Source organism: Agelaius tricolor, unplaced genomic scaffold (genome assembly GCF_023055355.1).
Source record: "Agelaius tricolor isolate 1412-34295 unplaced genomic scaffold, bAgeTri1.0.p SCAF_7, whole genome shotgun sequence".
Classification (NCBI taxonomy): domain Eukaryota; kingdom Metazoa; phylum Chordata; class Aves; order Passeriformes; family Icteridae; genus Agelaius; species Agelaius tricolor.
The window spans coordinates 8,008,686-8,152,864 of record NW_027269267.1 but is presented as its reverse complement, the minus strand read 5'-3'; the positions used below and the strand labels follow the sequence as shown (position 1 = coordinate 8,152,864).

The 144,179-nt window shown below is 42.3% G+C and overlaps 3 protein-coding genes across 3 annotated transcripts; 2 read left to right on the top strand and 1 right to left on the bottom strand.

Annotated features, from left to right (window-relative positions):
• The first annotated feature begins 54,941 nt into the window (after positions 1 to 54,941).
• ATP6AP2 (ATPase H+ transporting accessory protein 2) lies at positions 54,942 to 66,825 on the top strand. The gene is made up of 9 exons (XM_071430296.1): positions 54,942 to 55,099; positions 57,769 to 57,899; positions 60,097 to 60,219; positions 61,546 to 61,641; positions 61,753 to 61,890; positions 62,200 to 62,253; positions 63,648 to 63,797; positions 64,878 to 64,994; positions 65,749 to 66,825. Exons 1-9 carry the CDS (start codon positions 55,021 to 55,023, stop codon positions 65,941 to 65,943), a joined length of 1,083 nt encoding a protein of 360 aa, XP_071286397.1. The 5' UTR covers positions 54,942 to 55,020; the 3' UTR covers positions 65,944 to 66,825.
• Positions 66,826 to 81,324: 14,499 nt separating this feature from the next.
• Positions 81,325 to 116,248, bottom strand: MED14 (mediator complex subunit 14). Its single transcript, XM_071430294.1, has 31 exons — positions 115,879 to 116,248; positions 114,523 to 114,549; positions 110,081 to 110,186; positions 109,320 to 109,493; positions 108,768 to 108,897; positions 106,944 to 107,072; positions 106,414 to 106,521; positions 105,424 to 105,556; positions 104,745 to 104,895; positions 102,177 to 102,288; positions 101,414 to 101,539; positions 100,550 to 100,628; positions 98,822 to 98,981; positions 98,245 to 98,439; positions 97,567 to 97,701; positions 97,065 to 97,141; positions 95,367 to 95,527; positions 94,948 to 95,094; positions 94,769 to 94,860; positions 93,341 to 93,493; positions 92,872 to 93,141; positions 91,507 to 91,662; positions 90,862 to 90,973; positions 90,111 to 90,242; positions 88,885 to 89,067; positions 87,978 to 88,213; positions 87,135 to 87,314; positions 86,830 to 86,937; positions 86,251 to 86,376; positions 85,452 to 85,641; positions 81,325 to 81,917 (listed from the first exon to the last, which is right to left on the bottom strand). Exons 1-31 carry the CDS (start codon positions 116,052 to 116,054, stop codon positions 81,844 to 81,846), a joined length of 4,338 nt encoding a protein of 1,445 aa, XP_071286395.1. The 5' UTR covers positions 116,055 to 116,248; the 3' UTR covers positions 81,325 to 81,843.
• LOC139591578 (uncharacterized) lies at positions 115,548 to 139,612 on the top strand. Its single transcript, XM_071430295.1, has 4 exons — positions 115,548 to 115,893; positions 118,954 to 119,022; positions 136,981 to 137,058; positions 139,014 to 139,612. The coding sequence occupies exons 1-4, from the start codon at positions 115,682 to 115,684 to the stop codon at positions 139,291 to 139,293; spliced, it is 639 nt and encodes a 212-aa protein (XP_071286396.1). The 5' UTR covers positions 115,548 to 115,681; the 3' UTR covers positions 139,294 to 139,612.
• The last annotated feature ends 4,567 nt before the right edge of the window (positions 139,613 to 144,179 follow it).

Below are 144,179 nucleotides of genomic sequence, written 5' to 3'. Positions count from 1 at the left end.
AATTCTGGGAGGGAAGGGAAGGGAAAGAAAAAGGAAAGAAAAAGGAAAGGAAAGAAAAAGGAAAGGAAAGGAAAGGAAAGGAAAGGAAAGGAAAGGAAAGGAAAGGAAAGGAAGTGCTGGTCAGTAAACTCAGTGCAAATCATAAACTCTAAAGGCACAGAGCTCCAGAATTCAACCACTCTGCCCTGAACAGCACAAGTCTCATCTAACTTATAAACATCTCCAAAGCATTTATCACTGCAGTATCTGGACCATGCACATAGATTCTGGAATACAGGGGGATATGTCCAGAAGAGGTGATCAATTTCCTGTTTATCTGCTGTGCTGCCCTTTGGCTTCACCATTCCATCTGAAATAATGGAAGTTACTCTGTGATCACAAGCATATTGTTCACAAATGTGGTGTCCTAATGTGACTTTAATGCCAGCATTCAGGTAAGAGTTACTGGGGTTTAGATTTACCTTTTTTTTGGCAGCTCCTCAGACATTTCCCAGGGGAAGAACCTCTGGCTACACTGATCCTTTCACATCTTGCTGCTCCTAAACATCAAATTTGGGTATCAGCAACCCCAAGAGTAAAACTGAACTGTGAAAGAAAAATGTTCTGTTTCAAAGATGTCCATGTGAATCTGTCACTGTTTTTATCCTGCAGAATGGGAAACCATTGGGGAGCTTTGATGTTCAGTGGGGAGACATAGACCAGACAAGGGTGGGGCTGGTTTAGCCTGGCCTGGTTTTTTTCTATTTTATGCCAAAAGGGAGCATAAAAATCCCCATATCACCCAGGAACCAAGAGATTCTGCCCATTTCAGCTGTCCCAAACCCTGGTATATCCTCTAGCAGCCTGTCTCTGGGTGTAAGCAAATGCAAGGAACAAATGTTGAAAGATATGGAAGTTATCCCCAAAATGACCTGGTAACCTGCAGACACGAGGAGACAAGGGTGAATTTGTGTATTAGAAAGATGGGTGCTCAAGTGGCACTCTGGGGGTGGTGTTTCTTCAAAAATGAAGCAAGCAGTGAGAATCAGAATGGCTCAGAAGTGCAAAGTATATAATAAAAATTGTCATTTATTAATAGTGCTTCTGGGAACTCCCTGGGAACCGTATCTGCCAGCAGTGATATCTGCACATCAATCTAACTCCCTCTTTTTATTCTGTGGCAAAACCCCTGCATTATTGCTCTTGCTGCTGTGGCCCCCTCCCAGGCTGCTGTGATACATCCCTCCTTTTGGGAGGAATCCCTTCCCAGGCCATCTGTCTTTCCTCTCCAGCCCTTTCCCAGCCCCTCCCTCACCCACTGCCTCCCACACACAGCCTGAGCCAGGTCCTTAGCACCCTTCCCAAGTCTGCTGGGACAAACTCTGTGTGGAGGGGGATTTTGGAGGTCCCTGACTCCTCTGGTGGCCCAGAGCACCCAAGTGAAGTGGCTGAGGTTGTGAGAGGCACTGATGGAGAGTGTCAGCAACATCCTGCTCGTGCCAGGCCAGCTTGGTGTCCAGCATCCCTTGTGCTTGAGGGTTTTTCCTAGACAGCTTCTTCCAGGTGCTCTGATCCAGATGCTGGTTCTGGAGGCATTTTCCCACAAAAAGTTTCACAGTTGTATCTCTGCAGATATTGACTGGCAATCTGGTGTGATCCCACAGGCCATGGGTGGTGCAGGGGGAAAGGAGCTTCCATCAGAGCTGGACAATGTGGGAAAGGAGTGGAACACGTGGAAAGCAGGCTCAGGGCACCTCCAGTCTGGCAGCTCCCCGCACAGTGGATGTAAGGGATGGAAAGGAGCAGGAATAATCCTGAGTCTGGGCCAGGCCACTGGAGAACAGCGTAACTGCAAATACTGCCCAAGCTGGGGTAGCAGGATTGTCAGAACCCAAGACATTCCTCTGGCTGCCCTGGAGGACTCCAGACCCTGGCAGGGGCTCAGAGACCTTGGCACAGAGTCAAAAACACCTGTGCCTTTGATTTTAGTCCATGGAAACAATTACCAACTTTGTGTGAGGAGTTACAAGCCACAAGGTTTGACTAGAATGTTAGTGAATTTATCACAGGGTGAAAATGTAGAATTTTGGGGTTTTTAGAATGGGGGTTCAAGAGGCAAGATGGAGGAATCTGGACATGTCCTTCTCCTTCTTCTTGTCCTCCATCTTCTGTGTGATGGTGGCACTTTAGGATTGGTTTAGGGTAGAGACAGACTGTCTAACATAGGTGATAGGTATTGGAAAATTATTGTAAATAATGTACATGTAGTTTTTAGTATAAAAAGATAACATCACCCCAAGGGCGGTCAGTGTGCCATGAACCAACCTGCTGGACAGACCTCCACAGGTCAGAAAAAGAATGTTATAGATAACAGAGAATAAACAGCCTTGAGAACCAGAGCCAAGGAATCCCAACTTCTTCTTCGAGCACGGGGCTGGGAAAAAGAGACTTTTTAATACCTCAGGAGCCATCCCAGCAACTCAGAACCTGAGACAGGATCCTGTGGGTGAGGGGCACAACACAAAGGAAAGTGTTTGGTCTGGTTTCCTTCCAGAGTAGAGATCTCTGTAAAATGTGCCTCCTCTCAGGCTGTGTTTGGCTGGGTGTCCTGCAGGGAGCCAGGGCTGTGTCACACACTCTGCACTGGCAGGAGGTGGCCAGGCAGGCAGCACAGTCACCAGTTAATGGCAGGCAGCAATATTTAGAGTAATCATTACGTGGATCAGCATAAAACAAAGCTCTTATTAAAATTAACAACATAGTCCCTAAAACTGATGCTGTTTCAAGCTACTCATTATAGCTGATGACTAAATCCAGCCAACAGCACTTGATCAGGGCTGGTGTGGGTTTGTGTCTTCTGGAGACAAAGCTTACCTAATTTCAAATGCTCTGTGAACATATTGGCATGACCAACTGGAATTAAGGCTGGTTCACTTTGCTTCCATCACAGTTCCAAACCCACAGGTTCACAGCACACCTCTCCCAGCCATGAAGCCTGGGCAGCCTGTGCTGCAGCCCCTCACACAAATCCAGAGCACCAGCAGCCTGTGCTGCAGCCCCTCTGTCCTAGGCTGACTGTATGATGCTTTAATCCCCAATCTTCTCATTCTGTTTATGCTCAATAATAAGTTTTGCACCTTTCAGACTTGTTCTAGAGAGTGAAGGGAGGAGAGGAGAAGCTGCAGTTTGTTTTCAGACCCTGCACTCACTCCTCCACAGTCCTGCTCCTGACTGTGTTGTCTGCGGATGGACAGACAGCAGGACAGAGCTCCCCTTTGTTTTAGTTAGTTTAGCTAGCTGAGGCAAAGAAGTTCCCTGGACTGTGGTTTTTTCCTTTTTCCCTTTTCTTTGCCCTGTTTAACCTGCTCTGGCCTGAACACCCAGCAGAGCACCAGCAGCTCCACCTGTGGCCCACCAGGCCGGGCCTGGGCCGCGGCATTTCCAGCACCGGAGGGACTGAGCAGAGACTGAGTGAGCTCAGCTACAGCCCAGGGAGGGACTTTCTGAGTTTGTCATCTCTTTTGGAGCAGCAAGGGGTTTTATTGTTTAATATTATTTAGGTTTCATTGTTTAAGAAACAGTTTTTTTCCACTTTTCTCCAAGGAGGTATTTTCTCCCGGACCGGTTGGAGGGAGGGGCCAATTGAATCTGCTTTATTAAAAGAGCCCCTTTGGGGGCTCTCTCCCAAATTTGCTCTGAACCAGGACAGCCTCACACAAATCCAGAGCACCAGCAGCTGGCAGCTCTGTCTGCTCTGTGAGTGCACCACCCTGGGTGGCACCTGATGACTCCAGTTTTGGTTCCAGCAGGTGGGAAAGGCCCTGAGCTGGTCACAGCTGTGATCAGATGGATGCTTGAGTGCAACTGCAAGATTCAAAGTAAGGACAGAAGGAGAATTTATACCAAGAACCCCTCCAGAACACTAAATTGCTAAGGTGGGCACCTATTCCTAATAGGTTTTGAACGATTTGGTAGGGTATAGAAGGCTTTAAGACTAATCAGCCTCCAAAATGTGTATGCAAAGGGGCAGTCCCCACTGAAGGGAGAGGCTGCAGTACGAATTCACACCTCCTCCAAGCAGAGTAAATCCACACAGGACAGCATCCTCAAAACAAAACTGCCCTGAGTGGTCAAATCAGCACAGCTTATGAAATATTTGACCCCTAAAAGAGAGGGGGTTTGCACCTCAACTGCTGTGATATGAATCTGCAGTGCATTCTCTCCTGGTGCACTGCAAATCACGTTTCCTTGAAATGCTTTTATACTTTACCTTGCATTTACAATGGTCTAGAAGTACATGCACCGCCATTTACCATGTCTCTTAAGGGAAAAAAAAACTGCTCCAATGTGATTTCCAAGAGACCAAGTCAGTACAACAGCAGATGTGAAACTGGCAAAGAAAACTGCCATTGGATTTTTTAACCTTTGTATCTCCCTGCCTGCATCCTTCATTTGACCTCCCACTCTCCCTTCTGTACCCCCTTGAGCTCTCCATTTTTTAATCCTAACAAGGTCACACTTTTGCTTGGTGCCTTCAGATCCAGCACTCTCCCTGCCAACCTCCAGCCAGCTAATTGTTCCACTACTTAATGTTCCCAAGGTCTCAGGATGTGTCACCTCCCCCCTGACCTCCGGGGCACTTTCAATCTCTTACAAGCTGAAGCTTGCAGCCATCTCTGTCTAAAACCTCCTCCTCAGCTGTGCTGCAGTGGCATCAGAAGGAGCCAGGGAGGATCAAGGCCCCGTTGTGCTCAGATCTGCATAAACACCCACTGAGAGACAGCTCCTGCCCTCCCGAGGTTATGGGCTGAAAGGGAAGGCAGGCAGAGGAAAAGGAGTGGGGCACATGGAAGTGGAGCATTCATGGTGATGCAAGTCACATTGCTTGCTAGGCTCTCTCTTTGTTGTGTTTTCATTTTTATCCCCCCTCCGAATGAAAATAAAATAAGTTGTTGGCTTGTTTTTGGGAAATAACTGTTTGCAAAAATGATCATCTGCTCTCGTCCACCCTGGTGCTGTGCCAGTGCTGCTCCCAGAGGAGCTCTTGGGGCTCTGCAGGAATAACACAGCACAGAAGCACCGGGAAATCAATGAAACCCCTTGGCTGCCCTCCTGTCCCATCAGAGCTGGCTGCAGGAGATCAGTGAAACCCCTTGGTTGCCCTCCTGTCCCATCAGAGCTGGCTGCAGGAGATCAATGAAACCCCTTGGTTGCCCTCCTGTCCCATCAGAGCTGGCTGCAGCCTGGCTGTCAGCCCAGCCCTGGCAAGCTGAGGGCAGTGGAGCACCAAGTGCCCTGCCAAGCACCAGCCCAGGGCTGCAGAGGAGGGAAGGGACCACAGCCCCTCCCTTACCCTCCTTACACCCCAAAAGGAGGGAGCATCCCTCACAGATCACGACACAAACACCTGCCAGGGGAGAAAAAAAGTTCTGAGAGCTGGAAAAATTGCACTGAAGTAGGGTACAACACTTCAGTCTAACTGTAAGGAGAATAATTTATTCTCCATTTTCTCGGGCAGTGGAAGTGTACCAGCATTACAGAAATGCAAGAACCAAGGACAGCCTGTCCTGATGCAAAAAAGTCCTACCTTTAAAGTGAGGCTTCAGAATGGTGTGTGAGAGTTTGATTTGCATCCAGAGTGGAAACATGCTTGCCAGCCATCAGGCTGATGTGATTTGAAGCAGCTGAGATATTAAATGCACTAAACCAGAATGTATAATAGCCATGCTGGCAGACCCTTAATTATTGTCATGCTTGTGGGCACTGATATCATTCAAATTAAAAGCTTTCCCCACTACTTGCATTTTTTTAATATGTTGATGTACTCTGCACTGATGGATTGTCCTCTCTTGTCCTTCTCTCACAAAATGCTTGGAAGAATTTGCTTCAGTGCAGAAATAAAAATTATTGGCACTCACTCACCATATTTTTGGAGCTGTTTTTGTTTTGTTTTAAAGCATAGACCCACTAGCTATGAAAACATTTTGGTGAACTTGGAGGGGTAGTGCTGATTTCTCCACCAATTCTTTGTCTCAGAAAAAGCAGGATTGCTCAATATTAATAGCAAGACTGAAGCACTGGGAAGGTACAAGCTTCCCTAGAGCAGTGCCTTTGACAGTGCTGGCTGACAACACAGCAAAGTTTCCTTGCTGCACAGATGTTCTAATTTTCCTCTCTCAGCTGGTCCAGAGACAGATATTTTTGGCCGACCCCGTGCTCAGATACAGCAGCAGAAAGCTTGAGTAGTTCTGAAGTTGGATCAAATTCTCTGTTCAGAACATTGTCACTGATTCCAGAACTCATTGTCACCGATTCCAGAACTTGTCTAGTGCTGTGGTAAGGCTGCTCCCTCACCCAGTGTAATTCTGGAACAAGTGGACCTGTTTTAAGCAGGATGAGCACAAAATACTTATCAGGAAAGTTGCCCACTGCCTTTCCTGAGGTGGAACACCCATAAAAGATAGGCAGATGAATATTCTTGTTTATTCCCCCTGATGACAGGCATAGCAAATCACATCTCCATCACATGGAGGCTCATTTGCAGGAGATGTCTTCCACACTGCATCCAAATTACACTGGTTTGCCACAGCTGACCCAAAACTCCTTTGAACTCCTGCAGCATTCTGCAGCTCCATTTGCTGTGCATGTTATGCAGCTTGTTTTACCTTTGGGACAGTGGTGGGGCACAGTTAGAAAGGGATGGGCTCAAAGCAGGACAGTGCTTGTCCTTCCCTCACCTCTCCCAAGCTGTGAGCCTCACCCTCTGCAGACCCCAGAGCAGCCCCAGTGCTGCAAGAGGGAGGTTGTGCCTTGCAGCCCATTTTACCCACTGGAGACTTGCTCTAATTGCCTGCTTGCAGGGCCAGGAGCCAGAAAGCCCCTGTGTTTATAAAACTGACTGCAGCACTAAATCTTTCACCAGCCTGGAGCAATTCACTTCACCTTTCTGCCTTAGTTTCCCTGTGTGTAAAAGTGAGATAATGTTTGCTTTCTTTCCAGGGATATTGCAAGGATTAATTAGTTAACTGAGTTTGTTAGAAAGGTGAAAAGCATTTTACACACTGTAAGTATTGTTTCTTTGGGACAAAAAAAAAATAACTCCTTCTACTTTGCACAAGTGATTTTAGAAGCTCAGAATGAAAGGAAACCAAAGCTGAGGATTTTGCCTAACTCAAAACCTGCTGGATGTGTGAGTGCTGAGGAAGGGAGATCACCATAAGAGGGAAAGGTTTGCAAACACATAACCTTTCAGCCCTTTGGCAGCCAGATGAGGTGAAATGAGCAGCATGTGGTGGTCAGATAGGATCTCTGCCTTGGTTACTGGCTCAAGCCCAGCTGTCCTGACTGGTGGCCTCTGATTCCAGTCAATCTGGCAACATAGAAACATGGACCTTACTGGTCCCCGTGGAAAATACAGTGTTCCAGTTAGACTTACAGAAGAATGAACAAGCTCTATGCTGCCTCAGGTGGTTTTGAGAGAGACCAACAAAAGGTAAGGAAATTTGCTCTTTCCCTGCTCAGGCTAGATCCAGTCTTTTGCACTAAGGCAGGTTCACACAGCTATTACCCCTGCTTTTCATCAGCATTGCTTTAAATTAGATTAATTCTAAAGTAGATGTCCAGTGCACAAAAGGAGCTCCTGTCACAGAGAAGATGAGAATCTGCTCAGGAGATCAGGATGAGCAGCAGCACTAACTCCTGTCAGGAAAAAAAAAATTAAAATGGAGAGGAGGAAGTAAACGAGAAGCAGCTGCTCTCCTAAAGTGTCATTTAAAGAGCTAAACTCAGCAGGACAAAGCCAATTGCACCAGTTACCCTTGGAAGTGCTGTTCTGGATCTTCTCAAGATGCTGGAGCTGATTTGGCATAAAGGCAGCACTAACAGGGCACCTACAGCAACAAGCAGCCAGGCTCCTGTGTGCAGTAAAGTCTGGGAGGCATCACCCACCTCCCCACTGCTGAGGGGTCTTTCCAGCTGTGCTGAAGGAGCAGCTCTTGTGTGCACCTTCTAACCCACAGCAGGAAAGGTCAGGCACAGCCAGGATGAGTTTCAGTGCCCAAAGTAAAACAGGGGAAGTTTGCAAAAGCTGTTTTCCTGCCAAAGCTGTCAAGAAGGGGTTTAAAGTCTTCCAGCAAGGTGCTAAAGAGTACTTGCTCACTGCACTACTGGATCCAAAAGATGGTGTCTGCTTGGAACTGAGTGATGTGAGAGGAAGCAAAGGTGAGGCTGAATCATCAACAGCTGGAAAAAGAGGAGATGCTTCTACTGCTCTCTGAGTGGCTGAGCCCCTTGCACAGCTCCCACTCAGTTTGCTCACATCTGCCCCTCTCCTCTCCTGTATTTGTACCCCCTGTGCTGAGATGTACCTGCATATTGTTGTTATTAGATTTCTAAAGTCCATACCTCTTCGGTGTGTTCTTATGGCTGCCAGACTTCACTGACTCCTTCTGCTGCATGCTGTTCTCTCTCAGGTCAGCACTCCTCCAAGGCTCTCCCTGACTGGCTATCCCACCCTCTTTTATCCCAGTCATCTTCATTGGTCACAGCTGCAGCCCAGTTAAGGACATCACAGCTGCAGCCCATCAAGGGCAACCGGGACCTCTGGGGCAAAGCCTCTATACAGATATTCTAATACATTTCCTCTACTATACCTGCATCTGGACTGCCACACATATTTTGGCTCTAAATGCCAGGACCACTTGGTGGCCCTGTATCTTCTTGTTCTTATACCAGTGTAAGTCAGGAGTAATTCTAAAGGAGATTCACAAGGGCAAAACCAGTGAAAAATGAGTGGAATCCAAAGGAGGTCCAGTTTTTTTTTTCTTTTGAATGAAGGCTAATCCAATCAAAAGTAAGAAGTTTTGAGATTTCAGGACTTCTAAGAAAGTTTTTTTTTTTTTAGATATAAAGAACGGATCATTCCTGGCTGTCACAGAGATGATGATGAAAGCAATGGGTGTATTGGCTGGCTCCAGCTAAGGATCTGGCCAAGTGGAATTAACATTGTTCTAAAGAGCCCTGCACTGAGCTTACAGGCCCAGAAAAGTCCACATGATAGGTCTTGGTGTGACCTTCCAGGGCAAGTGTGGGCCTGAGGTATGGTCCATGTTCACAGGCTGGAACTGGCAGTGAAGCATCTGCAAGGTGTTCTCCCCATTCCAGAGCAGCCTAACAACAAGAAGTCCTTGTGGTCTCCTGTCTCACTGATATTAGTGAACAGTTCTTATTATTGCTTGGCATGACAGGAGAGGTAGAAGTTATGAAAAAAAATAAATATATAGTATTAAGACACTGCTGGTGCCTGAAGTCAATATTGCTGTTTACAGAGTTGCTGCTTCTGTTTGAAGGACCCTGCACTTCTCCTTCTTTATCACATTTGCAATTAGTTTTCCATACACATCTGCTCCTGACCTTAAAATAATTTCCTTTGATCTCCCAAAGAAAAATGATTTTAAGAATAAATTGCTTCCAGAATCAGTTCTTTCCTCATCCTTCAGTGTCTTTCCCAGCAGCCTGACACATCCCAGCTTACCCAGAAAGAAGCTGTGCCACATTTTGTGGCCAGGATTTTGGGGACAGCAAATGAGACCAAAACTTTAAGCACCAAGCCGTTTTTTAGGCACTTAAGTACCCTTTTCTCAGCACTCTCAGCATGGTAAGTTGTGGCTCCAGCTGACTTTCCATCCTGCTTCTGTTTTCACACCAAATCCCAGTGTACCCACGGTGTTTTGATACAATGACAAGTTTATATGATGGCAATGCACTGCCTGGACTGTAGACTCAGAGCTGTATTTTCTGGTGGTGCTTCTCTGGAAAGGCTGAAGGGCAGAAAACTGAATATCCCCAGATCTCATGGACATTTAACACAAACAGAAAGCCACAGCCTATTCCAAATATTTCCCTATTTGTGAGCAATATTGAATAATTTGCTTTGCTCCCTTCAGAGACATTTTCTCCAGTCTGTGTGCTAATTACATTCCACTGAAATTCTCAAAAATGGGCTGTAAAGGGACTCAGGGCTCTTGCTGGTGCAGAGAATCATTTTGCCAAGGAGCAGCCAGGTCTTGGTTAGTCCCAGTGTGGGCAGTTGAGCTTTCTGCTGTGTTTACTGGATTTTTTTTCACTCTGATATTTGTTCAGCACCTGTCCTGGTGTCTGGGTGCCCCCAGAGGCTGCAGGAAAACCCCTCCAGCCCTGCCACTGAGGACACCAGAGCTGCTGGAGGCAGTGAGGAGGATGCAGCCAAGAGGGAGCCCCTCAGTGCAGGCATGGGAAGAGAGGACTCAGAAAAAAATAGGAGGGAAGATGGAAATTAGGGATTTCAGTGATCTAAAGGAAAGAAAAACTACAAAACACTGACAGTAGAAATTCATCCCTGATGTAACTTTCATTCCAGTCAGTCACCCAAGAGCTGAATTTGGCCCTCCTGGCAGAAATTGTTTGGTTTAGCTAGTAACATTAATTGGAAAAAGTGAGCAGTATTGCTTTAATTGCACAAAAGAGAGGGAGGACAGATCCCATTTCAAATTCCAGAGTAAGGCTTTTTTTTTTTAAGGAAGGGGGGGATAAATATTAATACCAAGGCTGTGTTGATGAGCTTTAGGGGGTTGCTAAGCAACACAGCCCTTTGTCTATAGCCCAGACGATGCTCGGGAGGGGACTGTGTAGGAATAAAATTCATATGGCTTCTATAGAACCATCTTTTTGTAGCTTTAAAAAAATAAACAGAAACCAAAATCTGTCTCCTTGACTTTTTTTTTTTTCTCCCTTTCTCATGAAAGAGTTTCTGCTGAAAATCTGAGGATCTGAGAGCACGTGTTTGGAGGGTGTTGTGAGCCTGACAGCAAAGTTGGGGCAATGAGCACACATCTTTAATCCAACAGCAATATCCCCTCAATGTGTCCCTAAATAGCATGGGGGTTTTAAAACTCTCAAATTCTGTGTACTAATTTGCTGTTTATGGCACATAACCATAACACTTTAGTCCGTTGCATTTTCTTTTTTTCAGTTCACCTTAAGGAATTTCATAAATGTATCCCAGTCTAGCACAGAAATAAAATAGCTAATAGCAGACCATTACATAACTGATAAAAGAAAACCTCACATTTCCAGATATTAAAATCATGTATACATTACTCTAAGCCTTGTAGTAAAATTCAGCTCCACAATTCTTCAAATTCAATATGTTCATTTTTATTTTAAATGTAGAGCTCAGGAATACAGGGGGAAGGAACAGCTTTTTATTTGAGACTTGCAGAGGAAAAAATATATTTTATTAAGGTGTTCAAAATGCTGACTGCAGAGAAATTTTAAATAATTTATTTTTTAAAAGTGAAAGTACTCATGTTCTGTAATGAAAGAAAATCTAAAGCTTCATTTTTATACAAGGGAGCAGAGGTGAAAAGTGGTGAACTCCAAGAACTGCTAACAGTCAGGGCCTCTCTTCTGTGATTTGTCCTGGAATTGCCTCCTCAAAACACATACATCACACATTTTTAACTACTGAAGCCATATTATTGCAGAAAAATTGCAGAAAAGGTGGACTGGAAGAGCCTGCAGAAATACTGTGGATTTCACAGTTATTCCATGGAGCAAACGCCAGCACAGGACACTCATGGACAGAGGGTCTGGAGCAGGAAGATGCTCCTACCCAGAGCAACAGCCCTGGAAAAACAACACAGCTCTACTTTCATTTGCACCTCAAGAAGAAATGGTGGCCTTGAAAAAAGGGAGAATGCACCAGGACTTCCATGGCCTCTCCAGGGAGCCAGGGAGGGAACCTCCCAAATGCCCATTGGAATCCAGCTGCTTCTTCCTCTGCATCCTGGATCCCCCAGATCACAGGCATCTGTGCTGCCTTGCAAGAGACAGGGACAAAACAAAATTGTTTGTTGGCCAATGAGTGTTCCAGCTCCTTCCCTATTTACAGGTCAAGCCCTGGCCAGTCTCACAGCTCCAGGCTTGCCCCCAAGGATTCTCCTGTGGCAAATGCAGAGCAGGTCACGTGGCTTTATCAGGGTAGCACACACAGAATGTTCTTCCTTTCCAAAGCAACAGAGGTTTGTAAGACCCTGGTGCATTTACATGTGAGAGATGATGTGGAAACCCAGGGCACTGGGAATATTTCTGTGTCTGCTCTGGGGTGCCCTGACCCCCAGGGGAGCACTGACTTTGACCCTCACTCATGGAGAAAGTTTCCCAGACTTCAAGATAGACCAGAATCCACAAAAGTGTGAAATAGATGATAGAGAGCAGTGTAGGTGCATCACTTGGTGAGAAATTGAGGTTTTGGGATTTTTAGTATCTTGTAGATGGAAGCAAGATGGAGGGCACAGGGTGTTGTCCTGGGTTTCTTCTTCATGCTTCTTCTTCCTTTTTCTCCATGGGTTTGGGTGGCATTTTGTAATTGGGCACAAAAGTCTGCATTGCAGCTCTGTGGGATCAGTTATTGGGTGAAAAGGGAAAATAATCCAGGTGTCAGTTCTTCATTGGATTGTTCGGGCTTAAAAGACCTTGTAAGAGGTCTCTTAAGAGCTTGTTGGCCATTTTGTGCCTTCTAATGAAAAGCTGCAGAACTCACAGTAGTGAGAGTGTTTTACTGATAAGAAATAATAAACACCTGAGTGTGAACATGAACTATGGTCTCAAGTGCCTTCAATCCAGACCCAGAGAAACCCACAACTGGGACCTCCACAAGATGACAGCAACAGAGGGAGAGGTTCAAACCTCAAAAGAAAAAGGTAAAGGGAAGTTGTTATTTCTTAGGCAGTCACTAAAAAGCATACTGAAATACAGAAGAAGAAACCATTTCTCTCTTGATGTGGGTTTTGCTGTTTAATCTATGTGAGATCCAAAGGCAAACATAAAGTTCTTCAGATGATCATTGTTCATGGTGCCAGCACAACAGCAAGTTTCACAAAACACAAGGTGAAGCTAATGTTGAGCATGTGGAAACTGCTGAGGATATTGGTGCTGGCTTTGTTTTTAAAGTGAAAAGTTTTCCTTCACAACATCATAATTTCCTCTGTGTCTGGGCTGACTGAGAAAGTGTGATATCAAAAAATGTAGAAAGGTACTACTGGACTCTCAACAGAGTGATGAATAACATATCCTTGTGCTTGCAGAAAATTTTGAGCACAGTACTAAATTTAGACCAGTACACATTTTAGACCAGTACTAAATTTCCAGTTTTCTCAGACTCTGCTTTGTATGAATACTCTGTGTAAAACCATGGTGACAGAGATGTGTCATGCATGGCCTCTCCAACAATAGTGTGTCTACCTCAGTTCAGGGGATCTTGGACTTCTATCAAAGCTGTCTGAGAAAAATTCTCTGAAGATGTATGTCCAGCGTGTCTTTCATGAGAATTCAACTTCCTTCCCACATATGTGACTTCTCTGGCTTTACTCTTCTTCCCCAGCTCCCAGCTTCACTTTTCTCCTTCCCCAGCTTCTCAAGTACCAGAGAAGTCATATGAGGCTTTTGGAATCCAAAGGAATGCTTAGGGCTGCTAGAGGAGGGAGACTGAATCATGGTGCTGGTAATAATGTGCAGGCAGCTCCTGAGAAACAGCATTCCCTCATTCCCTGCTGGCCTGCAGCCCCTCTGCAGAAGCAGCACTGGACAGGGAACACTTTGGTTTAGGATCTGTCTGCAACACACAGCACCCAACAGTGAGCCAGACCCAGGATGTCAGAGCCTGGTTTGGAACCTCTGCCAAAAAAGACAGAGAGCCATGCTGTTCCTAGATCAGCCCACCAAAAAAGAAAAAAAAAAAAAAAGAAAAGAAAAAAAAAAAAGAAAAAAAAATTATTGATCTGAGGCTTGTCTGCTCAGACAGGAGAGCAACTGGCCCAGAGAGAACAACACCAGCCTAGCATTCCCAGTGTGCTGGAAACAAGAAAGAACAAATATTTCAACTCCTTTTCAAAAGGAGGCAGACATGGTGTCTGCTTTTTGCTCTTACTTAGCAGGTCTTTGTATCACTCAGTCTTCTACCCCAGCATGGGGCTTTGGAGGTGGTGCAGAGCACTTTTCCCAGCACCCATCTGTGCATTTCCAGGCTCCCCCGGGCTCTTTGACATGCATTCAGACCAAACCAGTCAGTCTGGGCTCTGGGAGAGAGTCAGCTCTGCTGCTCTGCTCTGCTCTTTGGGGGTGTTGGGCTCAGGGTGAGGGGGATGCCTGCACACACCATGCCCAAGACAAAATAGTCCCTGAGCAAACTCACAGGACTTACTGGGACTCCATATATCCATACAAGGCTGGGTACAGCTCCATCTAGAACATGTCTCCCTATAAAGTATGAGGGAAAAAATTGATTTTTGCAATGTGCATGGCTAGAACAAATCAGAGTTCTTCCATAGCAACATTATGGAATTGCATACCATGAAATGCTATATGTGGAATCTCTGCATGCCAAAATTAGAATACTCAGATATAAAATTTTGAATTCAGCTTACCTCAGGCAAGAGGGACTGCATTTTACAGTGGAGCTCAGGGTGTGTTGTGTCTAACACCTGCAATGTACAGCTCAAAATTGTGTTAAATAAATGACAGGTGAAGAGTCAAAATACCCCAGTGCTACCCTAAACCAAGAGATATTGTGTCCTTTTACCTATATGTGAGTTTCTCTACAAACGACTCAGTCTTGATTATATATTCAGAATATATATATATTCCTGCAGCAAAGACACTTGTTCAGAGGGGCTCATCACTCCTCATCTTCCTTTTATGGCAGAGCAGTTTTCTGCTCTCACTTTAAAACTTCTGTGCCTGTCCAGCAGCAAAGCAGATGCTGTGAGTGGGACTCTTGCTCAGCAGCTCCTGTCTAGAACATAGCACTCAGCTACCTGCCAAATGACTTCCTTTAGTTAAGGTGAAGCACTGGCCATATTCTAAAATCCACCCAGGTGTAAAACAACCTGCAAATGGGCTGCTGGGGGTGGAAAAATTAAAGTGAAAAGACCTTGGAGTGAAGGGATGAGACATTTTGTTTGTATCCTTGGGCATTGCTTTATGGATGAGGAATTCTTTTTCAGCACATTTTATCAGTGCTAAGAGGGAGAACAAAAGGTTTCTGGATGAAAATATGACCAATTTCATAATTAAGTGAAATTTAGTACCTTCCATTCTTGTTTTCACTACATAGAGCAGATGTAGAATATTGTTGATTCACACTCCCTGCAACGAGAACTGAGTCACAGGGCATCCCTGGGGATTAACCAGGAGCTGGGAAGAGTTTTTGGCCCAAAGCAAACTGGGAGACCACTAAGCCAAGCTTGCATTGATTCCCTGGGAAATGCCCTATGCCTCAGCTGTTATTTGCTGCTGTCACCTCTGCCCCCTTCCTTCTACCTTACACAGAGGAAAAACCAGATCTTGAGCAGGGGAGATGCCAGATGCTGCTCCAGCCAGACATGGATGCTTCTCAGCCTGGGGAATTCCTGGCCAGGCCAGGAGCTTAAAACACCCTTCTCCATCTGGAGAATGTGGTTTCCAGGTCATTTTCATGCAGTTTTCAGGTTTTCAGAGCACACAGTTTGTGCCAATCCACAACCTGCACAAGTTGAATTAGTGGGGCTGTGCAGAACACAGGCCACTGCCTTTTCTACAACGCCCTGGTGTGGCAGCACCAGCTGTGGGTTTCTCTGGGTCTGGATTGAACTACTCAAGACAGTAATTCATGTTCACACTCAGGTGTTTATTATTTCTTATCAGTAAAACACTCTCACTACTGTGAGTTCTGCAGCTTTTCATTAGAAGGCACAAAATGGCCAAATATTGCTTGTTCCAAGGTCTTTTAAGACTAAACTATCCAATGAAGAACTGACACCTGGATTATTTTCCCTTTTAACCCAATAACTGATCCCAAAGAGCTGCAATGGGGACTTTTCTGCCTAATTACAAAATGCCACCCAAACCCATGGAGAAGAAGGAAAAAGAAGCATGAAGAAGAAACCCAGGACAACACCCCATGCCCTCCATCTTGCTTCCATCCACAACATACTAAAAACCCCAAAACCTCAATTTCTCACCAAGTGATGCACCTACACTGCTCTCTATAATCTATTTCACACTTTTGTGGATTCCGGTCTATCTTGAAGTTTAGGAAACTTTCTCCATGAATGAGGGTCAAAGTCAGTGCTCCCCTGGGGGTCAGGGCACCCCAGAGCAGACACAGAGATATTCCCAGTGCCCTGGGTTTCCACACCCTGGTAGTTGACAAAGTGGACAAAATAAACAACAGGCATTTAAAAACAAAACAACTTTACATGAAATAAAAACTTAAAAGAAATCCTACTTAAATGAAATGTGAAATTTAAACAATTCATAGCAAGGTCTAAAATTGTATAGTTTCTTAAAATAACATACTGTTACTGCTGAAGTTCTAGTCAGGTGTACTAGGTGGGTTTTAGTCAGGTGAATTAGGTGGGTTCCCTAGGACAAAAATTTGCTGAAGTAGAAAATTTGGAAGCAGATTTGGAAGCAGTAGCCTTCTAGAACATACAAAATATTTACTAATTTAATTTTATTCCATTAGTTCTATTTAACAAGTTCATTTCTTGTTGTGAATCCATAGAGAATATTTAAAAAAAAAGACTTTTTTTTCCCTTCTCCAATCTATGAATAAAAATGAGTACAATAAGCTCTGCAATTTCTTTGCTCTGACTTATTTCAGTGACTGATAACTTAATTATTCATAGTAACAAACCAGTTAGTTGCTTTTAAGCTAAAAAAGAATGTAGGTTTTTATTTTCTTATATCACTTAATATATTTTATTTAGGTAACAAAGGGAGTATTAAGCTATTTGGGGATTTTTTATTGAATTCTAGTTTTCATTCAATTATAGATTCATAAAAACAAGGGGAAAAATCTAGAAAAAAATGAACCATGCTTCATTTTCCAATTAAAAATATGACAAAATTAAGAATATGATAAAGTGATCATTAATTTATCAACATAATAAATATTCATAGAGAAATGCTTTTGCTTAACGAGAAAAAAAGACCTCACTGTGTGCTATCTTTTGTTACTAATCACAGAATCTCAGAATGGTTTGGGTTGGAAGGGACAGATCATGCATTTCCAACACCCCCACCATGGACAGGGACACCTTCCACCAGACCAGGTCACTCCTTTGATCCAACCTGGCCTTGAACACTTCCAGGGATGGGGCATCCTCAGCTTTACCCTGTTCCAGTGCTCTCCACCTTCACAGTGAAATAACTTCTCATTCTTCCTATTATCTGATCTAAATCTACCCTCTTTCAGTTTAAAGCCATTTCTCCCTGTCCTATCCCTACATATCCTTGTAAAAAGCCACTCTCCAGCTTTCTTGTAGGCCCCCTTTAGGTGTTCTAATGGTTACCAACCCATGAAAGCTAACTTTTATTTCAAAAAAATATCTAGCATAACTTACTACTGCAAAAAGAGATCAAATGTATTATTAAAACCAAGATTTCCTACTTGGTGATTTAAATCTTGATTTAAATTAGTTCTCTGTGGGTGTTAGAGTTGGCTTACAGCCTTCAAATAATTGTAGGGAAGAAAGGAAACTCTGCTGAGACAGATGCTATAAATATGTGCTGGTATTTGAGACTGCAGTGATGTCTTTACATTCAGAACCTCTGGGTTACCAGCAGCAGAAAACTGTGTGTACCTCTGAACTGCACTAAAATAAGAGAAGCCACAGCCATTGGTACTTGACTGTTTTAACACTGGCCTAAAATGGTGTGTGTAGCTTTTGAACACTGTTTAACAATCAATCTGTTGGTCAGTTACCTTCCAAATTCATCTTTCAGTATAGCACAGATCCTGTGATCCCAAAATTTCATGGGCAGCAGATGTAACCTCCAAATCATGGCACAGCACACATTAGAATTGCTGCAGGACAGCAAGAAAAAGAAAAATAGAAGGGAAGCAGAACAATGCACCATAAAAGAAAAGTATGGTCATGGGCACAGGCAGCCAGAGAAATCTGCAAAATGACAGTGCATAAAGCATTTCTATAAAGACTGAAAACTGTCACTGGTGAAGTAAGGTAGTGTAATCTGTGCCTTTCCATTTTCTTCTGTTCCTAGTGAGCTGACACCAAAGAACAGTATTTTGTTCTCTCCTGGCTCTCTTGGCAGCCTCCAAATCCAGCAGACAGACAGCAACAGCCTACAGCTGGTGTAATGCTCAGAAATAACTCCTCATTTACCCAGGTGCTTTGAGTGCTCAGCCTGGATGCTCTGTGTGGCTGGGGCTGCATCCCACACCTGCAGCTGCCTGGACTGTAAGAGCACCTTGTCTTATGGTGGTTCCCAAAACAAATCTTCATCAGTGGTCTAAGAAAGCTCAATATTGGCTTTTCTATCCAGCACAGTCACTCTCAAGTCCAATTCAAGAAGTCAGCAATGATTTAGATTGAAAAATGTATTACTACAAATTTTAAACAAAAATTTTAAGGGTTCATCTGCACTTATTTTGAATTGGTATGAGACCAGCTGTAATTTCTCAGTGGCATGGATTTAAAATGGATACAACACCAATGCTACCCAGTATAGTGCCTAATCTCAGTCTGGTGATGGTGAAAGTCTTCACCACTGTACAATTATTTTCCTTGCTTTCCACTTCCTCCTGTTAATGTAAGATACCTGCTTTGACACTGAAGCTTTGAGGACTATGGTAGAAAAGTGATAAGGGGTTTTTAATTTTTCTTTTTTTTTCAGTGTATAAAGAACTGGAATAATAGATAAACAGCTTAATAAATTTTTTTTTAAAAGAGCAATATTTCCTTTTAAAGATTTTGCAGACATTTTATCGGTCCTGCAAAACCATTCCTGAGGTAACTAAACATTATCCATTTTAGAAATGGGCATGCTGTAATAATAGAGGAGGAGACTCAGTCCCACAGTTGCAGGTGATAGGTGACCTATAAAACCCTTCAGTTTTGACACCCAGGTACTGCTGTAACTATTAGACAAGGCTGCTGTCTTAGGAGTGCAGAGCTACTTTCACAGAGGGGTTTGAAATTACAGCACTCATCTGACATCACAACTGAAGTCAAAGGGATTTCTTTAAGGTCAATAAACCCCAGAGCAACTCAAAGGCTGCAGCCCATATTTTTTGCTCTGGAGCTCCTCAGAAAGGCAGATGGACTGTGCACAAGGAATGGATCTTCTCACAATTCAGGTTTGCAGGAGGACCTGGTGGAATGGCCAAACATGCTCCTATTTGATGGGATCCATTTGGCTGGAAAAGATTTCTTTTTCCCAAAGGTTTCTCTCAATAGCAACCTGCCTTGGCTGTGAGGGTCTGGGGAGGCTCTCTGGGGAGCTCATCTGTGCTGCTTTTTGACTGCTGCCAGTGATGTAGAATTCCCAAAGCTCAGAGAAACCTGCTGGCTGAAAGTCCTTTACAGACACTGGAGCCCAGCTGGCTGTGCCAACCCTCTGGGCCAGCTCCACAGCTTATCCCTTATTAAATTCCAATCCCTCATCACTTGTGATAAAATAGAAGCCAGAGGGTGGATGCACAATGAGTGTTTTTGAGAGCCCTGCTCGTGTGATAGTTTACTTTGTGGTGGCTTAAATACAAACCAGAATGAATGTTTAAATCAAAGCACAAACTCCTTTGGCCTCAGGGTAAGAAAAACATTTTCACATTTTAAACATCACTGCCCTCAAGGTACAAAAGCAAATATTTACTAAACTTCCAGACTTCAGACTTGGCTTTTCTAAGGCAATTCCTTGTTGCTGCTTCTCTGGAAGGCTTTCCTCTTTCTGTGCTTCCCACCCTTTGGAAGAACACGGATAGGATAGGATAGGATAGGATAGGATAGGATAGGATAGGATAGGATAGGATAGGATAGGATAGGATAGGAGCACAGCCTCTTTCTCCAGATCCCTCTGCTCCAAAGGCCATCTCAACTCCACAGCTGTGGGCCAACACTGAGAGGCCAAAGGAAAGCCAGATGAGAGAAATATCTCTGCAGATAGTTTGTGGTGTTCTCATGCCCTTTGTTTTCTACACTGAATCCAAGGGAACACTGATCTCATCACACCTACCATGGGACTAAGGAGCCCACTGATACTGTGTGTGTGCCACCCTCTTACTTGGTGACAGGGAACGTGTCCTGCAAGGTGTCAAGAATGTAAACATATGATAAAAGACCCCCACCATATCTTCTCTTAGCTCCAAAGTCCATTCAAAATGTGGGATAGGATTAGGGATGAGCCAGAAGTTGTTATTTATTTCTTTATTGTCAACTTTTAGCACTCAGCTTTTGTTCAAATTCAAGTTAACCTCCCTTCATCCCCCTACCTATTTTAAAAACAACCTGCTGGAAGAAAAGGAACCATTGCCAGAGTCTGATGAGCATTCCCTCCATCCTGGTGCCAGTGCAGGCAGCTCCCTCACTGTGCTGCTCCCTCTCCCCCCAGGCTGTGCCTTGCCTGTGCCAGAACAGCTGCTCATGGGGTTAGGTGAACCAGACTGAAGAGCTGGTTTGGGTTAAAAATACCCAATGCAACAAAACAAAGCAAAACAAAAGTAGCCATTTTTAACCAAGAATGCTTCCCTGACCCAGCCAGGCCGCCACACACCACACAGTCACAGCTGGCCAGGCTACACCTTCCCATGGTAATGTGAGATGTTGGCTTTTCACTGCATCACAATCCAAAGCACTGCAAGAGGTCCAGGCTGTCCTGCCCAGGGGTGAACAGAGAACTTCAGCTTCTCAACACATGTCCCATGGGGTCCACAGCTTGCCAGGCAGGCTGACACTAATGTCACAGAGAACTAAGTGGCAACAGGTCCTCTTCCTTCTACAAGGGCAAGCCAAGCATTTCAGACCAGGAATATCCAAGCTTTTTAAGAGGACTTTTTGAAATTAAAGACTCCAAGTTGGAATTTTTTAGGGCATTCTGTTCCACTGAAAAATTAATTTCAGTTCAGTTTTCATCCTGAATCCAAGTGGAAATAGATTTTAAATATCTGAATAAAACTGACCAAAAATTCTTATTTTCAGTGGAGTAAGGATTATATTTATACCAAGCATAAGTCATGACAGGAACAAGATTCAAGGATAAAATAAGTATTATCAATTTTACACAAATGTACTGTAAATGTAATAAAATAATACAGCAAAATAAAGTACATTTAATGACTGCAATACAATGCATCATTATGCTACAGTCATACAATACCTGTTAGTCTGTACACATAACAATTTCAAAATTGTATCTATGCATATAAAATAGTCACTGCTTTCTTCTTCAATATTTCAGTATCATTCTAGTATTATTTTAATCATAAATACTCTTAAGTAGCTTTAGGTGAAGACTTCAGAGTACGAGAAATGTTGAAGCAATAAATTTCAAGGAAAATGTATGTAAAGGGTTCTGTCAGTGGAAGTTAAAAAAGGATCTTGCTAATTTGGTCTTTTTAAAATGCTTTTTTTAACAGACAAGTAGATTAGAATTTTATTGCCAGTGATGGAAAGACTCAAATATTTTATAAAAAAACCTAGAAATATCTCCACCAAATGACAGATTTTCTTCTTTCTGTAACATATCTTGCTATTTTCTTGATCAATCAAAGATCTGCTGCTCACAGATATAAAAGCTTTGTATTGCAAGCGTTAGTCTCATGCAAGGATTTATAATAATAAATCCATATGACTATATAGATACAGTCAATGCCACAAAAGATACACTGAACAGGCCACAAAGTATTGGGGGAAAGTGCAAAAAAAGAATTCACAGCAGGTGAGAAAAAGTTGAAAAGGATTTCTGGATGAATTATGGATTTACAGAAAACAGGGCTGAAGAGAAGACCATAAGAGATCTATACTTGGACCAGGACTCAAAATTTCTGTGGTTTTTTTTTTTCTTAATTATTATTCTATTTTTCTAACACCTACCTCCCTAAGTAATTTACTCTAATTCTGTCCTGACCTCTTAGCATGAGGCTGGGAGGAAGTTTCTGCTGCTAGTTTTAAACCCTCACATTTCCCACCACAGCCCAGATTTGGTGAACAAAGTATTCCTTTTCCTCCCTGCAACAGACTTTTCCACAGAACTCAGGGAGCAATTTAAAGCATAAAAGAGAGAAGTTATAATGGAGAAAGAAGAGGTTAAATGGAACAGAGCTCTCTGAGCAGAATAGTTGGATGTTGTTTATCCAAAATAAACAACAGGGATTGGATGAAAAGCACTGGGAGTTACTGAGGCAATGAGTGGGGGTAATAGTGAAGAATCAGAAAGAAATAAGATCCAGGGTTTCATGAAACAACTTAGAAATGGGTTATGTGAGGGCAGGTGAAGCAAGTACTTCTGGGCAAGAGCAGAGACATGATGGCGTGCTGAAGCCTTTGGTGGAAGTGATCTGTCCTTTTGAGCAGTAATGATTTGTTTCTCTTTGGTGTACCTGGGATAAAAAGGCCTCAGATACATGCACAGCAGCTGCTTCCCTCTGTTGTGCTCATATGCCAAAGGAGAGTAAACATTCACCAAACTCAATGCAAACAAGAGCCAAATACCTACTTTAAAAAACTCTGCAAGCCTGGGTTTGGAAATCACTGCACTGAATACATGGGAGTGACTCATTTCTATCACAACTACCCAGAGATGTTCACTGGACAATTTCTTACCTAAAACAGATGTGCTCAGAAAAATAGTTTTTAATCACAAAACCTGCTTTAGCAGAGCCTGCAATAGGTAGGACAGCAACAGAGTAATAGTGCACAGTCCCCCTAATAAATAAGGGCATATGAAGAAGATGCTCCACATTTTATCTCTCAAACTCTCTGAATAATGGATTTCTTCATCATGTTCAGCAAATTCCTAGAAACCCACCCTTGCATGGGAAGGACAGCATGAGGAACCCACACAGCACAGTTTTTCACTCAGAGGCTTTTGCACTGGGAGAGCAATCTTTGAAAATTGTGAGGCTAGAGCCTGTAATCAATGGCTTGCCACTGTTATTGGCATCTTTTGTGATCTGCTCTGAGAAAACTTCCTGCAGCACAACTCCCCTGGTGCCCAAGCTGACCTCTAGGTAGGATCCTGGAGTCCAATGCAGAGCCTGAGCCCTGTCCAGGGCACAAAACTGATATTTTGGGTTGTCCCTCTAGTCCCAGCAGTGTTTGATTCTCACAGAAGCTACAGAAGCTCAATTTGAGGAAACTACACCTCCACATTTGCCTAGATTTCCTCCTCTCTTCCTCCCCATGGGTGTCACAAAAAGCTTAAAATAGCATAAGATTTGCAGCACTTTTCCTGTGCTATTTTTTGCAGATAATTGAAAAGGGTAGGGGGAGAAAGATTAGTATCTAAGGCAGTATTTGTAAGTCTAAAGAAATCATTATAATGGTGCTAACCCAGCTCAGGACCAGCTGGATCTCTTGGACCCGGAGGTGGGAATTTTAATTCCACAGTCTCTCCTGATTTTACTGTTTCAGAAATGTGCATCATGTGAAGAAATTAGAAAGCTGTGTCTCCTTTTGTCTCAAGGGATTTGACTTTGCTCACCATTCTGCCAGTCCTCTGGGTCTATTGAAGAAAAAACCACAACCCTCTGCTACTTGCCACTATTTTATTGTGTACTTTTGAAGGAAGAACTCTGTCTACCTTGAACAGATCCCTCAAGACAATCTCCAGTGCACATAATGACATATGAAAATGAATTGAATGCTCTGAACATTGTGCCTCTGCTTCACAGACCAATTCTGCCAATCTACCACAATTTGTGATTCATCAAAGTAGACCTTGATCTTAGACAGAGAACTTTAATTCCCCTCTTTCCTCTGTCAACCTAACAAAACACTAATTCTTAAGGAACATAATATTGTGTATTTGCTGATGTAAAAGGCTCCTGGTATGAAAAAAGCAGCTTTTCCCCTACCACCCTGTGGTGAGAGGCAGACTTTGCACAGCAAGGTGATGTATTATTAGAACTAGCAAAATCCACAGAATTCCTTCATGAGATTGAAACAAATTCTGTTTCATTTGTGACTGTGTTTGTTATTTTTGTTAAACTGCCCCTTCTCATGTCCTATCCCAAGAAGAAATCCTGTCAAGAAGGATTATTTTTGGCCAATTCTCCTTCAAAGAGTCACAATCAATAATCTCTTTTACAGAAGTAAACCTTTGGGAACGCAGTAAAGAATGTTAATCGTAGCTCCTATGGACATCTCACTTTCTCTAAAGGCAACAAATGAAATATTAAAAACTAAGTAGCATTTAAACAAGTCACTCACCATGAAGTCTATCTCAAAGCTCACACACTAATCAAAACCAGAGCAACACAAGGGACCCTGGCTTTAAAAAAATAATCTTTTCTCCTATATCATCAATTTCATAAAAAGCCTTCAAAATCCACAAGAGTAAAACTGTTTCTCACTTAGAGAGCAAAGAGAAAAAAAAAGTGTGTGAGCATTTCAGGTTTTATAAAGGAAGTAATGTGGCAAATTGTAGGCTTCTGTGAATCCATTTAAGTAAGCCAAGTTAAATACATATGGCCTACAAGGTTGTGGGGTGGGGATTTGGTAGGCTCTAGAAATTCAGAAACATTATAATCTCCTTACTATCACTTGTAAGGGGGATATCACTCCATATTTTTTCAGCATTAAGTGGCTTATCAATATAGACTCTCAAAGAAGAGCTTCAGATTTTGTTGCCTACCCTGAAAACCTTCACTTGGAAACAACATGTGCTGTTTATCAGTCTGCAGCAGAGCTACAGATACAAATATATGTTTTCTGTCATGATAGCATCAATTGAAACATCCCATAGTACTTTTCCTGCCAATATCTTCCTCTAAAATTATTATGGACCCTGTGCATATTTGGGTGGGTCTGTGATCTGTCAGGTATTAGCAGTAATCATTAGGGCTGTTCACTTCTGCAGCTGTGAGCAGTTACAGAAGGAGATGCTGGTGATGCTGACATTCAAGAGCTGGGCCATACCAGCCACTGCAACTGCTTTCTGCTCTCCTCATTCCCTCCTCATCCCAGAGAGAAATTACTGAACTTCACAGGATCAGGAGCAGGTTTCTTCATTGCAAAGCAGAGGAAAGATCCTTCCTGTTACAGTTGGTGAGGCATTGGCAGTCACACAACCACCGACCAGAGCCAAATCTCATCTCTTGCTAGGCAGCGAGGTACCACAGATCCTCCTCTCTTTTCCCTCAGATGGTGGTGACTTTTCCTTCTCTCCTTTTCCCTTTGCTCCTGGCTGCCCTGGGTGGGTTTCTCTGCACATGACCTCTGTATTGTCCACGCTGTGCCAAACTCACTAAATCTGCAGGCAGAAAAGCAAAGAGCTGCCCAAACAGCCAAAAGGGATGGCAGGATCCAGCAAGAGCCCCTCCTGCAGAGGAGATGCACATCAAGGGCATCAGGGGCTGGGGAGCCAGCCTTGCACTGCATTTGTCAGCCAGGACAGGACTTTAAATACCTCAGACAGCTTCACTGATACAATTTCTGATACAAAGGCAGCTACAATTTCACTAGAATGAGTGTTATATATATACATACATGCTGCAGTCCCATAACTGTGAAAATCGTTCCTATGCAACTGTGCTCTGGCATCTCCATTTAGCTTTTAATGGTGCTTCCACCCTTTGCACTGCAAGGACAACCTCAGACCTGTAACAGTGCCTGCAAACTGAGACAGCAGCACTGCCAGGAGCTGCAGGAAGCCCCCAGGCTGCAAGGCTGGGTGTGTTCCACGCTCCTCCCTGGGAGGAGTCACCATTGAGGGTGCCCTCAAGCTCAGCATGCCCTCACTCCAAGCATGTCAGAATGAGATGCTTTCCCATCTTTCCCAGCTTTGTACAAAGCCTAGTCCATGTTTCAATTTCTAATTTAAGTGAATTTGGACTGATTAAGTTGAATGTCCTAAGTCAATGAGCCTGAGGCCCTATTTCAATACAGTGCCCAAGCGCAGGTATGGAATTATTCCTATTCAGAATATCATATTCTTTAATGTGCTTTGCCACAAAGATCAGGAGCAGCCAAAAGCACAGGATGGCAAACTCTCTTGCCTTGAGGTTATTGCAGCAGCTTTGCCACTTGAAGAGCAGGAAAAATTAATTCCTAAAGATTACTGTGAGCTTCCCCCTTTCCCAGCATATGTGAAGAACACAGGGACAACATTGGCAAGCCCAAATCTGAAAGTCAGGGAGATGGACTTCCAAGACCAGGTACACATTCTTCCCTTTCAAGGCAAGGGGGTCTTCAGATGGGTGCAGAGGATGAGTCCTCATGCTCCCTACTGTTCCTTCAGGAGGAAAAGGGAAGAGAAGCTTCCCACTGCTCTAGAAAAACATCATTTACTGACTCCTCTGTCACCTGTTGGAAAGAGGAAAGAATTTTTTGCCTAGCACAGCTGACTGTAGAACTTATAATGCTTTTAAGCCTAAATATGAAAGCATGATGTTAATGTTCAAAGCAAAACTAACTAGCAACAAATTTTTTGTCATCAGCTCCTTACTGATGAGCTCTGGACCCAAAATTATTCATGGGAATCCTTCTGTTGTGACATTTTCAATAGGAATACTGTGTATTTGACTTGAATGGAAGCAGACATCATCCTTTCCATCCAACACAGCAAACAGGCCAAGAATACATCAATCATATCAAGAACATGGTCAAAAGGTTGGCTGTTTCTTTCTAAAATTACTTATAGTCAACACTAGTAAGGATGTGGAAATGAAATGTTCTGTTATCACAAACATAGAGCATCAGAAGGCAATACAAAATTAGCATGCAGCAAATATTCCAGTATGGCTTTCCAGGCCCATTTACAGTGAGACTGGAGATGATACCAAACAGGCTGTGAGCCCAAGCATTTGTACATGTGTTCAAGCAGTTAAAAAACAAGTAATCTGACCATATATTCTTTGCTGATTCCAGACAAGCCCTCTAGGCTTGTGTTGACCTTGCTGCATACCTAACATTATGCACATTCTTAACTTCTACTATTGAAATAATTCCTAAAATATGAGGTATTTCTCTGAGTATTTGCAGGACTGGATCCTAACTCTGAGCTGGTATTCACTAAGATATTCAGGAAAATTAATCCAAATTAACTAAGGGCTTAATTTAAAGCAGATTAGTTAAAGTGCATTTAACCCTGTAAAGACTTTTCAAAATTAAAGTAGTCTTAATTCAGCTTTGTATAGAGCTTAATCCATTTTTCAATTTCTAATTTAAGTGAATTTGTACTAATTAAGTTGAATGTCCTATGTAAATGAGCCTGAGGCCCTAATTCAGTACTGTGGTCATGGACAGGTATAAAACCATTCCTTGAAATCATATCCAGCTGTTTTCAGTAAAGTGCATATTTAAATACATTCCTGAATCATACTCTTAACTGCTTTATATTCTTAAATCATTTGAGAATTATAGTTTGATGGTAAGGAAAAATCATAGCCCAAAGGGCCAAAAGGCAGATAAATATTTTTCATTTACTGTCCTCCAGATGATACCAATTTCTTCAATGTGTATACAAGCAATCTTCAATCATTGTTTTCTGTAGGAAATCTCTGATTGACACAGAATTAATGACTGGTTCTTCAGGCTGGAATTATTTTTTTTCCTTAAAAGGGGAAAGGAAGATTAATCCTTCATTTTTTGGAAAGATTTCATAAAGGGTGTTGTTTTCTCAACCCAGACTGGTAAAGCACCATATCTATTCCCAATGGAAAAGATGAATTTCAGTAATTGTATTTATCTAGGATTTTACATCTCAGGTTTTGCAACCCTTTTTTCAAAGCTCCCTTTACTTGGAAGTGTTTGAATCTAAATTATTTTCTTGAAGGATATACAGCAAGAAAGTGAACAAAAAACCAATTTAAAAATCTTAATAACAACATCTGAATAGGCACCAAAGTTAAGTTTAAATATTCAATGTCAGATACATTTGTGCCTAACTACTTCACAGAAGAGAGGTAAAATTTTGTGATAGTATTCCTGCTAGCAGTGTAGCAGCAAAAGCATGCTAAGAGGCAAGTTGCCTCTTAAATAAAATTTGCCAACTAAATTAGGCACTGAGCCAGGAAGGCTGTTCAGAGAGTCATGGAGCCTAGGCAGACTTCCCACGTCTGCTTACTCAGAGTGGATTGGAGAAGTCAACTCACACATGATACAATTCAGCTCTTGATCTTTCCAACTTACAAATTCCTGCAGCTTCCCCAGGCACTTGAAGAGTCCTGTTGAACAGAGCACTGGGCACCAAACCCCCGGATGCTAAAGACCCGAGGTGTCATGATGTGTAGATAACATGAATTGTAACAGAGAGAACCAACACAGTTGTATTTCCATGCAGCTGAGTCCAAGCAAACACTCCTCAGCTCTCAGGCAGGCAGGAGCATTTCTGGACATGAGCTTACTGAGACACTCAGAGGTGCTTACTCAGTTTACTCAGACACCTTCCCTTACCTGAATGGATATCGTGAGTGGTGGCAGAGCGAATATGTGACCCACAGCTCACTGAATGCCATGATGCTGTTATGAGTGATGCCCACAACAAAACTGAGATTTGAGAGCTCTACATCAGTTTCACCAAGTATCTGTATTTTGGTTAGTCTTCCTCAAGGATGATGAGTTCTTCCCCAAGAGAGAGGAAGAACTTAATCTTTTTTTAACTCATGCAGTGTAAGAGGGACAATTTCACCCCGTGCAGGTCCTTCAAGCACATTTATCAACATCTTAGGTGAGCACTGTGCTTCTGTGTGAGATTGTGCTTCTATCCTTTCCACTGCAAGGACAACCTAAAACCTGTAACCTGTAAAGAAAGAGGAAGAGCAGGTATTGAAAAGAGATTCAAGGGCAATTACTGCCATCCTGATCAATGTCTACCTAACTCCTGCTGCCAGGAACAGCAACTTGTTTGTCCTTCCTTTCTGTTACTGCCTTTCACTACATTATTTTTCTACTGTCTGGTGAAGTTACTACCATCACCTCTCCCACTTTAATAAAAAAGTGAAGAGAAAAGATATTCACAAGAATATAGACATGGTTGCCTTCCACAGGGCTTTGCAGAATGGCCGAGTTGTGAGCGGGCCATCAGCGGCAGAAAGTGCAGGGGACACTGCTTGTAAATGGGGCTTCTTTTAATTCCACTATCATCGTTTCCAGAATTTCCACGGCTCACTTTTAGTTGAAGAGACGTTTCCTCCACACTGAGACAAAAGAGCTTTTTAGATGCGTTTGAAGGCTGTTAGCCACCACCACATGCCAGCCATCCTCTCCTTGTGCTCTGTAGCTGCTCCACATCAAGCACCCAGTGGTCTCTGCACTTCCCGCTGCCTCCTCTTGAACCAAAAGCTTTTGCTATTCTCCAGTTTGCAGATATGGTGCAGATGAGGAGCAGTGCCTAGCTGAGGTGTGCTCAGGAACAGAATCGCTCCAGACACAGAAAAGCAGCTTCTCTCGGGCACACATTGAGCTGGCAGCGTTTCGCTGGCATCCAGATAACAAGGACATCCACTTCCCTGCAAAACACGCTCAGAACTCGCAGCCATGGAATGGACTTGATAGCCTTTAAATTCTGTTTTACTGTGCTGGCTTCCAGGGATGGCTGGGAGCCGATGTGGCAGCTCATTAACACTCAGTTAACACTTCCCTACATAGCACAGCGCTGACTTTTACATTCTCCTGTTTTCCGGAGAGCAGCGCGTGGGCAATTAAAGGAGGGGTAATAGCTTAAGAGATACAAAATATTATGAACAAATCAGTTTTTAAAACACTGAAAACAAAAAAATCCACAATGCACTGAAAACACCATTTGTGATTATGGAATCCAGGAGAAGCATTATTTTTACCTCTCCAAATTTCCAATGCGTGTGATTTCTGAGAGTCTCAGCTTCAGGTATCACAGACAGACATCTACATAGGAGCAGTTCATTATCTGAGGAAGCAACCCTCTAAATCAGCTTCTGGTTTCAACCTTACAGCAACATCATTTTATTTAAAATGCCTACAGCTCGCTTTTAACTTTTAGACTGAAAAAGCAGGGAGAGTGCAACTCAAACTTTCTCTGATGCTGTATCCTTCAGCTCTGGAAGCCAGAATGATCTCTTCTTGCAAATAAATCAGTAAAAGAGGAAGTGAAAATGTCAGACTGCATTTGATTGCCAGAAAACCAACTCTTTTCCACAACAAAAGAGAGTAAACTCCATGTGAAATGGGGATCTTGTCTACAAGTTGCCTCAGACCTCAGACAGCACAGTGAGAGGGTGCAGAAGATTAATAGGCAGATTATCAGCCAGCCCACCCCACTGCAATGTCTGATGTGCTAATGAGTGGCCTGGTGCTGAAATCCCACTTAGGCTGCTCTCCATCCCTGTGAAACCCAGCTCAGCATCCTTCCAGATTCCAGGAGGGATTGGCAAACACCCACCTGCCAGCCAAGGAGGAGGAGGAGGGCGTGCTGAAGGTGGCCAGTGGATGCACTGACAGCCTGCACAGCTCCCCATGGACACCCAACTCTCCCTGCCTCAATGGCTTCTGTCCTTTGGGCTCTCCTGCAATGCTCAGCAGGAACAAAAAGTGCCTCTCTCTGCACAGGACTTTGGTGGGCAGCACTTTCCTTCTTCCCCCATGGATCCAGCCTGCCAGGAGAGACCCACACTTTTTGACAGGCAGAGGTACCCCTTGCACTCCCCAGCTCTGCAGGAGCTCCTGAGTCTTTTAAAGCTCCTTTTCCTACTAATCCAGGCACCAGTGTCCTGTGGGAGAAGGTGCAGCAGAGCTGCTCTCCTGCAAAGCTCCAGCTGGTGCAACCAGCCCCATTGGAAACCACTGTGGGTGTCTCTGTGTGGCCCTGTGCTGGGCCAAGTAAACAAACTCACACTGCACATTTGCAAAGAGGGTTTTTCAGCTCTGCCAGAGATGGCCAGGCACAGATTGAGCCATTAGGCATATTTCAGCTGTGCACAAACCCTGGTGTGTTGCACAGGGAAGATGTTGGGCAGCAGCTGAAGAAGCAGCTCCTGGCCTCTGCAGGAGCTTCTCTCATGGTAAAGAACCAGTCCCACCTGTGGCAGCTAAAAACACTGAGCTTTATTTTGGAAATGTGATTGCCAACAGATAGAAAGCAGTAGAAGAAGCAGTGAAACAGCATATATTCAGAAATAAATCTCTTTTTGGCTACAGTGCCCGAGAGGGGTGCCACAAAATCCTCTTTAGTGTGGCACAGATGGGACAAAGGCAAGCCTGATGCAACCTGGGGTTTTATTCCTATTTGAAAAGGAAGCAACTAAAGTGTAAAGACTTTTTTAATGACCTCTGCTCTTCCCTTTTCCTTTCTCTCCAGTTAGCCCTTAAACACTCAGCTGCAGTCATCTTTCTAGTTGATCAGTCAGTGCTGGATCTCCTGGACATTTCCCTCACAGGTATTTGATAAACTGTAATTCATCACAATACCATCTTTGGGATTATATTTTCAGATCTACCACTAATTTGGGAGGTATATATTGAAACATTGATTTAAAGTATTGACCTTTATATAAGTTAAAAATTTGACATCTCCATATTCCAAATTCTTCTGTCTTTCTTATCTGTTTTATCTTCTGGATAAACTGGAGGCCCAAGTTTCCAGGAAGCAGAAAAAGCATTTTATTTACCCCAGCCATAGAAAAAGCAAAGTGATCTCACTGAATATTTTACATGAAAAATTCAACTTTGCACATCTTTTTACAATCCAGAACACTTCAGATCCAAAATACAAAATATTTACATGCCCTTAAGTTGGCCAAATGTGACTCTTTGTTACAGCAAAATAAAAAAAGTCCAACTTGTCACAGGAAGAACCTTCTCAACTTAATATCATGTTCCTGCTGAAGTTCTTATTTGACATTGAAAAAAACAAAGTTTTTTTCTCAAAATCAGCCAGCCTGATTTTGAGAAATGGCTATTTTATCTGAAACTCATCATCTCTGTCTGCCTCTCACAAAAAAACAAAACAAAACAAAACAAAAGACAAAAAAGCAAAAAAAATTAGAATCAACTTAGGTTATGTGGAATGGAAAATTACAACTCTGACAATTAAAGTTTGGTAAAAGGTCTAAAAAAAGGTTATAATAGGAAGGGTCAGGTGAGATTAAGTGAAAAAATCACTACCTGCTTCACCTGTATTATCTTCATTATTAGGACCTTGGCTATTACTCAGATTAATATTCCTACATTAATCACTTTTGGTGATATTGGAGAAATGCCTGTGAACTAATAAGAACTCAGCACATGGGAGGATCAGATTTGATATAAATGAAGTGTTTTTTCTGGGTCTTTGGCACGTAGCTACATGCATAAGAAGCAGAAAATAGGACAAAACCGTCAAAGTAATATGAAAACACGTGATGGTGGTTTATTAAAAGACTTACAGCTGAAGAATATGAATGCCCCCTTTTTTGCCTCTATATGTGATGTACCATCCTATCTCCCATAGCTCTTTGAAGGCAGAGGATCCAGAAGTAACAGCTGAATTCTCAAACCAAAAAGCCAATGAACTGGAATATTCCCTTCAAAAGGGATGATGTGGTTTTATTGAAACCACTCTCCAAGTGGCTGGCTCCCAGAGAGTGGTGGGGGAGCCAGCCATCTCTTGGAACAGATTTGGCATAAATGAGGAATAATCCAAGGCAGCATCCATGCCAAGCCTCTTGTCATTACTCGATGGCACTGCTGGGATGTTTGGTCTCTGGACCCTGACTCCAGCAGCACAGGCTTCCCCTGGCCAGCAGCTTCACTCCAGCTCACTGAAAATAAGGAATCAAGAGTAGCACAACTGGGATTTTCAAGAAGGAGCCTGGTGGGGCTGAATGAAAGGGAGCCTGAGCTGCAGGGAGGAGATTACAAGGCAGCATTGCCAACTAATGCTGCTGGAAACAAGGCTTGTGATAGCATCTCCTCTGCTGGGAATGAGCAGGAATGCCAGCCAAGCTTGCATTCCAGTAGACTGCAGGGTTATTTGAGCAAAAAAGACATCAGATAGCCTGAATGGAAGATCTTGCCCTTGCCAGTCTGCCTGATGTAGGCAGGCTGCTGTATTTACAGATGCATTGGTTTACAGAAACACAAAATAACTCCAAGTAACTGCAAAAGCACCAACAGGCTTACCCCGTGTAAATAAACACACTGTGCTTACAAACTAGTGGGTTTCTTTAGCACGCAGTACTGGGGCTCAAGACCTTGCAGAACAAAAGAAAACAGAGTACATAAAGAACTGTGATGTTTGTTTCACTACACAGTATATACATAACATAAACTTTGCATCCAAATTTACAAATAAGTCTTTATTGCTTTCCATCTGCAAATTGCCAAGTTGAACATCAACTATTGGTTTAGTTTCAGAGAAAGTTGCACAGAAGAGACAGAATTATTTGCAAAATAAAATGAATTGTTGATGATCCTGTCCTCATCATTTGATAAAAGGATATTTCACTGAGCTTTAGCGTGCAGAGTACCAGCATGGTCCCTCCTGTGATCTCGCTCAGGGAAAGGTCAGCTAGCCAGAGAAATCATATTTACTTTTGGAGCATTCAGCTACATAAGCTGCCAGCTGGGAAAAAAGTGTCCAGTGACTCAGAGGGAAATGCTTCTACACCCCCAACATGAATGGAAGCTATGAAGGGTTAACAATGAGAAATGGTGGAAGATGGTTCAATCAACAGATCTGTGCCCACTGTTCCAAAAAGAAAGCCCTGACGTTCCCAAAGTAGGGAGGATTCTCCAAAGCATTTAAAGCCATTCTCTGTTTCACAGATGAAAAGGTGCATACACATCCATGTTACCATGGAGAAAATGACATCTTTCCTCTCCCCTACTTGTGGATTTCAGGCTTTGAACTTTAGATTAATACAGGTCATTTTTTTGCCTTTAGCTACCCTTCACCACAACACAGATGGTCCTGAAACTGTAAAGTTAAGCCATTTACTAATGGACCCATAGGGTTAGATTCAAACCCCAAACATTACACAAAAACTTTCAAACCTTTGGTACATTTAAACCTGGCATTGCATTTTGCACAGAACCTATTTTTCTAACATGTTGGATCAAATTCTGAAGCCTGACCACTTGGGTCAGACTCTGATAGCTTTCACAAGAAACAGCATTTTTTTTTCTTCCTCTAAGAGCCACAAATTAATAGATTTTGTATGAAGACAGGAATGGGACTCTTTCTAGCATTTAAATCTGGATTCAAATCCATATTTTACAGGTTGGGTCTAGCCCACAATCCAACTCATTTGGCAACGTTTTCTCTTCTAATTGAGATATCTAGTTCAACACGAATGGAATACTTCCACAGTTAAAGATGACACTAAAAAGCTTTTTTCCAGCATTTAACTGAAATTAATTTTAAAGCAGTAAAAATCTGAGTACAAAATGATGTCACATGCACGGACCAACTTCATTCTAACATTAGGCTAAGTCAAATGAACAAAGGTAATGAAGGTGAGAAGAGTAGCAGTGTTTTTAGCTGAAATTAATGCTTTCAGCACTTATGTTAAAACAGGTAATAATCTCCTAATCTTTATTTGGATAAGTGGTTTATTTCTATATACACATTAGCAGAAGGACATCAATTAATTAGCAAAATGAAAACAGGGATATAAAAATTCTAAAAAAGGGGGATTTGAAAATTCAAACATCATTGGTCCTTACACTGTTCTCTTTAATATTAAGTTTTGCTTTTGGATACTGAGCATAACTTCACCAGCACATACATTGCTCATGCCCTGAGTGTTAATCTCACTAGTGTTCTCTGTGGATTTCAAAAAACTGAGAACTCTTCAAGTGTAGAAGCAGTGCAGAACAGAGACTGTGCAAAAATGATATTTTCTTGTTCCTCGTGCTCCAAATCATCACACTGTGATTCCACAGCTGCTCCCAAGGGTCCTCCTGGAGAGCACCATGAATGAGTCCCTGCCCCACTGCTCATGGAAGCCAGGGCTCAGGCAGGGCTCAGGGAGGGAGGGGAGCTTCCATTTCTGCCCTCCACACTTAGTCAAGGCAGCGCCAGGAAACTCAGAGCCAGGATTCAGGACCTGACCTTGGTTCCCATGGTTTAGATGTATCTGTCTTTCCAGACAAGAGCAGCTGCTCACCACAACACCCCAAAACAACTGAAAAAAACCCTGACCTGAGAAAAGGAGTTAACTCCTATCCCAAGTCCTGCTTTATCAACAACATTTTCTGTTAACATCACTGGAGTAGAAAAGATCTCATGGGTCATTGGAAGTTCTTTATCATGGAAACTGCATCACAAAATCTCTTCCATAAAATTACCAAGCACAGTCTAATATTAAACAAAATTGTTTGCCACCACCACTCTTCCTGGGACACTTTTCCAGAACCTCCCAACTGGGATAACTGGAAACTTACTTCTATTTTCTATCTTTAATTAATATGCCCTTGGGGATTTTTACTATGAGCAATGATAAGCAAGCCAAAAAGAGCTTAGTGTAATTCTTGAAACATGAGCAAGGAAAGTCATTAGGAGAAGGTACCTCTTGGGAAGCAAGTTAGAAATTGAAGGTATAAGAGGAAATAAGCATCCATTGTTCTTATATTCACCCCTGACAGGTGTTAATTGAATTTCCTGGACCTACATAAACTTTTATCTGGTTTGCTTTTATTATGAGAAACATGGTGCTATTATTTAAAACCAGGGGAAGTTGTAGCTTAACTCTCTTCTCACTGCCTAGACAAGAACATGCACTTCAGATTTATGGATATCAAAGAACTGAATGATGTTCGTGGAGAATGTAACAGAAAATTTTAGGTATATTCCAGTCTATAAAATTATCTAGTTTAATTTATTTATAATAGAAAGTGGTATATGTTTTCATTGGTTAAAGATGCCATTTTCTAGCCAATTCTAGTTGCAAGAGGGAAAGGATATAAAAACTTGAATTTAAGTTTAATTTCTGAGTTTACAAGTGACTCAGCCTGCATTCACATACCAGTCCCTTATCCTCTTACTGTCTCCATTTCCTCATCTTTAAAATATGGGTAATAATATTTCTGTATCCCTGGAGTGTTTCTCAGGCTTAATTAATTCAATGCTTTACAAAGTGCTTTCTGATACAGAGATGGGAGTGCTACACATATCCAGAGGATTCCATTTGAGACGATTTGTAAATAAGTCTGTGCTTTCTAGATCTTGTTTTTAATTCAGACTAAGACTGACCTGGAATTAGAATTGCTACAATTGTAATTTTCACTCACGGCTCAACTCTGAAAGGTGCTGAGCATCGTAGCCAGATGCAAGTGATTTTCTCCCATAGAAAGACATCTATGAAAGCCAGGTCTGTGGCTGGCCAGCATTTTCTCCCAGGCCAGTAGCCCTCCCTAGCCTGGGGAATGTGAGAATGTGGCTGCAGGCCAGATCCCTGGTGCACAGAGGGAGGGAATTGGAGCACCAGGCCCCTGGCCAGCACTTGCCAACCAGAGCTGCCCTTTTCTCACAGAAAGCTAACAGGACAGTGCAGGCACAGGGGTTCTGCTCCACAGAGTGCTCTGCAGCTGTCCTGCTAGGAAAGGAATGGGACACAGGGCAGAGAGCTCTGCAAGAGCTCAGGGGCCCCTTGGACCTCGAAGGAAGGGGAAGCAGAGGTCAGAAATTCTGGCTGGTCCTGTGTTTCATTAGGTCTATAGCTCCCCAAGTCAGATTGCCTAAGGCAGAACACCATTTTTGGAGCTGACACTCCACTGCAAGGCTGAAGACGGGAGGCCCAAGATGGGATCAAGGATTTTCATCTGGAGTTAAATGTTTCTATGGATTCATCTGCAAATCTATGTGGAGTGGGGAGGAGTGATTTCCCTATTACTTCTTAGTCAGGAAGGGTCTGTTACTCTCTGCACTGGACTTAACTAGGATGCTTTTCCTGCAATACATCTGTTAAAGCTGATTTTGTTCCTACAGATGAAAATCACCCAGGAGGTGTCTGCTATCTAGCCATAATGTATGTTTAAAATGAAAGAATGGCTTGTCACAGAAAAGTGTGGTCAAGCAATTTAGCAGCAAGTTCAGATTTGGGAAGGCCAGGATCCATTCCTTATCCTACCACAGGCACAAGAGCAGTACTTGTATTATCTGCAGAACTCCTCCTTGGGAATGCTAAGTGCCTCACACTATTTTAAGTCACCCCATCTTTGTGTCTCAATCCCCCATGTGCAAAATGGGAGACAATAGCAAAGAAGTCTCACAGGGACTGTGAGATGATGAGATGCTAAAGAAAGAGAGGCCATATGTGTTCCTAAAATAAGTAACAGCATGGATAGGGCTATTTTGGGACAAAGAGCTGTGCTAGCTTTGCATGCAACTGCCTCCACCACAGCAGATATGAAATCACAGCCTCATAGAATGGTTTGGGTTGGGAAGTACCTTTAAAGATAATCCAACTCCTCTTCAATAAGCAGGGACACAGGAGTTTTAATCTATAGGAGTTTAAACCCCCCAGTATTCATATATGTATATTATGTTGTCTTTCTAAGGTAAATGATTTGAGGATTTAGACTGCTCAGGTGATAACATTCAGGAATTCTGGCAGGTACTGAACTCCACTTTTCAGTGGCACAGATAATGCTGTGAGCTAGTGCCAGGTAACTCAAGAGTTATGGAATTATCAAGCTGGTTCTTCCAAGGGTGACATCCAGGGAAGGGAGCAGTGGTTTGGTGACTGCCTGGGGTGCCTGCTGTCCCCTGGCTGCCCACACAGACAGGGACAGTGAGGTGAGCACCATGTGCAGGAGTGCTGCAGTGTAACACTGTCTCTTTTCAGTAAGTTTCTGGCTGAGGCTCTAAATATCAGAGTTAATCACCTAAAGTGCCTTGTGGTGGCTTATGCCCTTCTGCAGGTCTAACTTTTTATACCCACCTTGGAACAATAAAAGGTAAAAGCTTTGAAATATAGAGCTGTAAAATAAAGAGCATGTGGGGCACACACAGAGCTTATGACTTTTTGCCTTCATTAAGGTCTCACAAACTTGTTTTTCCTTGTCATGTACAGCCATGCCCCAGACTGCAAACACGAAGTGGCTGGGAGAAAAGAGGACACCAGAGAGGATCACTGGAACTCACAAACAGACTTTCAGCAACTGGAGATGAGACCAGGTCACAAGGTTTGCTAAATGCATGTATGGCATCAAGGTACCTCATCACCCAGAAATAGTTTAAGTATTTGTTTATATATGGACCTAGCAATTTGGCTTGTGTTTAACATAGAGATTCAAATCTGATTTGAGCAAATAACCCAGAGTTCCACCTTATAAACTGGTCTTTCATATGTGTGTAATAACATATACTCATATGATACATTTCTTATTGTTGTTTAAGTTAGAAATGTCAGTGATGCTCATTGCCTTTGAAATTCCTGAACAGATGCAGAAGTTAAAGGACTGAGAAAAATTAATGTTGAAAATTAGCCATACTTCCCCAAACCTCAAAAATACTCACATTTGTGTTAAACTGCTTTATATATCCTAATTTATTTGCTCTTATTTATGGATACTTCCCAGGTTTCTTTGCCAGAAAATAAAGTATGTTAAGTATGTGGACATGCAAAATAAATTATTAGACTTGCTACAATTGTAATTTTCACTCATGGCTCAACTCTGAAAGGTGCTGAGCATTGTAGCCAGATGCACTTGAAGACGAGAATAAATGTGCTCTCAGAGACCCATGTAATACACATTAAATACAGATATAATTGGAATAATTCACTATATTGGGCAGAACTGTAAGGTTTTGGCAGGAGAAGAGGCTTCAGGGTGACCTGTGGGGGGGATGAGGGGTTGCCCTGTGCTGGTCAGGCACATTTCCAGCTGGATTTGCAGCAGCCAACATGGACCCACTGATGCCCCAAGAGCAAACCCCAAGAGTGAGAGGAGCATATGGGGCCTCTGCAAAAACATATTTAAGAAAGGTGGCAGCCACTAAACAAGGAGAGATGCCAGAGAAAGAGAGATGCCAGAGCTGGCATGGAACAAGCAGGGACAAGAGAGACACCAGGGCAGGGGAGAGACTGGAGAAAAAGGGGAGACTGATCCAACAAGAGGAGACTGGTCCACAGCAAAGCAGGGGCAGAGGAAAAGGTAAGGCTGGAGCAGGGTGAGTCTGTGGGGACTGTGGCCCATTGAGGAACCTCAGTGGAAGGTTCTTCCCTATTTGAGTAGGGAACAAGGAGCAGTGAAAGAAAAGGAAAAACCACACAGTGACCACCTTCTTCTGTGATGTCCATTATCCCATCAGGGAGCTGAAGTGTGGTGTGCAGTGAGGGAGATGGGGCAGGGAAGAAGAGCTTTTACACAGGGAAGTGATATTTTCTCCTAGTTTAAATCTTGTTTATTTCTCGATACTGGAATAAAGACTTAAAAGTTTACATTAATTGCAATAAAATAAATTCTGTTAAATTGCCCAACACAACTCCTTTTTCCCCCCACAACACTTGGATAACAAAAGAATCAACTGAAACCCTTATTCCAAACCTGAAATAACCACCTACAATTCAGGAAAAATGAGAACCTTTCCCCTCAGCTGTCTTTCTTCACATTTTCACCATATTTACCCCAGATCCAAATAAGTCTACATTTTATGAATTGGACAATGCCCAATAACTATGGGAATTAAAAGATAATAATGTGCTAAAACACTGACTGCCAGATCTAGACAGACACAAGGGACAAGAAGAAATGTTTTTTCCTGACTGTCCAGCTGCTTTGAATTCAGCTGAAACACAGTCTCTCTCTGAGAAACCCAGAGAAAATGGCTCACAGTGAGCAAAGCTGACCTGCCTGCTCACTTGGGAGGGACTCAGCCAACCCAGGACATGGAAGAAGTGACATGAGCTTTCTGAGGAGGGGGCCAGGCTCTCCCTGTTCCAAGACTTGTTAGGCCCAGGAGAAGGGATGGGATGGGATGCTAGGAAGCCTGGGCTGATTCTTGGATGATGCTGGCCCTTGCCCAGCCTCTCTCTTCACAGAGTGCTTGACCTTGTGAGAACTGGACAGGGTCTGGAGCCACTTAAGTGCCAAGAGAGTGGAGTTTCTCCATCTCCAATTTAATTTCCCTTGGCGTGTTGAGAGCTCCCCACTGCCAGACTGACCAGCCCAAAAGGAGATTGAGAATGAGCCCTGATTGTTGTTCAGCACTCACAAGAGCCAGACAAACCTTGGAGTTTCCCCATTTTTCCATCCTAAATGCAGCAGTACTGCAAATGCTGAAGTTAGAGCAAACTCAGATTTTAAGTGCAGTTCCAGCAACTCTTCCCATTTCTACCAAACAGGCTCAAACTTCAACATTTTGTGGAGAGAAGCTGGAAAGGGCCAGGAATTTAGCAGAAAGCTTGTATGGATGATTTATGGGCAAACCATTGCTAATTCACCAAGGGTGTTTAATTTTAAAGTATGATTGCCTTTTCAGTCACTCCACAGAGCTTCAGCTAGAACAAGGGCTTGGATTAGAGCTTTAGGGGATGTATAATCAACAGTCCACAAGGCTGAGGTATGCAGACACTATTTATCTCAATGAAACTCTTTCCACATTATGATGACCTGAATTTAATTACATCACCTTCATCCATCAGCTGACAGGCAGTTGCAGTCTCTCCAGTCTTAGATTGTCTCTCAGATCATTGAACTCACAGCATAACCAAGAAGACATCCACCCTTAAATCATCTTCCTGAAAGCATGGAAACACACAAGTTCTTCTAGGAAAGAAAAGATATATTTTTTTCTTTAGTAAGCTTCTCTGTTAGGCATGTTGAGTCTGGTATAACCATGTCCTGTAAAACTTTACTGGCTTATTTGTTTTGTGCAAAGTAGCACAACACAGCTGCTCTTTATGGACTGAAACTTTTACCTGGCACTGAAATGATCCTTGGCTTCATTTTATAAAGCTATGGAAAACCTCAACCTGTGATTATTTTGTTAGCTTTAAAAATGACTTTTGTTTTCACTTGCCTTTAGTGTTCTCTGATTGTGTTAGGGAGTTAGCTGCATAATTTCCCTGTGTTGATTTGGAAACTATTCTTTCTGCCATAAGATCCATGTGTGTGTTTGTAGCACAGAAAGTTTCAGTTTGTGATTCAAAAGCTGCCATTCAATTAGACATGGACATTTCAACTTCAGCTTGGCAAAAACACTGCAGTGATTTCCCAACATCGCAGATGCTTTATCTGCACACAAACCCTCCAGATGCTCATGCTGTCACATACATGCTGTTGAAGGCTGTCCAACAATGCTCCAAGATCCTAAAAGCATTTACAAAATCAAGCTCAACTGCACTCAACAAATCACCAAAATATGAAGAGAGTGCAGACACTGCAATGAAAGCATTGACCACAATGGGCAGGCACCAGCAGGAGCTGAGCACCTCTGCAAGATTAACTCAGGGTGCAAAGGGATCTCCAGAAGTCCCAGTTGTTTTGTTCTTCATCTTGACAACTGATCCATCATTTTTTAAAAGACAAGAAAGAGCAGGTTCAAACCTTTAGGGCCTGACTCAAAGCTCTCCCTGTAATCAGAAAAAAAATGCCATAGCTGTAGGGGTTGGTGGTCTCTGATGTGTCTTTGAGAAAACATCAATTAAAATACTAAAACACAATCAATGGCCAAATTTCATGTGTGACACTCTTTTCTAAAGCTTCATTTTTCATATTAGCTTTAATTTTGCTTTTAGCCCTCTCTATTAATTTGAAACTTTGCTGCTTGCATCTGTAACCTTAGAGAATCATTGCTGCAAGGAGCATCTAGCACAGACAAGCCCCCAGCCTTGCCCAAATCTATCTCTGCTGTTCTTTGGCCCCTCAGAGAAAGACTGCAGCCTCACCTCATAAGTGAAGAGGGAAAAAGTGCTGGGCATCATGACAGTTCAGAGAAAGAAAAAACTTTATTTAGGAAGAAAAAACATTTATGGTCTGAACCTATCTATAAGAAACAGGCAATTTCTACTGGAACTTCTCTGACAAGAAAGTCACCTCCACCACAGGGATCTCCACTGCAGCAAGAGAAATAAGTCCAAAGTCTCCCCATTGGTACTGGATTTCTGATAAAGTCATCTCCCAGTAGAGAACTGGAGCAGCTCATTCCCCACTCCACAGCAGCGAGAGGGAGAGCAGAATTTTCACTCATTATTTTCCAAGTCCTGTTTCTGTCAGGGGAAAGGACTCTGGAGCATTGTCTGGCCATCAGGAGGGTGGGGTTTGCTGTGAAAAGGAAGTGATGAACAATCAAAATCAGTCAAATCATGTAAGAACAGGGCTCGGAAGAGTTTGGGGAATTATGAGGGGTTTATCGCAAAATTCCTTTCAACGTAATGTGCTGTAAAAGAAATATCTGATGGGAGCACCAGTTCAGCAAAACATTTAATGGGTACTTGATGTAAAGTTAAATACAAAACAAAAATTAACCCCAGGCAAATATAATCCACAAAATTCCCAACAGTCTTTTCAGGTACTTCTTTGCATGAAGTTATTTCTAACTTGATCCAAGAAATCACCATACCAAATCTATTCTCATTTTTCTCTTCTAGGAGTAGGCCAAAATAATTATTTTTTCCCCTCAGAAAATTACATTGGTAAAAAAAAAGAAATATTCCCCATCCTCCTGTTTCTGAAGAAGATGTTGTGGTTACACCACGGACTTCAACAGATGCTCATAATTATACAAGGGTTTTCCTTGATCAGAGTTTGGAAGAGAGAATGGTATATAGCAGTCAAATCCTAAATATAACTTACTGAAATCACTGGAGAGGGCCCTGGCACTGCCATGGCTGAATGGTTGAGCTTCACATATGTGAAGGGTTTGTTTTAAAAGCACAAGAATGTCAAAAGGACAGAATTAGTATAGTGAGATATATTCTCAGTGTCTGAGAACACTGCATGCAGGTTCTGCAGTAATGAGTGATAAAATCTCTCAGGTTCATCTGTTCCATCCTGTACTCTTTAGCAGCACAAGGAAAATTATCTTCCAGACCAAGAGTAATAAATTTTGGATGTGAAAAAATATTTAGCTCCCAGGACTATTTAGCTATGTGTTGCAGACATCTTTTTGTGAAAATCTTTTCTTAGGATTTTCTCTCTTCTGAGAAGCTGAGGCCTCAGAAACAAAATGTAACCAATGGTTATCTGCTGCTGTGGAATGCAACAGGTGTGTCTGTGATTGGGCCATTTTGAATGTTTACAATTAATGGCCAACCACAGAGCAGATAGCTTGGACTCTCTGTCCGAGCCAGCTGCCTTTGTTATCATTCTTTTCTATTCTAGCCTTCTGAGAGACGAAACCTTTCCTTCTATTTCTTTTTAGTATAGTTATAATGTAGTATATATATATATATATATAATAAAATAATGAATCAAGCCTTCTGAACATGGAGTCAACGTTCTCGTCTCTTGCCTCATCCAAGAACCCCTGTGAACACTGTCACAGCTATGCATGCAGATAAGAAGCAGAAATGAGAAGAATGTTAATCTGACCAGCCTCCTGTCAGCCCAGGGATGGGCTTTTCCTTGCTGGGGGTCAAAGACACCTTCTAGCCCCATTACCACTTTCCTTACCTAAAGATTAAAAGAGTCCCACGGCACAAAATCCAGTCACAGGTCACAACCAGCCAACAGCAAATATCTCCCATCCTTGCCCCAGACAAAACTGCAAAATCTAAAATTTCCATAGTGGAACACTGTATGTTCCAAAACTGCAAAATCTAAAATTTCCATAGTGGAACACTGTATGTTCCAAAACTGCAAAATCTAAAATTTCCATAGTGGAACACTGTATGTTCCAAAATGCCCTCCCTTTAATAAGCACTGTTCTGTTCATAACATTCTTTATGAAATGCAGCATGTAAAGGCTTTCTGCAGACACAGAAAATAAAGGAAAAACAGCACTTAAAGATTTAACCACCATACGGATTTCAGAAATAGGCAAATTTTTTTCCAATCTTCCTGATGCGATTTCTTTATTTGCCTGATTTACAAAATAAAGCACTGCTCCCTCTTCCTTTCTGCTTCACTAGGATGTTAGGAAGACCATACACACAGTACACTGAATATGCAAAATAGTATTTAACTGATCATGCATTCAACAATCAGAAAAACATGTTCCTTTAAATTCCATCTAGTTTTATTGGAAAATTATTTGCTTCAGAAAATTTGTTTCTGGCACTTTAAAACACTGTATTGTGTGATAACTTGGGTTTATTCTCATCATTTATTGACTTGTTAGCCATTTCATTTAGTGTTAATGATGCAAACCATCTTGTTTAATGCTTTGATGCTGCCCAACATATTATTGCTTTGGTCTGCAGAATAGACCACTTTTAATACCTCTCCTTTAAAAAACATTATCATTATTTAATTTTTATTACATAAGTTTTTCAAAAATGCCATCTCAGAACAAGTAATTTGCAGATTAACTTGTTCACCACAACAGCTTTTAAAAATCACTGCAGTGTTCCAGAGCATTAACCTAAGACATCTTAGCAAGAATTTTATGAGCTCTTGTGTTTGGGACAAGTACTACAATTTATTCCCACTACAATGTCCCTTTCTAAGAGCCAGATTCAGAAGAGTGCCATGCAGTGTCACTGCAGCATTGCTATGCTGGAATGTTGTGTATATTGACTCAAGAATGTTCTTGGCAGAAGCCTTCCAGAAAAAGACACTGTAGTTTTGGAGGCAACTTTTAATTGAACAAAGTTCCTTGTTCAATGTCAAGAGAAAGTGCTTTTTCTGATTCTTAGTCAAGGCTGGCTGGGGCGAGCAGGAGTGAGAAGCTGAGCTGCTTCAGGGAAATACTGCAAGGGTTTTCCATGACTTAGCATTGCTGATGACACTTCTACCCTATTTCTACTGGATGGAGCAGTTCTTTGGGTTTCATTTATACTTCAAATGGTTTATAAAGAGGTAAATATTTTTAATGTGCTCCAAGTAAGGATGGTGCAGAGATTCAAGAAAAAAAAAAAGACACTGAATTTTGTAAATGTACAACTGAGCTCAGATCTGGGATAAGTGTACATAAAAATAGGAGCAGGGTCCCCAAAAAAGAAACTTTCTATCAGCAAGGTTCTTGTTTTCCTAGGTAGTTTTTGATTTTCTTGTTTTCCTTACTGTAGTTTTGGATTTTGTTTGGTTTTTTAAGAAATAGAAAAAGCAAAATTTAATTTTTTTTAAGAAAGAGAAAAAGCAAAATTTAAGCAACCTAAAGCATCTTTTACCCACACACCAAGTAGGTTGTATGGCTTTTCTGGTTGTTTCCTTTTCTAATCCCTTCCCTTAGTATTCCAGGTTACAACATTTTCTTTTCCATTCCAATAGTTTCAGAAACCAAATTGTTTACTTCAATGCTCTATTCCTTCCTTCATGATTCTCAACTTCTGTCGTGCCATTATATGAAAGACATTTTTGTTTGACATTTCATAGAGCTTATGAGAACAATACATTTCATGCATCACCTTTGTATTTCATTTCAAGCCACTGAAAGGTAAACTCCATTCAACCCCACTGAGGTTATCTGTCTTATCTCAAGTCCATGCTGGTTTGGAGAGCCCTTTTGCACAACTGCTCAGACAAAGCCCTGCATTTTCCATTGCTCAGGCTGTTTCCTCACCCACAGCTCAGAGCCCCTTTGAGCAGTTTCTTTCTTTCACTTTATGAACAGATTTTTTTTTTTTTAAACACAGGGGACCCTTACAATGGTTGTTTTAAATCTGACAACAGCTCTCCAATAACCCAATGACAGAAAACCCTGAGATGGAAATCAGCTGAGCAAGTCTATAATCAGTTTGAGAGACCACTAGGGAAAGTACCCAAAGCAAGCACCAAAAACATACTTAGAGAAATTGTTAAATGAGACAAAGAAAAAGCCTTTCTGTAGCTTGCAACTGAAATGCTGCATCCTTCCAAAGGTGTATGCAGCTACAGTGTGGTTTCAAATTCCACAAGGAAAGATGCAATGGGAAAAGGGTCATTTTCTCATGTGGTATATTGCCAAAAACATCCTCCTATCTCCCTGAAGTTCCCTCATTGGCCTTTACAGATGGTAAGTATTATAATGCCATCCCTTCAGCTCTCAAGCATGTGATGTCATCCCACAGCAAGTATCAGTAACAAATGAGACCCAGGAGACAGCACAACTGTGTTTGAGAGGAACTGGCACTGCCACTACAGAAAGTGTGATTAACAGGACAATGGTCAGTATGTTTGTATTTGGCTGTCTCATTTGGAAGTCTAATTTGAAGGGCACAGAGAAGAAAATCTGGCTTAAAGCCATGGATACATCATCACTTAATTCAGGTATGAATCTGCACCAGTGCTGAGGCAGTTCCACCTCCAGCCAGCAGCTCCTGCCTCACTACATCAAAGCTCCTACAGCCACACCATGACCTGGCTCACAGAGCTGTCATCACTGAGCAGTGACTCTCTCAGCCTCAGATTTTTTTCAGTAAGCTGAGAGGAGACCCACAGCCCATGCAATACAGAGGTCTGGGGGATAACCAAAGTTGTGGGAGAACAGAGACACCACCACCCCTCTCAAAAGCAAGAAGCTATCAGCTTAGCTCAGCAATCTTCACACTAATGGTTGCAATGACTACCTTCAAAATACAGAACATATCTAAAGCACCTGGACCCTTTAACAGGAGCTTCTATTGAGCTCAGGATGAAGATAACATAAAAGCTTAATGGCAACAAATTATATTTTTAGTCTTAACTACTCCATTGTTAACCGTTTTAGTAGAAACAGCAAGCTAAGGTGTTTATCTGCTGGCTGTGACTTCTCCCCTGGGTGAACTTCAATTAAATCTCTTCAACCATAGGGGGAAGAATGTAAAATTTAACTCTCTCTCTTTCTCACCACATCCTAAATCTTCTCAAACTGAAGAAGAAGTGCATTTCCAGAAAGGCTGAGTAGTCACAACAGAATATTAGGTTTGTGGGGCTGCAAAACACAAAAGGTCACAGCAGAGAGGGCTCATTAACCAAAAGTTTAAAAGACCACCTTTGTCCTTCTCAGTTGGAGAAGTGATGAAGGCAAATTTCAGAAGCCAACTCTTAAACCTAATAGCTATGGAGAAAGAGTAAATTAGCTCTACCCTTCAGTGAGATGAAGCCAAAGCCCTGCCCTGCTGTCACAGCTGTGTTTGAGTACAGACACAGGCAGTTATTGCTGAGTTTCTCACCTGCTGGAGAGTCACTCCCCCACTCACTGTGTGACAAGTGGCTGACAGGCCTACACCTACAGGCTCAAGCTGGGTTTTGATGTTAATATTGAGCAGTTGTGCCAGAGAAGGGATAATGTTCTTGGTATTGCTCTTGCATCCAGAGAGGAGATAATTCTCCTGCTCTTCTCTTAATTTTGGATGACTAAGGTACCAGCTTCAGTCTTTAACAAGAATTAGGAACAGAGATACCTCAAGTTGTCAGCTAAAGTGTGCTAATCTCCTCACAGTGCAGCTTATGAGGTTTTGCGGATTGTCTGTAAGATGTAGCCTGGCACTACTGAAGGCAAGTTCCCTCATAATAAGCTAGTAAATCGTAGGAATTGCCTTCTTACCTCCTATGAAACCATGTAAACTCAAAAAAGTGGGATAGAATGATCTAAATTCTATGTTGATGTGGAAGGAAACAGCAAATTCCAGTTTCATCCCAGTTCCTACCAAAAATTAGTGGGTCCTTGTTATGATGTTCCTCCTTTAAAGGGAAGGGAGCACCCAAGATTTGTAGATGCTTGTGGTGAATGGAATGATGTAAGTCAGAGGTTCTTGCAAAAGGTTACAAAGTCTTTTTAGCAAACCACACACTTGGCATGGAAGTTGGTGTGTTAGTCCCAGACCTCCTAGTATAAGCAGTGGGTTTTGGATTAAGGGATAAGATGAAAGGGAAGAGGGAAAGAGAGATGAATTAAAGGGGGAGAGAGAGAAAGAAAAGAGAGGACAAGAGATCACCAGTCCTTGCTCCAGTGTTGATCTAGCTGTGGTGTTCAGGGATGTCCAGGGTCCTGGGATGCAGATGCAGAGCAGGTGCACTGGGCTTTGGGGGGATACTTATTTATAGGTAAGTTTTCTCTGCCCTGGAGAGAAGTTTCTAGCTTTCCATGCAAATTAATTATTGCTGCCCATTCCTACAGACCGTTCTGGAAATGAGTCAGAGGTTTTGGGGTCTTCAGTGGTCTCGATGCCCCCTACAGTTCACACCTGCTTCTCAACCTCATTGCTGTGCTTGCACTGTGTTGGGCTTATCTCCAGGAGCCAGAACAAGAGCATTTGTCAAGAAAACTGCTGCCCTACCTCTGCAGGGCCCCTTCCCCAGCCACATTCTTTTCCTTCTCACTGAGCTCTTGTCTGCTATTACCAACAGCTCTTGGCTCCACGGCCATCTGGCTATCAGTGTTTGAGACATACACATTAGCCCTTTATCTTCTGGCTCAATTTGTATCACTCACTGCATGCATGCTCTTAGCCACTGTTTTTCAGGAAGGTTGGTGTGGAAACCCAGGGCACTGGGAATATTTCTGTGTCTGCTCTGGGGTGCCCTGACCCCCAGGGGAGCACTGACTTTGACCCTCATTCATGGAGAAAGTTTCCCAGCCTTCAAGATGGACCAGAATCCACAAAAGTGTGAAATAGATTATAGAGAGCAGTGTAGGTGCATCACTTGGTGAGAAATTGAGGTTTTGGGATTTTTAGTATCTTGTAGATGGAAGCAAGATGGAGGGCACAGGGTGTTGTCCTGGGTTTCTTCTTCATGCTTCTTCTTCCTTCTTCTTCATGGGTTTGGGTGGCATTTTGTAATTGGGCAGAAAAGTCCTGCCAGTTATTGGGGTCAGTTATTGGGTTAAAAGGGAAAATAATCCAGGTGTCAGTTCTTCATTGGATAGTTTAGTCTTAAAAGACCTTGGAACAAGCAATATTTGGCCATTTTGTGCCTTCTAATGAAAAGCTGCAGAACTCACAGTAGTGAGACTTTTACTGATAAGAAATAATAAACACCTGAGTCCGAACATGAACTATGGTCTCAAGTGCCTTCAATCCAGACCCAGAGAAACCGTCAGGGTGGGTAGAGGGATACGACGGGCATCTGTGGAGGGGACAGCAGATTAAGCGCTCCCAAAAGTTGGGAGTTTCCTTTAAGTTTCGGTCCCCGGACGCGACACAAGAGCAGCGAGGCTGCAGCCGCAGCTCAGACCACGCGATGGTGCCAAAGCGCCCAGGTTTGGGATGCGCGTTCCCACCTGCCCGGGCGGCCGGGCCTCTCCAAAATCATCGGGAAAAGGTGAAGGGAGAGGAAACACACGAATCAACTGCCGTTCGTACGCATCACACACATGCGGATTTCTCTGAGCAGTTTCAGGTCTTTCTCACACATTTCGTTCCTCAGTAGCGCTGCAATGTCAACATAGAGAAGCTGCGTACCTTTAATTAGATCAATTACCCCTAAAACCACACTCATCCCCTATCTTCAATGACGTTATAATACATTAAAATGTGTTTTGATTAAGTAGACTTAACAAAAAAATAGTGTTTAACGTGACTTTGAAACCACTAAAATTAAGTGAATTCCAGATGACCATCTTCCTCAGAACTGTTGCATCAGCATCACGGTCTCAGCAGACTGCAGTGTTGTGTTCTAGAACAATATGTAAAATATATTTCTAAAAGTTGGCTGTGATCACTGAAGGCAGAACGGCTGAGAGGGTAGTACAGGCTGAAGTACAGGTCACAGAGGAAAGGTTCTCCTTGTCTTCCCACTGACCTGCCTTAGGACCTCAGGTGAACCAGTCACCTCCTCAATACTCTGTCCAGCCCCTGCAAATTCTGCAGGACTGGGGCTGCCTATGACAAAACAGGGACACTCTCACCTCCAGTGAGCCCACAGGGGCAGGCAAAGTCACAAAAAAGGCCATGCTGAGAACTGTTAGAAAATGGCAAAAGTCTACTGGAGCTTCATCAGAAGGTCACAATTTTGACCTTGTGACATTTGTACTGATACACAAAAAGAGCCATATAGTTTTCTTTATATGATGTGCATATAGAACCTAGCAGAAAGAACCCTAAAATGGGCTTCTTGTGCATATTTGGAAGCTTTAACTGTAGCTCAGCTCTACAGAGAGAAAGCTGGCAATCCTCTTTAAGACAGCTATTGACTGACAGAAGTAAAAGAGAAAGGCACTTCTCCTTTCAAAAAGAAAAAATATAGAAGACAAATCTGCCTTTTAGAGAGGGCAGAACTCAGATTTTGCTTATTTTTTGAGTCCTCAGGATATCAGCTGTGACATAGCCTAAGATCTGGCTCAGTAACAACAGGTTTGGTGTGGGTTTTTAGAGGTTTTTGAGAGTTGTTTTTGACTCCTTTAGAAATTATTTAGAAATTATCTGAGCTGTCTTTGATTTATTTAGCCTTGGTATCCACATTTGCAAAAACAACCGTTTCTGCTTACATAGATGGAGTGTGCAAATGGGGGTGGGAATGAGGAGATCACAAAGCGATTCAGCAGCAAGGACCAACAACTTTTCACATGAGACCTGTATAAATTGCAGCCAGTATAAATCACCAAGTTGGGCAAACTTTTCTCATCTCTCACCTCTCAGGATGTCACCATCCCCCAAACAAACTGCCCAACACAGTTCCCTTGTCCCATTTCCCCACCACACCAGGACAGGGGTTGCCCAACTGACTGTACTGTTTATTCACATTCAACCAAAGACTCCAGGTCAGAAAACATAAGAGAAAAAAGAGTTTTGTCTGCTCAATTTTATTTTAGAATCTTTTGCTTAACTTCTGGGTATAAATTCCCTTTGAGACTGCAAATCCTAGTACCAAAAGGGGCATTGCTGACCCTGTGTGCTTCTGGAGTTGGTAACTCCAAGTGGCACCTGGCACTGGGATTTCATTCTTTCCAGTAGGATACAACTGGCTCAGTCATCACAGCAGCCAGAAAATATTTTCCAGTTAAAGCATCATTCTGGAAATGATGGTTGAGACAATTACTTTGCTAGCAACCAGCCTGGATTTAGTAGTAACACAATGAAAGCCAGTGATCACACAGCAGTCCAGTTGAGACCAATGGTGGGCTCTTTGACTCAGCCTTTTCCTCATATTCCCTCCTCTACCATCATTTCACCCATAACACTGTTGGTACAGACAGGGCTGCAGGCAAAGGCAGCATCCAAGTGCCTTGTGAGCAATTCCTGCTGAAGACATTTCTGCACAGCACACTCCTAAAACAGCCAGGGAACGCTGGTATTTTGCCTACAGTTGGCACATTGATTTTGTGACTGCTGCTAGCACTATATGGCTTTATAAAAATTATTTCTGACCTAATGTGCATGTTGTCTCAATTTTTCACTTGCCCTGAGCAGAAGCTCAAAATGAAATCAGTTTAATAGAAGAAATTTACTGCATGTAGATTTTGTCACAAGTATTGCTTACAGGATTACAAAACTCACTCTCTTCAAAGCACAGCTGGGATCTAAATTAAGCCTAGAGAAAATAGCTAGAACTCTGCCAGCCTACAAAGTGATGGTATTATTCTCTTATATTGGGCTTCACTGACATACAGATATACCCAGTGGGCACTAGAAACCAGTACAGAGTTTGTGAGACTTGACTGTTTCATAATAAAATTTATTGCTTCTATTTATTATTTTCCCAAAGAAGAAACCAAGATGAGAACAGGAAAACATAAGATAGAGAATTCTTCAGAAACCATGTTTGCATTGTGATTTCAAGAACAGCAATTTGAGAAGCAGAGAAGGAATATAAGACTCTTCAAATACAGAACTCTGATTTCTCTTCTATTTCTAGAATTACATTATAGTATTCCTAGCACCACGAGTTCAGAAAAAGAAAATGAGAATGCAAATGCTAAAGTCTCAAAAATACAATTCCTTCTGCAAATGAGAAAAAAAAATAACATGATACTCTTTTGTTGTGGTATGACTTTCAGAGTGAATGCTTTATGGAAAGCAGTGTCAAGAGATTAATAAAAAAAATTGAAATGATTGCTAACATGCACAGATATGAAACACAGAGAGAGTAACAGTTATAAGAGAAAGAACTTTTTCAAAACAGTCTTATTCACTCTGGCACCTTCTTTTCCACATCACATTTGTAAGAAATCCTTAATTTAGATGAAGAAACTTCTTCCCTCATATGATCCTTTTCCTTTTTGGTGATTCCCACTACCTTCCCATCTAAGGTACAACCACATCCACCCAGTGTCCTCTAGCAGTTTCAGAAATTTACTGCTTTGAGTCACTCTCCTTGCCGTATTTCTATGCACATTTTGGGTGTAGACACAATCTGAAGGGAAGGCAGGGTAAGGGGCAGGACAAAGCATACCTGCAGTTCATCTGTACTTCAGACTACCAGGTGCAGGAACCATGTTTTCCTAAACAGGCAAAACTTTGTGAAATTATGCTAAAATATACACAGTAAATGGAACACTACACTTGCAAAGTCAAGTGCCCAAGGGACAGCAAATGCCAGAAATAAGGTAACCCACATAACCTTAATCCAGGACCCATGGGCTTACATGTTGTGCTAGCATTATCAGTTTACAATACAGAATACTATATTTTCAAAATCATCATGCCTTGCTCACTGCACAAACCAGCTGGGCTCACAGAAAAGCAATCATTCAATATCTTTGTTGTTCACTGATCCAGGCTTTCTCTGCCATGTGTTTTTCTAATCCTGTTCTGGAAGCAGAAAAGCCCATCAGGAAACAACTTATTTTGATCATATCTTTGCCACAGTATTCAGGTAATCTCACAAATCTTTTTTTTTTTTTTTTGCCTTTATTTCACAAAAGCTATTATGTAGTGCAGGTTTTGTGACATGCAATACAGAGTAAGAAATAATTAATTTGAAGTGCTCATAACTTGCTCGGCTGCTGAGTTTTAGAGTACCCTATGCATCTGGCATGATTTTCACATTCAAAGTGTAGCTTCCACCTGGCAGCAGGAGGAGCAGGAGCTCCTCCTAATTTATGCAAAACAACTCACAGACAAGGGGGGGGGATTGTTATTGCCACCTATGAAAAGCTGAGTTTAAGTGATTTGCCCATTGTCACATACTATCATGTGGCAGTGGCAAGGATGTAACTTTACTCTCTTAAATACTGTTTGCTGTAAACACACTTTCATTTTACTACCTGCACTCATGTGCCCACTCACTCATTCTTCTGGACAACCTTTTCTTTTCCCAGTTGCTCAGGCACATTTTCAAAGTGTTTCCATAGTTGGCTGGAATTTCTAAATGCACAGCAGAATAGCTCTGGCCAAATAGTTGTATGGGTAGTAATCCTTGGCATGTTCTGCACATAGATACAGTATTACCATGTGGATGTGACACAGGTGCTGTCTCCCAGCAAAGCAGATAAAACACTCCCTAGCATTGCTGGGTTTACTGTGAACTCACACACATTGCTTCCTGAGGAATCCAGGACAAGAAAGCTCACCAGAAAAAAACTATTTTGAATCAGATAATCTCAAGCATTTATTTGCATTTATTTTACAAAAGCTATTACGTTGTGCTGGTTTTGTGATGCACGATAGGAATGAGTGAGTATTAATTTGAAGTGCTCATAACACAGTTTTAGTTCCAATGCACTGGAAGGCCTTAACCTCCTATCCTACATGGTAATTCACCCTCAAAGCCTGGCTTCGTCTGCCTTTACTTGCAGAGAGCTTCACTGAGGTCCTGGAGCCTAAAAATGTACAAAGACCCTGAGAAATACTCACAACTTCACAGAATGGGTCAGGCTGGAAGGGACCACAGTCCACCTGGGCCCACCTCCCTGCTCAAGCAGGGTCATCCCACAGCACATGGCACAGGACTGTGTCCAGATGTGTCTGGAATAGATCCAGTGAGGGAGACTCTGTGCCTTCTCTGGACAATCTGTTCCAGTGCTCGGTCACTGAGCAGGAAAGAAATTCTTCCTCATGTTCAGGTGGAAGTTCCTGGCCATCAGTTCCTGTCCCATTGCCCCACAGAGCAGAGCCTGGTCCATGCCCTGACCCTCCCTGCAGACACTGACAGGGATCAGGGCCCCTCTCTGCCCTCTCTTCTCAAGGCTGGACAGGCCCAGCTCTTTCAGCCTGTTCCTCAGTGAGATGCTCCAGTCCTTCCATCATCTTCATCACCTTCCATTGGACCCAGTCCAGCTCCATGTCTGTCCTGTCCTGAGGAGTCCAGAACTGGTGATCCCCAGGTGATCCTCACAGGGCTGAGGACCAGGACCACCTCCCCTGACTGTGATGATCATGGCATATCACAGGAATATTAAACATATACTCACCAAAGTGCACCACCTGCCTGTTCCTATCACTGGAATTGACAGCTGAAGTGAGATGAGCATGGCTGGGCCAGTCATTGAATTTTTTACTGGGATGTTCTCAACAAAATATAAGGAACAAACCACTGAAGGTTTAATAAAGTAACATACTACACATAATTATACATATGCATGATAAAAATATACAATATCTAATACAATATACAATAGGAGCATAGACAAGGGGAAGGACGAGGTCAACGTTAGGACCCAAAGGGGCCCCTCACAGCCCCACACCCAAGGGTGTCCTCCCCACACGGCCACCGAGAGGGTGGGGCCGGCGCCCTGCTCTCTGAATGGTGCATTCGGATGTCAATCACATCTTTGCCCCGCCCCATCGTTGTCTGCCTGACGAGCATGGGCGGAGCAAACTCCCCATCCCTCACTCTCTGATTGGCTGAGTCGGTTGCCAGTTGGCTTCGCCTCCTCGCCGCTCCCTCTGGGTTTACAGTGCGGGGAGGAAAATGGTGCGGGACCTCTCGCGATCTGATTGGCCAAGTGGGAACGCCACTCAAACAAAGACTCCGCCCCCAGCTGGACAGCTGACTGCTCAGCTCCGTGACAGGGACGGCGCTCCGCTGGCGATTGGTCAGCTCTGCCGAGTCCCGCCCATCCATCCTGAATACCGCTCGCCGATTGGCTGCGACGGCTGTCGGTCAGACGGCGGGCGGGGCGCTCGGCTGTCTGTCCGCGGCCCGGCAGTGGCGGCTGATGGCGGACATGGGGCGGTGCGGCGGGGCCGGCCGGGCCCTGGGGCTGGCAGCGCTGGTGGCTGCGGCCTGTGTGGCCGGTGGGTGAGCGGGGCCGGCCCGGCGTGGGGCAGCGCCGAGGGGAGGGGGCAGGGCCGCCTGGCTGCTGCAAGGGGAGATTGCGGGAAAGGAGCTGGGCCGCGGTGCTGGGGAGGGGGAAGGTGAGGGGAGAGGGTGAGGGGGGCTCTCTGTGTCTGTGGGTGCCAGGCTCAGGACCCAGGGGTGCCATCGGGGCTGTCACTGTGCTGCAGCTCCCTGCCCCCATCCACCTCCAGAGACGATGCTCGAACCCTTTTATCCAGTCCCTTTCAATCCAAGGGCTGGTTTATATTAAATTATAAGTTTCTATCATTTTATTGTGTAAATTCGTTATAGAAAATCAGTTTTATAATTACATCACAAAATTATAAGATAAATTTAGATAATAGATTATGTATTTTTATAATGCATATGTATAATTACGTGTAGTGTGTTACTTTATTAAGTTAACTTATACTGTGCACAGATTATATTAAAATCCAGTTCTATAAGCTGAGACAGAGGGATTCAGATCAGAGACTAGAAACATTTTTTCCCTGCCAGGGTGAGCCATTGGAATAGGTTGCCCAGGGAGGTGATGGGGTCACCATCCCCGGAGGTGTTTAAGGGGCATCTGGACCTGGCACTGGGTGACCTGGTTTAGTGGTTTAGGGGTCACAGTGGCACTGCCAGCTTGATGGTTTGACTTGATAGTCTTAGAGGTCTCTTCCAGCTCTGCTGATTCTGTGATAGACACACATAATTTTGGTATTTTGTACAAATTTTCACGTTTTGCTGAGCTGTTTCTGTGGTCACTGCAGCCTCTCTGTTACCTGCTGTGAGTCAGTTCCAGGCCCTGTAAATATTTCCCACCCAATGTTCCTTGGCCTTCCAGGTTCACAAAGGCTTTTGAGAACCTGAGGTACAGCTTTGGCAGGGTAGGAATTAGGTTTTCTATTCCATAGGTAATTGGAGGGAATCTGCTGATGTTCCCAACTTCAAATTTAGTTTTAATCATTGTAATCTTGAGCAACAATCTTGAATTTCCCTTCTAGTTGTGAAGGGTTCATGCTCTGATTCCATCCACCAGAGCAATCCTACTCTAGATAAAGCCAGTTTGCCCTGAATAATGTGACTGTGTAACAGCCCTCTGGAGAGCAGCATGTGAAATCCTATGGATTTGTAGGCATTTTGTAAATTCTTACTTAAGGAAATTGGTCTGGAAACATTTCTGCCCTTCAAAGTGTGGGTTGATCCACCATTAAAATTGGTAGCAGACCACCCAAGGAACACATCAACTGAAATAAATTCTTGAATCTGCTCCATAAATATCACTTGGCTTGGCCTCTTTCCTTCCTTTTCCCCCTCCCCAGCCTGCACCTCAGAACTTTGTCCTTTGGTGTGTGTATCATAACATAGCTCAGATTTACTGTCAACATTTGTGTGCATGATCATGAGCCAGGATTTGGAACAGCATCTTCAAGGTCACGTTAATTAAATTAATATTAGGGAGGTTTTTAGCTGCACAACACATCAGTTTACTATTGCATTGTTTTTGTAAATAGCCTTTAGATTTGTTGATGCCCTGGAAAACTGTTGTATATCACTGCTTGGATTGGTAACCAATTTTCAATGATCATATGAGTAAATACTTCTATTTTTTTAGACAGCTACCTTATTCATGTAATTTTGAGGTATGCAGTCGGATTCATTGTATAATTAGAACTTGAGCATACAGGCCTGCAAACAGTTATTACTCTGTTACTTGATTTTCTTATATCAAATCAGTTTTCTGGTGGCAGCCTACTCAGATTGCTCATTGGGGAGCATATGCCCGAAATTTTGAATTGTGCATCTTTCAAACAAGTTTCAAAATTTATTTACATAAATGTTGGTGTACACAGTATTGCAGCTGTGCCTAAGTGACTTTAAGATAGGAAGCCAGGTTGAAACAAGCCCTTCTCTTATTTCTGTGGAGTCCTTTCTGACTTTATTATGCAGTCAATTGCTGTCATCATAAAACATTTTAGAAATATGCTTTTAGTCAGCTTTGCTGTTCCAGGTAATGGGGAAGAGAGTGAAGGGGGATCCCAGAGCAGTGAAAACCCCATGTGGCAGATTGTGGCTCCACACAATCAGCTCAGGTCCAGCTGCATCCAAGGCAGACAGACACCTCCTGGTGTCATGAGGTGGAGGAGGCAGAGCAGGGACACCAGAGCTATTCTGCAGGAGCCAGCTTGTCCTGGCACTGCCTGGTTTAAGCCAGCCCTGACAAATTCCCCTGGACTCTGGGCTCAGTGGCTCTGGCTGCTGCCTGCATGAACAGAGGGGTTGTGCCAAGCAGTCCTGGAAGTAGACAGAGCTGTGTTGGTCCTTTGTGAGCTTAACAGGGTTTTGGGGTCTTCCTGGCTCCATGGAGAGTTCACTTTACCAGGTCTGAACTGTGAGACTGCTTGTAGCTGTGCTGTTGTTGGAATAATTGTCCTGCTTTTGTTAATACGGGTCTCTTCATTCTTAGTCACTGCTGTATAGAAACCTTATTTTGTATTTCAGAGCATTAAAATTATGAGTTCTCATTCCTGGCTTTCCATAAACTGATAGGGCTGGGAGGGAGGAAGAAGCAATGAAAGCTCAAATATATTTTTCCCCCGTTCCTGCAGGAGCTCTGACAGCTCTTTGTGTCTGTTTTCAGGTGTGTGTGGGGGTGAGTTCAGCATCCTGCGGTCCCCTCAGTCGGTCGCATTCCGGGATGGGCGTTGGCCGATCCCGGGCGAGCGGATCCCGGACGTTGCTGCCCTCACCATGGGCTTTTCTGTTGAAGAAGTACGTTCCAGGTCTTGATTGTGAAACGCCTCTAGGCTACAGACCTGCTCACTCAAGATGCAAATCTTCCTGTCATGTGCTGGAATATGTAAAATACTGCCCTGTTTGTCTTGAGGAATGCATGACTTGACAGAGGTGGTTCCAGGGCAGAGCTGTGTGGGTCATGTGAGCAGCCAGAAGCTGTGCTAGCTGGCTAATTTGAGTCACCAGCTGTAAAAGGAAGCCTGCAGAGGCTGCTCCTCAGTTCCTCTGAAACCTAGCTGTGTGCTGTATCCCCCCCATCCATGGTCACACACTGAGAACCCGTGGGACCACTGTCACTTCTTGCACACAAGCTCTCTGTAGGGCTCTGCTCCTGAAGACTGAGAATGGCTTGGCAAGGCAGGCATTTTGTCAGGTCAGCAAGCTGTCTGCTGAGCAGAGGTAGAACAAGTATGTTGGTTGCTTAGGAAATAATCCAAAACCTTGGAAACATGATTTGTGGTAGTGTTTCTCCACATTAAGTATTCAAATATAACTTTAGCAGTGTTTATAGTGGGGCACATGAACAGGAGCACTTGGATTGATTCCATCTTGCCTACTGAGTATTTTGCTGGTGTTCAGCAGGGATGAGTGGCTGTTGAAGCAGTAGATGAAAGTGTAATAGACAGATATCTTTGGCAGTGTCTGTGTGCAGCCAGATACTGAAATCTGCAGCCTGAGGCATTCTCACAGCACTGCTGAGGGCAGCCAGTTCTCATTTCTTCCATACATCAGCTAGGGAAGAGGTCTGATAAGGCTGGTTTCGGTGCAAGGCTGCTTAGCCTGTGTTTTGGAATTTGAAAATACCTTCCTGTCAATTAATTCTGCTATTTTTGTCATCAAACTAGTAACAAACTTGTATGAGTAGTATGACTAAGGAGTAAATGTTGATTATTTTATCAGGAAAAACCAATTTATTGAATGGTATTGTGTGTGTTGCCTATAAAGACACCCAGAAAAACAGTGGAGTTTGGCCTGTTCTGTCCATTTGGCATCCTGGTCATCCAGGGGTATGTCATGGGTATGATGGAAGAAAGTGTTCCAGTTCTCACTCAGTGCTTTTGCCACAGCTTGGGATTCAGTTGTTGCAATGGGTCTGTAGCATCTTTTAGAAATAGTTCTGTTGCTATTAATTCAAATCCTAGAAGCAGGCAGGGAAGGAGGTGTTTGATTATTCAGTTCAGCCCTGCAACTGAGAGTTCCTCAAAGCTGTCCCTAAGGCAGAGGTCACTGTGTGTGCAGCTTCCAGCCCTGGTGAGGGGAGTACTGCAAAGCCCAGGCACTTCTGCAGCTCACATCAAAGCTGTGGTCCAGGAACATAAACTGGCAGTGCAGCAAGGCCACTGGAGAGGATTTGGAATTCTTAGTACATTACAGTGGGAGTTCTCAGAAAGAGTCATTCAATATTCTTCTTTTGTTAAAAGAAAACAAAACCAAACCCCATTTTTGTCCCTGATGATGCTTTAAAGGGTTTTTCCTTTGTTTCTGTGAGGTGATACAAATCATAATGTTAATGACAATTAATTCTAAAATGCAATTAACTTGGCTTTCAAAAAAAAAGGGGGCAGTTATGTCATTTACACAGATGGGGAAATCTGTTTGCCTTTATTCCAGACAGATGAATTTGTATTTTGTGCCTGAATAAGCCATTCAGTAGCCTCCACTGTGCTCTTACTGATTTGTAATTGTAGTAAGCTACTAAGAAATCTTTTTATATTTCTGTACAAATTTGTACATTTAAGTTTAGTTGCCTGTTGTGATTGACATGTCCCTTTCTTCCCCTTCCTTTCCACCCTGTTTCTTTCTTATACTGAAAATATAAAGATGTTAGTGGATTTTTTAAGTTCAGCCTTCACTTACTAAACACAGACTGAAGTATTTATAATTTAATTATGGGAAATAACTCCTCATGTATCCATTATATATAAAATGTTTTCTTAGTGTAGACTTTGCTATGAAGTTACTGGCAGCTTTTAAACTAACAGTTCCTTCATGGTTGACTGGAGGCATTTCTCAAAATGAAAGCAATGTAGTATTAACCCACTTCCCCATGAAATTTCCAATAGGCTGTCCTGCACAGAGGCATTAACAGGATAATAAGTTGTTTTGCTTTAATAGTGGGAAGAACTCTTCCCTTTGCCTGTGAGATTTAACTTTTTTTGTTATTTTGTGGTAGGACCTCCCCTGGCCTGGGCTGGGCGTGGGTGATCTGTTTCACCGGCCCCAGGCCACCGTGCTGGTGACAGTGAAAGGCGTGGACAAGTTGCCTGTGAAAGGGTTTTCTTACCCCATTGAGAATGTGAGTATCCACTTTTGGAACTGTCACCTGATTCCTGGGACTCCTGTGCTCTAATGACAAGTACATGATTCTCTGCTGTAGGCCCTGATGTTCACTTATTTCCTGCTTCACTGGAAGTTTGCATGTCCCCATAACTGATGGATCAATAACCTAGTCAGGATTCTATACAAGGTACAAGGCCCTTGAGACCACCCAGGGCTTCCTGTGTTGAGTTCAGTTCAACATGTTCTGCTTGAAGACAGCTAATTTTAATGTTTGTACCAATCCACTTCTTCCCACAGTAACTTAAGATTTTAAAATCAGAATTGTTAAGCTTCCTGCTTCAGCTGAGTGTGTGATAACATTTTATATGGAGTTGATTTTTTTGATGTACTGTATTGCCCTATAAGTGGTCTTTTGAGTTTTCCTCAAGTACTTGACTGTGAAATACAGCACTTAGAAACACCATTCCATTCTACTGAGAAGAAACCAACACACATTACATTTACCTATCACTGTCTATCTTTGCTAAGGCTTCTCAGGCTTCTTACAGCAACAGAGAATCCTTTAGGTTGGAAGGGAACTATGGAGATTCTCATCCAACACCCTGATCAAGCAGGATCAGCCAGAGCAGGCTGACAGCACTGTGTTCAGTCAGGAGATCAGCATCTCCACAAATGGAGACTCCATGACCTCTGGGCAACCTCTGCCAGTATTTTACCACCCTTGGAGTAAAAAACTTTGTTCTTGTGTTAAAATTTCCTGGGTTTAAATCTATGCTGTTGCCTCTTCTGTCATAGGATACTTTAAGTAGTGAATGGAAATGTGCCATTCTGTGTCTTTTTTTAATAAAACCCACAAATAAGTGTATAAAAAAATTAACAGTTCTATTTGCTTGCCAGTGATGGCACTATACTGTGTTAGCATTTCTTCTATTTTTAGTAGGTTTTTTTATATGTATCTTTTTTTTGTTTCAGCAGTTGGTCTTTCTGCTGGTATATTTTCATCCATCAGTTTTTTTGTGGTTCATAACTTTCCATTTGCTGTGAGATTGTTTCCCTTTTGCATTGCTTCTATATTTGTTGGTCTTGTTTTACTGATAAACAAGGCTATACTCTAAGCCTAAATAACCCTCTTAATTCACAGTCACGGTCCCTTGGAGTTCTTCAGAGTATATTGTGTCTGCCACTTAAATAAAATGTCTGTTCATAGATACACAGGTGATGTTTTGTTTTGCACAAAGGTTCTTATTACTTATTATCACTTTGGAAATGTGCATCCCTTTACTCTTTCTTTGTTAAGCTCAGTAGCCCCTGTTTAACCCAAAAGTCTGACTTTGTCTTCCAGGCTGTTCCCTTCAGTCTGGACAGTGTTGCAAATGCCATCCATACTCTGTTTTCTGAGGAGACCCCCGTGGTGCTGCAGCTGGCCCCCAGTGAGGAGGTGAGCATTGCTTCACTGCTGGTTCCATGTGTCCCAAACTGGGAATCCTCTTTCACTTGTGGAGGAGCTGAGCAGGGGGCTGTGCTGGCATAACCATGGCTGTTCCTGCAGAGGGTGTACATGGTGGGCAAGGCCAACGCCGTGTTCGAGGATCTCTCGGTCACCCTGCGCCAGCTGCGCAGCCGCCTCTTCCAGGACAGCTCCATCCTCAGCTCCCTCCCTCTCAACTCCCTCAGCAGGAACAACGAGGTAAAGCACATTCATCACTGGCAACTTCTGTGGGGCTTTTTTTTCTAATAGTCTTAGTTACCGTGTGCTTTTCTCCTTTCTTGCTTTTTCTTCCCTCTTTCTTTGCCTAAGAGCCCACTCCTAATTTTTTCGAACTGAATTAACTAAGTTCAAACATTTTTTTCTAAGTAACTTTATTGAAGGAGTTATTTCCTTCCAGCATGTTCTGATGTTGTAGCAGACAACTGTTATAAAATACTTGCAACAAAACAAGACTTCCCTAACTTGGGTTTCATCAAAGGAAAGACTTGTCTCTGCCTCTTCCCCCAGGTTGACTTGCTTTTTCTGTCAGAACTTCAAGTCCTACATGATATTGCAAGCCTGGTAAGGTGTTTTGAAACATTTTCACCTGTCTTGTGTCACAAACTTCAGAAATGTTTAGAGAAGCCATAGCCAGGATATGTGGCAACCAGTGATACATAATTCTGTTGTGTTATCAGCTGGTTCCATCAGTTTAAATAATGAATTCTATTTGTATCAGCCTCATCACTGCAATTGTGAATGGGAACCTTAATCATCTGTAGTTTTCTTTTGTGTTGTGCTTGGTCAGAACAGGGGCAATTTTGAAATACTCAATGAAGAATTTGCTGGGGCTTTCTTTGGTGTCTAACTTGAGAAGTATAATGGTAGTTAAGAACATGTTCTTTGCCCTGTCCACCATTTTACTTCAAAATATCACTTTGTCTGAAAAGACTGGAGTAACTTTTGTGCCATGAATAGTGATGGTGGTAGAAATGCTCCAATGGAGGGGTGAGCTTTTAATTCTGAGGATATTTTACTGAGAAGCTGCTGTCTTGTTGCTGTGGTTTAGGGTTTGTTTTAGTGGGTCAGTGGTGTGTGGGTCTTTTTGTTTCATTTTGGTTTGGTTTTTCCTGTGTGTCCTTTAAGCTGCAGCTCTTAGCTACTGAAGTGAAAGGAAGAATTGTGGAAAAACTCATATTATAAAAAATGTATAATAAAAATGTATAAAAACTCAATATATAAAAAAATTCATACTAGGTAAAGGGCTAGTGGAGAGAAATGGTGCTTTTGAGAAAATGAGGTAGAACAACTTGGTTTTGTTTTGCAAGCTAGAAATGCTGCAGTTTAAGTAGTTAGGAAGGTGGGATTAAATTGCTTGTTTTCAGAGGCTGTTGTCTTGTGCAGACAAATATCAGTGCTGCATCTTCTCACCTGCAGAAATGCAAGAATGTCACTACTGTCCTTTGAGATAATTTGGATTATATTAGTTGGATTTTCTGAATATTGGAAGATACTTCTCAGATAAACTACTTTTGTATGTGGACAACACAAGGTGGAAGTTGCATTCTACTGAGCTTTGCAAGGGCGAGCTTCAAACAAGGAAATGATAGTATCCAAGTCTTGTAGTTATGTGGTTCTGTTTTCTCTGAGTTTTATTTTCATGGCAATTACAGAACAAAGATTCTGGTGTCAATAAGTATTCTATTTCTTTTTAGTACAGCTCTCTATTAGGTGGATGTAACTTCATGTTAGGAACAGATGCTACGTAATGATCATCTGCTTTCTTCTGTAGAATTAAAAAAAACCCCAACAATTATGGACATCTTCTAGTTGGCAAGAATTCCATTTCCTGATTATGGAATATGACTGTAAAAAGTGAGACAGGATTAGTCCAAGTAAATTGACATTGTGCAATGTGTTTTTAAAGTAACCTGTGTGTGAATTAATTTCTTTCTGCCCTCAATGTTGTGCCCAAGCTGTCTCGACACAAGCACTTAGCCAAAGATCACTCTCCAGACCTTTATTCCCTGGAGCTGTCTGGTTTGGAAGAGATTGGGAAACGATATGGGGAAGATTCTCAGCAGTTCAAGGATGCTTCTCAAATTCTTGTAGACTCTTTGCAAAAGGTATATTGTCTGCCTAATGAACAAAACTCATGGTAATACTAAGAAAATAATGAAAATAATTTTTATTTTAACTACAATGAAGTAACTTCATTAGTGCTGGCTTGCCTAATGCTTGTTTTTGTTTGGTTTTAAAATGTTGGTTTTTTTTGTTGTATTTTTTTGTTGTATTTTAAAATGTTTAAAATGCTGTTGTTTAGTTATAAAATGGAATGTTTCAATTTGCCTCTCTGGAAAGTGTTGGTGTGATTCTACAATGTGTTTAGATATTTTGAATTAAGGAGTAGGGGTATTGAAACCTTGTATCAACAGGACTTGATATGTTTGTTTTTCTTAAACAAACACCTTGCATTTGAAAGCATCAGAATGTCTCACAAAAAGAGGCTCTTGGAAATCTGGAAATATCTTTATCCCAAAATGCAGTGGTTAGTTTACCCTTGCCCACAAAAGATATGTAAATGTAAATTTCTAAAACTGTAAAATAACTGCTGTTTATCCATCAGTGTGCTCAAGAAAGTAATTCTTCATTACATAATCATTAGTTAAATTTTTATTAAGATCAGTCACTTTTGAGAGCTTCCAGATTGTGATGAAAAAATTCAAATCCATCAATTTGTTAAGCCAAGTACTTGTTTTCTCTAAGCATTGCTCTTTGGCCTCTTTGACCTTAAGGAAATATATTTAAATATTAGACATATTAGCATTTGATTAAAATATTCAGGTTCATAGTTTCCCAGTGGGAGTTTGAGAACCTGAATATTTTGCTGGAACTGACAGGCACACAGTTAGGAATGATGTGGGGATAGGCCTTTTGTAAAAGGAATAGCAGATTAAATTTCAGCCCAGAAAGCAGGCATAAGCCACAGTCTGCTGAACAGTGACTGAGGGTTTGAAAAGGCCTGGTAAACCAGGGGAAGGCTGACACTTGGTGAAATAGTATAAAAAAATAGTATAAACTTTTATAGCTTTCCATAATTATTCCTGAAGCTGACATCTTTTATTTTACTACATCTTGCTTACAAAACTCTGCTTAATTCCTGGCTACAGTCTAGGCTTTCAATTAAACCACCTTTTCTTTTCCAGTTTGCAGATGAGATGTTTAATCTCTATGGTGGGAATGCAGTAGTAGAAGTGGTGGCTGTGAAGGAGTTTAACTCTCCCCTCTCAAGGAAGACTCGCTCAATTCTCCAGGCTTCACAGGTAGTTGAGCCACATTTTTCTACATCTCATTTATTAAAAGTGATCCAAAGTGTATCAGTTCACCTGAGTGTAACCTTTTTTTTAAGGACTAAAATACTGACTGACTTAGATGTGGGTACAGCTTATTTATTTGTCATTCAGTAACTTCACTTGAGGAGGCCTCTGGAGCTCATCCAGTCCAACCTGCTGCTCAAAGCAGGGCTAATTTAGGAGCTAGATCAAGTTGCTCAGGTTCTTGTCCAGCCAAGTTCTTGGAAAGTCCATCCCTGGAAGTCCCACAGCCTCTCTTGCATTAACCACTTTCATGGTGAAAATTCTTTCCCTTATGCCTTGTTAGAATTTGCCTTTCTGTGTTGTCTTCCCAGTGCAGGCAAGTCCTGCCTCCCAGCTGTGGGGAAACATCTTTTCCTTGGTCCTGTGCCATTCCAGAGGCACTGCTGGCTCCTATTCCCCTTGTCCTCCAGGAGCTCCAGCCCTCTCTGCAGCTGCCCAGCTGCTCAGAGCCCAGCCTGTGCTGTCACCTGGGTTGTTCTGCCCCAGGTTCAGGACTTTGGATTTCATTTTCCTGTCGCTTTCCTCTTTTGGGTTCCACTAATGCCACTCACATCATCACTTTTTTGCATTCTGTGCCCTGGCATCAGATTTGTGTAGACAAAAGTGCACCTCTCTTATTTAGCTTGTCAGACTTTGGGTGGAGTCAAGATGTTTGGTGTGCAAGCTCACTTTAAATTAATAAATCTTTTCTTTATTGCAGAGTAAAAATGACAATCCATATAACCTTGCCTATCCGTATAACTACGACTACTCTGTAATCTTCAACATTGTTCTGTGGATGATGATAGGTCTTGCTTTAGCTGTGATAGTTATCTCCTACAACCTGTGGAACATGGATCCTGGCTATGACAGCATTATTTATAGGATGACAAATCAGAAGATAAGAATGGATTGAACTGCACCGTATTTCAGCGCAGGAAGATGATGAAGAGCAAGGTCTCCTTTAGCCTGTGTGGAAAAAAAAAATGTTCTGATATGGTTAATTGTGGGAGTATTTTAAAGGTGTATTTATTTCTAAGTATTTTTCCCCCCTTCAAGACTATTTTAAATGTTAGTAGTAGCACCAGATGGGATTTAGAAATTGAAATCTGCTTGTTAAAAAAAACCAAAACAACACTCCCTGGAGTAATAGTTATTAAAGTGACATCATTCCATTTTTTTTATCTTGTAACATGAGTTTTTGAAATGGCCTGTACTGCCTCTGCCTGTGCAAACCAGATAAACTGAAATTATGATAGCAACATATTGTTTGAAACTTTTGCACTGGAAGATCAAAAATTATAGCTAAATTGTTGTGTTGTATATTAAGAACCAGCTGTAAATGTTTGATGTAAATATTTATAATGGTTATATGTAACTTCAGAGAGGATAGTAAATATTCTTCAGTAAAATACTAAATATAGAAGTACTTCTGTCAGCCTAGGACTCTAGTAGTATAAATGGCATTTTGATCTCATGTTGATGGCTCAGAAGTGAGCTGTACACAGAAGGATCCTTTCCCCAGGACTTCAGTGGTTGGGAAATGAATAACACTGGTGTGACTGCTCTGTGCAGTGCAGTCTGCAAATCCTGAAGCAGCACCAGTCTGGTCATGGTCTAATGTCACAGTTGAGAGTTCCTGTTATGATGCTTCATGTTTCTTCCATTTGTGTTGATGTTATTATTAAAAAAATCAGTTCTTTTTGATGATAAGAGTGGACCAACACTTGATTTAAGTATACCTGGATTATAGTCCTGCTTCAACCATTCAATAAAACAAAGAACAGTTGTTCTGGAATGCATTTATTCCTTGTGGTTTTGTAGATGTGGATACTTCTGTTTAGGATTTGTTCAGCTGACCAGGGCAGGTGTGGCAGCATTTGATGTTTGAAGGTGGCCCTAAGGCTGCAGCAAAAGAAAAATAGTCCTGTGTGAATTTTCCTAAACCAAGATAGTGAGTGTAATTAAAACAAGTGGTTGATCTCTGGCTTGGGTCTTTTTTAGAACTACCTCCTTCTTAGAAACTCATTTGCTCTTATGGTAAAAGGAGATCTTCCAGACTTACAGCAGCATGAATGGAAACTACATTTTTTATCATCTTGCCCTCTAATGTGCTGAACTTTCCCTGCTGTTAGGAGATAATTGTTCTACTTCTAGAAAAGATGTTCTCACTGAATCAATCTCATTTACTGGGAACGTCTGAATTGGGGGTGTTGAAATTGTTCATGTCTTGGAGATCCTGGACAGGGATTCAGGTTGAAATGAGCAAATTGCAGGTTTACCTGAGTCCAAGAAATCCAGTTCAGTATATGTTGCAATCACTTGAAATTACTCTTAATGGCATTTAAAGTTAATCTGGATGATTGATACCAGTAGATGGAAAGGAAGAGTTGCAGTGGCAGTTCCTCTGTCAGGAATGTAATTACTGAACATGCTGTAATACACCATGACAGAGTAGGCAAGGGCAGGCTCTCAGCCAGGTCTGAGAAGTGGGACACAGTGATTATGTCAATGATTATGAGTAGATTTATTGCTAATACAGTATCTAAATATTCCCAGTGCAGTATCTAAATAACAATTCTGTCATCTCTAACAGTGGATTCAGAGGTTTGATCAGATTAGCAGTCCACTTCAGATACTGGTACAGAGTTTTACAGGAGCTGGTTGTTTAAGGGACTGTGTAATTAATGGGAAGTATTTAACAGTTGTATTTTAGTCAGTGTGAAGTTGGCAGTGTAGAATTTGTTTAAATGCAGGACCTGCCATTGAGATGGTCTCTGCATGTCAGCTCTCTCCCAGCTGCTGCTGTGGGCTCTAATTTTACTTTTTAAAGCTGGTCTTAGACTGCTTTGAAGGGTGAATTGCAATTCCCAGTTCTCCTGTTAGTACCACATTTGCTCCTTCTCATGGCTGTAGGCCTCCAGCTGGTACTAAAGGTGCTTTTGAGCACTGTCATGTGTGCTGTGTCTTAAATACCAAATGCTTTTGCAGCACTGGCTGCATTTTGAACCACTCCAGAGCCCCCGTACTTCAGTTTGAGTTAGGAAAGCCAAACACACTTTATTATAAAACAATATTGGTCCATAACTGCTAATCAAACAGGCAATTACAGAAATAGCCTTTTCATACTTTGAATTAAGTTAATTAGAATGCAAGTGCCATCAACAGTGCCAGACCTGCTCTTGGTTGTTCTCTTTAAATTTAAAATCACCCCAAGAATATAAATTGTAAAAATATTTATGTGATATGGCAGAGATCATAGGTTTTGTGCACAGAACTATGATGAAAGCAGTGAAACTGTCAGGTGAAGGAAGGAAGGCAACAGGGAGAAGCCAAGGCAGGAAGGGGAGGCAAGGAAAATAACAGCTGGTATTGGGATCCTGTGTGCCCAAAGTGAGAAGGGCAGGAGGGTTGTTTTGCAGTATCTGGCAGCAAGCAGCTTTCACCAGGCTGGGACAGGCTCCACAGAGTGCTGGCAGTGGGATTTAGGATGCAACTGCAGCAGGAGTAGTGATCTGATCACCAAAGAGAGTTTTTCTTTGGGAGCTTGGCCTCTGGCACAAAGGGTGATGTGTGTTTGATTGGGTCTTCTTCAGACCTTGGTGTTTATGTTGTCCACTCTTTGGCTTGGGGTGTACCTAAGCTGTTCTCAAGAAGTGCTGAAATCTCTGAAGATGGAGAGAATCCTGAGTCAGAATTAAAGACTGAGTGTTGCTTTTGATACTTAGGTTAAAAAGAGAAAATAAGCCATGAAATAAGGGGTTCTTTGAAGAGTCAGTATGCTGCTTTTTCTAGATAATGCCCCAAAGTCTAAACCTGGCAGAAGGAGGTAAAATCAGCCTTTGTGCCTGCATCAACTTTCCAGACTTCTCTGTGGCAGGAATGGCAACTTTCAGAGTTCTTGCAGCTGTAGCAACACACAGGCAAGGGAAGCCTAAAGCAGATCTGAAATGTTATGTCTAAAAAAAGGAAGTGGAAATGAAGAAACGACATTGAAATGCAAATGTTGAGCAACCTGGCAAGTGATTGCTGAGATTTATAGGTCATTCTTCATGGATCTAAGGAGCACCCTGCCAGAGTCTAGGTAAGGAGATAAGCATCCCTCAAAACAAAACAAAAGCCTTCCAAAACAATGACAGTCTGTATCCTATACTGACACAATTTTTGGCTATGGTGAAATGGGTGCTTTGAGGTAAAAGTCACAAATGTTCTCTTTAAAAAAATATTTTTTTTGCTCAGGTGAGGGTTTGGGACTCTCCTGCATTTTTTATTTTCCCTTCTGCAGGCTCTGAACCACATTCTTAGGAATTTTCATCTTTGTAGAAGCAAGGAGAACATTTCCACACAAGTATTGCAGGACATCAATGGAGCAAGATCAAGGAAGACAGAAAGTGGAACTATCAGATTTCAAATCTGCCAGAACAAAGGAAACTTGAAAAAAATGGGGAACCCAGAAGTTTCTTTCCTGTCCTGTTGTGCCACTAGAGCAGAGCATTGCTGTGGAGGAACTGAATGTTAAAGGGCTCCTACAGCTCATGGTGTGCAATCACCACCCTGGTGTTCCTGCCCAGGCTTGTGACACGTGTCCTGCCTGCCCAGGGCAGGGGGACAGGGACAGAAAGCCCAGGTGGCCACGCTCCTCTCAAATAAACAGAGCAGAAGCTGATGGATGGCACAAAGCCAAACATCCAAAGAGCCTGCTCCAGTGCCCTCTCCTACCTGAACTGCTGGAAAAGCAGCTGCTGCAGATGGTGTCTGTGTGTGGCAGGCAGGAGATGGGGCTGTCTAAAACCAGGGATGCATGGGACTTCCAGTGCTCTGGAAGTGTAAAGGTTCTCCTGGACCTCTGTAACAGCTCTCATGAATTATTTTCTAGAACAGGTCAAAAAGGCATGTACTGCATCTGTACTCTGCAGTGGCTGAGGACAGCACCCAGACCTAATCCCATCCTTAAATAGGGAATTGCCTTGCTCATGTGCTTTCACAGTTATAGAAATTCCTCTGCTGCTGAAGGATGGATTCCCACTAAAGGACTCTGGCAGTCAAATTTAGTATTGTTGATGTCACCCAACATCAACAAAAATACATAGCTAAGTTCTTAGCATGAATACACATAATAAAATGTTTAAAATGTTTCATAAGGGGAACAAAATTGATGGTTGCACAAAATCACAAAGGCAGTCAAATTCCACTTAATTATGCTCCAGTGCATGAATTTGTGATGACAAATTTACATGTCCTTAATCTAGTCAGCATATGCTTTTCATTATCCAGGCACACAAAGCAGTGACTAAGGTAAATAAATTCACAATATTTTATCTGGTAGCTGATGGCCAGCACTGTAAAGTCACAGACTTGAATGAATTCAGTGCTACCAATCTGCTCACCTGATCAGCTCCTGTATTTAAATACTTCTTTACAATGGCGTGGTCCAAGTACCCAAGCAATTGATATTAAAAAATGTCTGCTGCAACACCTGAGTGATCAGTCAGAGCATTTGGAGCACTGGAGGGCTAAATGGGAGCTCCAACCACACCCTACAGCAGGTGATCAATCAAAAATCTCGACTGTGGTATAGCATCAGCTTGGAAAGAAAAAAAAACAGCTCTTAACTATTTCTGTCACTTTTAGACTCTGCTGTAGAAAAAAAAAAAAAAGAAAAAGGAAGGAAAAATTCACAAAAACAGCTGTACCAATAATTTTACACGAGCCCATCCCAGCTTTTCTGCAGGCTGCAGAGCCAAGAGGCAGCCACATCCTGCTGCCAGTGCTGCCCATAGCAGAGCTGCCAACTCCAGAGCACCTCTGACTTCCTCTGGGACAGATGAGTCTGAACCATCCCTGCCCCACGGTGAATGTGCAGCTCTCCCCTCTGGAAATCTCCAGGGAGCTGTGTCCAAGCTGTGGTGGATTCCTTGGGAGCAGGGAGGCTCTGCTCCATGGCTGAATGGGGTCATGTTCCTCAGGGAAACCTGGTGGCACCCAAATGGCAGCAGCTCTGGATAACCTGACAGGAAAACAGGCTAGAAATAGGAAGTGCAATCAGCTGTCAGTCATGCAGAGAAGCAGATGGGGTGAGGAGGCTTAACTGGAAAAAGCACAAACTAAGCTAAGCTTTCTCTATATATGAAATGGTTTTGATCTCCTTCCTGCATGTTTGCATGCACACACACAGTGTTATTTGGGTCTTTACAAATGAAACCTTGGGAGAAGCTTCCTCCCCCCATTAAAAACAATACTTCTAATAAAAAGTGAAAATATTGTTAAGCTATTTCCATATTTTAAAGGAGACTGAAAAAAAAAAAAAGTATTCTCAATATTTGGTAAAGATGAGGATTTGTGAACTCAGAAGATGAACAGGAATACATCCACCTAAAAAAAGATGTCCAGGAAAAAAATCTGCAGGAAAACTGTGACTATACCACTATCATCCCACAGGTGATGCTGACCAGAAGCTGTCTTTGGTGTGCATTACTTCTGGAGAAAAACAAAATAATCCATCAAAAATAAGCCCAAGTGAATTAGGAAAATAGGACACAAATAGTGCTGTTGGAGTGGAACAGCCCCAGTGCCAACCTGCAGCACAAGGCTCACTTTAATTTCACCTTTGTCCCTGAAGTGCTGTGTTTTATCCAAGGGAGTGGAAGAGTCAGCACTGAAGAGGAGACACAGGGAGTCAGAGGGGTTTACTCCTCACACTCCCCCAGGACCCAAAACAGCAGTGAGAAGCCTGAAATTTCAGAAAGTGATTTCAGGGCAGTGCTCCCTCCAGCTCTGCCTCCCCAGCCGTCCCAGGGCAGAGCTGGAGTCCCCTGTGCTCCTGGTGAGGGGATAGCTGCCAGACAAACCACTCCATCCCAGGAACATCTCTCTGGAAAGCAGCTCTGACATGTCACAACTGCAGTCATGATCTTGTCATGAGACCAGCTTCCTGTCTGGGACAGACTGTCCAGACTGGAGCAGCACAAACAACCAGTCTGCAGTTTGCTTCCTCCTCTGCTCCCTTTCCCCCCCTTTTTTTGTTTTGTTTTGGTTTGTTTTTTTTTTTTTTTTTTTAAATTTTGTTTTGTTTTGTTCCTTTGTTTGATTTTTTTCTGCTAACCCAGAGGTCCCCAGGAATTCATCAGCACAGGAATCACCTTTATTTCTACTTTCCACCCTGTGTTCAGCCACTTCCACGCCACAGACCTGATTCTTTAAAAATGCCACAGCTGCTGAAATATTCACATTGTTGGAAGTGGTGAAACAAGTCCTACTTGCCATCATTTCCAGCACTGTGTGGGAGTAATTGGTTACTGTAGCCTAAATTAACTATTTGGCAGAGGGGAAAATAATCTAAAAAGCGGAAGTCTTTAAATACTGACAAATTCCTTTACGAATTTCCCTGTAACGTGCAGCTTAATCTTAGCTGGAAAATAAACACATATGCATTCTCAACTCCGTTTTTTTTCTCCTTAAGCTCTTCTTCTGAGGTCTCTGATAAAATTTGGTTTTTGCCATGTTTCTGTTTTTTTGAAGCATTGTAGGCTCTGCACTCCAATCCTTCAAAATCCTTTATAATCTGCACCTCTTGCCAGCATTGGAGTAGCACAAATGGACAAAACTATTCTGATGGAATTAACTATTCCTACACAGGACATTATTCCTCAGGACATCCCTCACTCAGGAGGACACATGAATGAATTCTCCAGGGCTGACCTGTTCCTGCACAGCTCAGGTGATCTTCATTTCATCAGCTGTAAGCTGCCCTCTGCCACTCCCTGAACTAGGCTGAGCCTGCACTGGCAACATGGGACACCCTGGCAAAGATTGGGATGGGATGGAGGAGTATAAAATAAAAATACTTTTATTTGTTTATTTGAATGCCTGTTCAATTCAGACGGGGAGGAAAATTTGTAAAAGTGAAGAGAATCAAAGTAAGACTTTGATCTCTTTTGTTAAAAAGGAAGGTTTGGAAAGCACTGAAGAACGATAATGCAGGAAGGATATTCTGGCTCCCTCTGAGTTGCAGGGAGGATGTGCCAGCACCAGGGCTGGGAGAGAGGCCACAGGGAAGGAGGGAAGAAGCAGCCAGGGGCTGTCCCTCTCTCCAGCCCTCTGCAGGACACTGGGCACCTCTGGGCCACTCCCTGCTGCTCTCCTCCCTCTGCTCCCTCCACTCCTTAACTTTAACATCAGTCTTCAAAACAGCTGAGGCTGTGTGGATTTTGTTGTTGTTCTTTGTGCCAAAGAAAGAAGCAAGATGCTTCTAAAATCACAGCTTTAGAGCAGCTGCCTGACTCTGCTCCTAACTCTGCCCAAAGGGATTGAAACAAGATGGGAAAAGGGCAGGTTTTTTTCTTGGATTCTTACAAATATCACCTCATGCTCACAGCTTTCTCTGGCTGACTTCATCTCTGTAGTGCACCACAAAGCTCAGAGCAGTGAGGATCTCCATGAGCCTCCCTCCCTGAGGATTCAGGGAGGCCTTGGGAGTTTAGGCAAAAACCTGTAATTAAGACAGAGCCTGCCAAGTTTATAAACAGCATTTTACAGCACATTTGCCTGTAATTGATCTGGGTTTGGAGACACAGGAGGGCACTGCCAGTCCTACATTTCTTATGGAATCCAAAGCAGAACCCCTTCTTTTATTTCTCTTTTTACAGCTGTATGAGCTGTGGCACCTTCTGCACTGCATATAGTGTCTTGTGTCTCCCTCCCAAATCCCTTTGGCTATGAGGAAGAAGAAACTCCCCTTTCTGAGGAACACTGCAGCTCACTGAGGTCTCCAATCCCCCAGGGAGAAGGGAAGAGCTGCAGTAGTGCCCCTGCAGGGCCATGACTGTGCTGAGCTCAGCTCTGGCACTGGTGCCCCCAAACACCCTGCACAGTGTGGGGCTGTGCAGTGCTGTGTGCTGTGAAAGCAAAGAGGACTCTTGGGAAATACTCTGGTCAGGGTCACCTCTGTGACTTTCTGCTGATGTCTGTAGTCCCAAAAGTTCAAAGGATGGAGGAGAGCTGCTGTGCTCCACCAAACTGACCCAAAAACTTTCATCTGCCCACAAGCCAAGGAAATCTGCACAGCAAACCCCACAGGGCTGATGGGTCACCTTGGGCCTCAGCAAGCTCTGTCTGCAGCCACTACCCACCATGAATGCCACTGGAGTTTGAAATTAAATTAAACAACCTGGAATAATCCTCTTCCAGGATGCCCAGGATGTGCTATTTGCGTGCTGCAAACAACAGTGTGTTTGAATAAAAGGTTGATTCCTTCAACATTATCCCTGAAAATCTTCAGAAATCTTTCCCTGTTTGAGCAGCTGACTCTTGGGTAAGAGCTGCACACGGATGGTACCACGCTGTGCCAAGCTGTGCAGCGAGCAAGAGGCAGGAGGTGTGTGGGCAAACTCTGGGTTTTTTTAAGGCACCCATCTGCAACAAAACAAAGCAGAAAAACAAATGCAAAAGTGTGTCAAGAAAAGCAACTTACAAACCTTGTTCCACAGCTACCAAGTGTGTTTTCAAATCTAAAATGCATTGAAGTTGACTGTGACCAACTGTGGATGGATCTGATCACCCAAAGCATAGAAAAGAATTAATTTATTTCTAAAGATTGCCCTGGTCCCTGTCTGTGAGATACCATGAAAGGAAAGGCACTACCCACCAGTTGCTCCCACAGAAATCATAAGGAATTTATTGTTTCCCAGCATCCAGAGCTACCCTGAATGTGCATATTAGGCCTGTACATTCATCCTGGAGCTTTGTGAAAGGGAGGGACTGTGCCTACACTGCAAAGTGAGAGGGACAGGGCCCAGTGTGGGCCCTTGGGACAAACATCCCTGACTGACTCACACCCAAATGCTTCCACATCCACCCTTAGCCAATTCAGCTTGCAGAGATCTCACTGGAGCAGTCCCACACAGAGCCAGGGATCTTGCTGTCCTGCAGCTTCTGCACAGCAAGCCTGAGTCCCCTACCTGGCCCACTTTATCTAGCAGAGGAAAACACACTCAAACAGAGACCACCCTTTGGAGACTCCTGCCAAGCTGAAAACTTAACAGTGGGACCACTGCAGGGGCCAAGAGTCTGGCAAAAGCCAAGGTCTGAGTTTGGGTTCCCAGCCGACTCCTGCCTGGCTGCTGGAGCTCTGTGATGGTGGAGAACACAAGGGCTGTTTCTCCACAGCAGTTGTGATTTTAGAAGCATCTTGCTTCTTTCTTTGGCACAAAGAACAACAACAAAATCCACACAGCCTCAGCTGTTTTGAAGACTGATGTTAAAGTTAAGGAGTGGAGGGAGCAGAGGGAGGAGAGCAGCAGGGAGTGGCCCAGAGGTGCCCAGTGTCCTGCAGAGGGCTGGAGAGAGGGACAGCCCCTGGCTGCTTCTTCCCTCCTTCCCTGTGGCCTCTCTCCCAGCCCTGGTGCTGGCACATCCTCCAGCTGCTGGGCTGGTGCTGCTGGGAGAGTCACTGAGCAGCTTCTGGTGTGCTGTCCTGACACCTTAATCGAGAGCTGAACTGGAAAACTTGAACTCTGAGTGCAAAGCAGGTGGAAAGGGTAGAGCTGGGTTCAAACACGGGTTAGGTCTCAGCTTGGAGCTGGCAGCTCTCCTCTGGGCACTGAGGTGACAGCCAAGCAGGACTGAGCTAGGCTTAAGCAGCTGCTTCAGTGTGGGGGGAGGATGTCTCAGTAGTATTTGGAGTTACACTTCAGTTCTCACACAGTACTGTTGTCAAAATAGCTATTTTCACATAGCTAAATCCCTAGGTATCAGTCAGCTTTACAGGCTGTCCAAGGAGTTAAAGCATACATCTATTTTTCCTTTTTTTTTTTTTTTTTTCCAAGATCATTGATGGCACATGTGCACAAACACCTCTTTTCCTTGCCTTGTCCTTGTCCTCCTTTTGATGGGAGGACAGAGCACAGATGTAAGTAAACAAGATGTATCTGTCCTGCTAGCTGATGTTTACATAGATCAGCAAGTCAGAGTGTTATTCCACAGCACCAGTGGGATAATCCCAGTGTCAGCTTGTGGAGTAGCTTCTGTGGGGGCACATGCATGGTGAGCAATGTGGTTTCCCAGCTGGGTGTGGAAACCATGACAAGTTCCTACAACATCTCAGCGCTTCACAAGCAGAGGCCTTGTAGGCACAAGGGGGAGAGGAGTGGCTGGAGGCAGCCCTGCAGGAAGGGACCCGGGGGAGTCAGTGATGCTGCAGCAGTCAGGAGTGCAGAGCCCATGCCAGGGTGCTCCAGCCATGGCACAGTGAGGTGCCAGCAGTGATTATCCCGCTGGACTCTGTGCTGGGCCCGTCTGTTTAACAAGGATGGTGAAATCCTTGAATGTGTCCAAAGGAGGGCAACAAAGCTGGTGTAAAGGCTGGAAGGAATGTCCTGTGAGGAGTGGTTGAGGACTCTGGGTGTGTCTCCTTTGGAGAAGAGGAGGCTGAGAGGCGACCTCATTGCTCCCTGCATGTTCCTGAGGAGGGGAAATGGAGAGGGAGGCATTGAGATCTTCTCCCTGGGATCCAGGGACAGGATGCATGGAAATGGTTCAAACCCACACTGTCAGGAGACATTTAGACTGAACATCAGGAAGCATTTCTTTACTGAGAGGATGGTCAAACGTTGGGACAGGCTTCCTGCAGAGGTGGTCAATGCCCTGAGCCTGCCAGTGTTTAAGAGGCATTTGGATTACGCCATTAACAACATGATTTAAATTTTGGTCAGCCCTGAATTAGTCAGGCAGTTGGACTAAAAGATCCTTGTAAGTCCTGTCCAACTGAAATAGTCCTATCCTATCCTATCCTATCCTATCCTATCCTATCCTATCCTATCCTATCCTATCCTATCCTATCCTATCCTATCCTTCCTCTGTAACCTCTAGCAGCAAGCTGGGAGCTCACATGCAGAGTAGCACCAGCGCTGTGCCAGGCTGGCTCTGTCCCTGCTTTTTGGGATCGCCATCACAGAGATCTGTGCTGAAAGCACAGCAAGGCCCAGCCTGCCCTGCAGCCCCCCAGCTGCCCCCTCCCTCCTGCTGCAAAATCAGCTCCAAACGACAGGAGTGCTTTTCTCTGTCTCTTTCAAGTGCTGCTTTGCCAGCTTGCCAGCTGCTTTCAGCAGCGTACTCGTCACGGAGGAAGCCTTAAAACTACATGTGCAGGAAGGAGCATTGTGCAATGAGGCAGGGCCGCAGAGCGCCCTGGGCAGGCCGGGGGTCCCGGGGGGCTGCAGGTGAGAGATGGGGCTCCCTGCCCACACACACCGGCTCATCACAATGTGGAGATTTGAGCGCTTCAGGGCCACGGGCAGGGGTCCCGAGGGTGGGTAGGACTCCTCGTCTGTTTTTGATCAGCTGCCGTGATCCTGAGGGGGGTTGGACATCCATGAGGGATGCACGACATCCATGAGGGAGGCACATCCCCGTGTGGGGCGCAGGAGAGGGAGGAGACCCCCTCTTGCCTGAACCCCCTGAGCTCAGGGAGCTGCCTCCCCTAACACCGGGCAGGGATGTCAGCAACCCCCTTCCCACCCTGGAGCTTTCACAGCCCCATTTTGGTAACTTCTGACGAGCTCCCCTTCAGCCGCTGCCCTCCAAGAGTGCAGGTGCGGGTGACGCTCCCGGCGCTCTGGCAGCCTCAGTGCAGCCCTTCCACTGCCCCGTGTGGAGATGGGGATGGCAGGAGGAGTAAAATCAGCCCGTGGCAAGGCTGAGCACGCTTTCCCCGCTGTGGGAGCCCTGTCCCGCCCAGCAGGGCCGCGTTTCCCGCAGCACCGGCTGTGAGCTGAGTTCTCCAGCAGCCCTGCTGTGCCTCCAGTCCTCCGGAGGCCCCTCCGAGCTCCTGTTCTAGGGCAGTGTGAAAAATGCGTATTTTGATCGGCTTTTTGCAAATATTAAAATGAATATTATATCTGTTGTGTTAGAAAGTAATGCTGTATTAATTCTCTTAAGTAGTGTGTTAAATATAGTTTTAGGTTATAACAAAATGTTAAAATAGAAACTATGCTATGTAGGATACTTTTTTTAAAGAAAGGACTTGCAGTGAGATAGCAGCCACAGGACACCTAAATCTTTCAGAGAAAGAGAATTTCTTGCCCTCTTATCAGAAGAAACGAACTTCTTCCCGCCTCGAAGGCGCTGTTAGGATTCAGAGGAAGAAGATGACGATGACCAGACAGAATCCTGTATTTGAATGGACTTTATGCATCATGTATGAGGTGTATGAATATGTAACAGGCTATTGGTTTTTAAGGGTTAATCCTCTGTTAACGGGTGTCCTTTTTCGGGCTCGTGCTGCCCAGAAAAAGGTACCTGGACGTCCGTAACTCTTTGTTTCTATTGTCTCATATTGTCCTAATTCAAATTGTCCAAATTATTGTTACTCTAACTGTATTACTATTTTTATAACAATTTTATCACTATTAAACTTTTAAAATTTTAAAAACAAGCGGTTGGCGTTTTTCACACGGGGATTGAAGCTGCCCAGGCTGAAGCTGCCGCATCCGTGCTGCCCTGCACAGCCTCACCCAGCCCTTCCCTCTCAGCATCCCTTATCTCCCGGAGCAGAGGCCGCACGCTTCCTGCCAGAGCCTCCACCAGGGTCATTTCCCAAAGAATTAATTCCTGCTCTGGAGGAACGTGAAGAGCTGGGAGTACGCAGGAGAGCGGCACGCAGCGAGAGGGCAGCTCTGCACCTGCTCCCGGAGCCAAAGTTCAGCCTTAAAAACATTCCCCTAAATAATGATGCACCCGCTGAGCAGCAAACCCCCGGCGGCTGCTGGAGCACCTCCGGAAAAGCGTCGCGCATTTGAAGTCAGCATGATTTAATCTAAATGTGAAAGTCTCAATTACATCGCTATTATGGGGTTACACAGAGTCACAGCTTGGTAATTACAGCCTCAATGCTATATATGGTTAATACATTTCAATTACACGTTAATTTATTGAAATACATTCTTACCTTAAAAACCTCTGAAATTCTGTGGTAGATAGAGAATTTGGGCCAGGGGAACAACTATAACCACTTGAGCTGAGATGGCCAGTGTGGCACAACTTCTGAAGTGACACCTTTGACAGACTAATCAAAGATCTGATTAAAATGACCCAAATATTCTCCTAGTAGTCTATTTTTCATACAGAAGATTTTGCTTTAAAATGCCTGTGAACCACAGTAACTTCCAACTGACAGATGAAACTGAGCACATGCCTAAAGACAAACTGCAGCTCGTAAAGAAAAACAGCTTCTGGTTTTATGGAGCTTTGTTTTGTCTCAGCAGTTTATCATCAGAGCTTGTTTCCCTGCAGCCTTTGTAAACTCAGTTTAAAAAAAACATCTGCAGACTCAAAGGTGACCGGTGGAACACTCAAACGTGGAAAGATAACAAAGAATTAAAACTTAGTTTCAAACCAAAATCCCCCATCACCTCACCTTGATTCTGCTCCTTGTCTGAGTATTTGCAGGGCTCAAAAAAGTCTCTTCCCTATTTTCTATCTTGAGGAAACCTTTAACAGGATCAGTATTTGTTATCTGGAAAGCCACAAAATCTATGGCTGCCATTGGGAATGGCTTTCTGGACATGTAAAATGTAAAACACTGGCTAACATTTCTAAGCCAGAGCTGTGGATCAGCTCAGAACAACTATTTTTCCTCTCTATAATACAATCATTCAATAACTCATCCTTGTCCCACAGGTGGGTTGATCAGGAACTTAGAAACCTCTAGAAATACGGGAGGATGTGGAGTCACTGCAGCACTTTCAGTGACATAAATGGACGAAGAAATCCACCATAAGGAAGAAATCTACAAATAGTCTCAATGCAGCAGGTGGTCACATCATCTGGCTGCCAGAAAAAGGGAATGAACACATGGAAAATGAAACTTAAAACTGAAGTTGTAAATACACATGGAAAACAAAACTTAAAACTGCAATTGTAAATACAGTCATTGCTTTGAAAGGAACAAGTGCATCTGGTGAGTGGGAAATGCTTCCTTTTACTAGTAGTGCTTACCTAAAGAATTTAAATTTTTAGGAGAAATGTTTAAAATGTGGTTATGAGTGCTGTGTATAATATAAAACAAAATTCAACCTTCCCATCATCTGGGATTTGGAGTGCCAGTCCATAACCACCTGTCAGTAGTTACATGGTTTGTTTTCTCTGCCCTGTGGGGAGGCCTCTCCCCTCCCTTTTATTTCCAAGTGCTGAAGCTCTGCTGCCACCACACTTGACATCTCCTGCCCCTTCCCACAACGGGCAGCAGGTACTGCTCAATTTTAAAACATTAGTTTAGCTGTAAAAAGGCAGAAATATGGGCTTTTTCCAACTGAGCAGCAGCAGCATTTAAAAACTGCAGGTTTTCACTCCAGGGGATGGGTTTTGCTGTTCAGAAGCAGAAGCTGTATAACCTGTATCTGTTAGATACAAACAGGTGAGAGCAGCAGTGACACAGAACCCACTCTCACACCACAGGTCCAAGGCTGAAATCTGAGGTGGGCACCAAGCAAAAGGTGATTTCTAGCAACAAGAGCTTCACAGAAAGAAGCACTGTAAGGGCAATGGGCAGCCTTGAAGACAACAAGGCAGGCTGGAATACATTCACTAAAAGATATTTAAAATTAGTTTGAAGCATCCTTCAGCTGAGCAGGGAACTGCCAGAGCTCTGCAAAGGCAGGGAGGCAGCATGACTGAAATCACTGTTGTAAGAAGTCAGGAAACCAACTTCAACTCCATAAAAATTTGAGAATACTGATCCAAGAGGACAAATGGTTAAATGACAGGGTAACTCCTAAGATAGACATTTTATTAAATTACAAGAGCCTTCAGTCATTACTGACAAAATTATCTACAAACATCCAATTCAGGAAGTTAAGCGTGAGGTTGTTTGTTTTTGGATCATCCTCTCCAATTTTGTGGTAGCAGGTCCAGCTTCTACCTTACCTGCCTCTACAGTAAGACAAGACTCTGTTATTACAGATTACATAGAAGATGACAAAGGTTCTTTCTTCCACTAAGCTTTGCTTTTGGGACAGAAGAGATGTAGTTCTTGATACAAGAAATGAAGCACCATTTTAAGTAGTTACTGATTATTTTTACAACCAGGAAAATGAACAAACTCTGTTCTGCTCTGATTTGGAACAAATGGAACTCAGAGGATAAATAAATAAATAAAGATTTGTTTGGGTTTTTAAGTTAGCAGCAGGTGTGCGTGTGAGTAACCAAGATCACATGCAGAGATAGTGCAGGAAGTGTGAACATAAGAGATCTGATCAGTAACTACACAGGAGAGGAATAAAGTTTAAGATGATACAACATCCAGTTTAAGATTTTTTAATCCAGTTTATTAAATATTGCTTTTTGGGGACATGTTTACAACAAGCCCAAATAAATTGTTTAAGGATTCAAAGCAGTCATATTAAAATACAGCTTCAATATAAAGTTTGTCACAGTTTTACAGTATTCAAAAATGACAGACCTGCCTTAAAAAAAGACTATTACACCAAAACATAAGAAAAACAGAAAAACAAACAAGTTTGGCATTTTCATAATCTTTATAGTATAAAACAGAATATTAAATCTATTACCAGCAAGCTGATACTTCAATCTATTACCTAGTCTGAAGTGTCTCCCATTAAAACACACTATACAACAGCACTATACAAAAGTCGTGGTGATACTCATGTGATGAAAGTGCATCCCTGAAAGTTTGCCAGTTTATAGTTAGCTCTTAGAAAAAAAGGTAAAATTAAAACGTCCTCTTTTAACCGAAGGCTTTATTTTATTTTTTTAATTTTTTTTTTGCTGTTTTTTCTCACTTTCAGCCTTCTTTTAAAAGTGTCTAGGGACGCCCCCCAGGGGGCAGCGTAAGATTAACCATCAAATCACGAACGGCTGCAAATATTGTGCATTCACCTGGAACAGGGAAAAGAGACAGGTTAGCACCGCGCCCCCGCCAGTCCTTCCTCACTCTGGAGCAGGGAAAAGAGACAGGTTAGCCCCACACCCACAGCCCTTCCTCACTGAGCCCCCTGAGCCCCCAGGCCAGAGCCCGGGGTCCAGAGGCTGCCACTCCCACACCCCAGCAACCTCCAGGGATGTCGGGATTTGTGGGAGCTACCTGCTGAAGGAGCTCCAGCTTTCCCAGCAGGACTGCTCTTGTTGCTGGTGGAATTGCAAGTAGCTCTTAACTTTTAATTGCTTTTGAATGTCAAGATTGAATCTATGCTAGAATTGATTGCACATGGACTGTGGTCCGATTTTTTCTGTGTGTTATTAATTAAGTGCACCAATCTTAAGAAAAGAAAACTCCAACTTTTTCAAATTTTATTTCTATTGATTACAAGCAGAAACTAAATATTTTGAAAGACTCAAGTCTGAAACAACTGGAAGACGTTTTCTGTCCTAAGCTTAGTCTTGGAAAAATTTCTAATTCCAAGACTGGGCAACAGCCAGGAATCTGTTTCTTTCAACCAAATTGCTCTGGCTCTACCCTTAACATCCAAACTGCAAAATAAAATACAGAGCAGGTGGACTTTGTTTCAAACAGCTGAGATTCAATACTGAGAGGAAAAACCAGCCACAGCTACCCCAAGTTTTAAATAGCACTTGTTGACAAAAACACACATGTTTTGAATAGCTTAAAGAAGTTAAAACCAACAGAAGCGAAAGGGTTAAAGAAGAACAACAAAAGATGAAGCAACAGGCAGCTGTGATTTTCATCTACTATTTCCTGCTAAGAGAATACAATTAGTAGCCACTGTTGTACCCTGGTCACTGTGGGCTGAATTTTTCCTGCATATTTCAAGAAATATAAATTAGAAGACGTTGAATTTTGCTGCTGAAGGAGCAACAGTGTGAGCAGAGAGATAAGAGCAGAGCCTGTTGGGATGCATTAATCTGAACTGCCAGACTAGGGATTCCCAAGATTATTTTGGGTAAGTCATTATCATATCAAAGCTACAAATCTGGGCTAAATACCATCCACTGCATCACTGAAAATCAGACACTGAAAAATGTTTAGTTGTGAAGTGCTTTAAGAATCATCACGAGTCCCTTGAGCTCCTCTCTCAGGGTCACCTCCAGCATCCATAGGGACTTTAATTTCCTTACCAGATTGATGTCCACTACATACTGTAGGTTTTGGACTAACAGCTCAACTTTAAACTTATTATTGCAGGGCATTGATTTCCTCTCAGTTCATACAAATATTTCCCCAAAGTAAAGTATTTTCTCCCATGGAGGCATAGGTAAAGGGGTCTTAGACAACGTGTACTCACAATGAGTCAACACTTTACTGTTAAACACAGCAGAATGTGTTTGCCCACAGATCTGAAAAGAAAACTCTTTCAAAAGAACTTACTTTTCAGGCACTACCATTTTATTAAGAGGAAAATTAAGCTGAATACAAAATACTTTCTCACAAAGAGAGAAAGGTAAAAAAGATACAGCCAGAACAAGGCAACACTGATTCCAGGTTACAACGACAGTGCCAGTAACATCAGCTGTGCACGATGGGAGGCCCTGCTCCTTCCTGACTCAAACAGTGAAAAATTCCCTTAACCAAGCAGATTGCAATTAGTGCAGCAGAGAGCTAACAGGCAGGAAAGACAGGAAAATCCTGGGTACAGCACAGGAGCAGCAGAAGAGAAAGGAGCATCAGACGACAAAGGACACACATCTGGGATCTCCCATCTCCTGCTGTTTTAAGAGAAGTCTCCCAGCTATATACCTTCATCTGTTGGCTCTCCTATCACCTTTCAATGGTCAAGAAAAGAAGGTATTCTTGTTCTCTTTGATCAGCTATAACAATGTATGTTTTGACAACAAGAACAGAGGAAATTGCATTTCAAGTGTCCTCAGGGAAGATCCTACTTTTGCTGGGTGATGGTGGAAATAAATAAAATCATACAGACTAATTCTTTCTTTTGGAAGTTAGAGGAAGGACTACTAGAAATTTCCTCTGCTCAGCCAGCTACATTTTCCTTTGCCTGGACAAGGTTCTGCTTGTGGCTCAAATGCTTTTTCTATGCCTTTTTCCCCCATCTATACTTTGCTCCCTGTAGTGGATTCCAAAACTGCTTCAAAATTTGCTCAACAAACAAAAATTGTCCATTTTGATCTATCTAGTGACCATCAGAAAACATCTCACCACGCATCTCCAGAGCACCTTTGACAGTTACTTGCTCTGCCTGTGGAATTTTGTGGAGGGTTTACTTTAAAGCACAACTCAGGGCAATAACAAATAGCAAAGCAACAACCTACCCTTCCCCACACCAGGGGAAATCTGTGGGGAAGCACCTTCCAGAAGCAACACCTGAAGTTTAGTTAATGTATTTTGAAATAAAAGTGCTATACAAACAACAGCTCTTTTCCACATACAGAACTCCTACAGGGAACTCCACATGCTCTCAAGGTTATTTTCTCTCCTATTTACCTACACTATTACTACATGTTAAACAGAAAGTCCATATTAATTTAAATCCCATCACAAGTTTCAGAAATGTATGCATATCCACACCAATTTAAGGTAAACATTTCTCATGTTCTACCAATTGAAATAATCCATCAAGCATAGTTAAAATTACTGCATAACAACGAGATGAATAATTATACAAAACAGAAGTAAGAGTCAACTTCTGGATTCACAACTTCCATCTATTCACTGGGTTACTGGAAAAAATTATGTTCTTCATCAGAACTGAAAGTTACTTTTCTTATGAACCATCCGTGTACTAGGACCCCAAACCACTGCTTACAGACAACATGCTGCCCAAAGAACCTGCTACTGTTTTTCCATGTTTTAGATAATAAAAGAAAAATAAAAGGTATGACAAACAAGAGGGAAAGCAAAGCACAACGCTGCTCACAGTGCACTACCTACAGGCCAATGAACACTCAGAACAACCTAGCTCAAACACTTCACAGCAAGTCTGGGGGACAGAACTGTATGCACCTCTGCTAGTGGACACACTGACAAAGGAGTATACAACAACTGCAATTAGTTTTAAATCATTCACAGCACGTGGACAAGTTCTGGTAACTATTTTAAGATCCCTTTACATGCTACTGGTAAGCTGAGTAACTTCATAATTAACCATGAAAACTGACACTTGGCCATAGCATATTTCTTGTGACTCATTCTAGGCCCATTTGTCAAAAAGTGTGACTCTTACTGAGCAGCAAGAGTGGGGCCAACAAGAGGTGGGTGCATTCTATCACTTGGGCAGAACAGCAAAACCCAGCCTGAATCATCAGTGCAACCTTCTGCTGTGTTGCCAGTACTTCCTATTAATTATGTATTGCCTGTCACATCAGGAGTTTGTAATCACTAAAGAAGCAAGATAGAAACCAAGAAGAATTCAGACTTAAGAGAGGTTTAGTTTTACACTGGAGATTTGTCACAGATGTCTGAGTGAAGAGAATATATCTACTGGACATGTACAGTACCTGGTCGTGGTGAATTCAGTTCAGCAAACCTCTTTAGAATATTGCTAACCATCATTGGAGCAGCAACAGAAGAGTTCTGCTGCCTGGGAATGTCAGCCTGTTGCGTTGTACCCGAAGCCATATCATAAATAATTGGGACAATAATACTAACAGCTTCCTGTGGGACTGTTGTTTTCTGTGTTAGCTGAAGCTGTGGGGAAACAACCCAAAAAGTGTGTTAAATGAAATGACCACGAACTTCAGTGCAACTTCTGATACAGTTAAACACTCCAGGCCTACAGCATGTACTCCCATCCCCCTGTTTTCAAACATCAATTCTGTAACAGAGAAATTATCAGTCAGGTGGAGACTATTGTCTTCTCAAAAGCACCCCACGGTGAGCATTGCCTCGGGCACAACACTAATGCAGATTTGTTCTGAACATCTCACCCCTCTCTCCTCTCCCAGCACCACTAATGTGCACTTCACCCATCTAGGTGGTTAGTGCCTCAAAGAACAACTCAACACCCACAAGGGGAGCACTTGAAAATGCAGCCCAGAGGGAGCTGAACTTTATATACTGTCAACATCTCTCCAAGAACACGAAACACGAGGAGTTGCTGTGCTTTAGTAGGAAGGAGAGTAGGAACACGAACCAAACTCATTACAAAAGAGATCGAAGCAAATCGAGGATTCCCAACAGCACAACACTTTTAGCTATTACAGCTGTCAGATACAGTGGGTTTATGTTTTGCTATGAACTCATGATGATCTCAGAGACATGCAGGGTTAGAATTTTAAAACAGATAGCTCTACTTACAAAAAACAACATTTTGGATTTCAGCACAACAGCAGGTGTTCCTGGAGGCGCAATTGGTGGAGCACTGGGAGGGATTGTTAAACAAAACTGCACGTTCCATTTCAGCTGACTTGCCTGGTCAGGGAACTGCTCAGAGAGCAGCACAGAGAAAGAATAGCAAAGTTCTCATGTCAGTGACATACACAGCTATGAAACAGGGAAGCACCACAAAGCAGAATGTGCCTCTTGAGCTAAACCTGCAGATGTTGTCAGGTTTAGAGAAATCAGAGTAACACTGAAAGAACTGAGCACAGTAACTCAATCAGAAAGATTCTGGTCAGTCTATACATGTGCCTGCTGTAACATGTCTGCAGTTCCTTAGAATCATAAGTTTAAAGGAAATTTGAATTTCCTTTAAAAGGAAATTTTGAGCGTTTCCAGGAAAGCTAGTAGCAAAATGAAAACTTCTCCAATAACATTAAATAACTTATGTATAAATTTAGAATAATTTGTGGGTTTGTAGATAAAGACACATCAGCTTTTTTCAAAAATATAACAACTAAAGTTGTGTGAACTAAATAAATAGAACAGTTGACTTACCAGCTCCAATTTCATGATGTGTACACAGTCCCTGAGGATGTGTGTGGGAGCCCCTAGTAACTTGGTGAAGGCTATCAAGGTGTTTGCTTTAAAAGGTGGTCCTGCAACCTAAAGAAATACACTATTTAGTAATGCCTATTTAGATAATAAATATATCATTTAATATGCAACCAGCATGCACAGCTGACATTATATCTTTTGCAGCTCTAACACATGCCAGTGAAAGTCAGCAGGACCACTCAAAACAACACCAGAGATTAAAAGCAAAGCACGAAAACATCAACATGCTTGATTTCAGTACATACCCTTGTTTCAAAGAACTTCTCCAAAACCTGTAACTCCTCTGATTTCCACTGTCCTGTATTTTCAGGTGTTACTTTCAGCTGCAAGGTCTGGTTGGTTTTGGGATTGAGAGCAACTCTGCATTTCAGTGCCTCTGTCTTAAACATTATGACACCTGGTTCATTGGAGTTTATTAACTGTAGCTGCATGAAAAGGAGATTCACAGTCAATTAGTCATTCATTAAATGGCATACACACACACACACACACACACACACACACACACACACACCCTCTCTCACTCCCTCCCCAAAGTGTAGTGATCAACCTCCCTTTCCAGAAAGAAACACATGATATTTTAATACAGGTAAATTTGCCTTGAGAATTAAGCTTATGCCAGATTTGGTTTCTCTGTCACTGAATCCATGCCATAGACGTGAAGAGGCACATTTGTCTGTCCAAACCCTAAAGTAACATTCCCAACTGAGTATTAACTAGTAACTCACTTCTCTGGCTATCCTGCCAAGGAGTGCTATCCACAGTAACCCCATGGCTGTTCTAGTAAACTCCCAATGGACATGCTAAACCCAAAGAACCCATAGCATCTGAAACTTAGATCATATACTTGGTCATAGACTTGCTATTTTAACAATTACCAAATATCACCTGACCAAATCTAATTTGTGCGGAAAAGAAGTGGAACTAAAAGATTTCTCTAAATTTTGACACTTTAGATGGCAAAAATCAGAAGTAGAGCACAAGCCTAACAGCAAACAGTTATTTTTTTGAAGCATTTCAGTTTATGCCTGATTTGAAAGACACAGAGCAGTCACATACCCACAGGTCCATTCAAACTGAAGCCCTACCGTTTCCTGTTGAATGATCCTCTGAAGATGCCTCCTCATAATCACTGAGCCAAGGAATCGCTCAAGAGGGGAGCACAGATAGCTGCCAGCTAGTCCTGGCACAAGCCCAGGGGTAGGAGAGGGCAAGAGCAGAATATTCAAGGCACTGTGGGTGAGGATTGTAGGAATGGATGCAGCCCAAGAGCGCTGAGGTAGTTTCCGAGGTGGAGGCATGCTTGTTGGCATGACTTGGGAACCTGTGGGGACACAAGGACTTGCAGTAAGGGAGGATTTAAGCTGAAACATTAGATACATGTTTCACTTTAATTGCTTCTATTCATATATAAGTCCTCTGGACCAAAGCTCAATCCTTCTTATTTAAGAATTTGCCTGCCTAGTGATAGGCATCAGACAGACAAGGAATTAGTTTTGACCCTGAACCCATGCAAAGAGTCTCAGTAACATTAAAATCCTCCTCCCTTTTCCTCTTTCTGCAGCATGCCAGCAGACAGCAGGTTTGCACAACAAACTCAATGGGATGTAAAAATGGCTAAATCAGTCGTGCAAGAGCATTACAAATCTATGATGTGAAAAGTTAGTATTTGGGTTGGCAAATGTGCCTATCATTGCTCTCACTCTGAGGACTTTTCTCTTAGTCATGGAGTTCAATAGTTTCAGACTGATTTCTGCACTTCAACAAAAGCTATCATCAATCCTGCTGACATTTATGCTGTATGCTTTAGGTCACTTTTCCAATTTGTTATTGAAGATTTGAAGTAGGACAGAATCAAGGCTTAATTTCCTTAGACATTTTACTGCACAAGGACAGTAAGGACTGTTAGACTGACACAAAAACTACCAAAAAGAACACAGCTAGAAATGTTAAACATGAGTGTTTCACAGTTACAACACTGATAAAGAAGCCTACTTGTTCCAGCTCGTGGGGAATGAGAGGCATCAGGGACAGGTGAATGAAGGGAAGGGTTGGCTGGTGACATTCCAGGCATCCGTGCTGCTGGTGATGGACCAGAGACCTGGGGAGATCCTGGCCAGTTCCCTGCACGCTGACTGGGTGACATCATGGTGTAGGGTGAGCTTGGGTCTATGGTACCTACAGATGTTACAAGACCATTATTATTTCTTTAAAAAGTAAAAGGCTTTCTAATAGAGAAATCTAAAAGAGGCTTACTAAAATCTGTAAAGCATGAAAGTGCCTGCAAGCTTTCAGACTACTTTTTACAACCATACAAAACATATGAGTGGGGGCAGAGAGTAAAAATCAAGATACAGACATCAAGGTTTTCCAGGTTGTATTTTTTAAAAAGTAGAATGCTAAGGAAAATAGTCATGTTCAACAAGTAATGGGTTCTAAGCCAAAAGGAGCTCTTGCCTACAGACCTGGACTTCTACTGTTCCTTAGCAAAGGAAGCCTCAGCCAGACAGTTCCTTATTTATTCAGCATCTTACAGTTATTGCTGCAAAGGTATCTCTGCTCTACAGACTGAGCAGAACCTTAAACCTACTCTGTGGTACATCTCTCTCACTTTGTTCATCTCAACAGTCAAACTGATGTGTGGTAATTATCATCTGAACTGTCCATTTGTTGTGATCTATAGAACAGTTTACAATGCACTGTGATTACACAAAGGATTATTTTGGCAGCTTTCCAAAAAACCCAACCAAATTAACAAAGGAAACAACCAAAAGGCAGGTTGCTCACACACAGATATGTCAAACCAGCCAGATTTTGACATTTTCCCATTGCAAGTATGTGAATTTCTAACCTGTTCCAGTTATTTTTCCAGGAAATGTAAGCAGTGAAAATCCACTAACTAATCTAACAAAAGAAAATGCTCATTAAAAGCTGCAGCCACTGTTCTGCTACAAGACCACATTGAATTTCCCTACATTAGTAAGCAGAAAGAAGTGACTGAGAGTCAATTTTTACCATGTTAGGAACACCTCAACATGCCATGCAGCTACTTTTGACTACTGTTAACAATTAACACTCACATATATGAAAACAGCTACTTGAGCCAATTACAAACCATGAATTTTTCTCAATTACCTTAGGTCTGCTCTGGAAGACTTAATTTTAAGAAGCAAATCTGCCCTCCCTGTCACCACATATACTCCTGCCAGTAAAGAACTCACCATGTGGGCTGGCAAAATTAGCTGTTTGTCCCATTGTGATTCCAAGAGAGGAAGGTGAAGGAGTTGGACCAAAGGATGCTGGTGATGGTGCTCTTAAAGCCCCGCTAGGTGAGCTTGCAGCATGCAAATTTCCTGATCAAAGACATCACATCACTTGACATACACATTTCCCATCTTTCTGTTCTATTTTTTTTCTATCAACTGCTCCCTCCTATTTAGGGAGACAGCAAACAAGATTCAGGAGAATTTGTTTTTTCACTCAATGACTTTATTTTGTACATGCATGACTGTTATATTTTTCAGGTTGATTTACCACACAAAGGAAACTTCCCATGATATCTGGCTTGAAGAATGGCATTTCCCCTGTGCCCAGCCCTTCCTCAAATTTAAACACTTTCAGCTGTTGTTCTACAACAGCTGGGAGCAGAAAGCAGAGCTTTGGTGATGAAAAGCTTTTCTGAAAAAGCAGGTATTGCAAATTAACAGGTTTATGTCTTAGCAAGTTATAAACAGTAATGATGAAACACCCCAAATATTACACAGCTAAAGATGGCAGTTTTACTTAATCGGATTTTGTAGCTTCAAAATGTACTTTCAAAAACATGCATGGCAGGACCCTGCTTTTTTTCCCCACAGTGTAAGGTGCATTCTCTTGGCTAGTCTGGGGCTAAACACAGCTCAAATAATAGAAAAAACACACAAGCACAAAGACCTATTTTTCTAGGACAGGACCAGCTCCCAGCCATCCTACCTGGTGACTGTGTGTGCATCATGGACGGGGAGGGTGTCACTGTGTTGTGGTAGGAGGTGGGTGGTGAGGTGAGAGGATATGCTCCAGAGGCTCCTGCCTGTTTTGCAAATGGCTGAAATTGTCAACACAGGACAATTAAAACTTTTGATCATTTTGTACCAAAACAAAAATTAAGTATATGCAGGAGAATACTAATGAGGCTTTGGTCTTACAGGTTCATCCACACAGTTGTTTGATTTTCTAGACTATCTTGTTTAGTGCTCACTGTTTTTTTTCAGTTTCTTCTAAAGACATAATACCTCTGTACCTCTCTCCTTTTATCTGTCACCCTGCAACAGCAAAGCCTCCTGACTCTCCCTCCCATCTTTTATCTTAAACAGTTGTTTTCCCTCCCTTAGTCCTTTGCTTCTAGGCAGCAAGTCTCATGTGACCTTCCAAAGCTGCTGTTCATATGCTATGGGCTGTTTACACTAGAATGAGAAATGCAAAATAAATTAATACATTTTGCCTGAAGGGGAATTCTACAGCAGAGTGGGTTTATAGTCTCCCTTTCCATTTTGTTACTGCTAATCCCTTTAGAACATGAAGTTCTTAGAAATCTACTATTGTGGAAGGCAATAAACATTTATTTTGCCTGAAGGGTACCTGTTGCTGTGGCTGCTGTGGTGGCTGCTGGGGCTGGAGCTGTGATATCAAGGAATCCATCATGTCTCCTCCAATAGGAGAGGGTGGGTTATCATCTTCATTTACAGATCGTCTCCGTGCATCCTGGTTGCTGTCAACAAACATGTTCAGGAATGTCTGTGGAAAAAGCACTTTTGTTAGCTGTTTGCCCATTTAAATTTTACTATACAAATGAAGGCAGTATTTGCTAAGCTTTAAAACTACCTTTATCACCTACAGCACATAGGAGACAGGCAGGTCTCTGGAACTAAATACTAGTGGGCATTCATTAATTACAGTGTAATTAGTCTGCAAATATATCAATTAATAAATCGACCTGGCTCTATAACAAGAAATATTTCCAGTAAATAGAAATACCAACATTTTTATTCTCTCCTTAAAGATAAGGAAAAGTTTGCAGTTAGAAATACCTTTTCCAGAACAACTCCTGAGTATCCAGAAACTACGGGGCTGTTGTATCACATCTGCAACTGCCCTGTTTAGTTAAGAACATCTAAGTCACCTGCTCCACAGCATTCTTTTCTACCCAGAGGGACCTGCCAACTTTATTGAATTAATTCCTCCTCTACTTTCCCATTTCCATTCTCTTCTACCACTTTACACTGGTATCTACTATCTCCTTCTTTCCATTAACCTTTCATTTGGCATTTTTTAAAGAGGCAGATGTTCAGGATCAGTTAAATGCAATATGAGAAAATCAATATTCAGTTGCAACTATCAGAAAAAAACTGGCAAATTAACCTGTTTCTCAAAGGGAGCCATTTTACAGTATTTCAGTATAACTAGCACTGGTACAGGTGTAATACCTGGTACAGGTATTCTGTCAGTGTGCAGAGATTCCTTTTTAAGAAAGAGTGAACCAGAACTGCATTTAGAAGCAAAGCCACAGGCTCCTGCACACATGCTGATGGGAAGTGTTTTAAAAGAGAAGTTTCTGTCTAGAATCATCTGACATGGAGTATTGTCCCACCTGCAACTTGTGAGCACTGTACTGCCACACAGAACAGTCTGTGAGGAGCAGCTGCTGCTAATCCTGGAGCCCACATCTAGCCTAGACACAAGTTTCAACAAAAGGATGCCTGAATACACAGATAAGAAAAAAAAAAGCCTAGCACTTGATGTTATTTTTTTCAAAGGAAATGTTTTAATTCAAACTAATTAACAGATCTACCAACAAATCAAAAACTTCCTTCTACGCTCAAAATTTTGGAAGGAACCGCAGAACTCCACAAAGAAAACCTTCACCAAGCTCTTCACCTCACATTCACACTTCCAAGTGAGAAGCTCATTTATTTACAAGCTGCCAGAAAACACAGGGGTGCTCACCTTTAGCCCAGGGGCGGGGTAGAAGCCCTCGACGATTTTGCTGTTGTCGAAGAGGCTGTAGGCGCCGTCGCGGATGGCCACCACGCCGCGGCTGCGGCAGTAGATGTCGATGCAGTACATGTTCCTGAAGGCCAGCCTGATGTGCGTGGGGGACTGGGGCAGGATGGAGAAGCACTGGTAGGCAGTGTTGGTGCGCTGCGTCAGCCCCAGCATGGGCACGGTTGGGAGTTTGTTGATGGCATTTAGTGGAGCCTGAGTGTCAAACAAAACCTGGGAGAGAGCGGAGAGTGAGAGGTCAGGTAGCTCATCCAAAAGGAAAGGTCAGGGAAAATGAGGCATAGCAGGGAAAATTTGATGCTTTCTGGCAATGAGGTTCATAAATAATAACACCCTTGAAGAGAACAGTTTAATCTGAATTCAGCTCCCTAGTGTATTGGAATTCTCTTGATACAAGATTTGAGAACATTACCTGTAACAACTGCACCACGTTTGGTGTCTTATTAAACATCTCCTGGAGCTGGTGCAGAATTGTGTTATGACAGTTACTGCAACCTGAGTTTGGGCCAACTGTTCCCAGTGAAATATGGAACTTCTGGAGGATGGAGTTCCACTGAATGCTGATCTGCAATGTCACAAACATAAAATGGTCTTGGAAGCTAGAACAAGTAGGTTGTAATAACTTACTTATTCTACTCTTATATTGCAGGATGTAATAACCTGTAATATAAGAGGTTATAGTAAGAGATTATAACAAGAAAGTTGGTCAGATTTAATCTTCCCCCCATTTTCTATCAAATCTCAACAGATTCATAATTCACCTTCTTCAAAAGCTGCTGAGGCTGTAAAGGAAAAAAAAAAAGGCACCCTCAGGTTTAACACCTATTTAGCTGCCTGGATTGTTGGCAACCACAGAACTGGACACTTATATCAGCAACTCAACCAAAAACCAAAAGAATCTTTTCTGCCAAAGTGAGAGAGAGAAAATTAAACTTGGAGAGATTTGTGGTGTGGAAAACTGATTAGTGAGTTGCTGGAGGTGGACTGGTTTTCTTAAGTTATATTACACAAAAATGAGTACTGGATAATATGTAAGGAAGTTAAATGCAAAGTCCATACTGCTGCTCTGGCTACTTACATACATATAACATACATATGTATGTATGTATACATATATATATATATTTACACACACTTCCCATGAAAATGCATGTAAAAATACTTTTTAAAAAAATTCAGCTTACAAAATGAACACACAAAGGTCCCAGGAAGCAAATTTCAAGTGTATGAAGCTACTTCACATCAGTTGCACACAAAATTATATTCTTAATCTGAAATAGACGTGCACTTACTTCCTCCTCTCCCTTGCACTTAACACAAAGATGTGAGCAAGTACTCAGTTATTTAATTAATAAGTTGCAAATTCAAATATTACAGAGGAAGCTAGAGTTCTGAACAAGGTAACAGCACTGCTACAAAATAATCAATGAATACCTCATTGAAAGCACAGCACCATATTTAAAACTTTATATTAGAGTCCTCTCTTTTAAGGCAGAATTAGGCATTCAGTTTACACATATCCATCCATATATCCCAGTACAGCAGTGAGCAGTAACAACACTTACACAAAGCTTTTCAGAAAAAGGCTGCCACACCATCTTTCATCAGACAGAAGCACACAACTGTCCTTCCCACAATATAAAACATCTAACAGAAATTCTCAAAAACACTGAACTTCCAGCAACCCAGCAAATCAGCAATGTGGCACCCTCTGTCTTTTCTACATTCATCTACATTAATTCCACTACAAAGAAAAATTGTGCAGCAAAATTCTGAGAAGTCTAAGCCTACACATTCTGTTTTCAGTCATACATTTGAAGTCTATTTAGGAGTTACTCACTGAGCTCCCCTTGGTAGTTCCGTAACAAAGGATAAGTTTTCGATAGTTGTAGATCCGAACTTCTGAGAAAACGTTTAAGTGGTTGGGGATGTCTGTGAAGAGGGGAGGGAAGAGAGAGTGAGAAAATTACAGTCATCTGTGAGCCCACCACTTTGACAAAAAGGAGGTGATTTCTGTACCTGGTAAGGACCGTGCAAACTCCAGGACACACTCGTAGAGCCGAGCAATACTGTTCCAGTCATTGAGGAACATCTCGACCACCTTGCGCCCTCCAACTGGTTCAGACAACTGGTTCTCATACGTCAGGTAAACATGGCGGGTTGGTCCTGCAGTGTGAGGAGATGGGAAATACTGATCAACCCAGTGGTTCCTGAGCTGTGGTTTACAGACTGTAAAGTGGCAAGTGACTAGGAAGCACATTGAAATAACAAAAGTGCATCAACTCAGCAGTCAGAATTTTGATTAAGGTACACTACGGTTTATTAGAAATCTTAGGAGCAGACAGCTGTCCAGCTACACCAAGACACTAAAACTACTGGACCAGACAATGTAAACTAGAAAGCAACAAAATTTACCAGTGTTCCTCAACGAAACTTGCCTTGTTCCCTGGATGAAGTGCTGTTCAGAGGGCAGTTTGCAAACACCAGCTCGGCCACCCACGTGCGATTATTTCTACCTTGTAGTCGGAAAGTGCAATCAAGAAGAGATCGGTCCAGAGCCTTCTGCGTTTCCTCGTTTACACCTTTACAGGGAGGAATTCTATACATGACAAAAACAGAATCTCCATTAGACACAGTGCAGTTCCACAAGTAACAACACTACCTTCTACGATTTCCTGAAGGACTCTCAAGGGACATGAAAGAATGAACAAATCAACAGCAAAGGCAGCTGGACTGCTCAGTGAGATAACCTGTTCCTCTTCAAGGACTGTAATAAGTGTGTCACAAAAGCACTCTGAGCTAAGACCACTTTTTATACAGGATTCAACACCTGCAAATTACAGACTGTTAAAGGATCTCTTGAATTGTCCTTATCTCCTGGTGAACTAAGAGCTCACCAATATAAAGCTCTTATACAGAGGAATAAGCCAAAAAAGATGAAAATAACTAAGTTCTGTGGCAATCTGAATTCATTTGCCTTGTAGAACAAGCTTGCTCTACATGCAATGAACACTCTGGCAGTTCCCTTAGTACTCACTAATTTATTCGTATCCCAATGTGTGAACTGAGCTCAGGGGACAGACTAAATAAAGCTTAAGTAAAAACATGCCAAACTCTTTTTCAAATTCCTTGAGGATCTAGCCAGAAATCTCATGTTCTACCCTTAACTTCAGCTCACAAGTTCTCTGCTCATATGCAAAGTTAAAAAGGTAGGGCCTGATGCATTTGGACACTGCTGCCTTTATGTCACTGTACATTTTTGCAGCAGAAAAGGAGTTACAAAGGTTTCACTCTAGGAGGTGTCTTTGGGGTTTGTGGTTTTCTGCTTTAAATTTTATTTGTTGCAGATCCAGTTAGTGGCTGCTTGTGGCTGGATTCCTCAGGGTTAACACAGAGGCAGATACTATTGGCCTGCTATTAAGAATTTCAATATAACTATTTCAGTAGCCTATATGATACAGAAGAATAGTAAATTTGCAGATGATGACAAACTGAAGGGAGCACTTAACATGCTGGAGGTCAGGGCTGCCCTTCAGAGAGATCACAGATGGCTGGAGGAACAAGTTAACAGGAATCTTATGAAGTTCCATGAAAACAAATGCAAAGTCCTGCACTTGGGCCTAAATATCCTATTAAATTACTGCATGATTCTCAGATATTTCCTCTACAACCTCTTCACCATGCAATTGTCTTTTCTGGGATTCCTGGCATTTTCCTCTGCAGTTTCACATAATTGTCAAATACCATATGGAGTATGTAGGCCTCTGATCTGATCTAAAATTGCATGAATCGTGAATCATCACCACTTCTTCCTTAGCACTGCCTGGATTTAAGGATGGAGGACTGTCAAACTGTTTTCAGAGCCCCTCAGTTTAGGCTAATGAAGTGAAAAAATTGTAGTGGGCTCTTAGTCTAATCTTAATTTTCCCCTTTCTCTAGCACTGCTTCACATGCAAGTAGAAGACAGTATTAACAACCCTCCAAAAAAAATAAAAGGAAAAAAAAACCTCAAAACAAAAAAAAAGCAAAAATCCTGTCCCTGTCCTGATATTCTTATTGTTATCTCCAAACAAGCCTTTTTTTCCCTCTCAAGTGTATGAACAGTAATAAATGAAACACAGAGAATATCCTCTTACTTTAATAAACGTATTGCATGGCTGAAGCCATCTCCTTCTACTTGTACTCCCTGGTGAGGAATGTCCATATTGGATAACTAGGAGTGAACAAGAAAAATGTTATTCCAAGTAAAAAGGCAAGCAAAGAACTTGCAACATTTTCAAGGACTTTTTTATTTCCCCCTGAGGGTGACAGATGTTTCACATCCTCAAGCACTGGAAAGCCAAAAAACAGTCTGTGCAAATCTGGTGTAAAGTTGTTTCCCAACCCTTCCCACAAGTGCATCTTTCATCCTCATGTTCCCTTTTCCCTCAACTTTTCAAGCTTTTTGCAGTGCTTTGTACCAAGAGAAGCAGCTCTAACAAGTCAGACTAGAGCAACACAGTGCAGAAGACTGAGTCACCCGGGCTCAGCTGGCAGGGGAACTCCAGAGTGAGCACATGACCACAATAGTCACATCTAGACACCAGAATCAGGAGCAGGGGAGGGGAAGAAGGGAAAAAAATATTTTTTAATACCTACCTCTATCCGAAGCCCTATAAAGGGCATATTTGTATCACACATGGCTACAATATGAGCTAGCACTTTATTGAAGGCACACATTTCTCCCGACCGTTTTGGTTTCTTGGGTTCTATGGAACATGGATCTCCAGATAACTAGAATTAAAATAAAGACCAATGTAATTGCATATTTGGAGTAAACACTGAAGATATGTCAGAGAATAACCTCATTCATCTAAGTGTTAAATGAATCACACCCTAAGCACAAACTCTTGGAAGGATCCACTTCAGAACTGAAACAATTCAGTTAAAGCCTGTCCTTAAAACAGTACTTGTAGATCACGAAGCCATGTCAGCCTGGCCCCAAGAAATAACTCTTATCAGCCCCTGCAAGTCCTTCAAAATCCACACATGGCCCAAAGTGTATCACCCAGAGAGCAGCACTCCACATGTACAATATACACACTCCTCTGCACAGAGCTCTGCCTTGGCTCTGAGAGCAGCGGAGCAGGCCTGGCATGAACTGAAGGACAACTGTTACAAAACACTTTCCCAGCATCTCCCTAGGGAAACAGTCCAAAGGAAGATGTCAGTCATACAAACACTGGAAACATGGCTACTAAAGCTGGAATTGATGCTCAGAACGTGTGTTGAGCTTTCATGCTCTGTAACCACCCCAGTGGCTTTTGGAACACGTACCTTGCGCTTGACACCACTTTTCATTTGTTTGCCACTTTTTGTGTCCAGTACCAACTCTTCAATGTTTGGTTTGAACTGCTGTAGTAAAAGTGCAGTGGCAGGGCTGTCATCTCCTTCAGCATAGCTCACAGACAGAAAATGGTACTTGTACTCTAGCTCTGTAGGGTTGCCAGGAACATCAAACATTTCTACAACCTGTATTTAAACAAAACAAATTGAGAAGATTCTCAAGCTAAGAGTAAGCCTAATTCAGTTCCTATCCTTTCCTTTTCAAAGAACAGATATTGGTTTTCTTTTCAATCTATTAATACTGTGGATAGAAAAGGTATCCAAGAAGAGAAGAATGACCAAACCTTTCAGGAAACACAGAGAATGGGAAGGTTGCTGAGTAATAAATCTGTATGTGCCTTCTTCTGTATGAGTCTGAGTGCTTAACAAACCCACAGGAGAAGGGAGGGAGAGAATTAAGCATTTTATCAATCACTTGGTTGCTAATGTCAAGAGTTAACAGTACAACAGACTGCCTGGGATATCCATGACAGGGAGCAAAAGACAGAAGCACTTTTCAGTTACTTACAATGTAGTACTGGGGAAGGCGAGTGAGTTTGATGAACAGTTTGTGTTTGGAAAGGTTTCCCACTGGGTGGCTGGCATAATTAGCTAGCTGAAGAGTTTCACTGCTCACTGTAGGCAGATGTTTTATAGACTGTTTGCAGCGCTGCTGTCCAAGCCAGAACCTTGCATGGAAATAAAGGTATTAGTACCCTGAGATGGTTTCATGATTCTAATACACTGCAGTGTATTAAAGCATTAGTGTCAAATTAGGAGTCAGTCATATTCTAAGCCAACATCTATCACTGCATCACAAGTTTAATAAAGAAAAATCACATAGAAAATATCATTACTTCGTATTTTCTTATCACTATCTTTACATCTTGTCTTCAGCTTAACAGACAGCTGTTCAAGAAGAAAAGCCCTGAAATTATTTGCTGAATAAATTTTTATATACTACAATATGAAATTACAAACATAAAACATAGAAGGAAAACATAAAAAAACATGCAGATTGCAATCATCTGACAATCTGGAATCTTCAATCACGTTTTTGTATAGAAAGAAAAATCTTTGCTCCCATATGCTGCTAAGCAATACAGTAAAAGAAAGTCACTGAAGGTGGATGTCACTCTGAGCTATGTTATAAACAGACTCATTCACCTGAATAAGTTTGGAGATGAAGACACCAAATTTGTTCTCATGTTTGGAATTAAAATTTGTCCTACTCCAACGGATTTTGCCTATGGTGGCAAGGCAAGGGAAACCAGCTAGGCTTGAAAGGGGCTCAGAAATGCATGGCTTGGGTATTCAGTCAAACTTCCACTGACAACAGCAGTGCGAAGTGTGGGTGCTCAGCACCTCTCCATCACAACACAGCACATTTATTGTCACAGATACATGTCAGGTACAGCTGTTCCTAAAAGACATTCTGTGGACTGCCGAGCTTCCCCAGAAACTGCAGCACTACCCAAGCCATTATCTCAAGTACATTATTTATAACAAAGGGAGGTTGATTAGTTTCTCCAGGGTGCCAGTGCTTCATGCATCATCAAGCTTCTTTTAGAAGCAGAATTCCTCAAATAGAGATTTCACCCTGCAATTAACTCAGAGCACTGGGAATTTCCAAAACGACAGAGCAGGTGGAACTCAGTTCTCATGCAGATGCAAACTGTGTTTGTATTATTTGCTACAACCTCTTATGGGAGCCAAATGTATCTTGTGCTTATATCTCAGGGCTTTATGGAAGGAAGATTAGAGACTTAAACCAGCAAGGGCTGAAGTGCAAGAAGATAAACAGGTATTATTTAAATCATCCTAGGCCACTTCCTGGTTTTTCCTCTGTACTGTGAGAAGTGAGATCATTCTTGTTGAGAAACAAGCAGAGTTCAGCTGTAGAAACAGAGTGGAATAAAGGACATAGAAGATGAACATGAACAGAAAAAGAGATTCTTAGGAAGCAAGTGGTCTACTATTTCAAAGTGAAAAGACTGAAAGCAAAGTGTGCATATAGCAATGCATGAGGCTACATGTGAGGGGGAAAATTAAAGCAGGGCTATGGAATCAATTCCAAATAAAACCAGACCTTCCTTCACTGCTTAGAAGAGATGACAAATACTCAAGGTTGCTTACAACAGTGAGAAAGTATAACCCCATGTGTGGTACAACACAAAGCCATGCAAGTGTCCTCATCCAGAATACAAATGTGGTGATTCATTCCATGCACACAAAGTGAATTGTACAAGTCACTCACTTGAGCTGCTGAAGCCAAGGAATGATTCGCTTCATATCATCATTAACAGACTTCTCTATGTCATCGAGTGTCAGCTGATCTGCAAGAACATCAGGTGGGAGAATGGTCTTAGCAGCAGTCCTTCAAACAAAACTTCAAACTTTCACTGAAAGTGTCTCATCTAACTGATCTCATAATCACATAACAGCCCAGGTTTGGGCTTCAAAGGGGACCTTCTGGTCCAAACTTTTGTGGGAAAGGGAACAGAGATGAGATTATCTAACTGCATCTTGAACATCTCCCAGTGATACAGACTCCACCAAAACTCTCAGGGGGTTGTTTCATTTCTCTGTAAAGAATTGCTTTCTCATATTGAGATTAAACTTCTGGTGCAACTTGTAACTGTTGTCTCTTGCACCAACAGATGATCCATAATGCTTTAAAGAGCACAGCAGGATGTTATTAACCAAATAAACTAAAAGAACTTCCTTTCTTTTCTTAAGCAATGTGAAATCTGCAGCTAAGACTTGAACAAAAGTAACTCAAGGTGTATAAGGTCACATCATACAATTCTCACTCAGGTCCACGTGAAATGACCCCATCCATTAACAGCACAAGCCAGGAATCATGAGTCATAAAGAATATGAACTGCATTGACCCCCAACAATAATTACTCTGTTGTCCTCTTAAAATAATCTTAACTGAACTGTGACACTTAAGCACCAAGATCCTCTTTTCTATTCCTCAAACTCCAATACCTAGATTTTGACCCAAGTGTGGGGTTCATTTGCTCACAAAACTTTGCAGATCTGACAGAATTGCTCCCACAAAATTACCTCATAGTGCAGGATTCTTGCAAGATATGAAGGTTTTGTGCCTACTTACCAACACCATACAGCATCAGCTGGAACATTCCAGAGTGGAGATCAACAAATACATGCAGGCACTCTGATCGACCACATGGTTCCAAAATTGGAATTACAAGAGTTGGGAGGGCTGTCTCAATGAACGCTAAACAAAAAATGGTGTTAATAATTTCACTCAAAATTCAAGCTTATTATTATTGTTATTATTATTCAAGCTTATATTAAAACTTAGCCAATTATCATCAAAAAACCTGTATGTTTTTAGAGAAACAAACTTTACTTGCACATTATTATAGTGTTGACATAGAGAGGAATCTGAATATAAGAATTTCTCTGTGAAAACAGTGACAAACCAATGAGAAAAGGCAGACCAAATGTGAAGATTATTAATTCTCAAATATCTTTTAACTCACTGCTTCACAATTATCAATCTAAATCCCAAAAGTTTCAACAGCAGTTTAAGGAAAGTCTCATCCAAAACTAGTTTAAAAAATTTGCTTTCAATTCTGAACACAAACAACTTTTACAGTAGGCAAATTTTAACCCTTCAAGCCAGACTACAATATTCTACCAGCTTCATTTATTATACTGCATTTAGATGCATGGCTATTTTACAATTACCAATGCAGAATAATTCAAAGCTAAGTTTTGTTAATTTTGAACACATTTCCCTTGATTTTTTAAAATTTAAATTAATGAGAACAAGAAACATCAAGAGAAAAGGAAACCATCCTAGACACAACTGGAAATGAACTAGAAAAACTTCATCAGAATACACGTACAATTGTCATTAACATTGTAGCTCTTAAGAATGGCTTTCAGCTCCTGGAGTTTTTGATGAGATCTTGCATGGACACTGTCTATTAGGAGTTTTTCTATTGATAGGTGGTCAATCTGTAAAAAAGAAAAATACTTGAGTAAGCTCATCTTTGATGTGTAGACTGGAACAAAGGTACTTGATGAAAAAATCACTTCAGAAATAATTTGCTTAGAACTGTGGTGAGCCACATTGACTATTAACTTGAGTATTTGGAGCACTATAAAATACAACAAGCTGCCATGAGATTCTGTCTGTGCAACAGGCAGTGGGAGGAGCTTTGAGCTGAGATCAGAAGAAGGTGTAAAAGACAGTTCACAAATTATGCTGTTGCCACTCCCTGTGCAGACCTACTTGCTCTGGATCAAGGTTGGTCCATTTTCAGCTTAGCTTTTTTTTTCTCAGCCATTGGTAACTAGCTTAAGCTAAAGAAAAAAGACTCCAAACAGAAAACACCCCAAAGCAACACTTCATTAGGATATGGTTGCCTCTACACAAACATGCAGCTGAAACATGAAATCCAACAAGTTTAACAGGGTAACAATGCAGTGACAGACACTGAGTATGGCCAATCCTACTGAACACAGAAGTATCTAGGGGCATGCATCAACATTCTGTTGCACTGCCAGTGCTGAAGCTCATGCCACCACTTATATTCACTGTAACTTACTTGTACAATCTAAATTAAAGCATTTGCAATCACATTCATTCACATTCCAGTCACATTATTCACATATTTTGCATAAGCAAAACTCCAGATTACAGCAAAACCTTTTTTCTAGGTAACCTAACATTGCTTTGAAAGCTGTTCAAGCTGAATTAAACTCAGATTTTATTCTGGTGTAGGAGATAAATGCAGAAGAGAATTATACTGTATTTGGTGCAAGCTTTTGCATACCAGAATGACCTTCCCCTAAAGACAAGCTTTCCAAGACAAGGCCTTAAAAATCATGTTTTTTCCACTACAACATTTCACCTCAACAGCTGCAATGGGTTAAATCTTCCCCACTAAGTGATTACATGTTTTATAGCTCCATCCAATTTTCAGCAGGTTAATGCAGAACAACCTGCTCAGATAAACATGTTTGTTTGTGCCACTGCTTTATACAGTATCTTAAACAAACAGAAACCCAGTGTGCCATCTACGTCATTACAGCTGAGATCATTATTCAAACACTACAACAGCACTGTATTTACCACAGCTGATAATTTTTCTAAGCAAGTCCTCATAAAAGGGGACAGCATTAACTTTGATACATCTCAAATTTACAGTGGCCTCATATCTTAATTTACAGGCTGCAGACTTGATTCAGGGAGCTTAGATTGTGTCAGCTCGAGGGGATCTTCAGCAGATGCTGAAAATAAAGAGTATGTTCTTAGATTTACACATAAATACAGCATCTTCACTAAATTAACCCTATATTTAGTAGCTGAATTAGTAAATGTAGTATATATTTACTATACTAACAGTAGAATTCCTACTCTAGAAGGAGAGTAGAAGGCTACCATGCTTCACTAGGCTTCCCACATCCATCTGTAGCTGAAACCTTGGTAGTTCTTGATATTCACCATACAGACTTGTCTGTCAGCACTGGTAACATGATGGGCCAAGAGGCTGAAACACAAAGTATGTACAGGAGGGGGAGGATACCATCAGGAGGAAGAGACAGGTGAAAGATCTGAGCTGGGGAGCTTCTCCCTGTGGAAAAACTCTACTGAAAGTATGAAGACTACACCATCCACTCCAGTTTACCAACTCTCCTAAACCCAAACACTGAAAGAAATAGTGACAGACATCCTGATATATCACAGCCACATTTGCTGAAGGACTTACAGAGGATTTATTATGATACCCAGAATGCAGTTTTTCTTAACTATCTTTAACCTACATCTAGAATTATCCCCAGTGAAGCATGATCCAAGTAGGAAGTTGACTGCAGTTACTCATTTTGAATCATTGCAACAATCCCACCTTCAAAATACAGGAATTTGAACATTCAGATAAGCCACACGATATAATCTGGTTAGTGATAATGTAAAACCAAGTTTCACCTAACACTTGTAACAAACAAACCACATGAGCTCTTCAGCACAAGATTTCCAAATCATAATGTAAGATTTTCTAAAGTGCATAGCACTGCTAGGTAGCCAACTCCAGTGATAAGGGGAAGCTGATTTTCAAAGGAGCTCCAAGACAGGAAAGGGAGGAACTGTGTCTCTAAAAGGCATTTCAAGCCAAACCCTAATAATAACTGATACGTTGCTGTTGTCTCCCCCCAGCCTCAGCATTCCATCTCACAAGTGGTATAATGCACTGTGAAGTAGGTGCAATTTTTAAGATTAAGTCAAGGCCAATAATTTGTAACAACAATTTGGGGTCCTCACATAAACATTACACAACCTACAGTAACTGCTTACTAGAAATCTTAGAAACAGCTTCTTAAATAGAATCAAAGTTGAACAGACTGACAGTGTAATGCACTTGAGTTTTTGATTCACAACATTAGATGCCTCCTGCAAAGCAAACCTTTACCTTCATGGCTCTTTCTATCAGTTTGGAATCACAGGCTGGCAGTGGAGGCTCATGAGATATTTGTAAGGGTTTTGAGACATCAGTTTCATCAATTTTTATAGTGACCTTATGGACAGATGCAGTCCCTGTTTTCCTGCCAAGTACCTGTTGACTTAAAATAAATAGAATAATTAAACCATGCAACTGGAAGAACAGAAAATATGTTTTTCAGTAGCTAAACCTTGATTCTGTGTGCTCTGGTTAAAAACAACATTATGCCAGCTGAACTGAAAAAGGCATTTGTTTCAGATGACATTTTAAAGCAGAACTGTTGGTAAACTGTAACTACATGAAGAATTTTAGATGACTGCAAATTTAACACCATCAGAAGTGTACTCGGATTGCTTTCTAAAATTTTATCTAGTGCAAGTCAAGCAATAAATACAGTAGAAGCCTGACAGATCTAATAAATTTTTAGATATCTGTGTAAATACAAACTCATTTATAACTGCATCCACTGCTCTTCTGTACATTAATTTGCAAATCATGTAACACATGTAGGTACTTAATTACAAGAATTTAGTAGTCTCACATCAAAAAGAAAGTACAATTCTGAAAATTATGACTCAAGCTTGGTAAATATAATCCCTCCTGTTATTTCATTTATTGTTTGTTAACAGTCCTTTTGAAATGAACTTACTTCCAAACAGAGAGTGAGAGACATTTCCCTGCATGGTACCGCTCCACTTGCACAAGGTCACCCCAGCGCTCTCGGATCAGCATTAGTGTTTGTGAATGCAGGACTTCCAGCTGAAGAGCCAGGCAGAAGGAGTCTAATGCATGGAGCTAAGGAAATACAAGATGTCCAGGAAGTCTGTGTACTACACACACCTGTTTCTGGAAACTGCATCAACCCTTCTGTCATCTAAGTCACAAAAGATGCTGTCTGAAAACACACTAATGCACTAATCCAGAGATAAAGACATATAAACAGCACCAAGTATTTATCAAAAGGGTTTATTTTTGTGGTTTTCTAAATTCTAACCTAGCACAGATTGATAGAGAGGACAGTCACAGCCCAGTTTTACAGATTTCTGGTTGTCATCATCTTTTACTGAAAAGATGATTACTAACAGAAATTCCACTCACCCTATAGTTACCACTAACCCAATCTCCCATGGTCACCCTAAAAAAACATTATTCTTTTTGCAGACAGACTTTCACTGAAATCCATTTCACACTGTCAAGCAATCTGCCCTTTCCAAGTGGAAAATCACTGCACATCCTGTATCTTCTCTCATTATTTACACAGATACAATAGAGTTAACACACCCTCATCAACTACACTTTACTGCTGTTCTTGGTAGCAAGAACGGCCAACTCCCAGAACTTCCAAGTCAGCTCTGTATTTCATCTCCAAAATTACCTGCTGCTGCTGCACTGACTTACCACACAACCTGCTGCCTTGAATACCTCACTTTCACCTTTGCTGATTTAGTGTGTAGAATTAAATTTGACATGCACCTGAGAATTACTGCTTCCAAGGCCATCCTTTACTTCAAGGCCACCATAACTTCATGCCCAGACATTTCCCCCAAGCTTAGCAGGGAATCCATCTTTCCTGACTTGCAGCTAACAAGAGCAAGGCTGCATTAGACCCCTAATTCAGAAGCCCCTTTCAGAAGGATACGTAGGCAGTTGTACATGTCCTGGAGGGGCTTCTCATCAGCAAACAGCCTGGACTGGACCAGCTGATGGATGAAATTGATCTGCATGCTGTGAACCAAGGCTCGACCATCTTTAGCAAATGAAAAATAAGTCACATCAGCCATCAGGAAAGTAGGGATTTAAAATAATTCAGAAAATTGATAAAATAAAAATAAAAAAGATACAACTGTACTGAGAAATTTCCATATCAGGTATTACAACAAAACAAGAAAATTCTTGGTTTACTCTGGAAATGTAAATTTCCAGTCATTTTACTACACTGTATAGCTTTGCTAAGGTATTAAAAGCCAGTGTAGTCATTTTACTACACTGTATTGCTTTGTTAAGGTATTAAAAGCCCATAAAGCAAGGTCAAAACAGGACAAGTACATATAACTTCATTCTCTTAAGTGGTGATATGCAGAAAACCCAGCATAAACAAGACTTATACAGTGTCAGAGATGAATATCATGTTAAAAACAAAGTGTAAAGGTTTGATTTTTTTTTCTTTACCACCAGTTTCCTTGTCTTCAACCAAAATTTCCAGCTTGAGAAGGCGCCAGGGGATGTCAGGGTCATCACCCATCACTGTCAAGGTGGCCTCAAACTCACCCTCAACTCGGAACTTCACACGGCCATTGGCTAAGGAAGACAAGAATGTTTTATTTCACTCAGCCTCCTAAGATGCCTAAAAAATAACAGTGTGGTAGCTTCTGGCACTCATAATGGATTACTTCCCCATCATTTCTGCTCTGTTGCTTATGTTTCTGTGCAACTGTGAACATTTTACAGTCTGCAACAGACCCAATGTCAATAAGCAGCATAGAGAGATGTACAAACTGTCCTGAGGTTAACTTGTTAAATCTGATAACTTGTTAACATTTGTGCTTCTGTAATACAGAGTAACACTGAGCTGACTACCAGCCTGACAAACAAAACATCTGGCTGAAATATTCCTATTCTTTGCTACTATCAACAATGAATGCTTTCAGCAATACTCAAATGACATTCAGAACATGGATCTCAGCCCAGGCTAAAATCCAGCCCCAAAAACACACTACACTCACTGCAAAGCATTCATTTAATATTAGAATATTTTAAATCCATTTTCATGTGAGGAAGATCATCTTTTGCAGAATTTATATATACACAACAAGCAAAGTTTATGCACATTATTTATCTAATTGACATGTGCATCCTCACACCTGTGAACACTAGTATCTGTTTCACAAATTGGGAGCAAGGACTTTAAAACTGTGCAAGCAAGGTCATAAAAAGAATGAGAGGCAGAGCAAACAAGTAAGTACAAGGCTTTACTCTGACATGCAGGTCAACGTTCTCAATCATTTAACAAACTATGTTATACACCTTTACAATTAAAGACATTTAGCAATATTCCTGCAAAATATTTAACCATTTAACTCAGGAAATATCATTTTCAAGAGCACCCCAGACATGCTCTTAAAACAAACCACACTCTAAACCAGAAAATAGTAGTCATTGAAATGTTTAGCTAACTGAAAACTCTTAAGAGCTCAGATATATTATTCATATATCATTCATATATACTTCCATTAGCAAAAATACCTCTAATACTGATACTGCAAGCACTCACACAGGGACTAGAGAAAACTGGCAGTAAGATTCTTCAGGAACATCTTTGATCTAGGTCTGTGGGGAATGGTTTACAAATGGCTAACCTTGTCTTGGTTAAAAGCATGGACTAGGTCCATTCTCTGTGAATCTGCAATAATCTGGTCCAGTTTATAGCCATCCTTCCTGTACAAAAGGTTGTCTTAATGTTTGGGCTAAATGAAAACAGATCTCAAAACAGTTTAAGAGATCTGCACTGTGGTGAGCCACTGAACAAAAGGCATGCATAAATATGAATAAATTCTCTGCCTGAACATGAATATCAAAACAGCTTAAAAAAGCAACATTGAGTGACTTGTTTAAACTCAAGTTCAAAGAGTTTCTGCAGAAAGACCTAACAGTTTAACTAATTATAAAATTAAATTAAGATGAAGTAGCCCAAAGACTTTCACAAAACATTTACTGAAAGAGCAAGACAATGTCTAAAACTCTTTGGCATTACCTGCACAGGATTTCTTCTTGAAAATAAGCAATATTTCAGCAATTTTATCAGTGCTCTCATTTTTCAAACAGGGGGAAAAAGCACGTTTTGATGTCATAGAGAGACAGGATCCCAGTATTAATAGATGAAGCATCCTTAATGCTGTCAACTAAGCTATCATTTAGCTTTGCTTTAGTGCTAAAACAGCAGTTTTATATCTGCCTGCAATAATGTATCCTTCAAGAAATAATTGCAGTTCTTACCTACTGTAAGATTTGCCAGCTGTGGAGGGAGATCTGTGGTCACGAGTCGATGGCGAAGGATCTGGTTTAGCTGATGAAGTGTAGTTTGCTTCTCACTCTTTGTTATTGGGTCAGGAGGGATTATTTTATCCTGTTACAATAAACACAAGCAAGTCTATGTACCTCAAACACGTGTAACAGATTCATTGCAGCAATTGTGAAAACCAACCAGACCAGAAGTCTGAAAATATAAATACTACAGGCCATTACCCAGTGAAGTTTATGTCTTACACTCAGATTTGTTTTCTAGCTGATTACATTTTACCCAAGACTGACCACTGAATAAAATCACTGAATTTGGCAGAACTAAATAAATGGAGGGAATGCTTTACTGGGAGAGCATAACTTGTTCAAACAGGAAGTGTTCTGCATGAGAAACTGACACTGCAGAGACTTGGCACTGGGCCTGTATTGAGCTACAGCTCCATCTGCACACAGACAATTAGTTTGATTACTGTGCATTTGATACCATCCAGGGGATTCCCACACCCCCCAGCCAGGGCAGTTACTCACCCTAATGCAGGTGGGCAGCCGAGGGTAGGATCCAGTTGTCAGAACATCAATTGCATATGGGATGGCAAAGCTGGGCAGCCGGGCATGAACCAAAGCATCTCGAGCCAGCGATGCCAGACGATCAGCAGTGTCCACAAACAGGATGGCTTGCTGATCTAAGAAACTGGATATCATCTGCAGAGGACAAGGAGTTTAAAAAAAAAAAGAAGCAAATTAAAAAAATGCACAAATCAATGGCCCTTTAGTTTATCTGTCACTTCCAATTCAAGTAACTGCATTTACAAAACAAAGAAAGAATGAATATTCTGGCCACTGCTTACATTCACATGCAAGGACACTTAAAATCCACATGCCTTTCCTGCTGCTGGGGGGGATCTGTACAGCTCATAGCTCTTTATCTGCTGACTGCTATTGGAATGCAACCATACTTGTTTGTAATCAGTAGGGGCTTGATTTTCTGCAACATTCTGGACTTTATTCTTATTTATCCAAGATCAGGATGAAAGTGATAATAAGAACTAACACACTCAGATCACCATCTTCCCTGTCCTGTTATCTTAACCCAAATCACTCCTGACATTATGTGCAGACAAGCCTTTCATTTTACGACGCTGATGAGTTTTTGGGAACACGACCTGTTAAATAACAAGATTATACAATTCCTAAACAGGAATATTTTTTAAAATTTTTGTAGTAGGAAGAAGTCAGGGTGCAGCAATATCCCTCAGAGCCTGTTTCATGCTAGTCTGTGTCTAACTTACCGCACACTTTTCCACCTTCCCAGCATTATTAGCCCACTTGACCAAGGCTAACAAACGAACAAACAGCTGACGAGTGCGACTTGCAAACTGCACTATCTCTATTTTTCTGGAAAAAAATAAATGGTACATTAAGCCAATGTTCAGATATATAATAAAGCTGTAATTTAACTGTGTGAGAATTTTAAAAAAAGAGCTGCAATGATAACTTTTAATTGCGTTAATGCAGGCATCAGTAATATGCAGTGGCTTGTTTGATTAAGAGCAAAGGGGGGAAAAAGTCTCTGTTTTGAATACCTAACAACATACATGGATTCTAACAAATCATGACTGTCTGGTGAAACAAAAAGCATATTAATAGGAATTAATTACTGACTGTAAAAGAAACAATTCCATAGTGAGCTCAACTAAATTATCTTTACAGCTTTTATAGGATTTCCCCAAGGCTTAAGATTAAGTTTAAAGTAGGCAACATACCCAAGGATTACAGGACCTGACAGTAACAATACACTTATATTCACTATAAATAGATAGATAAATAAATAAATAAGATACTAAACAAAATATCATTCTAGCATTTTTACAATATCTTTACACAGTAGGCTACAATATGGAAATAGGGTGGTGGTGGGGAAGACCACAAAAACCCCATCCTTTAACTTTGCTTTCCATTCCCTCCTTGCAAAGAAATTAAGGTAAGAACTTACTGACTCTCAATATTCCTCCCACCATTTTTGTACAGTCAAAATGAAGGAGTGTATGTCTGCATGTCTTCAGAGCTATTTTTTGTAAAAGAGAATGCAATAGGGGCACATGCAGATTTTCATGCTTTAATACAGATCTACACTGGAGATGCATCAGACAAGACACAGATCTACTGTGTAGATCTGTAGTACCATACACTCTGAAATACCACTTCATCAACACTTTATAGAGGTTTTCCCCTCCTTCTATGTGTTCAGTTTACTAATTTCAACATGATTTTATACTTAGTTTGGAAAAAAACCCAAACCTAAGCTGTTTTCCTGATATGGTTTTCTGAAGTAACAGAAGCATTTGGACAAAAAGAACATTAATTAGTGCATAAGATATTGGCCTCTACAAAACAAAAGCTGCATCTCCTTCTGATCCCAATCTGTAAAACACAAACTCATAACACAAAAAGAGCCTGATTCTGCTGAAAGGGCTGGTTGTAATGAGGCTAACTCTTCTGTGCAAGCATTATCTGCTTGTAGCAGATGAACATGTAAGGCCAGAAGCACAACTAATACCATCTGGTCTGTTTCTTCCATTACATACTGTGAACCTCATCCAATGACTTGGGCATTAAGCCAGTAATGTCTCTGTGTTCTAGAGCACATGTTTTGGAATGGCATTCAGCCTGATATTAAGATTTCAAGTGGTGGACAAGCTGCTATACGTACACATTGCTCTAACAGTAACCACACTATGAAAACAATATGTTGAGAATTTTGAAAGATTCAGGAAAACTTTATGAGATTTGAAAGATGACTACAGTGAGACTTTAGAAAGCCAGCAATCTAATCTCTCAGATGAACTCCACATAGAGGTTGCTAAAATCCAGTAGTTATGTCAAACATCTATGGTGAAAGCAGCACAATAGCAGGAAAAATTCGAATTGATGTTCTGTGACTGAAAAGACATTTTAAAAAAAAGCTCCCAAAAAGCACAACAATTTTATAATGAAAATGATTGACAAATCTAGACAGAGTATTCTGGTAACTGTTCCATTAATACCACTTAAATGAAGTTAGAGAAGACTTGCTACTTTGATTTGACAGAACCCTGCTTCCAGCACCAGCTCCATCATCCCTGAATGACAACTGCATTGGGAACCTACTTCTCTAATAAAACATAAAGGCCTTCAAATTTGCTACATTGCATTTCATTATAGGTACATGACCTCATGTTGGGCTACACAAAAATAAACATTCAATGAAGATGAAACTTCAGGAAAGAAGAACAAGAAACAAAAATTAAAAATTTTTCTAACAACTCTGTTGCTCAGTGCATTTTTTACCCTTGGTCTTCACTGCTAAATTTGGATCTCAGGTTTAAGATCCTTCAGACTAATGCCTGAGTCTGGGGAGTAAAGCATTAGCTACAGTAGAATTAAATCAAGTTAAGGACCACTTAAGCAAGCTTGACATAAAAAAATCCATTGGAGTAGATGGGTTGCATCCAAGGATTCTGAGGGAGCTGATCCATGCCACTGTAAAGATGCTCTCTATCATTTTCAAAACCCACAGTGATCAAAGGTCTTGATGACAGCAAAAAGACAAGCACCATGTCCTTCTTCAAGAGGGCAAAGGAGGATCTGGGGACCTATAGGTCACTTGGCCTAAGTTCAGTTCAGAAAAAATTTCATAGGACAAATCTATCTCTAAGCTATGTTCTGATAAACACCAAGCATGAAATTAACCTGGAAACAATCATCAGAAATTTGCCAAAGGCAAACCACCCCTGATCAATAAACTACCTTCTACAGGATGAACTGCTCTGTGATCAAGGGGAGATCAGAAGATGGATTTACATTCACAGAAAACATATGGAATACAAGGATGGGCTGGGGAAGCTGCATTTGCTCCTGCTTAAGAAGAAAAGGCTGTGGCAAGATCCTACTGACATCTTCAAGTATCTAAAGGGTATTGTAGGGAAGATGGAACCAGACACTTTTCAGAAGTGCAAAAGGCCAAGGTACAACAGCTACAAACTAAACCAGTGAAAAACTAGTTAGATGTGAGGAAAACAAACAAACACAGTGATGTGGTCAAAGACTGAAGTAGGTCATCCAGAGAATGATAACAATACTGTGCAAAACTCAGTCTCCATTACCAAGAAGAAAGCCCCTGGATTTCCCCCACAACTCAGCACTATTAATTTTCCACCACAGTACTAATGGTTTTTTAATCCAACCACTCTCATGTAAGAGTTATTTATTCCTACAATTGATTAACTAATAAATGACCCTGAAAAAAAAAGCACTATATTATACCATGATGCATAATTTCTCATCAGTTTTTCTTATCCCAGCATCTTTCAAATAAGCATTGTAGTACAGAATTTATATTTTATGTGAGCTTTATTAGAGGATAACACCACCACATTTTCACCAAAGTATATGTGCCATGTGCTCAGGCTCTAGCTCCAAGAAACAGCTTGAAGCCCAACTAGAGAATCCATCAGAGTCTCAAAGCTAGAGAAAATATGGATAATTAAGCCACTTTCCTACAGATGAGCTCCTCCAAGAGCTGGAAATCCAATTCACCAAGAGGAGTTCTAAGTCAAGGCTAACAAGGATGTGAACATTTAATTTCAAGACAATTTCAGATGTAGGACATTTTTTGTACATTGAAGGCTGTCTTATTTTCTTTTCTCTAACCCATTAGGATTTAAGTTGTTACCCCACACCCTTTGTTGTTGCCCAACAAAATAGAATCCACCTTTACCTAGAAATGCTAAATATCTAGATGGGAAAAGCCTGCCCATGAGTACAAGGGAGCTCTGGACCCAGGTCAGAAGTAATTTCTTCAGTAAATACTGTGATAATTAAAAATCCAAACTAAACCAAATCAAAACCCACACTGTTTCTCTTAATAAAATAGTATGCTGAAGGAAAATGGGTACAAGTAATCATTCCAGGTTATCCCATGAAAATGGGATTAATTCCACATGTTATGAGAGTTTTGGAAGGTTTGAGATAATAATTAATGATCACCCTGGTACACAGAATTCTTTATTAAGATTCTTAGAAACATCATAGCTCCTATATCTCTCTAAAGAAATGTAAGTCAATTAACATGTCAAATAAAGGGAACAATATTCTGACAAGTTTCATAACATTTATTATGAGAAACAGAAAAGTAAATGGATTTTTTCATCTGAGCAGGATGCTGTTCTGGTCTCTTACATTTGCTCTCTAATAATTTTCACACTTCAAAACCACATAGAACAGGAGCAGAAAACTGTTCATGATAAGAAAGACCAAGTAACATGGAAAAATGCAGAAAAAAAGGTTTTTTACCTTGTTGTCATTGTTGATCTGTTTCTTCTGAAGAAAACATTTCTTTATCACACTAACTAGAATCTATTAAATTCTAAAGTTCCCTTTCACATCAGCTTTACTGTCAATTCATTGCTTCAAGATTCATGAAGAGAAAAACACCCTTAGCAGAGTTCACCTATTATAACAGCAACAAAAAACCCCAAAAATCTATAAACCCAAACACCAACAAAACCCAATATTGACAGGATGCTGAGAAAAATCTTGAAATTATGTAAGGACAGCAAGACAGACAAAGCTTATTTTCTTGCAAAAAATCTAAAACTACATGAAAAAGATTTTATTTAAGCAACAGTATATTAACATCCCAAAAAAGTTCTATATTTTAACATGTATTACAGATTCTCTTATCATAACTCACCTTTCCATATCAGTCTTTCTTGGTAATCTATATGAAAGAGAAGGGGAAAAAAAGAAGATGTATTATATATCATTCTATTACAGTCCAGAAATTTTGTTAGACACTTTCAGTTACATGAACTTCTACACAACTACAAAGCATATAAAAAATAACACCATGGGTCACCTGTCACTAAAACACTGGAACTACTCAAATTAACTGAAAAGTTTGATGAAGGCTGCTGAGATCAGTTACTCTACACACACCATAAACATACAGAAGGGACTTCTTGACTGATATTTTGGAAGTTTTTTCAAAGCAAACTAAAAGTCTAAAATTCCTTGTCCTTTCCAGAGTTTGAACATTCTTTAACTCACACCAGGAAAACTTCTGTTTGCACCAGACATAGTACTGTACAAGAGCTATACCTCTCTTTTCCCATTTGTTCTGTATGTCACTTCTTGAAACACACAGCTTCCCCACAAGAACCTCTACAGTTAAACAAAGTAAGAGGGAAACAGGTTTATTCAGAGTCCAAATGCTTTCAGTGAAGTTTTTCTTGGCCCAAAAACATCCCTTTGTTTTGCCACTTCAAACGCAACAACATCAACACAGCAAATCATTAAGTAAATGTAAATAACTTATTTCCCAAAAATAATCAAATGGTACTTTATTAACTACAGAGGTAAGTCAAGGAGTTGCAGCATCTGAAAATATCTCAGTTTCAGACATTCTAGTTTCACATTTTTTATATCAGTACCAGCACTCCAGTTGGGGTTTTTTGGCAGTAACTTGGGGGCAAACTTAAGCATTTAAGCAGCCAATCTGCAGCTGCTCTCAGTTCTCAGAGCCATTTTCTCTGTTTATGACAGATCACTCAGCAGCTTTCACTGTGCCCCTGGACACAGCTTGATGCAGAGACCGACCTGCCTGCACAGGCATCTCCCCAGGTGGGAGGATGGACAAGGGTATTTATGAGAGGACGACAACGGGGAATGGGTTCAAATGGAAAAAGAGTAAGTTTAGGTTAGATATCAGGAAAAAATTCTTCCCTGATCGGCTGGTGAGGCACTGGCACAGGCTGCCCAGAGAAGCTGTGGATGCCCCATCCCTGGCAGTGTTCAAGGCCAGGCTGGATGGGACTCAGAGCAACCAGGGCTAGGGGAAGGTGTCCCTGCCCATGGCAGGGGGCTGGAACTGGGTGATCTTTATGGTCCCTTCAAAACCAAAGCATTTTATGAATGGGAAATCGCGACCACCTCCCCCCACTCCAGCCCCGGATGAGCTCCGGGACAGATCTGGCCAGGCCTCCGCATCCTCCCGGGATGCTGCGAGGCGGCACGGCCAGCCGGGCACGGAGGGATCCGCGGCACTCACAGGTCGGCCAGCACGGTGAGCTCGGCGTAGGTGCGGTGCAGGAGGAACTCGATGAGGGTGCTGAGGCGGTAGCCGGGGCTGGCGGCGGCTGTCACGGCACCGGGGGCCGGCGGGGCCGGGGCTGACGCGGGGCCGGCCGGCACCAGCTGGGCGCTCTCCAGCTGCACCGGCGCCATGGCGGCGGCGGCGCCTCGGCCCCGGGCAGGAGCCGCGCGGCAGCCCGGGAACGGCTCCCGGCGGCGCCGGCACCGCGCCCGGCTCGCCCCGCACGGACGGAGCGGGGAAGGGGCGGCGGGAGCGGGGCGGCTCCGCAGCGCTCAGAGCCCGCCGGGCGCAGGGGCCGCCGCCATGATGGGGCACGGGACCGGAAGCGAACGGGGACCCTTTCCGGGAAGCGCGGGCGGGGCGGGGGCAGCGGGACGGGGGGACAGAGGCGGGACAGAGGGACACAGGAGGGACTGAGGGACACAGGGACACACGGTCACAGGGACACACGCGGGACATGGGGATGGCGCTGGCCGTGTGCCACGGGACCGCTCGATCCCGGGATGGGTCAGGCTGGAAGGGACCGCAGTGCGCCATCTGGTCCCACCTCCCTGGTCAAGCGGGGCCATCCCAGAGCACATGGCCCAGGAGTGTGTCCGGACCGTTCTGGAGTATCTCCAGTGAGGGAGGCTCCACACCCTCTCTGGGCAGTCTGTCCCAGTGCTCGGTCGCTGCACAGCAAAGAAATTCTTCCTCATGTTCAGGTGGAAGTTCTGGGCATCAATCTGCCTGTGCCTCCTGTCCCATCGCCCCAGGGAGCAGAGCCTGGTCCATGCCCTGACCCTCCCTGCAGACACTGACAGACAGGGATGAGGGGCCTCGGGGCTGGACAGGCCCAGCTCCCTCAGCCTGTCCTCAGTGAGATGCTCCAGTCGCTCCATCATCTTCATCACCCTCCACTGGATCAGCTCCAGGAGCTCCATGTCTGTCCTGTCCTGAGGAGCCCAGAGCTGGACACAGCACTCCAGGTGATCCTCACAGGGCTGAGCAGAGGGGCAGGATTCCCTCCCTGCCCCTGTATCTGCTGATGTTACTGAAATCCAGGGTGAAGGAGAACCAGATTATAGACTTGGTGCCTCAAAAAGTGCCTTTGATGCAGCTCTTGGGGCTGTCAAGGGCCAGTGGGCTCTGCTGGACACCAGGCTGGCCAGTCCCTTCCTGATGATCCATTTGTGAGGGGTGTCCAGATGAGAAGCACTAGTGGAACATCGACCTTTGAGGTCATTGTTAAAGAGGGAAAAGGGAGCCACGAGCAGCAGAGCATCCAGTGGGATTCGGGGATAAACACAAAGCATTGGGAACTTTTTCATATTTCTGCCCTACAGATCAACAGGCACAGCTGAAGGGAGGGAGAGGGGAGGTCTGCAAACAGCTGAAGATTGATGTGTTGTGTACTGGTTAACCAAAGGGGACTGTGTAAGGAAACTATAAATCCTGGGTGGTTTGTGTCATGATTCAGTCAAGTATTAAATCATAAATTCTTGCCTTATGATTACAAAGAAACCCCTGAAATAAACATAATAAATACCCAAACTCCTCCAAGTTTAATAAGTTTAATAAAAAGAAGGAGAGGTCCTATTTGTTTTGTATGAAGTGCAGACTTTAAAAAACCTCTCCTTTTACCCGTATCTTTCCAGGAAAGTTAAATATTAAAGGAAACATTTTTCAACCTGAGAAGTGTGTAATCAGTTTAATAATAATAACAATAGCAATAACCCACTCAGGTAGGAAGGGCAGCACTGCTGCAGCTGTGAGCCATGCAAGGTTTGTCACAGTAAGATGAACTTTTGAACTGGGGGTGGATGATTGTTGACTGGGAATTTTTTACTCCTAAAATCACCATGTGTTTATACCTTTTTTTAATTAGTTGAGAGGGTTTTTTTTTTCAATACAGATGAAAGAAATTTTTGTTCTGTTTATATAAATTAATCTCTAAAGGATTGATAAAGGATAGAATGATAAATACTTTCTGGATCATGTTTTGATATAAATTATTGGCTTAATGTATTTTAAGTTCTGGTCTGCCCATTTCAAAGATTTTTTTTCCAAATGTATGAAAATCTTTTATTTTTTTCCACTTTAGATGCATGAATAAATGCAGTGTACTCCTTTTTACAGCCAACTAGCTGCACTAATGAAGAAAATACTGACTTACATGCACAGGAATCTGATTAGGGTCTTATAAGAACTGTAACATAGAAATACAGGATTTATAATTGTTTTCCCTCCTTATTCCCATCTCTTCACTTCTGATTTAGTCTGTAATAAAGTTCCCATTGATTTCAGTGGCACAAGCTCCTTTGATTTTGGTGGTACAAGCTCAGACTTTGTTGATGAAAAAGCAGGTGGGAAATTCTGATGCAGTTTAACTTTGCTGCTGTTAGAATCCTTCCTCAGAAAAGCTCTGGTCTTGGTGAAGTTTTCAGCATTGGTGGGAGGGATGGATGTCTTCAGTGTGTCTGCCTTGCTCCATTCCTCTTGGAGAGAAGCTGATCAGTGCTATGGCACAAATTGTGCTGGGCTCTCCTCTCACATGGCTGCATAGGAGAGAAACTCTTGATACTGTTTTCAAAAAAAGGAGGAACAGCTACTGAGAAATTTCAGGAGATCAAGGCTTACAGTTTTGCACCCACAGCGATTGTGCTGTTGGGAGACTTGGCAAGATGATTTGTTTTAACTGATGGAGATGAGCGGTAGGAGTTCAAAAACGATTGTCTGGCCTACATAATAGTAGTGAAAAAGAAATATTTAAGTTTCCTGCTTCTTGTTGCCTTTCTGAGGTTGGCAGGGCTACCTTTCTTTGACACAAGTACTTTGAGGAAGGATGAGCATTGTGCCTAAATTCAAAACTTCAGCTTGAAGGAACTGGAAGTAGGTTCCAGAAATCTGTTGAGGTGGAAAAAGCAAAACTATGTGAGGCAGAAAGCTGGGCCAGTGGGGTTGCTGGAAAGAGTAGCAAGACTTCTGGGGTAGACAGGTCTCCTTGCAAAAGCTACTGTATTTTCATTTGTGTTTATTCTCTTCATTCAGCAGGTTCCAACTTCTGCCATTTAAACCTGGTGACAAATTTTCTCATAGCAATGGAAGAGAACAGGCCTGGTAAGTCTCATACAAGCCTTGGCTCTGACCTCAGGCTTTCCTGCAGACAAACAACCCCTCACACAGACACTCAGAGTGGCACTGGGTCCTGCCCAGTGAGCAATGTCACACAGACTCTCAGAGTGGCACTGGATCCTGCCCAGTGAGCAATGTCACACAGACACTCAGAGTGGCACTGGGTCCTGCCCAGTGACCAATGTCACACAGACACTCAGAGTGGCACTGGGTCCTGCCCAGTGACCAATGTCACACAGACACTCAGAGTGGCACTGGGTCCTGCTGAGTGACCAATGTCACACAGACTCTCAGAGTGGCACTGGGTCCTGCCCAGTGACCAATGTCACACGGACACTCAGAGTGGCACTGGGTCCTGCTGAGTGACCAGTGTCACACAGACTCTCAGAGTGGCACTGGGTCCTGCTGAGTGACCTGATGTGCAGGCTTGGCTGGCCCATACACACAATGAATGTGCATTTCTCCACCCCAAAAGATTTCTGGAATGTACTTCCAGTTCCTTCAAGCTGAAGATGTGAATTTAGGCACAATGCTCAACCCATCATAGAATGGCTTGGGTTAGAAGGGACCTTAAAGATCAGCTTGTTCCAATCCCCCTGCCATGGACAGGGACACCTTTCAATCACTACAGCATGTTGCTCAAACTTCATCCAACCTGGTTTTGAACACTTCCAGGGATGGGGCATCCACAGTTTCTCTGGTCACCCTGTGGCAGGGCCTCACACCCTCACAGTAAAGCAGCCATCTTGATGAGCAGCTCTGCCTGGCTCTGTCATGGAGCACAGACAGGGCCTGAGAGCCATAGGGGAAGGAGGGAAGCCTGGCAGGAGGATGTGGTAGGGACCCAGAGGATGGGGGTGATGGCCCAGCATTGCATCCAGTCTCTGGGTCAGCCTGGCCAGCTCCTGCTGTGTGTGCCCCACTGTGTGACATGAGGATGGAGAAGGGTCTGCAGGGGAAGCTGTATGAGGAGCAGCAGAGTGCACTTGGTGTGTTCAGCCTGGAGAAGAGGAAACTGAGGGGAGACCTCACTGCAGTTACAGCTTCCTTGTGAGGGGCAGAGCAGATGCAGGTACAGATCTCTTCTCTCTCATGACCAGTGACAGGACTCAAGGGAATGGCCTGAAGTTGTGTCAGGGGAGGTTAAGGCTGGGTATCAGAAAAAGGTTCTTCCCCCAGAGGGTGGCTGGGCACTGGAACAGGCTCCCCAAGGCAGTGGTCACAGCACCAAACCTGACAGAGCTTGAGAAGTGTTTGGACAATGCTCTCAGGCACATGGTGTGACTCTTGGGGTGTCCTGTGCTGGGCCAGGAGTTGGACTTGATGATCCTGGTGGGTCTCTTCCAACTCAGCTTATTCTATGATCCCACGTTTCTAGTCACTGCACCCCTGTATATGTAAAAAGCCTTACTGGGGAGCCCAGAAGCCTGACTTCAGATAGGGATTTGTTGGTTGATCAGAACCTGTTGCTATTAACTGTGGAGCTGACAGGGTTACAGAGCTAATGGGAAGGACAGCAGGTGACTTTCTGTTTCCAGGGAAGTTAAACATTTACTGTTCTTGGAGCCCTGGGGTGAATGTTCAGTGTATTGTGCTCTACAAGGCAGGCTCTGAGCTGTCCTGTGTTTGTGTGGCTCAGAGCGTGGGCATTCCATTTCTCTGGCAGGCTTTTAAATCAGAGAAATGTTTAATGACACAAGCACCTCCTGGACTTGACACTTAAGTATTTTTTTAAATAATAAAAAATAATACTATGCAGATATAGTGCAAAGATTTCTTGTTAATCATTTAATTGATGCAGTGTTGGGATGTTCAGCAATGTTATATCCAAATGCCCATATAAATTAGGAGTAATAAAAGTTTCATGTCTTTCTTTTTAGAAGGCATGAGAAAATCAGATATAGTGTGGGAGAGCTCCCACATACAGTATCAGTAATTGCAGTGCTACATATTATATACTTACAGAGCTTACAATTCAATAAAAGATATATATTTAAATTCTAATGGGGTTTCATGTGTCACTATTAAATCAAACACATACCAATACTGAAAAAAGATTAGATTTTTCTATTATAACACTTGCATGAATGTAAGACTTTTTCTAAACGTTATGCTGAAAGTCCAGTGGAAAAATATCAGTGACCTTTTAATCACAAATTATTTTATGTCCTATATCTTTATTATCTATTATTTTTTAATTAAAAGTACTTTTTAAATTAATTAATTTGTTGACAGTCCTGTACTTCAAGCCACAAATCACTCTTTTGTGATTTGTGCAGGGCTTACTGCACCAAAAATAAAGCATTCTTTGCAAAATTGTGTGTGTGTTAAAGGAAGAGGGTTTGTAGCTGGTTACTGCAGGTGCTCTGCTTTTTTTCGGTTTATTAAAGGGTCACAAAGGGAACCAACTAAAAAAAGAAAAAGCCTCCAACTTAAAAGCTTTAAAGTTATAATTTTACATCTCTTTTTTGATCTGCTTTGTCTGTGGGATTAAGTTTGACAACTATTTGTTTGAATGATAGGAGACCTATAGTAACAGATTGAGAGTTCTCCATCAGTCAGTCTGGTTAGTGAGACAGAGAATCTCTTGTGTGGTGTGTAGTAAAGTACACCCCAGTTCTAATTATGTGTTGTGAACAACTTAAGAAAAGCAACATTCTCCAAGTCATAAAATAGAATCTTTGATTTACTTGAATTTACAAAAGTCCCCTTTCTTATTATAAGGCAAAATGGATGAGTTTTTTTAATACTGAACATAGCTGTATTACTCTGAGCTTCTTTTGGGGCTTCTTTACTAACAATGTTGATATCCAGTGTAAATTTTAAATTGATTTATTTCTGTCAGACTGGAACTAAAGCCAGCTAAAGACCTTGCTATCCTCAAAAGACTGTATTTTCATTATTATTGCCATTAAGTTAATTACAACTCAATTTACTATTTTAACCACAGAAGATGCATTTTTTTCTGTGCATAAAAAAATGCTTTGTTCACAAGTAATTCTGAAATGGGAGCAAAACAGTGACATCCTTTCTGAACCCCACATCTTTGAAAAGCTAACAAAGGAGAAAGAGCCCCTGATCTGGCAATCTGGCACAAAGGGGTAAAGTGATGAATTGCACTGTTCAGTCATGGACTTGGACAATTTGACAATACCTTCCAAACCCTGTGATTTCTCCCCATCTAACCATCCCTGGGTGTTACTCAGTATTTGAAAAAGATACATGTGTGCTGAAAAAATACAAAGTGAGCCCTTATTTCAACATGAAAGCACTTTGGGGCAGAAAGAATTTATCTGTGCAAACACCTAAAAGAGATGGAGAGAATGTCAGGGAAGTGGATGTGATTAGTCATACCCAGTGGGAGCAGGCCTGCAGCTGTGAAGAATTCTGTCCTGACCTTAGAAGTAGGCAGCTCGATTGTGTTTAACTGGTGCTGCCTAATGCATTCAGACAGTGCAAACTCTCCCGCTCCTCTAAAGACAAAGGTGGGTACCAGAACATGCTTAATTGCAAATTCTTTGTAGATCTCAGCTGTGCTCAGATAAGGTTTAAATGCTGACCCTCTCTCTCAGAAGTAAGGACATACAGAATTGTGTCTGAGCTGCCATCCTCCACTCAGACTTTGGATGTGAAGGAAGTTTCTGGGTTAAGATGCTATCCAAGAAATTTCCTTCTTGCACAGCTTCTAGACTGGGATATTTTTTTCCCCAGAAGGGATAAACCAGCATTTTTTGTAGCAGTTAGAATCTTATCTAAGCACTGCCTGTGTCACAAAGCTCCAAGATGCCAGCTCTGACAACAGGGAATGCAAGAAGAGGTTTGGCTCCAGACTGATTAGATGTTTAACTCTGTGACTGCAAACTTGGTTGACTTAGTGAACTCCAGCAACTATTCACTGTCCCTTAAAATTGAAGAGTACTGTAAAAAGGCAAACTCATATCTGTAGCAGTGCAGGAATACTGCTTCTCTGGTAGATTATAAGGTATTTTGCTAATGGGCAAGAGGTGCAGGTTGCTCTCAGATGCTATAGCGGCTTCCATGCAGGCAGCAATTTTGGCCAGTGCCAGTTTTGGAAGATCAGAAATTGTAGTTTGAGGGTGGAATCGTCTCTCTTCAAGGACTGTATTTCACCTGGAAACACCAACTTCTCACACCTACCCAAATAGATAGAGCCTGTTGTGGCAGAGAGACAGGAAATCCTTCGTGTGGGGCCAGGCAGCACCTGGCTGAGAGATTGTTCAGAGATTTTTGTGGAGCACAGACCACATCCTGAGAACTGCATGTAGCCCACGGTTCATGCTGCTTACAGCTAAGCCTGGAAGATTCCCTGCCCTACTGATTGCAGAAGTAATTAATAGCCTGTGGCTAGTTGCAGCACTGTGCAAAATGCTAAAACTTGTTACTTTTCTGCACAGCTGTAGAATGCAGAAGACACAGTAGAATCTCAGTAAATCCTGGCAATGTTTTATTTTCAGTTGGGGTTCAGCCAGGAGAGCTGTAGCCCCTTCTATCCCCCTTCTATATTTTGTTTGTTTGGTTTATAGGAAATGATTTGATCCTGAAAGTGAACACTTTTTGTGAAAATGTGCTTTCACCAGAAAGCACAGCACTGCCCAATGGCGCCGTAGTGCAAACAAAACAAATTGTGTGGGGAAATGACTGTGCTTCACCTCAGAATGTCACTTACTGGAACTGATTCCTTCAGGCCTGAGAGCAAGATTGGAAAGAAGAGCAACAACAGAGCAATATCTCTCCCTCTAGTGCCTACAGACCCAGACTTTCTAGAGTATGACAGCTCAAAGGAAGACTGAAAGAGAAGAAAAAAATAATCTGTCTTTCTGCGATGCATTTAGGACAAGCAAAAGCACATTCACAGCTAATTTTAAGCAGCCTTCAGAATGCAACACCTTATTAACTCACTTGTAGCTAATCCTTGCATTCTGGTATTTTTAGAAGGCATCATACAATTCAGCAGTAGTTTCAGCCCATGTCTCCTTTGTAATAGGACACCACTCTATTTCTCATTTTATAAGAATTAGCTTTCTGACAATAAGCCTTGCTCACATAACACAAACTGATTTAACTAAATGAATTTAGAAATTATATTAGATACACATGGACACTTTTATTTCTCCCCACCTCTAAGGTGGCATTCATAGTTTGGTTTAAGGGAGCCCTATGACAAGTCTAGGTGGAACAGGTTGAGACCTGCCTCCACCCCTTGCCTGTCTCATCCTCTGCACCAGGAGGAGAGTTTGGTCTAATTTCCTATCTGAAACTGTAGGAGGGTAAAGTCACCTCCATAGGCTAAGGGTGCTTTTCTTGGCCACATTTATAGTGCAAGAACCACCCCCAGTACTGGACTGCAGCAATTTGAATGCATGGATTTTGAAGCATTTGAAGACAGTGCCTCTTCCTTTGGTGGCTTATTATTTTTTGATTTTGTGGGAACTCAGGATACAGCTGTATCAAGTGCAAACAGTGCTATTTTGTCTGTGCCTGGTTTTATCCTGATCCAGTATCTCCCAGCCAGGAGGCTTAGGTTAGCTCTGGGCTGCCTCTAATGAGCTGCAAATGAAAACAAAGTCCTCTAGCCCGTGGTTTCTCTCTGTTATGTGTTATCTAATCAGGGCTCTCTGGAACAGGACTTTGGAAACCTGTTCCCTGCACAAGCATATGAACAAGACTTATCAGTGGTTTGTGTTAAGGCTGCTTTGGAGCAAACAGAAATACAGAGCGGTCTTTTTGATTTTTTTTTCCCATAAATGTATAATATGTTTTCTTACAAAGACAGACATAAAAAAATCCTCCTTCTCTTTAGCATCTTGTAGAACCCAGAGGTACAGTACATAAAATACCAGTACATCAGGAGAGAAAAACTGAACATTTTCTGGAATAAAACAAGGAATGAAAACTAAAACCAATTCCTGTTCCTTTGACTTGCTAGAATGTAGATAAAAACTCTAACATTTCTAGGGATGGGTTTGTGTACATGGGAAAGCTGCTGAAAATCAGTGAAATATGTACTTAAAAGCTGATTATTCTGCACCTTTCCCTGGATAGATCCTTTAATACTGTACAAACAGTGTCCTTCTGCAGGGTAGGTAATCTGTTTCTAATAGGTAAAAAGAGACCACGTAATTCTGTAGTGCAAAATGTCTGCTGCCAGAATAGCTGGGCAGAGCCTTTTCTCCATGCAAAGAAGGTCTATCTTAATTGCAGCTAATCCAGTCAGAAAAGAGCAACAAATCTCCACACACAAGAGGTATTTATCAGTCTAAAATGTGACAGGAAAACAATGAAGATTTCCCCACAGAGTGCTGAGTCTGAGCTCTTATCTGGAGCTGTCCCTTCATTTCACCCCAAAGTTTCCCTGTTGAAGAGGTTCCCAACTTAGGCATGTATCACATCACCTCCTTGTTTGTAACATCACATTGCATGAGGAAATTGTGTCCAGGGCTTCACTGTGCTGGCAAATTGTATCCCCACATCTTGGAGAGGGGTGAGAAGGGACAAGTGAAGGACAGGGCAGGTGTTTGTCAGCTCTGGGTGCTTTACCTGGGAGGACTCAGACTCTTGCCATGCTCTGGGCTGCATCCAGCTGGGTGCCCAAGGGGGCAGAGGTGACAGGAGCCCCTGTGCACACACACAGGCTCTGGAGGTGTCCATCTGTGTGCACAGCACAGAGCAGCAGGCAGGGATCAGGGCATTCACCTCTCCTGTGATAAGAGCCATAAATCACAGTGTTCAGAGCATGCAGAAGAGGCAAAGAGCACTGAAGATGGGGGATGTCATCCTCCCTGCCTACCCTGAAGTAGTAAAGCCTGTCTTGTAGCCCACAACAATTTCACCCATTAGTCTGTTTAGTCCTTCCTGTCAGAGCACTGTTTCATTTTCAAACACAAAAACTTTCAAACTATCTTGAAATAATAATTAATTTAATTCCCCTAAGCAGACCCACCTGCAAACGGTATTTCTCCCATCTGCCTCCAGTATCTCAGTATATCAGAAGGCTTTCCCTACTCTCCTAATTTTTTAAGGACTCACCTGAGCCCTTTGTCTCAATTACTGATAATCTTCTACAGCCTAAAAATAACTGTTCTTAAAATGGGTCACTCTCTGAACAGATGTGGTTTCCTTAGTGTGGGTGATGTTGCAACAGGAAACCAACTTGCTACAGAACAGAGTCATTATTTACACTAGTCCTGGGCCATGGATAGAAACCTGTCACAAATTTTAGCTCAGAAAAACAAATGTTAGTCATAGGAAAAAGGGAGAAAGTTAGAGAAATGAAGGAACTGTAGGAAGCCAGACTAGTTTTAAATTGAGGGAGGAGAAATGCAGTCCATAACTTGTCATGACTGATGGGGATGAAAGCTAACTAGGATACTGGTTGGACCACTGGAGGACTCTGATTGAAGGAGTTTTACAGAAACACTTTTTAAAAAAAAACTTACAGACTATTGCCAGGGCAGGCACCCACCACTTTAATGTCTGTAGTTCAGACTGGATTTGTCTGCATGTGTTCTGAATGTCAAAAGTGATAATGAAGATAGGAAATGAAAATATTTCTCCTTAACCCATGAAGAGAGGCTGAGAGCCTTGTTGAAATAAAATCTCTTCTGCAGATTTTGCAATCAGAATAGAGATTACATTTTCAGGGCCTTGAAGGTCTCCACGTGGTGTATAACCCTTTGATGCACCTTCTGCTTTGTGCTTCCATCACAGCCTGAGAAGGAAAGTCTGGGGCAGAGTACATAATTTCTTACACCATGGGAGAAGCAGAAGTGACAAAAGCATTTCCAGAACATTGCTAGGAGAATGCTGAGATGCCACATGTGCATTCAAAAATTACTTTTCTAAAAACAGAGAGGACACCTGCAATTGCTGTAATTGCTGGTTTGGTGCTCATGTCCACAGATCAAAAGAAAAGGAGCTCTCCTCCTGTTAGATAAGGATTACTAATCCAAAGTGAAGGACATTGGGAGAAGTCTTCTTTGTTTTGGAAGAACAATGGGAATTGGTTGTGCCCATTAAGTAAAAAGTCTTGCTTTGGTGTAGTTTTTTTCTCTTTGTGTAATCAGTGCTTTACAGATTTATGGAATATGAGATTATTTTCTTTGACCTTCAATATATCACAGAACCTTCAGTTTCACTGAACTGACATTGTTGCTGAGCAGAACATGTTGTGTACCTTATGCTTGGCACAGTGTACCATGAAGAAAGTGCCCAGTCTTGGTGTGAAGGCATCAAAAAATGGAGCAGCCAAGGTTTCATTTCATTGTCACAGTTTCACTTTCACAGTCTGACAACTGTGCTGCTCTTAGCTCCCCTCATGTGATTCTCCACTAGACTCCATGACAGGGCAGGTCATAGTTGATGCCTAATGGTTTTCAGTGCTTCTTGTATTTGTGAAACATCTGAGAGACAGATTTTCTTAGCAGTGTAGAGATGCTGTGCTTGAAGGGGGTCTCTGTAACACTCTCAGGCTATGAATTGTGGTAGAACATGCCAGCTGAGCATAGAAGGGAAAGAAAATGAAATATAAATTTGTTACTGCAGAGCCAGAATAGCAAGGATAAATTCTGTCTGTTTCCAGGCATCTACTTTATATTCCCACCTAAGGATACCATTAGTGGAGACAAACTGAGCTCTTTTGATCACTTTCCACTGTGAAAAGGGTCAATCTTCCTTGCTCTTCACACTCCCTCCTACATGATCCTGACTCACCCTTGGGCTGACTTTCATATTCATTGAGCTGATGCAGCTCATTAACCCATCAGAAAACTGTTCTTTTTTTTTTTTTTTTTTTACTTCTCTGGATTTATTTTCTCTCAGTTCAATGAGCTGAATCTGCTCAGCCAGGGGTCAGGTAAGTGTCAAAAGTAAGGAAGCACGGCTGGGAAGCAGGTAGGATTAGGGGAAGGAAGAGGAGGAAGATGGGAAAAAGCACACAAGGTGAAGGAACAAGACTGCTTCTTTCAGTGACAGAAAGCCTTAAAATCAGCTTACCATGTCTGAGTATATCCTTAGGAAGTTATTTCCCTGGAATTCCTGTGGGTTCAGTGTAGAAGAGGGAGTTTCTTTAGATGTTGGTTAAAAAGGAAATAAAAGGAAGTAATCTAATTTAGGCACCTAGGTTAGGCAATATAAATAGGCCTGTTCTTTACTGCAAAGACCCCTGTGACCAAAGCTTTAAAATACAGTTAGTGACTAAATGCCTGCAAAAACAAAACAGTTGTCTCTAAATGGAGAAGTGTCTTCAGAGAGCTCCAGAAGGCCTCAAGTGCAGTCAGAAAGACCATGCAAGGCCAGGGAGCAGGGCATGAGCCCCAGCTGGGTTGGCTGGGGGAGTCAGAGTGCAGCAAAGGCTGGTGAAGCTGGTGTCACTTGGAGTTTGCTCAGGCTCTGCCTGAGGAGGAAATCAGGAACACTCCTCTGGCATACACCTTGTTTTCAGCACAGCAGAGCTCTCCCCTGCCATTCCCTGCGTGCCACCAGCTCTCTCCTTAACTTTGTTTCTGTCTTGCTCTTTTTTCACTTCTTGCCATTATTTGTAAAACTACTACTGAAAATGACCTACATAAATAAATAAATGGAATGAATAAATCATGAGGGAGAGAATGAATGTGTGTGTGTAGGTGGATGACACAGAGAGCCGGGCTGGTGGGAGCAGCAGGAGCTATCAGTTCATTTGCTGTCAGCAGCAGAGCCCCAGGGAGGGTAAGGACATTAAGTACCTGATTGTGCAAGGTGCTCAGTGCCTTCATCTTCTGTCGTTTTTGGAGATAATCAAAAGCATTTCCAGACCTTGCCAGTAGAGGCTTCCAGGAAGGATGAAGAAGGCAAAAGACTAAACCTGTGACTTTTATCCTTTGTTTTTTCACTTTTCAGATCCCTAAGGATTTTTTCCCCATAATGAATCTTTTGATAATTACCTTTCATGGAGCCTTTTAAAACAATCAATGGACCCTCAAGGGTGCAACTGAGTTTCTGGCCTTCAGATAATGTAAGGCAGGAGAAACTTCCCTTTTGCAAAAGCAAGTCTGGAAGGGTAATTTCAGAGTTTATATTGGTTGTATCCTCTCAGGTATGACTTTTTCTCCATGGAAGACACTTGTAAGCCACTGGCCCCTTGCCACACCACTGAACCCTGGGACTTTTCTGTATTGGAGCATGAGGTGAACTCTGCAGTTCAGGGAGGATTTTGATGCTCCTTTGAGATTTGCCACATCTTGGCCCCAGAGATGAAATGTGCCCATTATGCTGACAGCTTTGCTCTTCAGAATGAGGCATATACAGCTGGAATTCAACTGATTGCAGAAATGCAAGGTATTAGTAAATGGACAGATTCTGACCAAAAAAAAAAAAAAAAAGATAAAGTGGTTTAATTATCAGTGGTGTTTGCAGTAAGTTCTCAGTGCTTCTGACCTTGCAGCAGTCCTCCCTTTTTTTTTCTGAGAAATTCAGACCTTTGTGTGATATGTCCAGAGGATAAGGTTGTATTATGGTATGAGGTAGATAGAGCAGTTTTTTAAAGAATGCTTGGAAACATGTGTCCATGCCTGTGGGTTTTGTATATGTACATTTTCTTTTCACCTTTTTAAAATATGTGGCTCTTTAGCACTCATCACAGGAGTCTAGACATACCTCCTAAATTATAAGTAGCTGGATTAGAACTAAAGAAATTGTCTTGAATTTCTCTTCAAGTCAAGTGTGGCTTGTTCCTGTTCTCTTCTAAAAGTTTGCTCTGCCCCAAACTTTACAATTGACCATTGGAGGTGTTGTGGGAGATCCAAATGACACACAGTGCAGCCAGCCCTTGGGGACATTATGCACTTCCCTGAAGAGCCCAGGAAAGGAACACAGAATTTTTCACTTTCTTTTTCAGTATGCAGGGTAGCAGCAGAATTGAGAATAGGATATAGAGGATGAGGTATTGTTGGTTGCAGGCTGTGCTTTTGAGAAGATGTGATGTTCTAAATTGATTTCCTCTTTAAACTTGGCAATTGTACATGGAGGAATAGGGAATTACAATAACAAAGTTTGGAATTCATAAATATACTTATAACTCTGGTCAAGTGCAAATCCCTCAGGTGGTGAGGAAGGCACAGTGAGCCTATCAGTCACAGGTAGAACAGTCTCCACAGATTTCTACAGAGATTGCTCAGAATCAACCATTTGTTCAGCTCTGAGATGCTGTTCACATACAAAGTGGGCCAGGATGTCACCTGACTGTGGCTGACAGCCAGTCCACTGACTGTGGCTTATTGCATATGTGTAAGTCCAAGGTTACCTAAGTTAACTCAACAAGAAAGAGAAAATTCAAAGGAAAATGTGGGCAGCTGCACCAGAAACCTCATTATTGTAAATCTGGGAGCCTCCAGAATGACTTGTGAACATCCCTGTCAGGTCAAACATTATTGCCCCCCATTCCTCCAGATAATACTGCTCCCTGTAGGACCTGATGGGTCAATATCACTGGCAAACTGCATGAGCTTCCTTTGTGCCAGGGCTGGGCAGGACATGTCCAGCCCTTCCAAGTGGTTTTGAGCCTGTGACAGCAGGCCATGGCCAGGAGCTGTGCTCCGTATCACCCTGGGAATGCCACCACCTTTCTGGATCCTTCCTGGCCTTGGATTTCTTCTGTCCATCCTCACAGTGTAGTCCTGAAGCAGTGGATGAAGAAGGGAGTTGTGGCCATAGGCTGATGTGTGTGTGACCGTGGTGAAGTAAGAGACGAGAATGTTGACTCCATGATCAGAAGGCTTGATTTATTATTTTATGATATATATATTACATTATAACTATACTAAAAAGAAAAAGAAGGGAAAGGTTTTCTCACAAACTAGCAAAGCTAAGAATAGAATAGAAAATAATGAAAACAAAAGACAGCTCTCTCAGACTCTGTCTGAGATAGCTCTGTCTTGATTGGCCATTAATTATACACATTCAAGATGGGCCAATCAAAAATCCACCTGTTGCATTCCACAGCAGCAGATGACCATTGTTTACATTCATTTTTCTGGGGCCTCAGCATCCCAGAAGGGAAAATCCTAAAGAAAGGATTTTTAGTGAAAAATGTCTGCGACAGATGTGGGCAGCCACACAAGTGCTGCCCTGTTAGAGATTCTGTGCCTTATCTTCCATTTGATCTCTTTTCCAGATGGGTGAAAGCAATAGAAATTAAGAGGTATTTACCTGATGCAGAAGCCTCCATTCCACCTTCAGGGGGAACTGAGCCATCTAGGTACGTAAAGCCTCAGTGACAGTCAGTGGGCTGGATCCTATAGAATGGAAAGGGGAAGACAAAGCACCACACTTGGTGGGATTTCCAGAAGGATTTCATTACTTAAGGTTCACACTGATTTAAGAGCAGGTGGCTAACTACATAAGCACATTTGTAAACCTATCAAGTGGGGATTTGTATGTGTAGATGTCTAAATATTTACCTTTGTACAGCATTTAGTAACTCTGAAATAAGTGTTCCTGTCCAGCTCCAGTGCAGGAGCCTGTACAGTCATGCAAACATGGCCCTGCCTCTCAGCAGGGGATATTAAGTCTGGCACTACATGGATTTAACTCAGACATTTGGCTTCTCAACCAGAACTGCACTTGAATGCTTTTTCAAATGCTCCCTTATTCATCTAGAGCAAAAGAAGTGGTGTTAGCACACCACCCTGTCAGTGCCCTGCACTCCTTTGGGTAAGGATTGTCCCTTGGTGAAGACAGCATCCATGGAAACTACAGAGGTGGCTGCTCTCCACTCTTTTCCAGGCATACCCTTGTCAGCTTTCTTGTATGTTTCTCAGCATTTGAATCTAAAAAAGCTATTAAAAACCTTAAAAGGATCAGAGATAACATTTACTTACTATTTACACACCTATTCCCAGTCAGATAACTCACAGTGCCTCGGCCACCTTGCCTGATAATCAGGACAGCATATGGAATACTATGTGCTTCTCCCTTTCACCTCCACTCTCTCCATCACTGCTGCAATCCAGTACCCAGAGCACTGTCCTGAATACAGATTTCCTTCTTCCTGCTCTGCTTATTTCCTTTAAGGCATTTTTCCCCCTCTTGTGGATTGACAGACTTATCAACACCAGCTAAGATTCATTTAATATGCCCAGCATAAGCCAAACAGGATCCTGGCCTGTCTCTCCATATTCTTTTCTCACAAAGAAATGGTTTTAGCTGCAATTATTTGCATTGTCTGCTGAAATATTTAGCAAATGCAATAGTTTGGTAGTCAGGTGTTGCTGTAACCTACCCTGAATGTTAAGTGTATAAGCCAATTCTGCAGATGCTTGCTTGGATTTTTGTTTTGTTTTTCTTCCTGTCTGTGATGAGATGATATCCCCAGGAAGCAGGGACACAGCAGCACCCTGGGCTGGATGCTGCACTCCTGGTCTCTATGTTGGAGATGTGCAGGGGCATCCACACACAGCAAGCCTGCAGAATTAATCCCAGATGCCAAATGTGGAGATGAGTATCACGTGGCAAAGCTTTGAATTTTTCATTTTTCATTCATTAAAAGGCAGTCAAAAAGAAAAAAGCTTCGTTCTCATCCTCTTGAGTGCTGTCACACTCACTCATATGCACACATACACTGCTGCCTTTCCAGTTAATACCAAGGGATGTAATGCCACAGTAAGGAGAGAACTGTAGCAGATTTCCATGGATTATGGAGTATATTTTTATGGATCCAATTGCAAAAGAATCATTGCTATTTTTTTTTTGAGGTTTTAGTGTCTCGCAAAAATATTTCTCTTTTTTTTTCCTCTCTGTCCAATTTAAAATCTCCTCTGGCATTAGGCAAAATGTTTCTCTTATTAATCCCCATCAGTATAGTCCTAGTTTGCTGCAGATGCTCTGCTGCATGTTAGAACATGCAGCACCTGAATGTGCTTATCTACCTGTAGGAATTCCCTCCTTGGGTACCACAGCGTTCCTGCAGGCAAGGAGCAGCTATCCATGGGCAGCAGCATGCACAGGCACTCAGAGGCATCCCTTTAATCTGAGGTTACAGGCCACTGTCAAGTGCTGGTGGACAGAGTGCAGGCCAGACTGTCAGAGGTGCCAGCTGAATGCAGAGCAGTCACATGGATATCGCCTCTTGGTGATAACAGCAGAAGAAAAAATGCCTTTATTCACTGTAAAGAACATTGGCAAGGCATGCCCAACTCACCCACAGCCCTGAAATCGAATGGAGAAAAGGAAAGACTTGCATCTCTGTCTCTTTGTTTATAAACCTGTCTGTAACACACTCCAGGGCTCCATGCTCCTTTTCTGATAGATGTGCAAAGCCTGCAGATGGTGACTTTGTCCAGCTTCCATGCTAACACAGGGCCATATCTGGGACATCCTGGGGGTTGTGCTCTTGATGTTGGCACATCAGAGTCTGTGACATCAGAGGATATCCTGCCTACAGCTTCCCAAAATCACTGGAAAGGCTTCTATGGGAGATTGTACCTTTTTACAGTGTGTCACTGATAGACAGCGGTGATGCTGTCACTCTTAGGGAAGTGACAATGTTCCTGCCTCCACAGCACGTTCACCTTGGTGCATGTGTTCTGATTTAAGAGTTTAAAAAACCATCTTAAAAGAATTCTCTCAGCGTGTAACTGATATTGACACATCAAGGACACAATTATCATTCTGCTCACATGGAAGGGAAATGTTGAAAAGTAACCCTTCAGCCCATTCCTAGTATTTTCTATTTATCATTCACCAAATGTACACTTTTAAAATTGTAGTATTTGACTAGATTTTTTTTAAAGTGTTGAGTTTTGGGGGTTTTTTCTCCGTTAGCCCTCTCTCTGTCATCAGGCAAATGGCTTGGGGAAGTCCCCACAAGTCACCTGGGAGCACTTGTTGAACAGTTGGAGTTACAGAGCAGCATTCACCTTTGGCAAGAGCTGCCTCTGATCCTCAGGACAGCATGGGAAAGTGCATACAGGGCATTCTAATCCTTGCAGGCAGATATTTGTCCTTGTGAAAAAAAAGCATCTTCATGGCATGGGAAATCTGTCCCAGGAATCTTTGTACAGGCAAGTCCTTGAGCTATGGACTTCTAGAAACAGGGAAATTAAGGAAAATACTTGCCCTCTATTCTAAACTCTTCTAGGCATCTGGTTTTGGCCCTTTTTGGATAAATAATTATTGAGCTAGATAGACTACAGGTCTAACTGAGTGGGATATTTGTTATTAGAAGGGATGATATTTGTTATTTTGGGATATTTTTTATTAGAGGTAGTTAATGCCTGAAAAAAAACCAGCTAATCAGGAAACCATTTTTCATGCACTTTTTTCACCTCCATTGGCTTCAGCCATAATGACAGGTCCCAAATCAGAATCATGCCAGTGGCTGAGAAGTGTTTTTTTCAGTACAAGCAAGAATTTCCTGTTCTGTTCAAGTTGGTTGGGTCCACTGAATAGCCTCTGTGATCTATTTCAGCACTGAGAGGCAAGGGTAGGCCACATCTCGGGGATGACATGTTCTGTCGTGGTCAAAGGGCAGCAGATGGAAATGAAAGTTGGTGAAGTAAACAGTTAGGAGAAGGTGCTTGTCATATAACAAACAGAAGTGACTCATGCAATGTCCCCTTCCCCCTCCAGTCATTACATGAATCACCTCACCTGTGTCCAAGGAAAGGTCAAACCAATTTCTCAGTTCTTGGAAGAGTTTTCGATTTAAAAGTACCGCAGGATCGTGACATTATTTAGTGTGAAGAGTTGTATGGGCTCTGATTCAGTTTAACATGGGATTACAATTCTATTAGAACTGTCTCGATTACACAATGTGATTAATGTACATCTTGACTAGCTCTCACTGCCAACACAGATTTTCCTTTTCCAAACTCCTTTAGTGCTCTCTCTAGCTCTCCCTTGTTATTTGTAATTGTTTGGCTTAGAAATAAAAAGTGAGGAGATGGAGGAAAGTATACTTCCACTGGAGGAAGAAGCATAGACTCATTTTAAGAGGGTGAGGAATTGGGATTATAAAATAATTACTCTTCATGGTTTCATCTGCAAACCCATCCCAGTTATGCTAAGGAGGATGTTCACTCTTTTTTGCCTCTCCCTCACATGTGGGCTCTACTGGCCTCTTCTCTGTATTATTCAGAACCTAAAGGGAGGATAAGTGCTGCTCTGGAAAATTTCAACTTGTCAGAAGTGACACAGTGTTGGTAGCAGGAAGGGTTCTTTCATCCCTGGCTTTTCCATGACTCTCCTCCTGCTCCCAGCCCCATTTGTTTCCATATTACATGCTTGTTACCGGGAAGAATACAGGAAGAAATTAATCCTGGTATGGATTTCTCTCAAGGCACATTTCTCTCATTTCCATTTTGGCTTGATCCTCTGTTAACTGTCATAAGATAAAATCAGGCAGCTTGACGTTTTTATTTTGTTCTCCACACAACAGGTTGGGTTAACCTATGTGGGATTCCCATATGTAATTTACCCAGCTAATTTATGTGGAAAATACCAGCTCTCTTGCCCTAGCTTGAATTTGAGTTTGACTGAGTTTCCTTAGCATAAAAGCAAACCTCATTTCCAAATGAAAACATGTTTTTTCCCCTTCTGAAGTAGTTTGTCCTCCTGCATGGATGTGATATAAAGGAACATATATTCTCTTTTTCTGCCATTTAATTTTCCTCTTTTCAATTGTACACTCCAAAAGCAGGGGGTGAATGGGAAGGAGATGTCTTGGCAAATCTGGTCACTGCCATTATCATACCTGTAAATGAATTAGGAGGCAGTGAACCTTTTAAAATAAGATGTTTAAATTCTGTACATAGGATCATGCTTGATTTTTATAATAAAATCCACATATTTCTGTCTGCATCTCATGCAAGACTGCACCCATCCTGGAAAAATCAATTGAAGTGTTTCTGTGTTATGAAACATAGGCACTTATTTTTTAATTATTGCACTCAGCTTGAGGCTATGCTTCTCTGTGACTGGCTAACCTGGATCTGTTATAACTCCATTACAATTCAAAATTCAACAGCATTAGCAGTTTTCATCACACTAAATTGTTATTGGAAATGTTTGTGCTGAGTCTCACTCCAAATATAACTAAAGCAACTAAAATGTTCGTTCTTCCTATAGATTACTTAGCCTAAATAGAAATTAATAAGGATGCAAGACTCCATTTTTATGTTTTGAAAGAATTTATTTGCTTGTTTGTAGGAGCCAGAAAGTAAGTTGAGGTGAATGAAGTGGAAAGAGCACTTTTGCTCAGTGAACTATAGGCTTGAGATTGAACAAAATCATTGACAGTTTTACCAGAGAGGGCTTGCAGATGCCCATCAAAATGTCTGCACACAGACTGGCCCTGCAGCATGGGAGCAGCAGAACGCACTGCCACGAGGGAGATCTGGCTGGGTATTTATACCCTGCTCATTGCCATGGAAACAGAAAGTCTTATGAAATGCAGACATTGCATACAGAGGTGTTTGTGCTCTCCTGCCTCTCTCACACTCACTCTTTCCTTCCCCCCAACCCTGGGGCTTTTATGGCTGGTTGAATAGTGAGGAGGCCCAGTGTCAGCCAACAGCTTGAACAGACTCCCAAAGCCTTGGGATCCCTGGGGCAGTGCCTGCTGGAGGGTGCCCTCAGCACTGGATCCTCCAGCCCTGCAGTGACCCACCTGTCACAGGAGCTCCTGAGCCCTCTGAGTGCCTGGCCACTCCAGGCAGGGCTGGGAAGTCCTTCAGCAATACCTGGAGGTCACAGCTGTGGAGAAGGAGCACCAAGACTTAACTCACATCGTGCCTCCTGCCTCCCCAGGGATGCAGGGAGTTACAGCCGTGGGGTGGGAGGTCCTGAGCTCAGAGTTTGGTGGGGGGCTCTCTGCCAGGAGCTGAGGGGGGTTTCCAAGCTCTGGACCACCACACATCCCCTGCTTCTTACACAAAACATTTCCTCTTTCAGCAGCCACATGCCAGGGTCGTTCAAAATGGGAGCTCTTCCTCCTGTGGTCACATCTGGCACTGACTGTGTGAATTTTAGGTAGGTATTAATCATGTTTTTGCACCTCCATACTTCACTGGCATGTTGTGCCACTTTTTTTCATTAATATCACTGTAATGTACCTGGGAGCTTATCAAATGAAGCCAATAGCAATAAAAGTATCCTAGCTGACTTAAAAAATAAATTAGTCTTTTTCTGCTTCTGTCTATAAAAGAAGTCTACCCTAAGAGCTGGGTAATTGGTAAGCTCTGGCCCTCTTAGCCCACATCTATATAATTTGCAAAGCTGGGGTTAACATGATGCTTCAAGTCAGTATGCTGACACAATCTAATTTTCTAAAGAAAAAGGCTGACTACAGGTCTTCAGAAATTCTTTAAAATGTTCTGCTTAGTCTTATGGCAGTATGTTGTACTAGCCAAGAAAAATGCAAAACCAGGTTTTGGGTGTTTTGGAGCAGTTAAGATTCAGGAGTGCTGTGGAAGGAAAGGGAAGTTACCTCTTGTTTCCTGTGAACATCTTCTCCATGCTATAAGATATTGTTCACTCTCCTTGGCCAGAGAAGAAATTTATAAATGGCAGAGAAATCAAGAATCCAGAAGACTCTGGAACTGGGAATTTTGATGTCTAAAGCAAATGAAACGGTGAATTTCTATGACAGTATATTGTTGTTTTTATGAATTTGTTAGTCTTTTGATTTAGAAATGGTTGTATTGTTAACATAGTACTTCTTTTGCTGTAGCTACACACTTAAGTAGTCATGGTACAACACCCAAAATTGCTACCTAGAGATACAGTATTTTGTACACAGTAGGATTTCTAATTGCTTGAATAATACTACACAATGGAATAATTTCTCACACAGTGAGAGCTGTTTCTCACTGCTTGAGCTATAATAACCTCTTGGGAAGTCATGGAGCTGCAAACTGTAATGATCTATGTAGAGCATTTTTGCTCAGTCTCTACTCTTAAAATGCTCAGCATTCACTAAAAAAATGAATCAGGAGAAACTGGTAAAAATAAGTTGCAGAAACAGAATGAGATGGCTCTTCAGATTTATATATAGAAGGCTTTTTAGACGCCCACATCCCCTATATTAAAAACAGTGATTCAGAAAATCAGCCAGCGGATTCCTGAACCAAAGTATTGTGTGTGATTTTTGCAGTCCACATTTAAAGAGATGCATTGTTTACAAGAATGAAATGGGCATTACAAGGCACTTTTGCAATACAGCTGCCTTGTAGTGTAGTCTCTTTACTTGGATGAGATGATGCCAGTTTTAATTTACCAGTTTAGGTTGCTATATGCATCTATGCATTAATAAAAACAAACTTTCTTCTCAGAAATATATATGAAACAATTCACCCAGAAATGTACATGGTAATAATAAATAACCAAAACAGAGTGAGCCTGAAAAGAGTAGCAAAGTCACATATCTGTTGCCTACAGCAAAGAACTGGAGTTGGGAAGATATTGTGCTTAAACCTGCCTGCAAGTCAAATATTTGCCATCCAAATCCAGAATCCTCTTTTTGAAAGGACAGAAGGAGCTGACTACAGCCCAAACTCTCTAGATCACTCTTCCAATCCTCCTTAAAGGCGAGGGGCCACTGGAAACACTTTGGTTTGTTGGTGAAACCACAGTGGCAAATGTTAATTAAACTTCCTGTCACAACCTGTGGAATTGAGATAAGGGGGAGGTTCCCAAAATGATGCCACCTACTCCTCTGGCATGGCATGTCCAAGGCCAGGGAGGTGCCCTGGGACCTCAGTGCCAAGGATCCAGCTGGCAGCAGGACCTGGTACAGGGGCAGCAGCTGCCCTGGAGCCGCCTCCCAGACTGGAACTTCCACTGACTGGAACCTAAGGCAGTGCCAAATGCAGGATGATATATTTTGAATGGTCATGTGCCCCCCAAAAAATTTATATTGGTGTGTACTGATGAGCCTAGGTGTAGTTTTTAATAAAGTTCTTTGTGTTTTTGACCCACCTACCCAGGATTGTGAGCCCAGACTGCAAAACTCCAAGCAGACTGACAGCTTGGCACCGAGAATGGGGACTCTGCTTTCCCAGATGGAGAAGCTGCTGTGCAAGAGCTGCCAGCCCTGACAGCAGCTGCCCAGGGGGAGGCGAGACTGCCCCAGAAGGACAGCTCCTTGCTCAAACCCTGCTCAAAAGACACAAAAGAGAGGAATCACATACTGCAGAAACCCTCCTTCCCCACCAGAGAAGACAGCCTAGGACCTTCTTGAATGCCCTTGCCCAGCTGAGTGCTTGATTTTTGTCCTGAATTATATTCTAGACTCAGTATGGAACAGCACTGATGGTGGCTGTGCATGTGAATAGACTGAAATCTGACAATTTTAAAATTATCAGATTTAATTTAAAATATCTAATAATTTTAAAAAATACACACCCTAAGGACTTTTTAGGCATTAGGGGTACCTAGTGGGACTGAAGAACTTTAGTTATTCAGTTTAGTTATTTAGTTATTTAGAACTTTAGCCCTTCCTGGCTCCTCTGCTAGAAGAGCAGCGCAGAAACTTTTTAAAATATCAGTCAGTGTTTCACCCACTGCCATCTGTGCTCTTTTTCAGGACAGAATTAATGTTGGAAGGGCTTTTCTGGATGGAAATTAAGAGTAGGTCTAGTACTTTAGAGAAACAACAAGCCTTTGTTTCCCTTTCAGTGTTACAAGGAAGAGAGGTTTGCTGTACAGGCTATGACATAACTAAAAGTAGCTGTCTCAGAGGATGAAAGTTAAGAATAAGGTACATATTCAAAATACCTCTGTGTGCTCTTTCAGACTAGAAATCAGTGCTGTGCCATCTTCTGGGTTGGTGTGGAGATCAGGCTTTGCTGGATGCTACACAAAGGGAGCAATCACTGGCAGAGCTCCCATAGGCTTAAGGAAAGGCAGGACTCACACCGAAGGAATTTGAAGCAGTCAGTTCCATTCAGAGTGTGGCCTCTCGTGTGCTATTTCTCCTCTGCTTTTCAAAACTAAGCTGGTGATCACAGAAAGGCTTGTCCTGCATGCCTTCATTCCAGAGGAATTTATCCCAGAATAAAGTCACCCCCCCCATGCATTAGCAAGACAAGGCTTCCTGCTTAGTCCCCTTTTATCCTGTCAGGCTGTGCTGGAGCAGCCTGCTCTTAAAGGAAGTGTGAGACCCAGCTGGGGCTCACCTCTGCCAGCAAATGGAACAGCAGCTCAGCCAGTGTGGCCAGTGGAAAGAGCCCAGGTAGGATCTGAGATGGTCATTTGTGTGTGGACAGTCCAGGGCAGTTTCAGGAAGCAATGGGTTAAGTCCACACTGGTGACAAAGATGGTGACACACACATGGTGAGTTTTGTTCTATTGCTGGCACTTGGGGAATTAGAGCCCGTGGAGGTGGCACCAGGAAGAAGTGAAGCCCTCAAAGAAAGCTGTGTTTGAGGCAAAGGAGATTCCCCTAATAAATCTCTCACTCTCTCTCTCTCAGGTTGTGACAGCCTGTCACAAGTCTGCAACACTTTTGTCTGAAACTCCACATAACCCAGAGCTAGAAAAACAGCATTTCACAAAAGGCAAGAGATCCTGCAAGCGATGGTTGCCTGATCTGTCCCAGGGGGAATACACCAGAGGGATCCTGCAGTGTGGCATTTCTGGGAAGGGTTGCCTTTAACTCTGGGCTCTGGCTGTGGGAGCTGCCCCTGTGGGGCATTGTGCAGGGTTGTATAATCCCAGTGAAAGACCTTTTTGTGATGGGTGCTGCTTATGGCATAGGAAATTGTTGTGAGATTCTCAGGCTGAAGTCTCCTGTTAACTCTATCCCAGCACTGTGCTATTTGTGCAGAGATTGTGCCATGCTCTCATAAAGAGCTTTTGGAAGACAGTCCAAGTGAAAGATGTGTATGCTGGAAAGGAAAAAAAGAAAAGAAAACCAGTGTATGGGTTGCAAAAGTAGAGGTATACTGGAAACCCCACCATTTTCTATTCTAGCCTTCTACAGTGAAGCATTGCATCCATTGAGCATAACATTTTTCTTTCTTCTTATCCTTCAATTTTGTATTTAATGAAGAATATTAATGCATATTTAAATTAGGATAAAACCACAAAGTTGATAAAGCTCCGTGTGGACAGACTGGAGCATTAGAGAAGAATCCAGGAGACTAAACATAAAAGATCAAGACATCAATAGGACTAAAAATTGTTTAAACCTATGTCTGGACTACCAAAATATCAACTGTCACGTCAGATCACTTTTCAGATATTTGGAAGCCATACAAAGTTTCCTCTGTTAGTTAATTACTCCCTTAACTGTCCACTACAGAGTTTCTTTCATTTCCTCTCCCAAACATCTGGCAGTAGATGCTGCAGAAGCCCACAGTCAGCAGGATACACAAGCAGGGGCCTAACTTTAGTTCATGAGTCATCTCTGTGGCTCCAGTGGGACAGTTCAGGTGGTTAAAGTTAAGCATGCACTTGAGCACTTTGCAGAAATGAAATGGATCTGTGCCAGAGGGAGGTTGCTGCCTAGGTGGGAACTGGTTCACTTCTCCTTAACCATTTATAAAAGAGGTTTGTATAAAATATAAAGACACCCCTCTGCTGTGAGAGCAATGATTCCTGATTTTTAAAAGTAGACCCCCATCAGCATTTACAGTGTCTCTCAGCCCCCCTGTTTTTATCCAGCCATTAGTTGGAAATACTTTGATGGGGTTCAGCAGAGCAGAGAGTGACTGCTCACCCTCACCTTCCCCAGCTCAGTGAGCCTGCAGGGCACAGAGAGACAGTCCCTGCTCCAGGGTTCCTGCTCTGTTACAAATGTTCTGTTCTCCTGGTGGCCCCGGTGCAGCTGCTGAGCTGGAGCTGTGTTTGCAGGAAAGCTGTCAGTCTGTGCACTCACCATCTGCAGCCAGCCCTTCCCACTGCAGGGACATGGAACCAGAGAGCTTCCTCTCCTTCACCAAATATTCATGGAGCTGTAAAAAATCCTTATTCTTTAAAACTCCACTTGGAGCTCTCTTATCCAGGCCATGGAGAGCGCATTCTCTGGAGCCCTGATCACCACAAGGCCTGCAATTAATTCTGCTCGGGCTGTGCTCCTGTCTCCACCACACCCTGTTTGCCTTGCCCTGGCTCCAGTGCCACCAACCCAAGCACAGGTGACCAGGTGGTGGGTCAGGTGAGCTGCAGCTTCATGGGAATTCTGCTCATGCAGAATACAAGGCTTGTATTGTTGTACCTATACAGGAGCTGTAAGATGTGTCCCAATAATCCCTTTAATAAAATCAGATAGTGATTTGTAGCTGAAAGAATGGTTTCAAAGCTCTTTAAGAGTACCTGTGTCACCTGTAATTCCTTTTTTTCTGAACATAAAAAATGAAAATCAACTTTTGCCGAATAGAGAGCAATTTTTCCTGAGCCCTAATATCTGTGAAGTATTTCTCCTTGTGCATTTTTCCCAACCTGTCAGAATCATAAGACTGAATATTATAAAGCCAGCAGCTTTGCTAGAAAATGTCAGGCAGCCACACATTTTTCAGAAGAACACAGTCTACTTTATGCTGGGTAGCATTGTTTGAAATTGAGTTTTCAAAGTGCACAATTTTTCATTTCCAAGCCAAGGCTAATGGAAAAATTTCACTTCCAAAGGTGAGATATGGAGCAACTGAAAAGAGAGATTTAGAAAAGAACTGCCATCTCAGCAATCATTTTGAACATTAGGATCATTTGACATTTTAAAACTGGTGGCAGTGATTCACTTATCAGAGGGACTTAACTAGGATTTGTTTATATGTCTTTCAAATGCTAAGTGTAAATCATCAGTCTTCTGTGTCTCTGTTTTCTCCTCTGCAGGGTTCCTCTAAGCTCCCAGAGTTTCTCTCACCTATTGAATCATCATGGGAAATGGACTTGAATATTTACACCCCATCCAGTATTAAGCAATTCCTTCCTTCCTTCCTTTCCTTCCTTCCCTTCCCTTCCCTTCCCTTCCCTTCCCTTCCCTTCCCTTCCCTTCCCTTCCCTTCCCTTCCCTTCCCTATTAGGAGACTCTAGAACTTTAATAGAACTAGGAATAGAACTATTCCTACCTGCCTCAGCGGCCAAGATCATTCACATGAAAGGCAGATTGTTACAAATTAATTAAGAAAAGGAGCATGAGAGTGAGTAACAGCATTATAGAAAACTACAGAGGAAAGTTTTGGGTTGACATGTGTAAGAGAAGTCAACTCAGGGTACTTTTTTTTCCATGCATTGCATGGGAAGGTTGCTTTAGTCAGATTCCAGGGAATGGATGCAGGGCAGCATTGTCACACACTAATGCCCTCCTGCTGCTAAGCAAATATCATGGCCTTTATTTAAATACACATGCATAATAAATCTTTGCCAAACAACCCATGAAAATTACCAGCAGTTTCCTTGAGATTAGGAATACTCAAGTATTTCTTCATTGCAAGAAATTTTTGGTGCAGTGCCTCTGTTCTACCTGAAAAGCCTTTTCTGGCCCTGTCACACAATTAATTCCCACTTTCCTCTGAAATTCCTGCTAGAAAACAGAGTGGCAGCCTGCTGTCCTGGGCCAGGGTGCTGTCTGATTTAATTTCAAGGCAGGCAGAGGAAAAAAATGTGGGAGAGGAGGAGCACTGACAGGGCACATGGGAATGAGCTACCATGGCAAAGGGGAAGAGTGGTGGAGTCAAGAAACAAAGCCATTTTCTCCACAGGATCATCATCTACACCATTTAAATATGGTCCTTGCAGAAATGCTTCCTGCTTGTTTTGACTAGAGGAAATAAGGTAGCAGGGAATATAAAAGTGTCAGGCAACAGTATTTGTGTCAAATTACATCTTGTACAGCTGTCCCTGGAGCTAGACTAGGCTGCCCAAAGAAGGCTACAGAGGAGAAAAAGTCTAGCAGAAGAAATCCTTCTTTCTGCTCCTCGCATCTCTTTTCCCTTCCCATATCTTTTGCCAGACTCTTCTGTCCTGCTTTCACTCCTTATAGTAACCTAAAAAATGCTGGTAGCTTGACATTAATCTTGTCACCATTTCTTGTGCAACTGAGTAAAGAGTACAGCCTGAGCAAGAAGGCTGAGCATCACACACCAGAGTTTGGAATTAGCCTTGTACATCTTGGATTTTCCCTCTTGTCCCCATTTAGGTGCTTCATACTG

Bases quoted from the DNA above. Each gene is read 5' to 3' on its own strand.
- ATP6AP2 (XM_071430296.1), top strand. From the start codon at position 55,021: ATGGCGGACATGGGGCGGTGCGGCGGGGCCGGCCGGGCCCTGGGGCTG. The intron at 61,891-62,199 runs GTAAAGCACATT...CTCTTCCCCCAG, and splicing joins CCCTCAGCAGGAACAACGAG to GTTGACTTGCTTTTTCTGTC. The intron at 62,254-63,647 runs GTAAGGTGTTTT...GTTGTGCCCAAG, and splicing joins TACATGATATTGCAAGCCTG to CTGTCTCGACACAAGCACTT.
- LOC139591578 (XM_071430295.1), top strand. From the start codon at position 115,682: ATGGCAGGGGGCTGGAACTGGGTGATCTTTATGGTCCCTTCAAAACCA. The intron at 119,023-136,980 runs GTAAGTCTCATA...TTCCTCTTTCAG, and splicing joins AATGGAAGAGAACAGGCCTG to CAGCCACATGCCAGGGTCGT. The intron at 137,059-139,013 runs GTAGGTATTAAT...CCACCTACCCAG, and splicing joins ACTGACTGTGTGAATTTTAG to GATTGTGAGCCCAGACTGCA.
- MED14 (XM_071430294.1), bottom strand. From the start codon at position 116,054: ATGGCGCCGGTGCAGCTGGAGAGCGCCCAGCTGGTGCCGGCCGGCCCC. The intron at 110,187-114,522 runs GTGAGTTATGAT...ATTTTTTTCCAG, and splicing joins AGAAAGACTGATATGGAAAG to AAAAATAGAGATAGTGCAGT. The intron at 85,642-86,250 runs GTAAGTAGAGCT...GTTTCCCCACAG, and splicing joins AATCCAAAATGTTGTTTTTT to CTTCAGCTAACACAGAAAAC.